General features: G+C 38.5%; 1 protein-coding gene and 1 long non-coding RNA gene across 13 annotated transcripts; both read right to left on the minus strand.

The window, feature by feature from the left end:
* Nucleotides 1-22,075: 22,075 nt before the first annotated feature.
* SLC20A2 (solute carrier family 20 member 2) lies at nt 22,076-96,466 on the minus strand. Of its 9 annotated transcripts, none has more exons than XR_015740070.1 (12): nt 96,356-96,466; nt 47,175-47,730; nt 43,915-44,055; nt 41,673-41,758; nt 38,514-38,610; nt 37,841-37,957; nt 36,453-36,656; nt 34,829-35,417; nt 28,548-28,733; nt 27,891-27,975; nt 27,031-27,115; nt 22,076-24,122 (listed from the first exon to the last, which is right to left on the minus strand). XR_015740070.1 is itself a non-coding variant. In XM_087916281.1 (12 exons), exons 2-11 carry the CDS (start codon nt 47,461-47,463, stop codon nt 27,101-27,103), a joined length of 1,809 nt encoding a protein of 602 aa, XP_087772407.1. In that variant the 5' UTR covers nt 47,464-47,730; nt 96,356-96,466; the 3' UTR covers nt 22,076-24,122; nt 27,064-27,100. The 9 variants fall into 9 exon arrangements, 8 of the variants coding, with proteins under 8 accessions (XP_087772407.1, XP_087772403.1, XP_087772406.1 ...); XM_087916281.1 differs by having other exon boundaries at nt 27,064-27,115; XM_087916277.1 differs by lacking the exon at nt 27,031-27,115 and adding an exon at nt 65,188-65,342 and having other exon boundaries at nt 47,175-47,725; nt 96,356-96,430.
* Nucleotides 96,467-106,101: 9,635 nt separating this feature from the next.
* LOC148124114 (uncharacterized) lies at nt 106,102-111,852 on the minus strand. 4 transcript variants are annotated; one of them, XR_015740075.1, is made up of 2 exons: nt 111,742-111,852; nt 106,102-108,681 (listed from the first exon to the last, which is right to left on the minus strand). It is a non-coding gene; the product is annotated as an uncharacterized LOC148124114 (long non-coding RNA). The 4 variants fall into 4 exon arrangements; XR_015740078.1 differs by having other exon boundaries at nt 111,657-111,852; XR_015740077.1 differs by lacking the exon at nt 111,742-111,852 and adding an exon at nt 111,498-111,735.
* Between the last annotated feature and the right edge of the window lie 4,083 nt (nt 111,853-115,935).

The raw sequence follows: 115,935 nt of genomic DNA on the forward strand, positions 1-115,935 counted from the left end.
GGAGGGAAAGCCTCAGCAATCAAGCCGGCGAACGACGGAAGGCCGGAATCATCAACGGCAAAACCCCCAATGCAAGCCGAACAAACCCCACCAGAAGACAGAAACATGCAAATAAACCAACCATACTCACCAGCAGATCTCAAACTGTCGCAGACAGGATCTTCACCTGGGAGGGACAGCCAAGCCAGATCAACCAGCCCGGGAAGACCGAGCGGGAGCAATGGGAACCGCAACTCGACCGACCCAGGCAGTCCAGGCGGGAGTCGCGGCAACGGGCCCGGCTCACTCTTCCAGGCGGTTCCATCAATGGAGTTGAGAGCGACGCAGAGCCCGTCCGAACCGGCCGATGACCACACACAGACTGAACCGCGCAGGTCAACTAGACAGAGTCGGAGCCCCACCTACCTGCGCGACTACATCACGACGCTGCGTCGGACGAAACCATGAGGGGAGGGGTGTTCTGTATTAACATTCTTGTAGACTCGCATTCTGATTGGTCCACCCGGACTGCAACCCGATTGGTCCACTGAATGACTGTGATTGGAGCACTAAGAATCTACCGCGATTGGCCGAGCCGATCGCGGGAGATTCAAAGCGCTGCCATTGGCCGCCGAGCTGCCGGCCGGCTGTATAAAGCCAAGCGGCTCGCACACTTTACCTGTCCTTGTTCTGAAGTCACAATAAAGAGCTGATTGTTCACTTTCGCGTCCCGCCTCTTATATGACCCGATCCACCGATCTAACAGTAATACTTGAAGGAAACAAAATAGAAGACAAAGAACTGGAGAAAATTACAAAATACAAGGCCGGTAAATAGAATTACATCATGCTGATTGCTAAGTGGTTCGTTACATGACCATGACTAATTTTATGACTTTTTTTTTTTTGCTGTGCAGCAGTAGTAAAACGAACACTGAAGTTGCTAAATGAACCCATTCCAAGAGGCATTTTTGCTGAAAACCTCTAGTAAACACCAGTTTCCAGGGCGGGGAAAAATGCATCAATTGCTCAGATGGCCATAAATGCAACTCAGCTGCCTTGCACACAAAATATTATCACATGACCATGGGGGTGAGGGAAGTGCCATCAGAACTTTGAATCCAGGTTGTAAGTATCTTATTTTGAGTTCACTGTAACTTTGAATAAGTAACTAGGCATAATTTGAGGTAAATCTGTAATTTCTCTACCCCTATCATGTCCTTGCAGTTTCCTCTTTAACTGGTTCCTGAATGTAGAGCCTGAGTAACTGTGCCTGTGAATTCTAGCATATCAAAGTATTAAGTAGCAAAAATCTTGGGGAGCTACTAGAGGCTGCAAAAGTTTTTGTTTTCTATATAACTTGAATGGCCATCTATGTTTTTGCAAGCTCTAGCTTACGACCCTATTTTTGTCATTAGTGGAAGAAAACTAATTAAAAATATATTAGCAGCCATTCTCCCAGCTTCAAATGTGTTTTGAAATAAAATGGGTCTTGAAAAGTGAAACACAGTTGGATATCCTATTTACTAAAATCACACATACATTCCAGTTATGAAATCTGTTGTCATTAATACACAGAAGGATTTTCTGCAATAAATAGATGCCTTGGGAATAAAGAAAATTATAATGATGTGAAAGAAGTTTATGAAGCTAAATCTCTCCCAGCTGCAGAGTTAATCAACCAGATTAATACTTTGTGGTGGCTTAAAGGCTTTGATAATGGCAGAGAATTCTAATTTCCATGACATCATTGTTTACTTAGTAATAGCAGAGGATCTTGGAGACCCAACTGAACAATCATTAATCTTTTGGCTATGAAAAAACCCATAACTGCAAAAGTGAAATATGGAGAATATTGTTAATTTTGTAGAATCTACCAATGTATTGTTTCATTACAACTGTGTTTGCCTCTGCTCTAAATCTGCGTTTGCAGCAACTGTGGACAATTCCTTCCTAACATACGAATATATATATGAAGAATCAGGATAAATGGGCCTCTCAGTTTTAACCATTACCATGCTAGGCAAGTGCTTGGAGGGTAAAATCTTAAGATTGAATTGTTTGGACGCACTTTCACTTGGGTAGGAAATGAGCAGCTGTAAAGCTTCTTTCACATATTTTTCTTGTGCTCTTGGGAAAATCAAAACCTTGGGGATTATCACCATAGTGTAATCCTATTACCTAAACACTTCTTTACACCCCTGTTGCTCATTGAGCAAGGTGAACAATTAGCTGTGTGAGAGTTATTTGATCACAATTAACTGCCTTGCTTTTTTTGTGTATTATGATACTGTGAGATGTCCCCTTTCTTTCACCAAAGATCTTGCTATTTGAAGAATGGAATCAGGATAAGGACTCTGGATTTAAACTAGGACATAAATTTATTTGGCCAATAATGTCACAAACTAGCCTATTTTATACAGTTGTTGGAATCACAGTGCTGTAGGAAGTTTGGGCATAACCTTGAGCTCTTAGAAATATTAAAATGTTAAAAACAAAAATAAGTGGAAGCCTTCCGTGTTGTGCTTATTTCGGAGGCTATGCAAGCCACCTGGTGTGGAGAGGCTGGGTGAAGCAAGGTGTGGCTGGGAGGGGAAGGCACAATATTCAGCCAGTTCACCGAACTCCATAAAAAATTAACTATCAGTTCTACTAAACCAGTGAAAACTGGCTGAATCCCACCATTGGTGGAATCTGTATGTGAACAGGAGGAGTGGGCTGTTAAAACTCCAGCAGGCTGAGGCTAAAATGAAAAAACTTAGCAATCCTGAAGCTCAGACAGGAGGTGGGAGATGCAATGCAAGAGCAGAAGAAGGCTGATCCCTGAATTTCACCAGAATATTGGGACTTGTGATGTGTTTGGTGAAACAGCTCAGGTGAACTCCTGCCCCAACAGCCACAGAGTGCTCTATAAAGATCCTGCTGGGACTAAACTACCCAAACTCAAATTATACTTGATAACCCTAGGGAATTCTTATGAGTTACAGAGGAGGAAAGGAATATCTGATATCTAGTGTAGGGTGTGACCTTTAACTGTTTATTGTCTTACACTTACCAGAGGTGGAGATGAGAAGGACATTTTGTAAAAGAAGCTCTGGAAAACCAGAATAAAAGACCAAAACTACAGAGCAGATTCAAAGAATTTGGAAAATAGTTTGGACTACTAGAATATGGAGTAAATGTTAGAATTGGCCTGTCTAAATAAATGATTTTGCTTTGAAATAATTGGCTTTTGACTGAAATTAACATCTGCTGGAAAAAAGACGGCATGGAAATTTGAGTGGAAACCTATAATTTTGAACTCTTCTTGAAATATATTGAGACTTTTACTGTTTAATATATTTATATCACTATCATGATTGGAGTTAAAGAAACAGTTGTGGAAATGAGAGGACTTTTTAATGAGATGACTTTGTTGTTCCAAAGTATTAAAATATTAATGGATGGCATAGACAAGAAAGGGGAAAACATCCTGCAAAGAACAATGAATAAAGACCAAACTGCCATGAACTGGTGGAAACAACAGAAAGATTGGATGAAATGGACTACTTAAGCCAGCAAACTGACTACAAACAGGGAAAAAACATGGATCAGAAAAACCAGCAAATGAAGCAAAAGCTCAATGAAGAGGAAGACCAGACAAATGGCAAGCAAAAGGTGTGGAAAGAAAAGTTGAAGAGGTGACATCAACAAATAAATCAAGTACTGGAGCAAAGAAACTAGGACTGACAAACCAGCTGATAAAAGAAGAAAGATCAAAGAAAATAAAGCAGATAAATCAACAATTGTATAGACAGGAAGATATCTTTGATAAGCAGATTGAGACATGGACAGACATCTGGGAGAATTGCCAGCATAAGTTTGTATTGGGAGAAATGCTTAGATTGAATAAGAAAGAAAGAGACAAAGACAAAGATGAGGAGTGTGGGAGGTAAATAAAAAAATGGATAAAAATTGAAGTACTGATGAAGACAAGAGATGATGGATAGAAAAAAAATCCTTTTAAACATTAAGATAGCTTGTTATGAGTAGATAGAGGCAGAAAAAAAATTAGATGGGGGAAATATTAGAACATAACAAAAAGATTAGAGGTTTACAGATGTTAGGGTTTTTTGATTGTTTAAATAATATGAGGATCAGCTAAGTTTGCTAAATGTGATAAAAGGTTATCAACGGGGTGGGATTCAAAAATTTTAGCAACCAGTTCTGTGGGTGTGGCATAGGTGGTGGGTGTGGCTTGGTGGTCATATGACTGGGTGGGCATGACATGGTGGTCATGTTATTAGCTGGGTGTGGCCAACTCAATATCACTCACATCGAGGCACGCATCTCTTTGCCTGGCCTCTCATGACTGTGGGGATGCTGCATCAGTTGTAAGTGTGAAAAATGGTCATAAGTCACTTTTTTCAGTGCCATTGTAACTTTAAAGGATCACTCCACACAAGCAAAGTACCAGCAAAGAAGGGGAAAAATAACTCCAGAGGTGTTCCTGAGACAGGAAGTCTAGTCCTACCAAGAATGTAATAAGGGTTAACAGAGATGCAGTTTCTGTAAGCAACACCAGAATGTTTCCTTCCTGCCTTCCTTACAGGATTAGGCCAGTAATTTCTTCTAACAATCGGTTCTCCGAACTGCTTAGAATGTTAACAACCAGTTCTAGAGAATAGGTGTGAACTGGTAGAACCCCACCCCTGGTTATCAATATTGTTATTATAATTTGGATTAGTATGAATGATACCCAGAATCAACGTTGTCCACACACAGTATGGATGTATATTTTAATAAATAAATATATAATAATAATAATAATAATAATAATAATAATAATAATAATAATAATAATAATACATCTAAAAGCGGCCATAGCAGCAGAGGCCAATAAAAATATCACAAAACAGTTGTGTGCAAAACAGACTTGTTCTTAAGAGAGGAAAAAGAGGGCAACAATAGTAGAAAAAATAAGCTTATGACAGGATGCTTCTAACAGTCTTAAACAACATGTGTTAATCAAAGTTGATGTTTTTATTTCTTTATTTAGATACATAAAAAACCCAAGATCTAATCCAATTAAATCTGCATGACACTTCATCATTTCACTTGGTAAGTGCTAAAGAAATTTCAGCTGTATTAAAGACTTGTGATTTCCCTTTTACAACTCTAACATTTTGCAAAAAGATTTTCTGTGTGCTACCAAAACAGTGTATTGTTTTTTTCCCTGTGTTCACTTCACTTTTGTGATTTTTATTGAACATTGTGGCTGAAGATTTCTGTGAAAACTAAAAGCTAACCTTATTTGTGACCTACACCAATCCAGAAGAAAGATACTGTCAGCTTCAAGATCTCTTCCTCATCCTTTCTACTGCTATGCTCACTGCTCTCTTTCGGCTGTCATTAGTAACGTAGGGAGGGGGGGAATTGGAGTGGAAGAAAGCTGGAGGTGTTACATTCCTGTGCTGTAGATGAGAAGGAGGAGGGGGAGTATAAATTCTTGTCCTTAAATTTCTATTTCCTTGCCTAGCTTTCTTTCCTTTTGTGCAGCTGCAAAGTTTTATCAAAAGGTCAACGGACAGAGGCCTCATCACCACCTGAAGATGCCCACATGATCATATTCAGAACTTTTAATTGGAAGAGTCTTTTGGACTTTGTGGGGGGTGGGAACAATGCTATCCTTTTGTATATATGATCTGCGCGCCAAATTCTTTAGATTCAGAATTTTCCCTATAGCTTCCACTTTGAAATTTAGTAAAAGAGAAAACTTTGCTCTAACCATTGGAGTCTGAGTGTTTCTTTCCTGGATTTTGAATGGAGCACAGACTGACAGATACAATGCATGCTGTTTGAATTATGTATTGGAGATGTAAAAAGCCTTTCTGCTGGCTTTGCTTTTTCCAGCTATAATCTGCGTGCTAATATTCCAAGGTTTTTGCAGTACTGGAAAAGATAAAAAGAAAAAGAAAGGTTAGCAGTGAGAATTTAAGATAAAAAGGGATCATGTTGCACAGGTCTGGCCTCTAGTATTCAGCAAAAGAATTGCATAGGAGCACACTGAAGCAAATTACTTTAAGATATTTTACAATAGCAGAATAATATTGAAAGGGTCCTTGGAGGTTTTTTAGTCCAGCCCCTGCTCAAGCAGGAAATCTTATCCTATTCTGGACAAGTGGCTGTTCAGTCTCTTCTTAAAAGCCTCCAATGATGGAGAATCCATAACTTCTGAAGGCAAGCCATTCCACTGGTTAATTTTTCTCACTGTTGGAAATTTCTCCTTAGTTTCTAGGTTGCTTGTGGTGCACCCTGGACAGTGTGATAGCATGAACTAAACGAACTAGCAACTGCTGGCAACTAGACTACTCTGTAGACTTTCCTGGCTTTCAAAATTGCAACAAAAATGAAAACAAAAATGGACCTTTTCAGACCCAAATGACAAGAGAGATTGGGAATATCATTTGAATTTGCCAAATCAGGATTTAGCAGATCCAAGAGCCAATATGTTTCCAAGCTTTATTGAATAGTAACATAGACATGGCTATCATTCAAGAAATGTACATAGAAAATGAAGAACAGCAGCTCAGAAGAGACAAGTCTTAGTAATTCTTGAGATATTCCATCAGTTCCTGGACCTTTTCAGTTCGGCAATTTCTTTATGGCCTATTCTATTTCTTTTTTCGAGATGTTTTGTTCTACAATCATTTTGTGCTACAATCAGTGTGAGGACGTTACTGAACAGATGCAACTGAACCTTTCCACAGTTATTGGCAATATGAAGTCTATCTGATTTTGATGTCCATTTGGTGCTGTCCATATGTATAAATGCCACTTTCATTGAATAAACCACATTCATTATGCTGAGATGATTTTCCTGGCAAAATTGCACTAGGCAATCACAAGCTTCATTCTGTTCATCTATCCCAAACATGACTACTATTCTGGCAAACTCTCCTTAGTCTACTTTTGCACTGAAAATGCCCATAATATATTTATTTAAATTGTTTTAAATAAACATAGTTAATGTCAAAATCTTTATATATCTCTCTATAAACTTGATTTAGTTCACATAAGACTGATTTTCTCACACCACCAAAAGGCTATTGTGTGCCTTTATATGCCATGGAGATATTCATGTCCATCAGTCATTAAATGTTTCTGTTCATGCCCATGTGAGTAATGAGCAGTCTGGCAACAGATGGGCAGTGTACCAACAACAGAGAAAATATGGGAGAAATGGTGATATGGATACTTTCTATGAGCAACATTGCAAGTATCACCTACCAGTTTAACATCAATGGCAAATATCTGCAGGTAACACTAAAGCAAAGGTGACAGGACACAATTGAAGGATACATGAAAACCATCCAGTTGAATCCAGTTGCTATGTTTGATTGTATGAAACAATCATTAATCCAAAAAGCAGATGCTGCATCTATGGGGAAAAGCTAAGGGGAAGGAGGATGTGGAAGAGGAGGGGGGATGATGATGATTTCAGTTTAAAATTCTATTCAAGAAAAAGTACCTGGGAGCAAAAATAGGACAGTACTGCATTCACATACATATAGTCACTCATTAACAGTACTTTACTAAATGAACTTTATAAAACTAACTTGTAAAAGTATTCCATTTGCACTTTAAATACATGATTCACACCTTACTAATGACAAAGTCATTTTTCTATAATTAGCTTTCCCAGTACAGTAGTAACATATGAAATGGTAGAACTAGTATTTCCATAATGTTCCAATGTGATTCACAATATTGTTGAATAATTCTGAGTTTCACAAAGCTCTATGATGGTTAACAAACAAACTTTTGCATACGAAGTTAACAAACAAACTTTGTATACATTTAAAATTGACTTGATCTTATAACAAATTACTTCTGAGAAAATATATTTTTGAGCTAAAAAGGCTCTCTATTTAGTAGGTATAGTAGCGGATTTCTTCAAACAAATATGCCTGTAAACCAGACCAAAGGAATCTCTCATTTCTTTTCTATAACTTGAAATAAGCAGTGGAAGAATGGGTGGCTGCAAATGAAAAAAAAAATGGCTTGTCAACATTAGGATAAATATCTTTTTCTGGATAATTCATTATCACCCTTATTATTTGTCATTGCTATAATTCTACTTCATAGTGATTTTGAATAAAATCTTGATTGCCAAATAGCAAAAAAAAAAAAAAATGCTAGTAAAATCTCACATTATATGGATAACCTGAAGCTTAATGGAAAATCAGAAATCCAAATCCAGACATTGAGAAATATGATAAGAATTTTAGCATAGATATATTGTAGCAAATGGGATTTGAACTAGGGCCGTGATGGCGAGCCTATGGCACACGTGCAGAAAGTGGCATGCAGAGCCACTTTTACCAGCATTCGAGAGATCTCCCAGAAGAGCCCCACTGCCCACCCGCCAGCTGATTGTCAGGTATCTGTGTGCATGTGCAGGGTGTGGGAGTATGCAGGAGATGTGCATGCATGCCCAGAAATGCAGGAAGTGTGGGGGGCTCACACGCGTTGCCTTCTGGTGATGGCATGTGAGCGCGCAAGCATTGAGAGCCTGCACAATTTTCAGCACAGGAGCCCAAAAAGGTTAGCCACCACTGATCTAGGGAAATGTGCTACAGTAGCAGTAAATCAGGGTAAAATCACAAACAGTCACAAAATTCAAACAGTATTCAAAAATAGTGAATGGACAAATCATCGGGAGCCACCAAGATGAAGCCTACAAGCCTACAGGTACAGTATCTGGGCATTTTACAGTTAAATAACATCAAGCATGCAAAAGTTAATTAGTGAAGAATATGTCCAAGGAATAAGAAGACAAAGACAAGATTGAATAGTTATCAAAGCCATCAATACCTTTGTCATACCTGTGATAGGATTTATTACAGGAGTTATTAACTGGACACAAGCTGAATTGGACAGTTTCGACCAAAAAGAAAAAAAAGAAAGAAAGAAAGCTAATGACTACCCACTCAGCATTACATCCCTGTACTTATATTGATAGATTACACTTGTTCCACAGAAATAGAGACAGAGATTCAATTTAAATCAAATAAACTGTTGAAGAAAACTGTATGTTTGTTGATTATGTAAAAGACACCCAAGAATAGACATTGATGCAAGTTAAAAAATTAAATGAAAAATTTACTAATTGTACAGGAAACAAAAGATGAATATTGAAATAATAAAAACATGAACAGAATGCAAACAAAAAAGAATATTACATGGTCAATTTCTACAAAAGTTTGGAAATAAGATAAAGATAAAACCTGCAAAGGCCGATGACTGGAACATTAAACGGAAGGCTTGATCTTGACTACTTAAGAGCAAGCTATTCAAACTAATGCAATCAAGGCCAGAATTGAAAATCTCAAAAAATATGTATTATGCAAAGAGACCGAAGAAGTAGTAGATTACACATTTAGTTCATACAAGAAGATCAACAACTAATTATAAATAATGACATAACACAGCTTGCCAAAATAGTCACGTGTCAGTAATGAAAAATTTCTGGGAACATACAGTGAAAACAGTAAAAAAGAAATTATTATTATTATTATTATTATTATTATTATTATTATTATTATTATTATTATTATATTAAAATATATTCCAAATACAAACTGATAAAGTCTTGGCTAATCTCACCAGATTTAATTGTGATTGAAAAGATAAAAGTGTAATAATTGACATGGCAATACTAGGAGATAGTAAAACAGAAGACAAAGAATTGGAAAAGAAATCACAAAATATCATAATCTGAAAATCAAAATTAAAAGATTATGGCATAACTGGCTATGATGGTTCTAGTTAGAGAACATCAAACTGGTACACTGGGTGCAGTTTCAAAAAGTATGCACATTGACAAAATTTCCACTTGTCAATTACAAAGAGCACGCTACTTTGATCTGCATATATACTGTACTATTATAACACAGCAATAGCAATAGCACTTACATATCGGTCCACAGGGCTTTCAACACTCGAGCAGTTTACAATGTCAGCATATTGCCCCCCCCGCCATCAGTCTGAATACTCATTTTACCAATCTCAGAAGGAGGGGAGGCTGAGTCAACCTTGAGCCAGTCAGGATCAAACTGCAGGCTGTGGGCAGAGTTTGCTTGCAATAGTGCATTCTAAGTACTATGCTACCAGGCTCCTTCCTACAATTTCCAAACTTCTAGGAAAAAATCAATAGGTATGAAGGCCAACACCAGCTTAAGAACGGGCAGGTGTGATTTCACATTGTTATGTGTAGTAATCATCATACCACCTCCACTAGATTCAAAGCTGCAATATATCATGAAGTATTTCAGCCGATGCCATTAGATGACTAGGTCCAGCGTTAACACATATATAGTAAGTTGCAGTTAGAGATTCAGAAGCTTCTCCATTCACCCGCTAGACCTTCTGCATATAAAGACATGGGATCTTTCTCCCACACCGTATTTTTTCTAGAAATTAAGCATAAACAGTAAATACCAATTGCCCTCTTATTCTAAAAGAAATATGATTGAAAAAAGCTGGCAGAGCATGACCAAAGTGTATTTTAAAAAGTGCTGTAAAAGGGGGCAGGGGCGGTGATCACATAGTAGCACATGCCATCTTTATTATTTTAATCTTCCCTTAGGTGCCTTTGAGAGTTGATATATATTTCCAGTGTTGGTCTAGGGCTTCCTAATAAATTGAACATTAGTTGTTTTGATGATCACAATAGTGAGCTGGATCATATACAACTGTTTACCATATGATGACAGAATACAAATTATGACTGGTGTGGATAAAAGTCTAGATCTAAAGTGGTACAAACAGCATATTGAAATATTACATACAAAACATTTCGAAAGGGCAAGGCATGTTTTGGAGAGCTTCAAGGATATTCCTCACCTAGTTGTACTTTTTATGTATCTTCATAGTCATAGGGGAGACAGAGATCATACCCAAGCACTAGTAGCCAGGGACAGACTTTGAAGGGGCCATGTGTCAGGCCAAGATTGATGAATCTAGGAAACCAGTGCCAAACAAGTCAGTGCTACTTTTACTGTAATACAGCATAGCGATAACATCTAGCAAGTCTGCATCACTTCCCGCTTACCTCCCTCACTTTTTCTTTGTGTGAAACCAAATCATGCGGACACACATGCATGAGTTCAGATGAAATAATAACTACAGAGAAGGAGTGCATGTTTATGTGCAGGAGATCTCAGATAAAAATGGGATCAACATAATATTGCAGACTAACACTTGAGGGAAACTGTTCACCATGAAGTTTTACATCTTTGCTTAATTAAAGTCAGGAACACTTGCCTTTTAGCTGTATTATTTGATTGTATTTTTATCATGTCCAGATTTCAGATGATGAAGATTGTCTCACCAAGTTACCTCATGCAAAGAACTCAGCCCTGTATTGGTTTACATTGATATTTAACAACACAAAAGACCACCCTTGGTGTAAGCTCTCACCAGGCACAAAGCATGCGAGGATTACCTCCATTGCTTGCTAAGGGAAATTGCTTCAGTTGAGTCATCCAGTGGACACCCTTGTTTCTTCCTCTAGAGATGTTGATATCACAACAAATACAGGGCATGAGGCCAATGTTTCCTTTGCTTAGAGGCAATATAGTCCCTTCTTCAGGTATTATCATACTCAGCAACAGTGCACACCATATGCAATAAAAATCTGCAAAGGCATATTTTAAATTCTCTGAAGCCAACAGTGGGAAATGAACTGTGACCATATAAGGAGTGGGGTGACAGATGAGGGGTGGTTACCTCTAAGAAAAAAAGCATTTAAGTAAAGACTTAGGGGGGAAAAAAACCTAAGCTAAAACTGGGCATTAATGGACTGCTGCCTAAGAAGCCGGAAAGAATGCAGGGTCCTTAGCTGTGGGTTACTTTTAGCAGAGTGTGTGGGAGAACAAAGAAGGGATAGTGTTGTGCTGCTTCTCTATGTTCAGCAGAATTCTGGAGTTACCCTGGTTAGATGTTGACCCATCAAAACAAATGTCTCCCTGAATGACTTTATTCACAAGGGCAGAAGGAGTTCCTTCCTAAAAAGGGAGTGTGAAAGGTCACCATCCTACATGTTCCCACATGGAAACAGAATTCTTAATAATGAGGCAAGGCTAGGACTCTTAGTTTTGAATGCTGGCCCTAGTGAGCCAGCAGGGGGAGCAGTTTATGATTGTTTTAATTAACTGAGGAACTGATTGTGATTCTCCTTCTGGTGTGTAATTTGCTACATTCGGGAAACAGGACTGGGTGTAACATTTTTTAAAAAAAAATTATAACATGGACACTGACACATGTCCTACTGGCAGTGAAGAGACTACAAAAGTGACCTTGACACAGATATGGAAGAACTGTTATGTACAAAAGAGGCTCCATGTTCTTGAAAGTCTTGTCAAACAAGGGAACGTTTCAAGGTGGCTGCCTGATTCATTGGAATATAGGTAATTCTTGAGTTATGTCCATAATGGAGCCCGCCCAGCTGAAAGTCAGGAGAGCATTCAGTGAACTACCTCATTTAATGAACTCAGATTCCTGCTCTCCCCAATGCACTTGTTAAATAAAGTTACCGGTAAGTATAATATGGGGTGTCTCAGGGTGAGACAGACCCTAGTGCAGGCACAAGCCCATCTGCCTCCTGCCTCTCCCCCACTCCCCAAAACACCCCATACTCTGCTTCCAGTCTCTTGGGGGGCCTACAGCCTCTTGGGCCTCCTTCTCCATCTCCCATTCACTGATCCCACATATACCTTTTGAAGCCAGAGCCCTGAAGGTTGGAGTACTGGAGGATAGGCTGCTCCATTACTGGGCCAGGTGGCAGAATTTGACAAGTTGCCATTTTTTTCTGAGATGCTGATGAAGGTTCTTGGTTTTCTTTTCTTCACTAGTTGCTAACCTTCCATACCTAGTTGCTAACCTTCCATACCCCAGCATTAGCAGCATATCCTAGCTAACAATGAGGCAGGAAAGGCTACCACTAGCAATGAGAAATTCTTGCCAAAATTGTATTCCCTCAGGGCTCATGAATCCTGGATTTTGGACAGAATCTAAGTCAATCTATTTGAAGTACTTTGTTTAAAAATGTTTGCTCTATGATGTAGCATTTTGCTCAGTTAAAAATATGACCTGGCAGTTTTAGTGGTATATATAATATATAATAATAAAGTTCACAGATTGTCCTCAGGTTGTAATAGCAATCAGGACTAAGTGATTGTTGGAATTCCTCTGCTTGCAGGGAAGAGGAATCAAGTGAACCATTAGTCTTGAATCATTGTGCACTCATAAAAGATCCAGAACTGATTCTTCCCCATCCCAAAACTTCATGGAATCTTATCTATCTGTTCCCAAGGGAAGGTAAGCAATTGGGAGATTTCTGAATTATAGGCAAAATACAATAAAATAGTTCGCTTAAACTCTACACATGTGGATCTGGTTGTGCCTGACAATGATATAGTCATTAAGCACCTCATCATGTGATCCTGCTACTTGGTGACAACAGTTCCAGCAATTCTAGTTACCGTAAGTAAACATGGTCACATGGGACATTAAGCAAGGTTGTGTGAATTCTGAATTTCTGCTGACTTCCTCATTGCTTCTACTTGGAAGAAGCTGAAAGGGAATATCACAAATCACAATGACAGAACTGCAGTTTGTTGATATTGGGCATTAAGCACCCAGATTGCAATTATGTGACTGCATGGATCATGCAGTCCCCCTTGTTCAATGCCACTATACCTAAACAATAAACAATGGTTGTAACTTGAGGACTACTTGTAGTTAGGGTTAAGAACTGTCAATTAATCCAAATTCCTTGCTATTTTGAAAGTGCTCAGTTTGGATATTCAATTTTGCTTTGTTTTCAGAGAAAATTAGTCCTTTACTTCCAACATGTTTCCGTGTAAGCATATTATACCGTATAGTACATTCATAAATCATTTATGCCTCTCTGTGGGATTAATATCCGTTATATCCATTACAAATATCTCTCTGTATTTCATTTCACACAATCTAACCAAATATGACATTAGAAATTATCTAAATTTGTTTAAATTTAGGGCATTTAAATAAATAAACACGGTGATTCCACAATTCCGTAAAGTTGATATAAGCAGAGAGCATGTCTGTGATATTTAAGTTCCTTGACAGTTGCTTTATTTTTAGAACAGGCATTTGCTAATGTTAAGCTTTGAGTTAGCTGGATCTTTGTTATTAATTTCATATATACCAAAATGGTTTTTGTACACGCCCCATTACAGGACTACACATCATTGCAGGACTGTCAGTTTGATGACTATGGCATTATTTAGAAACATTGATCTGTCTATTTGAGCAGAATCCTTTCTTTCTACAGCTACTGTTACATGGCACTGGGTTGCTTTATACAAGACAACTGTTTGTGTGACTTAAGAGTTTATGCTTTAAAACCAGATTTCTGATTCACTCTGCAAAAGTGTGGCATTATGTACATTAAAGCAACAAACCAGCCTGAAATCTAAGCAAACCCCAGCTATGACTCTGAGATTAACTGTGATTTATATGCTCTCAGTGAGACAGCTAAGGTTTTGCCAGGTGCAAAGACAGATCACATTAATCAAATCCCCAACATGGGCAAGAGGTTAAAAGTCCAATCAGGCTATAATTATCTATCTGTTTCTGCAGCTGGACAACATGAGCTTGTAGACTGAATCATAGACAAGAAAACAGGTACAAATCTGTCTAAAGCAATGTTTTTCAAACTTGGCAGCTTTTAAGGTATGTGGTATTCAACTCCCAGAATTCCTCACACATCTTAACATTGCCAAGTCTAAAAAACAGGGATTTACAGTAATCAGTATAACATTATCGATCACAGATGATAATCAGATTATGCCCATGAGAGGTGGTGTTAGCTTTGAGAACTGAAGCACACTGCTTATTTATAAGCTTACTATGAACCTCATGTTCACCTATATGAGATAAATATAGTTCACCTCAATGTAAAATAATATGTGTTTACTTATTTAAATATGAATTGCTCTTTTTGTTAAACTTTGAGGAGAATGTTACAAACATATTTCCTTTTGCAATGCTGTATATGAAAAATTCAAATTAAATTGTCAGAGCATTTTTATTTGTTTTGCAGTACATTTTTCATTTTTCATAATAATTAAGAAAAATAGGATTTTTGTTTACTTATACTTTACACCCTCACATTTGAAATAGAAAGATAAAGGCTTAATTCTGTTGACTTTAGGGTCAAAAGAATCTTCCCAGGAAGCAAAGAAGTATGATTTTTCATTAAATTTCAAGCTCAATATTAACTATTTTATCCGGCCTGCTAGAAGTTTAAATTCATGTTTCTTTCCATAGTAAAAGCTTGAGTTTATATTTGTTGTTGAACTTCATGATCACTTTTAATCAAAGTAATTTGTGTTTCTTTGCCATTTTATACCTTCAAACACCCTAGTGTTTGCTCAATAAGCTCCCTGTTTGTAAGTATTTCTTTTCCTCTTAATCTGGGAAAGGGAAACTTAGTAATGTAGAAGTAGAGAATGAAGGGGGAGGAATCTGACAAGGACACAGGTTTGAAGTACTGAAGCATTAGAAGAACAGCATAGGATGCAGAATGTACATAACATCACTGACAGCAGTTATCTTGATAGTAAATCTATTTTGGGACTGATATAGTTTGAATCTCAGGAAGAAAGAAAGCTGCTTGAGACCTAGACGTTTGTGGGTAGAAACTGCTTCTTTAACTAATGTAAAGCAGTTAGTCAATCTACAATGCATTGTGACAAACAACTAACATTACTAAATTTTGTTCACAACACAAACCTGGTCATTGCAATACGCAAATATGTAGCTTTGGATTATTTTCCTCAGTAAAAAAAGTCTGATGTTTTTGAATTGTTTAATTGGGTTGTCTTTATGTTTTAGATCATATTTATGCAGAAATATTGAAAATTCAAGAGCACACTAACTTTTAAGTACCTACAACATCTACAAGCTGAAAAGGCTGTTACTAAATGAACCTTGGTGTGTTAGACTTTTCAATGTAGTCCAGGTCCATGGGCTGGATGCATCATGTGCTGGCCACAGCCACAACCAGTTTAGCCAAGGGGGAGAAAGTCCCAATATGTCACGTTATGCTACCATGACACCATGAGTTTGACTTCTGATGTAGTCAGTTCACACATTAGTTTCAATCTATGTACACCAATCAAGTGAGAAATGTGAATATAAAGTATCAACTGCTATTACAGAGTTCTCACATTGTGTCAGAGTTCTCACATTGTGTTACAGTTGCCTGAATTGAAAATTACTCTTTTCCCAATACAATTTTTACAGTTGTCTCTAGCAAAATTTATTGAGATGAAAGGGGTCAGCATATAAAGACTTTTCAACTGGAAACCAATACATACATCTGGATATTTGGGTGATTTTCTGTTTTTTGTTCTCACACCTATTAACATTAAATTGCAAGGATGCAATTCTCTTTACAGATGAGGATATGTTGAACCTTTATTGTTCTTGGAACTCCCTCTATGTATTGCAACATCATAGAAAAATGGAATATGACCAGCCGGTTTGATTTTCACTTTGCCCTCAGCTTGTTTTTTATAAATTTCCAAGTGCATAATTGCAACAGTTGGAAAGAAGCATTTGGTCATTATTCAAGCTATGTAGACCTAAATTCATATGTCTTTGCCCACAAGAAATAAGTGGCAACAACTGTACTAATTTGAGAGTGCTCTGCTTGGAAAAGCCTGCTGTGTCTTTGACCTTAATTGTTAGGTTTTTTTTTTTAAATGACTATTTAACCTAGACTCTTTTTAAAAACTGATGGGGGTTAATTTGTAATTTTTCAATTTTGAGAGTGATTTTAAGAAAATGTACATTGCCTGAACTATTTTGTACACACGGAGAAAAACAGACAATACACAAAGTTGAAATAAACTAATGTTGGATAAATCACGTGCCTTTCAACTTACTTTCATAAGTTGGGAAAGTACAGACTGACTGGATCATTTGAAAAATCTATAAAACTGGAAGCCTGGCACAGGATTAAATCTGGGTCCAGGTTAATAAACAGACCTGAAGGTGAAAGGCTTCTTTTTATTTACTCAGTAAATATGCTACTAGCTACTGAGACACTTGACATATATTGCTAGGATAGTGACAAAACCCATTAAATACAAGAATAAAACTATTTCATAATGCCACGGAGGCTAAAGAGAAATACTACGGTAGTATGATTGAATACATTGCTAATAGTACCTGGTTCATGACCTGAAATCAAATTTAGAAAATGATATAATTGTCTATATTCATCAACAAGAGGTTCAAGAGTTGTACTTTGATTTACATTTATACTAGGACAATTCGTAACAAAATTTTAATTCATCTGAAAGGACAACTGCCTAAATTAGCCCCACTTTATTTTAAAACCCTTTTTTATGAAATGGGGAGAAGTAGGCCAGACTCGATGCTCAACTATTCTTAAATCAAGGTAACTTCTGATTAATTACAAGTTTTAGATTTGCTAAAATTAGGTTAGACAATTGTCTATCACCAGCGAGAGAGCTTATAGAAAAGAAGGAAGAGCAGAAGTAAAATGTGATTGGAAGCTTTGAAAAGGATGAAGAAACTGTGTGAGCAAGCAGCTGCTATAGTCAAAGTCTGCTTGGCTCATTTTGATGTAGGTTGGGAAACATAGGTTGTGTCTGAATGGGTTTTGGGGATAAAGTGAATCCTCTAACTACTACTTTGTTTTTATCTTCAAGAGATTTGGATATGCAGAGTTTTGTAATGGAAACTGACTGTTCTCTTGCAATGCATTTCCAGGGGATTCTGCAAAGTACACATGAGTATTGTAATAGTGGTATTTGTATTATAAGTAGATAATCAGAACTTTTTAAGATCTAATAAAAGACTAAAATATTAAGGTATAACTTTAAAATGTTTAATAATGAATGATTTTAAGTTTTAATAAAATACTAAAGGGAATGTTTAAAATATTAGTTTAAATATAGAGTTTAATGGATTAATGTGTTGACTGTTATGGATTTATTATTGTGGTATTGGTTTCTGAAATAGTAGAATGTACTAAGCAGAATCTGATTGGGATTTAGGTGTTATTTTAAATTTTAATTTAGAGGAATGATAGAAAGGCATCATACTCTGATTAGTGATTCCAGGGGAAATTATGCTTTTTTATATTGGAAATGAGACAGATGTAAATGGAGAAATGGACAAAAGATATAAAAATATTTTTCTTTAAAGCAAGATTAAATATATAAAACAGAATTAAGACGAGGCAAAAGTGGAGAGGAGTTATATAATAGATATAGGATGGTAAACAAGATAGGTAATGGTATATAAGAAGATCATGAATTCAATTGAAGTCCATACAAAAAGAGGTAATCTGGGGCCAAGTTACTTTCTAAAAGAAAGTTTTATGTTTTTATGTTTATGTCTTATCTGTGTGTGTTCAATTAAGAATTAAATAATAAAATCTTGGAGGAAGACTAGATGAGAACAATTATAAACAAGCCAGAGGAAAATATAAATGTGATGATTGAATAGCAGATAAATTAGAAAGGAAATATGATTGAATAATGATTAAAGAGAAACAATGTGGAATTTGGTAAAGGGAATTTACGTGTTTATATGGAAATGGGATAAATTATAAGTATGTGATATAAAGCAATGTGTTACCTGCCTTGTAAAGATTTACAATGGAAAGAGGTTTTATGTTCTTAATGTTTAATGATGTTTTGTTTTGTTTGTAAAATCAATAAAACTTGTTTTTTTTTAAAAAAAAAGTATAGTAGAAAAAAACAGTCTAAGATTTAATATAATTAAACTAATGATAATAAACACAGCTATCTTGCAACTGTGAATGAAGATTCTGAAATCCTAGATACCTTCTGCATTTTAGGACCAGCCATCAATAAGAATTACATTGTAGGCCAGGGTCGCCAACCTTTTGGATCTCAGGGACCACTAAACTCTGGAGACCACTAATATGAATTTTGATTGATGGTGGCTTGCTGACGCAAATTCTAGAGTTGCAGTAATCACAGGACTGGCCTGTGCACCGGTCTGCCATGGATGAGCTGCTCCAGGATGACCAAAGGGCCAGTCTTGTGACTATGCAGTTCTGGAATATGGGACTGGCTGTGGTGGGGTTGGAAATTTCCACCATAGGGGTTGTCACCTGTAATGTGCAAATTTGCAGGTGGTGCAACATACCAAAAGCAGTGCAGCCCTCACAGGCCAGGATGAGGTAATGGTGCCCTTGTAGCAAGAGGGGGCTGGTGGCACAGGCAGGCTGAAGCAGCAATAGAGCTGTCTGGAAGGTGAAGGAACACCGAGCTACTTGCATTTGCCTGGCACTCCTGCACCTTCCAGCTCTCCTCTCCTGGCTTGGGCTCTTCCTTGATGGCTGTGGGCTATAGGGATGGCCCAGGGCAGGAAAAGTACTGGCTGCTAGTGGTAGGAGGGGGTGGAGTGGGCAAGTCTGTGCTCACCATCCAGTTGAGGTCCAGAATCGGGCATCGTTATCAGTTTTCTCGTCCCCCCCGGTGCCCTGCTCTGCTGCCCCTCCACAGCCCCAGCCATTGCTGCCTGGGGAAGGCACAGGAAAAGCGAGCAGAAACATAACTCACTGGGACGAAAGAGCAGAGATAGGGGAAGGCAAAGGAAAAGCGAGCGAGCAGAAACAGCTCTTGCTGGGGCAAAAGAGCGGAGATCAGGGAAGGCATAGGCAACAGAAGACGCAAGCTGCCATCTTTGAAAAACACCGCTTTCTGTTGCCTGTGCTTTTCCTGATCTCTGCTCTTTTGCCCCAGCAGCCTTGTGTTCCCGCGTAGCTTGAATTGCTTTTGGGGGGACATTTCTCTGCAGACCACCAACATTTTTTCATAGGCCACCAGTGGGCCACAGCCCACTGGTTGGCGACCACTGTTGTAGACTAGTCCTTAGCAGACCAGCCATGAAGGCCCTGGAAAAAAAATTTAGATGCATGATTTCTTTCTAAAAATCAGGAAATTGCAAGCAACAGTATTCTGTGTAACACTATATGCAAAAAATATTAGGGCTTTGGAAAGGCAATGTAGAAAGAGTATTGATGCTTTTTAAATTTAGGGTTGGAAAAGACTCTAGAAAAATAAATCAACACAAAAGTTGTCATTCTAGGTACAAATAACCAAGCTCAAATTATGTATTTTGGACACATTATGTGTAAAGCTTGCTTTATTTTTAAAATGCTCTTTTATTTATACTTCTTATTTTTTAAACAGCCATCTATCTGCCTTGTTGGAAAGAGATAAACTGGGTGAACTTGATTACAGGAACAATGAGTGCATTATTGGAAAATTGAAGGATCTGACTGAGAACAGAGATAAAAATCTATCTACAGATAGTTGTCGACTTAGAACTATTGCTTAGTGATCATCTGAAATTATGGCAGACTCCATAAAAGGTACTTACCACTCAAATTTTAAGTTCCAGTGGCTGCCCCTCCTCAGTTATATTACTGTATTTTGGATGCTGGACAACCAGCTTGCATTTAGTGCAAGTTGCAGCATTCTGCAGTGACATGACAATTTGTAAGATTTTTGGTGAAAACTGGCCACATAGTAAACAATGTGTTGACTTAATGATGACCCATTTAACAACTATCACAATTTACAATTGTAATTGAGCACTCAATTAGTTGCAAATCAGGGACTACCTACATATGGTTGCTAAGAATCTGTACAGATTTGATGGCATAGAAATATAAATTATTCTGTCATATTATGTAGAAGAATGCCAATCACTTTGGAAATTAAAAATAGAGTAGTTTCCTCATGCTTCATGAACAGATGTGTGTGCATATTTTTTAATGACTTGACAAGCTGCAACCCTAGAGGATGTACAGAATATTCCAGAAATTAAAATAAAGAAATTGTGGGGTGTGTGTGTGTGTGTGCAAGAAAATAAAGTCTTAGCATACTTGCTAGTTACAAGTATATAATTATGGAGAAAAAACAACATTGAGGGGCTTATATAAATAAGAACTTCCCTTTTTCCTTTATTAACAGAATACTTTAGAAAGGTAGAAAGGGAACACTGTTTTCCTTCAATGATATTACAGGGCAGATCACTTATACATAGATAACGGTTTAATTTATGCAGGTCAATTATACAAACTATTATAATTTATAAGGCTGAAAATCGGTCAAAATTTATTTAATCCAAGAATTAATTTAAAAACGAACTCTGAAGGAAGAGTAGTGTTTTTGTAAATTTTTGTAATCAATTCAGCTAAGAATCTTTATTAAACTTAAAATGTACCAGGACTCCTCCTTTGCTTAGATAGCAGCTTCTGACCAAAGACACTTAGGCTAGAATTTTAAAAGGAAACCCTATCATTTTGATTTTTATTCTTTGAGATTCAAAATAAATTATTTTCTTTAAGCGGATACTAGTTTGCAACTGCAACAGCAAATCTTAATTAAGTTTAACAAAAATATTTGTTAATATGCAGATTATGCCATTAATAACTTGAGTCACAAATTGTACATTCAAGTTCAGAGGTTTGCAGTGTCAATATTATTGAACATGTAAAAGTCTAAGCATTATAATGGCACTGCCTTGAAAAGAAAATGTGGATTTTTTTTCTCTACCAAGTTTTTCTTTTTCCAAATATTGTTGTGATAGCAATATGCAAACATCTTACTGTTTCTTCAGTCTTAGAAACTCACTCTTAAAGTTTTTAACCAGACTGCTATTGGAAGAAGGCTTTAATAATTCCAATGGGATCCTGGAACAAACAGTCCTGAGAGCAATAAATAGAAGCTTCTGTTTGCGCTGTACAGAGCTGGGCTTTATTTAGATTTTGTCACTTGGTATGTAAGTGAATGTGTGTGCACACACCTCCATTGTTACAAAACACTGAACAATCTCACACAGAGGGAGCATAAGTAAAAGGATTATAACAAATGCAAAATAAGAAGGAAAATTTTGTGCTAAACGAATTGTGATAATGAATTTTGTGTTAAATGAATTGGTGTCAATCGTAAAATCTCATAGAACAGTGACAGTAAAAAAGGCTTAATAAATAGTCTGAAGGCAATTTATTCTTTTATTATAAATTTAGAGTGAATGACCAAGGAAAAAGAATGACAATGGAGTACCAAGAAAGCTCATATATCAAAATTTTAGCAGCATTTCAACAGTTCTGGGCTCCCAACATTCTTCAAACAATGCTTCCTCAAATCCTTTCCAGTAAATACAATTACAGTAATAAGTTTTAAAGGACAGTCTTCTGGGAAAAAAACACAAGAGTTGTTACAAACATTGTGATTAATGCCAGAGAACTTCTCAAATGCTAATGCTTCAGAGTTCCATAGCAATAAAAGGACACTAAATATTGTCTCTTAACTGCTACTCAGGAAATGCCTTATTAGATGCATAGACAATTAATTACATCAATTTGCAGCTTAGTTGATAGATCTATCTACTAATATCTTCATTTTATGAAACACACAAGATGGCAAACTAAGATAATTCTTCAAAAAGTAAAAACTGATTTCTTATACAACCTGTTATATTATCTTAGCAATGCGGGAATTGCAGCATTATCAATCTCTCCACTCTTTGTTGTCATCTTGTGTTCTGGTGAACATGCTGTGGATGTTTCCATGTCAGCACTAACCTGGGTACATGCAACTATAGGATGGACTTTCCTAGTTTGGCCTGATATGACTGCTACATTGAGATGTTATCAAAGGACAAAAACCATGCTGCAGCAGATTTCACTTCACCAACTGTTAATATCAGAACTAATCCTTCCAAATGATTCTTGGAGTTAGTATTGATTTTTAAAAGTTTTCCACAGTGCCAGTTTTAACAACCAAACATCTCTTACTTGAGTAATTCGTTTTTCTTTAGATACTGAAATGTTACAACTAATGTGCACACTGCCAGTATTGCTCAATTCCACTGCATAGATGAGATTTACTGGATGTAATCATAGAAACAAGGCAGAACTTCAGTTTCATCTTTCTTTTCCTGAACTTGTTCATTCTTAATGAACCAGAATAAGAATCACATACAAGTGATGGCAAACATCTTTTAAAAGAAATTTGAACTCATCATATACAAAAGCAGAGAATTGGATTTCTAAAAAAATAAATGCAGTGGGTAATAGATAATATACAGACTGCAACAATATAATGATTTCCTACTTACAGGAAAATATTAATATTATCGTGGCATTGCTGGTGTTTGATGAGTAGAAAAGAATGCTAATTAAAATATTTAGGGAAGGAGAGCAATACAAATATACATACTGACAAACAGTATAATACTGTCAAGCTATTCCCCTTCTTTGGTACTGTCTAAACTTTCTTATCCAAAATATATAAGGGAAATGCAACATTAAAAAGCTACATTTTAAAAGTATTTATAAAATCAATGTGCATACAGTATTATACACAACAATATGATATGAACCACATTTTACCAATGTACTTTTGTACTATTTTGTTTCAGTATCATTAAACTTTTTTTCAAAAAAGAATCTTACTCAGTTTATATTTTGCTTTATCATATATTATTATATTGACAAATGTCCCAGCTTCCCTAATGGGTTTTAAAAATCACCACTAAATGATGCATTATATACAAGTCTTACTAGAGATAAAGTTCTAGGCAATTATTTTCATCTCACTTATAACTTAAGGTAGTATTATCAACTACAAGCGTGTATGTATATGCGTGTGTGTCTATATACACACACAGACACACACACACACACAGACACACACATATTGTACAGAAGAAATGGCACCAAAGATACTCATAGTATGTACAGTAGATGTTAGATGACTTGCAGACTATCTCTTACTGTATGGTTGATCAGGGAGTTCTGTATTGAGGGTGAGACTTCTTTTACTTAAAAGAGATACTCCCTTTTTTTCTGGAAAGAACAGTAAAGTATCAGACATATGGTAATATTCCATACATTAAGATTGCCATAATGCCAGCACTGAATAAGCCAGCAACAGGGACAGTCACAAACCAAGCTAGAAAGATATTGCGGAAGAGGTGCCAGTCAACAGCCTTCTTGGATCGTATCCAACCAACAGCGACCACAGAACCAACCTTGGAAGTTTGAGAAGAAAGTTAGAATTAAATTTATCTTAATATGTTTAGATATATATATTATGCATATGTGACTAAGGGTCAATAAATTTTGCTTGTTTAAATAGCCAGGAATTCTTTATTGATCACCATCATCACACTACATTGTGAGTTACATGGCACACAGCAGTGATTTGGGGAAAGGGATGGGTTAGTTATCAGAGTAACCACCAACAAGTATGTCTAATGTCTGATGCAATGAAAAACTGTTCGCTTTAATAAGTTACATTTTAATCCTAGGTATAATTGACAACCCAACCCTGCACTTTCTCAACATTATCAGAAAGGTTAATGTGCTGTGACCATTAAACAACCATATTTATGGACCCCAGTTTATAAATAAATGCCAGTCAGCTGATGCCCAAAGTTAAAAAGCTGTAAAAAATTGTTGACATTTAAATTTCTTATTCATTTGTATATGGAGCAACTTTAATAAATGCTGCCAATCAAAGATCTTTTCAAGCTTTGCAACATAGAGTAATTTTTACTTAAAATGTCAAAAAGGAATTTAGGTTGTTGTTGCATATAAGTACCTGTTTCATGGGTACATGAATTTATACAAAGGCATATTTCTATAGACATATTCCACTTCACTTATTATTTCTTGGCAAATCAAGTCATATTCTAAAAGTTTTCAATTCTATCCAATTATTGACAACAACATAATCCAATTTAATGTATCTTAAAAGTTAGTCAAATGACTCTTTCTGATCAACCAACCCCATTATTTTGGAAATGGATTGCAAACAAACAAACAAACAAATAAATTCCAAGAATCTGTTCTGTGACCCCAGAAAAATGTGATTGCTTTAAAAAGGTGTAAACATGGTAGATTAAATGCTCTAAAGTAATTTTGGGAATCAAATTCAAAACACTGTAAACCCTTAGAATAAATATGTATAGAAGCTAATTGCTTCTACTCATTTTTATCTGGATTCTATGACTTTTCAATCCCTCTTAATTGCTAGGTGAATGATTAATAGCAAGGATTAGGACACCATCTAGAATGGCATTCCATGAAGCATCAACACATATTTCAAAGAAAAAAAATATGGTTGCACTCTTCTCATGCGCACAAGAATGAATTTCCCTCATGTAATATACGTTGGCAGTGTAGTTGTAGCACATTTTTAGCAGCACATTTTAGGTGCCAGGCACAGCAGAAACCTATTGGAGGACACAATTTTCAGCATTCAAGAATGACAGATGATAGTGCCCATAACTAAAATTCAATTGCTACCTGATCAACTATTAAATGAGAGGATAGTTATTAAATCTCCTATAGTCCCAAACCTTGCTCCCAAGCTCTTTTGCTCTGTTACTAGTACATGAATAGTGTTCAGTTGTTGTTTTTTATCTGGACCTGAAATCTGCAAGCATGTGACTGCTAATTGCAGTATTTGTCAATTGTTTCAATGCATTTCATACTGGAATATAAACATCTACACTTCATCCTACTATATCAAATAATCAGTACCATTACCCAGATGTTTTCTACTATCTTAATCCCTTGCTCATTCTTTTAGGGTTTTTTTACGATTTCCAGCTGATCAGACTCACCAATAATATCTCCATCACCTTTTTGGCTAGCTTTTTTCTTCTTTTCGACAAAATTAAGAAAAAAACTAGGGGGAGTGGAACATGCAAAAGTAACAGATGAGTCTGAAGTTCTAGCCTGGTTGTTATGACCCTGCTTACAACCAGACAACAGTTATGGAAGGAGGTAGGGGAGGCATTGGGAGGGAACTCCAAAATGCAAATTCTCTGGAAGCATGGGACAGATCCAAACCTCAAGATTGTCATCTGGCAGAAAGGCCATTGTAAAATAAAAAAGTGCAACTGATTGGGAGGTTCAGGGGGCAAAGAAAAAAATTTCCGTTGTTGTTTGTACACGAAAACATCAGAACTGGTTTTTCTATTTCTGTACCCATATGGCTTTTCAGTAAATTTATACTCTTGGAGAAAAAATGTCCCAGGAGTTTCTTTTGCTGTTTAATGCAGTGGGACAGTTGACATTGCCTTTAAAAAGAATTTATAAAGAAAGAACATGGAATTCTAGTAAAAAACAGAATGTAAACAGCACCACATTTTATTTAAACAGTGAACTTAAAAAAATGCCATTTATGTGTTTGAATTCATTTTTTCTCTCCAAATTTTAAAAGGGCATCAGTTATACTGGTTTTTAGAAGCAATTTTATACATTATATGAATTTAATGTATTTATTTTAATAATACATATTAGAAAAGCAGTTAAGTTCATCACTAAAAAGCTACGATTTCTAGAATTTCAAACAGCTAGGCTTATATTGGTTTGAAATTAAACACCATTTGCCTTCAAATAGAAAAGTTGTGACTTAGACTGCACTGCACTTGTGGTACTCCCCCTAACTTTTACATTCTATAATCCACAAGTGTTCATAATGAAAAAAAATATTTGTGAGACAAAGAATATTAATGCAAACCTAACATTAAATTTAATATGCAGAAGCAAGAATACTAAAATGTTAAGTTTATTGCTTGTTAATTGACTATTAAAATAAATTCTACAATGTAATTCACAAGTTGCAAAAATAATAAGCAATAAAAATAATAAACTATGGTCTGAATATTCGAATATTTGTTTTAAAAATCATTTTCCTATTATTTCGAAGAACTTATTACTCAAATTTTTAAAGCATTTTTGAAGGTAAATAAAAAATCCACATTTTGAGTTTTGATTATTGATGTTGTAAGCAATGTAATATATTGTATGTCACGAGATATTACATAGTGAAGGCAAAATGGGGAAAAATCAGAATGTACTATTTAATTAAGTTCTTAAATGATTTTGAATGTGTTTAATTGGTATGACCACTGCAAACTCCAATACCTTGCAATGAGTGGAGCTTATTGGAATACCCACATTTGAGGCTACAAGTACGGTTAGCGCACACATAACTTCAATGCAAAATCCACTGTGAAGAAATAAAAAGAGACAGATGGAGATTTTGTAGCATTAAAGTGACACACAGGAAATCCCATGCCATGCATTCATCAGGAAAGTGACAGGATGAAGGATGTAAAATGTCAGAGCCTCTTGGCAAAGAAGAATGCAACAGATCAAAGTTCATGTGGCATGACTCCCACAAAAAAATATGGCTATTCAGAGCCAAATCTATCAACAAACCTTGAGACAGCACCCAAGGAAAGCCTAATACAGATTGTTTTAGCTTACTGTATTCATATTTAGACTATCTGTATCAGGTGATAAAATGCCTTAGTTCTATCCTCATTGTTAGATTTTTCCCCCTTTTACTTTTAAAATGTAGATGGAATTTATATTTGATACTCTTGTGCAATTGCATAGCCATATGAATATTTCGGCATCAAATAAAAAGCATATTAGTTTTTTCACAAGATCCATGAAATGGTATGCAAAAATCAAATGGCTGTCTTTGAAAGGAAAACATAGCTATATAAAATTGAATGTGGCTGTGGATTTAGTTATAAATTAGCGCTGACAAGTTTAAAAGTGCTCAGCTGTATAAAACTTGAAAGATAATGAAATGTTTGAGAAGGGAAGTAAAACCACCTATATCATGTATTTTATAAAAATATGAGGAGGAATGTCTTCTACATCCAATTTACTGTAGTATCATGCCATTATAAACTGATCTGAGCAGCAAGGTTAAAAAAATAAAAATGAATAATCCAGACCAGCTTGGCTGTAGTCACAGGGCAAAGGCATACCTTGCAGTGTGTGGTACTGACAGGAAGTCCAACATTGGAAGCTATCACAACTGTGAACGCCGAAGCCAACTCAATAGTGAAACCACTGCAGGAAGCATAAGAAAACACTTCACAGTCACTCCTTTTTTTTAAAAAAAATCTTGATCTATCAGTCTGGGTTTATACCTTGCAACATGCCAAAAGCTTACCCATTCTTCTTCAAATGCTTTCCTCCAATGTTTGATCATTGAGTTATATTAAAAGAGTAAGAAGCTGCTGGATAATGAAAACTATATATACACACACATACATCCACATTAAATTAGTGAAGCAGCTTTCTGATACCTGATATCTAATCTATATTCCAAGACATTAAGGCTTAATTAGCAATTAGGTTAGCAGCAGAATTCTAGTATGCATTAAAAACAAATAAAATCATGGATCCAGTTTTTAGTTTTGGAAAGCAAAACTAAACTACTTTGATTTATGCCTTTTCTCTATGCTTTTCAAGACATCTTCAGACTTTTCTAAAGCTCAACTAGCCCTCGACAATTTAGGCATATTATGTTAGTTTAAAGACAAGATATTCAACTCAGTTCAAAAGCAAAAATAATTAGGGGCAAAGATGCCAAGGCAAAATTTATCAAAGTAAGCATTATCTACTCAACATGCACTTACCTTGATGGTGTGATAGGTGTGAGGTCTTTTCCCATTGTTTGGATCACTCGTCTTCCCCAAACCCAGAGGCCTACACAGATGCCAATGCCTCCATACAGTAGGAGCCAAACAGGAGTAGGAGCATCTTGCATTACACGACCCTGATCATATATAAGCCAGAGGGCAACCAAAGGGCCTATAGCATTGCTAAAGAAGAAAATATAACATCAAATCCTAAATGCTTTGCTGAAATAGCCTGCAGACCATCTTAATGTAATTTAGACTAGCTTCTTACAAAGAGCCATTTTCTATAAGCGTTAGCTTTATACTGTCTTCTCAATCTCTCTTGAGATTGTTCTTAATTTCTTGCTTCCCTGAGGATAGTGGCCATGCTGTTATGCTATTAGAGAATACCAAAAAGACTCTCGCAAATGACTCGTAAATATTACTTAACACAGACCAGCCATTAAAGTACTTTGCTGATAGTTTATCATTGGTTTATGATATTTATGCCCAGATGACTTCAGAACTATTGACTATGTAATTGTTAGTACGGCAACATTAACCCCAAGTTCATTTCTGAGATCAAATCTAACATTTGGTTTGAAGCTCTAAATGTTATCAAGTCTGGTTTCCTCAGGTGAAGTTTTCCCTATTGCAAATCTATGCATTTACCAAGAGGAGTCTAAAAAAGACCTTGTTTTATATTCATCTTGAACACAAAGGTAGATTGGTGAAGAGATAAAAAGCAGGGGTTCCCTCCTTTGCTTCCTCAATGTTCAGGGCCATTTGCATGAGCCATTTAAAAAATCATGCAATTAAAAGTGGACTGGAATTTAAAAATAAAATATAGGACTCAACACATATCAGCTTGGAATACACAATAGACATTAGAAAAGTCTTAGGAAGTTCATGAAAAGTAGTGCCAGATATTAGAACTCTTTCATTCTGACAAATGACTTCGAAGACATTGGACTTCATACATACATTTTTCTGCTATTTGTTGAGCAGTCAGACTTTTGTGCAAGCCTGGAAAAAATTGTGGTTGTTTTAAGGAAATCCAATTGATAAAACAACCATCTATCATCTTGATGTGACAAAACATATATGTTTTGCTCATTTTTTCTGAGACTGGTTGTGTAATAATACCTACTTAAAAGATTGAAATTGTAGTAATTCAAAAGCAGAATTATTATTTCATTGGGTTTATGACCCATAATTAAGATGAGATGAGAGATATTAAAAGAAGATTTGAAGGAGAATAACCCTCTGTTATTGTACTACCATTATTAATATACAGCATTTCTGAACAATGTTGAGTAATTTGTCACTGGACAAATAAATTGAATAAATTTCAAAACAATTTAATTTACAATAAATAAATTTGAAACAAATCTGAAATGAGCTTACAGTATTTAAAAACTCTAAATACAGTATTTCAAGCTTTAAATTTTTCAATTTTAAACCATTTTACATAATGCTAATAAATATATATATGTTCATTACAGAAAATAAATTTCCCAACAAGAGCAGAGAAATGAAAGTGTGGGACAAGAACAGGAGAATAGAAACTTATTCAGATTGATTGTTTTTCATATACTTACAAATGGAAAAAAATAAAACATCTATTTATTACATTGATATCCTGGATTTCATTCAGGAGCTCAAGACAGCATAGTATTTCCTTTCCTATTTATCTTCAAACAACATGTGAAGTAATTTGTGCTGAAAGAAAATGACTAGTCCAAAGTCATCCGGGAATGTCTGTGGCGGAGGGTGGATCATATCTCCCGGCTCTTAATCCAACACCTTAATCGTTATTTGCTCACTCACACAATCACAGCAATGTTTTATTCAGTTTCAGCAACTTTTTATTCTCACACTTACGCAGGGAATGTAATATGTAAACTTAAAAATCTAAAACTGCAGTTGGAATTTGCCCAACTAGTTCAGTTTACCAGAAAAACTTATTAGCAGTGATTCACTTTAAGAATGTGAGAAGAGCTAAAAGTCATCAGTGCATTTTTTAGTGTTTCTTTGGAAGGTCCTTCCAGGACATTCAGTTGGTTCTTACCCTAATTGGCTTCCAGAAGCTGCTCAAATCAGAACTCTTCCATAGAGCATTTGGTCTTGATATCATTTTGGTTTGGTTGACTCAACTTTATTCTGAGCTTTTCATTAGTTATTGGTAATTTATTGTTTGGTTTTTGTTTACTGCATATTGTTTCTAACGTATATTTGCATACCACCAAAAGAGGGGTTTGACAGACTGTAAATGTAAAAAATATTCATAAGCATTTTGGTGGCCATTTTTCTATGTTATAACATCAGTTGGATAATTTCTAGTTCCTGCCTGGCACTATTTGCATTGTGTTATTCCTTTGATAAAAATATTGATACAGATTTTAAACAGTATCTGGTACCGAAAACTAGGGAAACAATACCTTTTTAATTGAATTTTTATAATGTTAATAAGATGGCTATATCTCTTTAATAAACAAATTTGAAACGTGGTCAAAATAGAAGGGTGCATTGTTGTCACACAGTAATCTTCCAAACTAAGAAAGCATCAACTTGATTATCAGAAGGATAACAAAAATGCTAGATACAATAGCCCAAGTTTAATATATCAGCACCAGTCCTTTCTCAGATGAGTGTCAATGGAGACTCCAGAGAATGTATAATTCAGGGATTGAAGATATCAGTCCCAAACTACCACTGATTATAGTTAGTCTAAGTGCCTTGACAAAATATCCAGCTGGAATCAAGGGCAAAAGTTCTATCTGACAGAGTGCAAAGCAGATATGAAATGGTTTAACAAAATCTTTAAAAGCCCTTGATTTCAAATGACATTAATGACTAAACATTTGTATCTAGGCCCACCAATTTCCTCAGACATCAGGCCAAGTTGTTCAGAGTTTCCTCCTGGAAGGAGTATTATAAATTTGGGATCCTGATCACTTATTGATTTTTGTTTTTGTTTTGTTAACTGTACACTGCCCAGAATTGCAGTTGTTCAAATGAGCAGCTATACTAATTTCTTCCATTAAATAACAAAAATGCATATATAGAAACTATTAACCACTGACGAAAAAGAAATTAATGGATCAGTGGTTGTCCAAACTCTTCTTAAACACTTCCTGTGATGGAGCATCTGCAACTTCTGAAGGCAAGGTGTTCCACTGCTTCATTTTTCTTATTGTCAGGAAATTTCTCCTTAGTTCTAGGTTGTTTCTCTCATTGATTAGTTTCTATCCTGCTTTGGAAAATAGGCTAACTCGCTCTTCTTTGTGACAGCCCCTCAAATACAAAATGAATGCCATGGGAAGACAGTCAATCCAAAACATACCTTCCCAGAAAGAAACTGTGAACTAACTTTCCAGTTACAACTAACTTCTCATGATACACTATATCATCCAAGTTTACTTTTATCATCTTGTTGATATTTTTATCTTCTATCTTCTTGTTGATAAAATAAGCACTGGCTTGTAGTCATAAACTGCTTTATTTTCTAGTGGTACCAATTGTATCTACATTAGGCAGGAGTGGGATTCTACCAGTTCGCGCTTATTCATTAGAACCGGTTGTTAACATTCTAAGCAGTTCGGAGAACCAGTTGTTAGAAGAAATTACTGGCCTAATCCTGTAAGGAAGGCAGGAAGGAAACATTCTGGTGTTGCTTACAGAAACTGCCTCTCCGTTAACCCTTTTTACATTCTTGGCAGGACTAGACTTTCTGTCTCAAGAACTTCTCTGGAGTTTTTTTCCCCTCCTTTGCTGGTACTTTGTGTGGAGTGACTATTCAAAGTTACAATGGCACTGAAAAAAATGACTTATGACCATTTTTCACACTTACAACTGTTGCAGCATCCCCACAGTCATGAGAGGTCAGGCGAGGAGATGCGTGCCTCGATGTGAGTGATATTGAGTTGACGATGCCCAGCCAATAACATGGCCACCAAACCACATCCACCCAGTCAAATGACCACCAAGCCATGCCCACCAACTATGCCACACCCATAGAACCGGTTGTTAAAAAATTTGAATCCCACCCCTGACATTAGGGCAAGAGATATTGCAAATAATATTTCTAGATTTTTGCTTAATTTTTATTATAGGAATCTACAGAATAATAAAGCCGGCAAGTTGGGGAACCTGATAAACATCATGTCATGATGGGCTCCAAGCCATTTATTTTCTTCATTATCTTTTTATCCTGTTTTCAGCATGTATAAATTCATTACCATCATCTTCCTTATACTTAAACTTCACAAAGAGATACAATATAAATTAAGAGCAGGTAGTATAATTCTTATCTGTTCCCTAGTAATATTTTTTTTTTTGTGGGGGGAGATATGTTTTAATCTGGTTTCTGATCAGACAGAAAAAAAACCAATAATTTTAGATGCAGTCCAAATAAAAGTACTAGGGACTCAAATTAGGATGCTGGAGTTTTTTGACTAGCAAATCTCCCTTTGTTTTTGACATATTGTGGAAATTTAGATATTCAACCGCAAGAGCCTGCAGTAAGTGAAGAGGATTTTACCCCACTGGAAATGGGAACAACTCTGTAAAGATGCCTCCTATTCTACTAGTAGTTAAACAAGCAGGGGTCCCAGTGAATGCATACTGAAGTAATATTTGTCCCGGCTACTTTGTAGAATGTTAGTTTTTATAGTTTTTTTTCTTTAAAAAAACCCACCACAGATATAAAATTAGGTTGATTATGCTGATATAAACATAAATTTACTGTAATTTCTTTCTATCTCTTCTAATCATGATTTATCTAAAGGAAAAGACACATTAGTGTTAATAGATTTTATATTTTAAAAATGGGACAGTAACCATTTATTAGTTTCACCAGCTTTGAAGAATTTTCAGCACAACATGACAAGTCCCAGCATCTGATAGAGTCTAATGTGAATGGAAATGCACTCCATGGATCCAGATTCTGAATAACTATGGATATAACATTTAATTATAGTTCTATTCATATTCCACTGAATCAGAGCTTCTCCACAACATATTAATGTGCAGTATTTGTCAACTCAGGGTGAATGAAAACATTTACATAAAAAAAATATTTTGGGGGAAAAATCCCTTCCAAATGCCATAAGGATTCCTTAAAAGCCCTCCACATTGTAATGGTATAAACAAAGGATTATCCTTCCCTCACCCCAGGAAAAAAAAAACAGAAGCAAAAGATTGAAAGTTGCTAAATGGAAAAACCATTCTGTTTGATAATAGTGACTCTCAAAAAGTCAAATTATAGGCAACAGCAAACAGGTCACAAAAATATTATATTGTGCTTGTAATACATTTAATAGCCAATGTAAAATTGGTAATTACCTGTCAACAGGATTTCCATATACTCCATTTTCTATGTATGAATAGTGTTTCATGCCTGTAATCCTTTAAATAAACTATTATGGCAAAATTACAATGTTTAATGTTAAGGGAGAACTTTTGAGTCTGGTTGTCCTCTCCACCCCCCTTTCTCCTGCAAAAAACAGCATGGTCCTGTCTTGAAAAGGTATGGATGTTTCCATAATACCAATGAAGTGTCTCTCAAGCTGTTTATCTGCCATTGACAATTTGGTATTGCAGAAACTCCAGTAAGTACTCACAGAATATAATTTCGGAGATGCTATTATATTTCTAAAAAAGGAGAGGAAATAATAAAGAAGCAAAAACTATAAAAAACCCACAAGGTTAAAACAGCAACACTTGAATACTATAGCTCACCAATGTCTTCAAGCCAGGGTATCTGATAATAACCATCTGCTTTCCATTCTTCCTGGAATGAACTGCTATTCTAACCAATCATACAAAATCTTGTGGACAGTTATAAGGAATTAAATGGTATCATTTCCCGTTTATAACATAGCTGGATTTTACAATTGCTAATTCTAATTTCCCTTCTAAAAATACTTGGAAAAGAAGGAAAGCACAGGATATTTTTGAATTATTAGCAATAGTTGGCCTCTATCTTGAAGAACAAATACACGAAAGTAAGACATTACAGTCTCTTTTTGTTATGAGAGTTTAGCTTGGTAAGTTTATATGCTCATGCTGGTTTAACTGTGTTATTTTTCATGCAAATGAGTACGAACTACCGCAAGAAATAGGTCAAAGTTGATATAAAGTTACAGATAAAACCATTTTAATAAGCATCTTAAATGTTTAAAATAGCTGAAAATCAGTGAATACCATAATGTTATAAGAACTCTCAACAACTGGAACCAAGTCACAACACTCACAAATTGCTATAAAGGAACTAACATGCAGGCATTATTACTTACCTGACATCATTACCTCCATGAGCAAAAGACCCAAAGCAAGCTGTCAAGATTTGGAGGAAGTGAAAAAGCAGATGGACCTCTGAGGAGTCCCGTTCATCTCTCTCTTCTTCTGCAGTATCTTCATTGGGATTATTAGGATCTACTAACTCTGATGCCAATTTCATCTCTACACCACCTTCCTCTGCTTCAATTTCTGCTTCAGCTACAGCATTGCAATAGCTGGAGTAGCTGTCATAGCGAACCCTCTTTTTGGAATAAGATACTGTGTCTGTGACTAGCTTTTCACTGTCTTCTGGGGTTGACATGTCAGCAGCCTTGAAGGAAGAATGCACAGGCATCCCACATATGGCAGCTGTGTAACAAGTGTAGCTATTGTTGCGCCGCAGTAACTTGTAGTTATTTTCTTGCGAAGGCCTATCTTCATTCCCCCTATCTAGATGTATTTTGTGCAGTAAGTCTTTATACAATCCCGAGTCTTTGTGCACAGTGTGGTACACATGGATATCACTCTTCATGTGGCCATCAAAATTAAATGTACCATTGGAGACAGGTGATTTCACCATACTGTGAGTCATTGAAAATGCCCTTCCTGAAATATTATAGAAAAATCTTATTCACCAAAGAAAATTCAAAAGGTTTGCAACACATTTCAGAAAATATTGCTTCTTTATTTTCTATTTTTTTTTTCACAAGTCTTCATTAGCAAATGCAAATAGGACAATAAAAGCAATAGAAATAGTAGATTTTATTTATTTAAGAAAATATATCCACAGATAATCCTCAACTCACAACAATTTGTTTAATGAGGGTACAACTGCCTCAGAAAGTTCACATTTAAACCATTGCACCATTCTTGTGGACATATAATTGCTATTCAGGCAGTTAGAAACTGGCCTGTATTTGCAACTGGTTGCAACATCCTGCAGACATGATTGCAATTTGTGAAAGCAATTGTAAAATCCAGTCATAACAATGAAAATTCCAGATCCAATTGTGTTTATGAGTGGAGGATTACCTGTAGTTCAAATTAAAATGCATTAAAAGTGCCAAGCCCTTCCTTCTGTCCAGCTACAGGCTAAAATTTAAGAAAGCATCCAGAACTGGGTGGGCTCTGTCAAAGTTAAAAAGGACCAAGACTAAAATTAATTCAATAAGATACGAAAGGAGGAAGGATTTAACTAGTGCCATATTCGCTACAGAGGTGGCACAATGGCTCTGCTGATTTATTGGCTGGAAAGCTCAGGTTCAAATCCTGAGTACTATGAAATGGGATGAGCTCCATCTTTGCTCTAGCTCCTACCAACCTGGCAGTTTGAAAGCATGCAAATGCGAGTAGATAAATAGATACCACAAATAATTCTGAAATGAAATGACAGAAAAGATGAAGACAAAGGATGTATGCATGCTAGATCTTTTTTCAAGGATGATGCATAATTGACGAGGTCTGGTGGAGGCTAGAGCTATATATAAGTCTGTATACACATTATTCAGAGAAAAAAATATATTTTGATTGTATTAATTGTGATAATTATAAATTTGTTAGAGATCTAGAGCATTAATACATAGCAGTCTGACACTACACATAAAATGTAGAGAAACAATACATGAGTTCTAAATTTCCTACCATAAGGTACACGTGGATGACTACCATTTGCAATATTATCTGATACACCAGCATCTTCTGTTCCACAGCTAGTCAGGGGAATAGTACTTTCATCACTTTCTTTTACACCAGGAAGTTCTTTAAAGACAGGCATATCCTCTTCTTGAATTTTGTCAATGCTTTCATCAGATATTTTTGATAGTGCAGTTTCCTTCTTTAAACGACCTAGATAAAATACAGGAATTTATAAACAATAATTCATTTACACAATTATCATATTTTTTTGAACTATAAGACACTCCAAACTATAAGACGCACCTAGATTACGGGGAGGAAAACAAGAACAAAAATATCTGTCTCTGCCTCCCAGCAATTTGCCTCCTTGCAGCAAACAGCAAGGTCAGCTTCAGCACAGCCTGATTTAACACGAGGAGCTGATTGTTGATTGGCCCTGCCTCCTGGAATACCGATGATCATCTGTTCCACTCTGCAGGAATCGCCACTGCCTATCATTGCTTCTGTGCCCCCCATTTTCGGCCTCCACATGCCCTGTTTTTGGCCTCCGGGTGTCCCATTTTCAGCCTCCGCACATCCCATAGGGCATGTGGAGGCCGAAAACAGGGTGTGTGGAGGCTGAAAATGGGATGTGCGGAGGTGGCGATAGGTTATAGCGATCCCTGCAGTCTGGAACAGCTGATCATCGGTATTCTGGGAGGCAGATCCAACTGACAATCAGTTGCTCATGCTAAATCAGGCTGTGCTGAAGCTTACCAGGCTTTTTGCTGCATGGAGGCAGAGACTGAAGGTGGGGCCGGTGAGTGGGTAGGGCTTCGGCAACATTTGCTGTAAAAGATGCACAGACATTTCCACCCACCCTTGGTGAGGAGGAGTGCATCTTAAATATCAAAAAATATGGTACCTTTCAAGGTCAACATGACTGATGTCCTTTTAAGCAAACTGACTACAGTGATACAATAATTTACTATTTTGTTAGCTAGAGACACAGTTCATATATAACTTCACACAAATAAAATAAAAATGTTTTAGCATAATCATCATCTATTTAGTTTGGATTACCAAACTTTAATCTGTTTTCTTAATTCTTTCTTCAAAGTATGTTGCAAAGAAGAAATATTTTTGCCAGGACCAAAATATTCTGCACTTAGTTAAAAGCAATTTTGTACAATTTAATTTCTTTTATACACAATTTGCTTTCTTGTATATAATAAAATTGCATTTGGGTTCATGGTAATTTTTAAACTGCAAGCAATAAAATATCAGTCTTACAGAATTCAATATACAAATACTTATAGAGTGTTATTAAAATATTATAGCAGTGTTCTAGAAGTCTTCATGTGAAAATTTCAAAATAAGATTACTTCAACCATTATTTTATGAAAAAAACATACTTGCTATTTTTCTTTTCATCCATGGACATACAAATATCCACACTAAGACAGCAAATACAATTGATACACCAATTGATATCAGTGCTATTGCCCATATAGGAAGTGTAATTCCTAGGACTGAAAAAGGAAGAAAATAAAAGTGTGAATTTCTTACGTAACTCTTATGTTTTATAGAGAGGATCTGGAATATTATTTCAGAAATATAAGCCATTAAATCAGAAAATTAAGTAACTTTCTTTATAAAACAACGATATAAATTTCATTTTACAAAAATGTTGGTATTATTATAAAGCAGAACATTGCATCCCATCTCCTTTTTCTGGATTGGACAGAAAAATATATTATGACAACTGAACTTATTAAAATTTATATTAAAATCATAAAACATGAGAAATATTATGAAACGTTGGATTTAATGTTTAACCTCTCATAAGGAGAATAGTCTTACTCTAATTAACTTAAATTAAAAAAGGACATATGTACAGAAATTGCTGTTTTTCAAGCCAAATATTGCAAGTATTGTGTCTAACTTTTAGAAAAACCTTGGCTTGCAGACATTACTCTTTTGTTGGAAATAAAAAGCCAGACTAAATTAAGGTGGGAAGAGTACAAAATTATATTCTGTGTTCCAAAGGACAAAACAATCATTTAACAGCAAACTCCATCTACTCACCCGGAGCACCCGTATACATTATGGAGAACACATTAATAGTTATTGTAGCAGCATAGAATACTGGAAGAGCACGAAGACCATTTGGTACTGGATCTTCCTACGTTAAAAAAATAAGAATGTTTGAGATGTAAATGATATAATCAGATTGTTTTTTAACAAATCAATACATTATCCTCTCAACATTTTTAACACTAAAATTATTTCAGTCTGCTTAGAAAAACATGCAGTGATCAAAAGGTAACCTGGGGCTTCTGATTTCTGACATCAGCCCCATCATCATAAGAATAAAATGAGAATATACAATGTTGATCTACTATATTTTTTAATTTTAAAATTATAGAAGGTAAATTTTGGCTAGTTCAGTATTCTCCCCTAGAAAAGGCAAAAACTGACATTGATGTCGAATATACATTGTTATTAGGGAGCCATATAATATTATTCTCTTATAGAAGAAAAAAGATAGTCCCATCAGCCTAGAAAAGTAGAGCACATACTTCATTTTAAAGAATGGTGGTAAGATTTGAAGATCTGAATTATTTCCACTGAATAAAATACATTCCCTAATCTATTCAATAACTTATCATACTCTCACCTGTCTCGCTATTTTGGTAACCCATTCAGGATTAAATATACAGAAAGTTATCTTGAATAGACATTACAAAGCATTAGACAAAGTTCTACAAGAATTCACCTCTCAAAGAAAAATGGAGGAGGTAGAACTATCAAGAGATGTTTGACCTTTTCATAAATTACCTAGGACTTCAAAAGCCAGATTTTTATGTTTGTTATTATTTATTATATAATTGCTGAGAGGAATGGTAATTCAAAGTACTGCTTTTTTGCCCTACCAACATATACCAGGCTATCTATTGTTTTAGCCAGGGATCAGCTGCAAAGATCTTTCTTTGTAATGTTTTAGCTGCAATAGAATGTTCTCCAATTTCAAGGGAATATTTAAATTCTACAGTATAGTCTTCACTTGCTATTTATGTAAGGGAGAATACAAAGTCTTGCTAGGGAGATTTTATCACCAACATTTTTCAATTGCATATACCAAAGTATTTATAGTTTAGTATGCCAGAAACAAGGGAGGAAGAAATAAAACTTTATGAAAAGTGGAGGCAAAGGAATCAGGATACAAAATGTTTTCTTTTTCTATTTTTTTTAAATTTCATATGTTATCTATTTATTAAACATTGGTTTCATTATTTAATTTCCATTTGAAAATATGTCATGGAGTTCTGTTTTAAAAGCTGTACTTTTCAAAAAGAATTAAGTATAGTGTTTCAAATCTATTTTATAAATAAAATTAACATAGTTGTGGGTTTTATTCCAGGCTGTTATTGAGGATTAATCTAAAGTAAAAACTCATATCAAGTATGTACATATTTACATCCAGAGGCAGATGTTTCTCTGCCAAATAAGAATATATTGCAACAAAAGGAGGAATTTTTCTGAGAGGAGGATGTCTAACCTCTATTAGAGAGGTTAGATGAACTTTAATAGAAAAAAATATATCTCTAAAGTGTATAATTATAGCTGAAATATTGGGAGAGATAAGACTGTGAAGATTTTTCTTCTTTTTATCTTAAATCCAAAAGCAGTTCTCAACCTACAACCATAATAGAGCCTTCCATTAGGATTGCAAGTCATGATAATCATTAGACAAGACTATCTCATTTGACAACTCCCTTCCTAATCTCTCTGATGAAGTCATCAATCAATCCATCAGAATAGAGCTGGAAGGGACCAAACAAGAGACCCTATACTATTTTATTTTTATTTTATTTTATTTATTTATTTGATTTGTCAATCATTTACAAGTTAAATATAATGTCTGAAGTAAGCTATTCAACTGATTCATTGTCCTCACTGTTAGGAAGTTTCTTCTTAATTTCAGATTCTCTTCTCTTCTTGATTGGGTATACTTTGGTCTCTACAGCACTCCACACCCCTGCAAGGTTCCTACAAACCTTGTTCCTGCTTACCACCCAATATACCCCACTCCTACTTTTCCTAGATTTCAAAGTTTCCAGAGCTTTGGAATTTGAGATAGGAACTTCACTGCTTGTCCAAATGACAGAGATCCAAATCTGGTCATTTTCCAAATGGCCACATTGAATAGTGATTGCTCCAAAAATGGTGGGCATTTTCTGGATCACCCCACATTACCCAGCAATGAAACAGTCTATTCTGCTTCCCTAATGCAATGTGTCCAGAGTTTTCTGCATTAATGCATAGACCATGTTAGGACAGCAGAACAAAACACTCCTTCCTTGGGCTATGTAGCTGCATCCTGGAACGAACTGCCTTTTCAGTGCTACCACAATTCAACCTAGAAGCCACTGGGATGGTACTAAGTAGCCTAGCAGAAAACCAACTTGGTATGCTTCCCTATTCCAAGCTCTGGAGCTCTGTAAGGTAAGCAAAGGGTACCTTTCAAGAGTTCCTGGGATGGGAAGCAGGCCAAAGAGCTGTGAGGACATGGCCAGGGGTAAATGGGAGGAGAGAGGCGGGCAGGCATTGCAGTATCCCTGTGGGTCAGTCATAAGGGCAGTGAAGTCACTGCAGTAATCATAAATTCAGGGCAGAATCAAAAGTAACTTTTGGGGAGATGAAAAGGTTGCTACGTGATCAATCACACCAATGACTACTTATACTTAATATGTCCTTCTGTATTAAAAAAAAAATGATTGTTGTACCAGGAAAGTTATTGACAGACAGAAAATCACAGACAATGTAATTTTTAGAGTAACATTAAAATGTGTTTATGAAAGAGAGACTTTATTATTTTAACCAAAACAGTTTAGAAACTGAGGATCTACCTTTTTAAACCAACTAGGTGTGCAGACCTTATTATAGAAATACTATTATGTAATAAATGCTTAAATGTCAGAAACATCTTTAGAAATTAACAGGTACTATTTATGTTTCATTCTAATTTGTATATCATTTTCATTTTATTATTGGCATTATGGTTTTAATGCAATATTACTATTTTGTTTTTGTGAACCAGAGTTTGTAGACATACTGCAAAATAAATATAAACATCATTAAATGCCTTATCTTTATAACAAATAATGTCTTTCAGTATGTGCCTGATGGGAATGAGGTATACAAATAGCATCAATACATTGTTATGGTATCAGTAGTACCAACCTTATTTAAGATGAAAAATCTGATCAAGAGAAACAGCGCACCAGACATCATACCAGATAGTAGTGGGGAGATAAACCAGGAAGCAACTGAATATAAATTTTTAAAAAATATTACATTCAATAATTGGCAAGGTTCCATTCAATGTAAAATTCCGCCAAAACACAACTTGTTCTTTATGTTACTTTCCAATAATTATTTAAATAGACCCAAAGTTATTTTTAAAAACTCTCAAATTCAGCCAAAGTAAAGATGTTTGAATCCAACGATTTCAATAGAGATGTTATGTCTACTGATACTAGGTAAATTTATATTTAAAAGTACTCTTAAATATGTTTTTCTGCAATTCCAAGATTACATCAGAATTTTTTTTTACTCTGCGCTCATAAGTCAAGTTTCCTTAGTTTTTCTTTGTATTAACTTAACTATCTTACTTTTTTAGTTTTTTCCATATAGCTTTTACAGTTTAAAATCAACACTGGAGTTCAATATGTATATAAAAGTGGTTTTATCTGCTATTATAAAAATGTCATATAAATCAACTAAATAAAAGTACTACTGCAGTTTATAAATACTGAATTTATACAGGTAATCCGTGACTTATGACCACAATTGAGCCTAAAATTTCTGTTACTAAGTGAAACATTTGTTAAATGTTGAATTTTGCCCCATTTTATGACTTTTCTTGTCACAGTTGTTAAGTGAATCAGTGCAGTTGTTAAGTTAGTCACACAACTTAAGTGTTGTTAATGGAATCTGGATTCCCCATTGACTTTTCTTGTCAGAAGGTTGCAAAAGGCAATCATCTGATCCTGGTACACTGCAACTGTCGTAAATATGAACCAGTTGCCAAGTGTCCAAATTTTGATCAAGTACCATGGAAATGCTGCAAAGGCCATAAGTGTGAAAAATGGTCACAAGTCCCTTTTTTTAGTGCCTTTGTAACTTTGAATGCTCACTAAATGAAGTGTAAATTGAGGACCACCTGTAGTTTAAATTCTTTAAAACCTTTTAAAAATAACAGTAACATATTGTTTGTAGGAATATAAACATAATAAGATTCCATTGAACATTGTGTGAAACCTATATGCATATCTCTAAATTTTGGTCTACTCAATTAATTTTACCAAATTTAATTGGTTGCAGAAGTACATCAACATGTAATATTTCAGTAATATTAAAATTTTCCATAGCTTAGTTTAAGAATGCTTTATTTTTTTAATGCACATATGTTACATTAGAGAGCTAGTTTAGTGAAGTAGATAAGGCAGTGTTTTTCAACCATAGCAACTTTTAACTTACTGTATGGGGAATTCTGGGCGTTGAAATCCATGTTATCTTAAATTTACTAAGATTGAGAAATGCTAAGTCAATATATTAGGCTAGAAATTAAGAAACTCTGAGTTCTAGGCCTACCTTAGGCACAAAGCCAGATAGCCTTGGGCTAATCACTTTTTCTTAACCCTAGAAAGAAGGCAATGGCAAACCACTTTTGAAAAACCTTGCCAAGTAATCCTCAGGGACTTATCAACGTGGTCCCTGAGATTCGGACATGACTCAGTGGAAGAAAGAAAAAATTACACTACAAATAGAAGCATTTACGTTATAAATGAAAACTGTAGTATGGGATTCAGGACCTGCGACATTTGAAATTGCATCTCAATTTGTAAATTTCTTTTGTCTTAATTAATCCTAAGATTCATTAGAACAAAAATATATCATATGGCTCAAGCACATTTTTCTCCCCTTTCCCTTCAGAGACATAGTAATATAATTCTAAAAGGCTAACCTCTAACCCAATACATTATCTATAACATTTAATTATCAGAATTCCTGTGCATTTCTGGCACCCTTGCGGGCTTCCAAACAAAGAGGGCAAAACACTATTATCAAAGATGTGCAAGCTGCAGGCCTGCGCCCTGGAGACGCAGCTGACCATGCAAAGTGGCGCTCAATGATGTGAAAAGTGGACCCTGCACTTGTGGGAATACACTAGGAATAACAACAACAATAACAACAACAATAATAATTCCTGTGCTTTTCTGGCTATGCTGCTTGTAGTCTAATTTTTGTATATTACCTTAATGAAACTATAGTTTACAGTGATGACTGAACTCATAAACAGTAGCATTCTGGACAAAACTTGACAACTCATAGTTTGCGTATCACATGAAAGCATAGTGAAATTCTTCAAAACATTTTCTAAAATTCATTGCATGTTATACATAAAGAGAATATCATTTACCAATCTTGACAAGTGCCATCCACTGGACTCCTTGTGTGCCAATTGCAACTAATGAGAAACCAATAGTAGAACCCACTATACAATGAGTTCCAGATATTGGAAGCTTTAAAAATGATGCTATCAGCTGCCAAACAGCAGATCCTAAAATGTAAAGTATAAGGAGAACAATCAAGATAGGATATTTTAACATTCTGGATATCAGAATTTTAAGGCATTCATAGTCTTACAAAGGCAGGAAGAAACACCTTACAGAGTGTTACTGGATGTTATCAAATTAAAAATGATTTGCTCTCTACTGATTTCAGTTCCTGTAATATAATAAAAAATCTTCAGGTTAGCAAATATTCTTATATCATCATATATCTTTTATTGTCCCACTTTTATGAATATATCCTCTTAGTAAGGACAAACAACTAAAAGTGCACAAATATATCGTTTTTGTTTGGGTAATTTCATTATCAAATGTGGGATTCTGATAACTATCCAACCATTTTCAGCAATCCCATCACTACCTACCATTTCAGGATATCTGACAAGAGTTCCACCTAGTATGACCCAGTATCTCATTCACTATGTAGAAAGACATAGAGTTTATGCAACAATCAAATTTATATAATTATTAGAGTCTAATACTTTTGCTAGTAATTCTCAATTTGTGACTATAATTGGAATCAGTTCTGTGCTAAGCAAGATAAACTGTTGTTACATTGGTCAGGTCCAATTTTACTTTTTTTGCCATGGGTGTTAAATGAATCACTGCAGGTGTTAAGTCCATCATAAGGTAATTAAGCAAATCTGGCTTTCTGCATTGACTTTGCTTGACAAAAGCCAGCTGACAAGATCACAAATTGCGATGATGTGAGCCTGGGCCAATGCAATTGTCTTAAATATCTATCAGTTACCAAGTGCCCAAATTTTGATGATGTGTCATTGGGATGCTGCAATGGTTATAAGTGCAAGGACCAGTCATAAATCACTTTTTCAATGCCATTGTAACTTTGAATGGTTGTAAGTTGAAAACTACTGTATTTATTTTCCATGCTTCAGCCACTTCAATAGGGATACAGTCCAGCCAACAAAGCAGATATTACAAGGTAATAAATTGTTGGATGAAGGTAGAAATAAAGAAACATTCAATAATCTAAAATGAAAATAATTTTGATGGATAAAGTAATCCTTGTAGTAAATGTGCTCTTGTATTAACAAGCATTTTTTCTTCTTGAAACAATTAGGAAATATAACAATGCCAAATATTTACTAGCAGTAATATTCCATCAAATTCACAAAAGTTTTAGACTCTATCAATTTAATTTTACATTTTAGTTCATTTGTTTCATTATCTGGAAATTTACATAATAAAAAATTGATTTGCTGATTAGCATTGAAGAAATAAACAGGGCTACTAGCATCGTTTTAAAGAAAGTCACAGCAATGAGTTGCAGGAAATAATTCAAGAGTTTAAAGTGTACAGGAATGAATAAGAAGGATAGGCACTGTAATAATAAGTGAGAAAGGAAGGCATCCCATGTGCCAATAAAAAAGTACTTGTATGGCATAGCACACTTCAGAAAATACTCATCTTTAAATTCTACTTCTGGAATCTTTTGAACGAATTAACTGTCATTCTCAATAAAATTAAATGGAGTGGAATGGCAAAATCTGATTAAAGAATGGCGATGGGTATGCATCAAAGGAATGCCTTCTGGTAGTGAAAATGTTTGGATGAAATGATTTTAAAGTTCATTTGCCAACTACAAAACTTAAATTAAATACAGCTGATAAGACAAAATTTTAACTGTAACCTATTCTTATACAAATACATTAGGAGTGACCCAAGATTCTTGTTTTGTTCCTAATCAAACATATACATCATGTATTAACAAAAATACAGGATAGCAAGACAAGTCCAATATTCTAATGTTAACTAAGCCATACTTTGTATTGAAACATCCTCACAGAATGTAGGCCTGTATTCTAATCCCATTAAGGGTGAAATGCATCTTCCATAAACAAACATGGACATGCTATTTAAGTGGACTCCATTGCTTTGCCATTCATCTAAAATTAGATCTAGATATTAAAAATATTAATCGTTATCTGTATTTAATCATTAACAGTCAATGTACTTTAAATAACCTTAATTTTTAGAATTAATTTATTTCTGACTGCATATGAGACTGCATCTGTTTTTAAAAGATGACATTTCAAAATATTTGCAAGGATCCAGGCTCAGAGTTGTAGACAATCCCAGGACAATCAAGTCAAGCTCCCAAGAATAGCCTCCTGGTCCTCAGATTGGATCCTTGCAAATATTTTGAAGTGTCATCCCTTGAGGGCAACCTGATCTGCTAACTAGAAACAGAGGACTCTATTCTCTTGATAAGATCAAATCTCCTTTTACCTATTAATATTTGCATTGTTGTGTAGGGAAGAAAATACAAGCTTCCAGTGGAAAGAAAGGAAATTACTGTTCTCCTATAACCCCCATCATGTTCCGAAGAACAAGAAACACTGATTGTAAGCACAAATAGAATAGATTACTAAAATAAGCTAGTAGTTTAAGATTTTTTTCCCATAAAAATTAATAAAGCTGTAAATACATACAGTCACCAATATTTTTAAGTATACTACAGTGCTATATATAGCAATAGCACTTGAATTTTATATCACTTTATAATGTTTTACAGCCCTCTCTAAGCGGTTGACAGAAATAGCGTACAATCTGGGTCCTCATTTTATATAATGTTGTCTTGCCAATGTCTTGTTACATATTACCTTTTTAGTAGTTTTAGAGTCTCATACACTATACTGAAATAGTAAATAAACAGAATATTTAGTAAGACCAATTATATTTCTCATCTTTTAAATTTAATAAGAATTGGGGAATGGCAATGAGAGTTTCTTTTCTAAAATAATATAGTTAACAATAGTTAATATTAATAATATTAGTCTTGCTCTAAATAAACTGTGATCTGTATCTACAATAAAATTAACTTTTTATTTTATTTTTATTTTATTTTAGCTATAAAATTAACTTCTATTAAAATGGGCTCCAATAAACTATTAAAGGCATCTGGCCAGGGAAAAGTGTGCAGAACTTGATTCCAGGGCCTGCTTTTAACTTCTCAATATTAACTTCCCCAATCTCTACAGTGATTTTGTAGATTGCAAATTATTATTTTAGTTTTGCCAAGCGGATCTAAGATTTTTTAATTGTTTGAAGAAAATAATTAAAAGCTTAGAAAAATAAGGTTACTTACCAACCATTGCACTGACTTCTCCAGCCATAAGTAGACCTGTTGAGTTGTCATACAAGTTCACATCAATTATACCTTTGCGAATAGTTTCACCTACTTTTGCTCCTAGCAATACTGAACCAGTAGTTTCAAAAATTGAAGCAAGGATGCAGGCTTGGCGTAAAGTAACTACACCAGAACCCACAGCAGTACCAAAAGAATTGGCAACATCATTTGCTCCAACTGAAAATGCCAAGATAAAAGCAATGATAAAACCCACAATGACCATCCACAAATATTCTTCCAATGCCATTTTTCTCCAAGTGCTCTTGTAGTTAGGGTTCCTGTTTAAAACTATTTTAATTAGACAAAGCTGAAAAGTAGTGAGCAGATTTGAAAGCTGATTTTGTGCACACAATGAGTTCTCTCTGGAAAGTGCTGTGTGGTACTGGAGCGTGAAGAAACTGCTAACTGGAGATTTTCAAGCTACTGTTAATACTGTTTGTTTGGCTCAATTCAATCACCAGCGAGATCCATTCCATATTTTGCTTCAGTAGGTTTACAGTTGTGGTGATCTCTCCTACAAAAGAAAAAAAATGACAAAAACCTAGAATTAAAAACTATATAATTATAAAAAAGAAAATCTAAAATGTCACGATACCCTAGTAACTACAGATAAAATGGCTGAAATCAGATTACAATTGACAGTATTTAGGAGTTAAAAATACATTAGAATTGAGACTGTTCTACAATTGAGACTGTTCTACTTCCTAGAAAACTTTATCATACATATCATACTTTGTCTCGTGTAAAATAGCAGAGGCTGATGTTAGTTCCTTGTAATGTTCAGAAGACTGAAAAAATCCTTGTTCCTTAACTAATTAGTCTATAATATAAAGTCTACTTGATCCAGATCTATCAATAATATATTATCTGTCTGCTGAACATAGTTTGGGATACACTGAAATACACCACTTGAATTGTAATCACACATATTTGTTCATTAACTGAGATTTTCATTGTAATCTTTGAAAAAATGAACTAAAAGTCAGCTTCACTAGAAACTTGAAACCTACTTTTGCTTTAACATACGTAATATTTTACTGGTAATATTTAGTCAGGTAACTCAAATTCTATTCTGAAAAAAGTTAAATTCTGGTATTGAATGAGTTTTGAATACTTGACAAATGACATAATTCATTTGTGTCATTATGTCTACATATCATAAGAAAGTACTAGCAAAGAACCTAGGACACTGAAGCCTCGCACTCAACTACCAGAATTAGCTTCTTTATTTTACCAGTCTGCCCATTCAGATAGTTCTTATTTAAAAACCATAATTGGAACCAGCAATTGAGTTGTTAAGATTGCTAAATGAAAACTCATGTGACTGTGACATCTTACTCCAGCTTTCTTTTGCTTTACACACCTGTGAAGGTTATATATACGAGCACTGATTGAAGTTACTTTTCCATAATAAACACAATTGTGAACAGTCACTATATGAGGCAGTTGCTAAACAAGGAGTACTTATACTATCAACAATGTATGCTTAAAAGAATAATTCCTGGAAGTACTGGATGTCCACAAAAAAAATGTCCTGGTGCTTTTTTTAAGCATCTCTATGGTATCTACAATATCTTCCTGCAGCAATGAAACCTTGAAAAAAACCACTTATATATCGTATTTTTCGCTCCATAAGATGCACTTCCCCCTCCTTCCAAAAGTGGGTGGAAATGTCTGTGCGTCTTATGGAGCGAATATTGTATCACAGACCATGAAGTCTTTGGTGAATAGCAGCTGGGTTTTGGCGGTGGGGTCTTTACAGTGCTGAACCCGCTTCTTCTGTCTTTGTCACTGCCTGCCTCTTCTGTCTCTTTTCTGCAGTGCAGGAGTCAACAGGCAGAGCTGGCACATGAGAGGAAACCTATCTGTGGTCCCCTCCCAGGCTCCGCCTCCTTCCCTCATTAAACTGCTGCTCCATATTCAGCACTCCATATTCACAGTGAGACAGTGCTTCATATTCACAGTACTCTGAATATTTTTTTTGGTTTTCCTCCTCTAAACCTAGGTGCGTCTTATGATCAGGTGCGTCTTATAGTGTGAAAAATATGGTAAATCCTACTTGCTAAATGGTTGATCATGGCCTCAGCAGTTTACAACATTTGCATATCTTTAAAAAAAAATTAAATGCGACCCAGTTTATATTCAATGTGATTTTCAATACATTTCAAGTTAGTCCAATTTTAAATAATTACATTTAAAGTTATTAAATCAGCACTTCTTATTTTGTGTTTACACAAAATACATGCTTCTATCACTGATCCATTTTCCCTGGCTGAGATTAATAATAAAGTGAAATTATGATCTCATAAACCTGACTACACCAATGACTTGTTTCTGACAGCAAATCTTTCAAGCTCGTCAAACCACTGTTCCTATTACTATTTTTATAGTAAAACATTTTTCTTACCATTTATATCTAAGTTCTATCCACATTTAATTTTTTAAAAGTTATCTGAACACCTTAAATACAAATGAAATAGCATCTTAGCAGCAAGCCATAGAAAGGCAAAGAAAACTGACAAATTCTCCTGCCCTGAAAAGTCCTGGAACACTGACCTTGTTCTACAAAGCCTAAGAGAAAGGACAGGATGTTACCTCTATCACCATGGTAAAATAAATGCACCAATTGTGATGAGCCAAAAATGAACAAGAATACGCTCAATATAAGAAAGAATGCAATTCTTAATTGTAAAAAGTAAAATCTCTAAGTCACATTCAACACTTGGCAATTTCATGGTCACAATCTGATTTATTACTATTTGGGAGTTTACTTTGTTTTTATTTTAACATCTCCATATAGCTGAGAGTTTTTAATTTCCTACTGACGTCCCATATAAGTACTACCTAAGTCTGATCCTCCTTAGTTTTTTTATAATTGGTTAAAGAAATTCCATAAATCTGCCTTAAGAGATCCATATTTGTTACAATCTGAATAATTACAACTGGCCACTGTGGTTAGTAATGTAATGGCTACTCAAAAGGCCAGAACCTTGGAAAAGATATTTAGAAGCATTTATCAGAAAAACTCACAGGAACCCTCTTGACTCCTTAGATTATAAGAGGAAGGAAAATTAAAACTGAGATAGACTGGCAAGATTCTCTCTTTTATTGCAACTTACCTCAAGTATAGAAAATCCTTATTTAACCTGCTTTTATTCAGTGACCATTATGATGATGGTGCTGAATGAGAGGAACTCACTATGTATTTGCAATCGTTGTAGGATCAGTGGAGAAGCCAGCAGCAGGTTAGTAACAAAGTTTCCGAGCTATTATCATTAATAAGCAAGGGTAGTCTTTTTGTGGAGTCACAGAAAGTGGTCTCATCTGATCTATTTCATATGACTGACAAAAAGGACCATTAGGAACAGGAAAAACCAGCTGATTATGCTAAGCCTGTCAGTGTGCCAGACATATATAGTGGATATAAAAAGTCTACACACTATTTTTAAAATGCCAGATTTTTGAGATGTAAAAGAAGATCAAACCAAGATAAACACTTCAAAATATTGTCTATCTTTAATATTACATAAGCTTCTACAATTCAATTGATAAGCTAATTTAAATATTTTGTGTAAAAAAACCAATAAAAAAACTTCTAATAACATTGCATCAAATTGCACATTTAAATTAATACTTTGTTGAAGCACGTTTTGATTTTATGACAACATTCAGTTTTTTGCAGTAGAAGCTTATCAGCATGGGACATTTTGCCCTGGAATTTTACTCATTCTTCCTTGAAAAGGGACTCCAAATCTATCAGATCTCCTGATCACTCCACTGATTTTCAGTTGGATTTAGGTCTGCGTTCTGGCTGGGCTATTCCAAAACTTTAATCTTCTTATGAAGTCATTCTTTTATTGACATGATGGTATGCTGAGTCAGCGTTGAGTTGAAAGGTGAAATTCCTCTTCATTTTCAGCTTTTTAGTAGAGGCCTGAAGTTTTTGTGCCAAAATTCACTGATAATTGGAATTGTTCATAATTTCTTTCACCTTGACTAAAGTTCCAGTTCCAGCTGAAGAAAAGCAGCTTCAAAGCATAATGTTGCCACCATCATACATCATTGTGGGTATGGTGTACTTTTGATGGACAGTTTATGTACCATATCGTTTGGAATTATAGCCAAAAAAATTCAAACTTTGTCTCATCACATTTGTCAAATTTGATGTAGGGTTTTGCAAAACATAACTGGGCTTAGAAATTTTCTTTGTAAGTGTGTGTCTGTCTTGCCACGCTAACCCACAGCCCAGACATAGGAAGCATACCGGAGATTATTTTCACACGTAGTACACAATCAGTACATGTCAGAATGGAGATTTTACAGTATCCTTCTCCTCAAGCGGGGTGGGAATGTAGATTTTGTAGTATCCTTCCCTTGGAGTGGGGTGGGAATGGAGATTTTACCATATCCTTTCCCTATCATGCCCACCAAGCCACGCCACGCCCACCAAGCCATGCTACAGAACCAGTAGTAAAAAATTTTGAACCCCACCACTGCCCAAAATGCACTAAAATTCAATTTCCCAGCTTCTAATCCAGAACTTTTAGCCAATATACCAAACTGACTCTAGCCTGGTCATACTTTTTATAAACTGTGGAAGAGGAAAAAAAAGTGAATTTGCATCCAAAACTGGAATCAGCATTTGGACTAGTAGTGCAGGATAGCTCTAAAAATGATCAAATACTCACCTGATCGTATAATTATTACTATCTTGGATCCCAAACGTGAAATACCATCCAATATATAATTGCAGTTCAGTATGAATAAGTCCCATATAAGCCCCCAAAACAAGAGTAGATAAACACGTTCCCTAAGTTTTTGCCGTAAATTCTCTTCAAATCCATGGATGAAATTGAAGTTTTAATTATTTTTTGGAAAATGAGAAAAAACCCTGAATAAGTAAATTTAATTGAGAAAGTTCTAAAGAAAAAGCATTACAAACAAGAACAACTTACTATCCCCAACTCTTTCTTTCTATCAGCCCAGCATTCTAAAATAAGGACCAAGGAGAAAATATCACTTAGTGAAAAACCTATCCTCTATGTGCAGTATATCCACCCTAATTAAAATGTCTAATATCTCATATAACAATGTGAGTCACATCTCTATATAAGAGCTTTAAGTATAATTGGTCAATAATTATTCGTCAAACTAGACAACAGATGAGGAACCTATAGCTTCCCAGATCTTTTTGGTAAACAGTTTCCAGCAACCTTCATTAGTGATAAATGTTGTTTTACACTGCACACACACACAGACACTCTTGCCATATATTTGTATAAATATATGGATATGTATGAGAGACAAAATATATGAGAATTGTTCAAAGTGAGCCATAAAGCCAGAAAAAAAATCTGTTCTGGATGATTTCAACTCATAGATACATGTAGAATGATAACTTCATAAAAACCAAAAAAAGCCAAACAAACACAGAAATATACAATTAATCTTCTTTAAGCCCCTCAATCTAACATTAATCTGAAATGATATTCCCACCAGTTTGCTATCACAGTAGTTTGCTATTGAATAGTTTAGATCTTTTTGTACCATTCTGCTGGCAGTAAGGATTTAGATAAGTGTTTTAATTTCAACTTTAGAACACATTCAGGGACAACTTATCAGACGGTAGCAGGCATATATAGTGACCTTTAGCCTTCCCGAGAAGCATCATTTTTGAACACAAGTTCCATAAATATCGAAGTTTCATGTTTTATAACATAGAATATGCTAAGAAATGTGAGATAAGAAAATATGATAAGTATAACAAATGTGTACTACCCATGAGGAAGGAAAAGAGATACCATATTGGGCATTGGTATAATTACCTGAGAATGCCCTTTCTATCTACACTGGAAGAGAGTCTTTTATTCTCCTATACGCTGCTTTGAGAGTCCAAGATGGGTTAGACTCCTCCCTATTATGTCATAAAGCTGAGTCTGCCATATAAAAGGCCAGCCTCAAGCCAGGTCCCCCAGCTTTGGCAAAGATACTTGACAGACTCTGAGTGTCTAAGGAAGCAAGGAACATTATTGTTAGAAAACAACCCACGCCCAACAGTACTGGACATAATAAGGGTGGGGCTGGACTCTTTTGCAGCATAGATAGAAGGGCGTTTTCAGGTAATTATACCAACACCCATTCTCCTATACGCTGCTTTGAGAGTCCAGGATGAGACATACCAAAGCCAACAAGTCCATGGGAAGGCCCATGTCCAGGAGTTTATTTCGCCTGAGGGACAACTCTTTGAAGAACCCTTCTTCCAAAGGCCGTATCTGCCAAAGCGAAGGAATCAATTTGGTAATGTCTAATGAAGGGAGACAGAGATGCCCAGGTAGCTGCTCTCCAGCAAAGCTTGAGTAGCCCAAGCGGCCGAAGTAGCAGCTCTCCTGGTGGAATAGGCCATGAGTCTAGCTGGCACTGGAATGGACAAAGTGATGTAGGCTTTGGCAATACAGGATCTAATCCACCTGCTTAAAGTGGGAGGGGAGGTCTTGCAACCCAATGAATTATGAGAGAAAAAGACAAACAAGGCCTCAGTTTTCCAGAATGTTGATGTATGTTTGATGTAAATACGTAAAGCCCTCTTAACATCTAGCTTATGCCATTTGTGTTCTAGATGATGGGTAGGATTAGGGCAGAAATCTGGTAGCACGATTTCTTGGGCCCTATGAAACCAGGTATTAACTTTAGGGACAAAGGTGGGGTCCAAATGCAGGCCCACCCTGTTGTCATGGAAGGAACAGAGATCCTCCCTGATAGAGCTGCAAGCTCAGACACTCTCCTAGCTGAAGTAATGGCGACCCCAAAAACTACCTTATAAGTTAGGAACTGAAGTGAAACTGATCTGAAGGGTTCAAAAGGCGATTCTGTTAACGCCTGTAGCAGCTTGGGAAACTCCCATGAGGGATATCTGTGGATCGCCGGTGGGTGGATATTAGTGGCTCCTATCAGGAACCTGTGCACAGAAGGGTGATGTGACAGGGATAAAAAATGATCCCAGTGGATAATGGTCGATAGGGCCACCACCTGGCAGTGGAGAGTATTGGGTGAAAACCCCTTATCCAACCCATCCTGAAAGAACATTAGAACATTAGCTAAAGATGCTATGGTGGAAACCCGGTCCACCTTCTGGCACCACTGGCAGAAAACCATGTGGCATTGTAAATGAGTGTAGTGGAAAGTTTATGTGTGGCATGAATAGTGAGGATGACTCAATCCAGAATGTTCAAATCTCTCAGGTGTTGCCACTCAAGTGCCACATGGTTAGGTGAAACCATTGTGGCTCCAGATGAACCAGGGGTCCCTGGAGAAGCGAGACCCTGTGGTCTGGGATTATCCAATGTGGGCAACCAATAGGTTCATCAGATCCGCATACCAGGGTCTCCTGGGCCAATGAGGTGCCAGGAGAATCAGCTCCTCCAACATCTTCCAAATGACCACCGGAATGATCGGAAGAGGGGGGAAGGCGTAGAGGAGACCTGGGGGCCATCTGCCCCAAAGTGCGTCTCAACTCCCTGAGTGTAGAATCTGGTGAAGTATCTGCTTACCTGAGCATTCAGGGGAGATGCAAACAGGTCTACAGAGAGAGTGCTGAACTTGATGGATAGTTACCTGAACAGAGGGGGTGGAGGCTCCATTCCACATGGTCAACCACATTCCGACTCAGCCAGTCAGCCTGAGAGTTGTCAACCCCAGATATGTGATCCGCCCTGATGGACAGAAGATTCCTCTCCGTCCAACACCCTAGGTCCTGGACTTTGTTCCCCCCATCTGTTGACATGTGCCTTTGCAGCCACATTGTCCATTATCTTCAGTACATGGCCCCCTGTCACCCTTGAATGGAAGTGTTAGAGGGCCAGAAAGATAGCTCTAAGTTCCAACCAGTTTATCGGACAAGACCCCTCTGCCAATGATCAACATCCCTGGGCCATCACGCCATCCAGCATGGCCCCCCCAGCCCTGGAGGCTGGCATCTGTTTTGATCAGCAATCTGTCCGGCTCTTTGAATGGTTGCTCCCTCCAAAGCGGAACGAGCACAGAACCTGTGGAAGGATCTGCCCCCAGAGTAAGAGTTGTTGGTGCCTGCTCGTTGAAAGGGGAGTAGGAACCATTGAAGAGTCAGTGAGTGCAGTCTTGCCCACAGGACAATACCAATGCAAGAGATCATCTTTCCCAGCAGTCTATGAGCCAAGGGCAGATTATAGGGCAGATTGTATTGATGTGGACTGGATTAAGATGTCATCCAGGTAACACTGAAGTCTGACAGAAACCGCCTAAAGGGTAGCCACCAATGACAGCCCAAAAGGAAGGGCCTGGTATTGGAAATGCCTGTACTGATAGGAAAAATGAAGAAACTGGCGGTGATGATGCCAGATAGGAATCTGGAAGTAGGCCTCCATAAAGTTTATGGAAGAGAGGAGGTTGCCCTCCCGAACGCTCTCTAGGATGGAATGCAAGGTCTGCATTTTGAAATGCCTGTATGGGATGAACCTGTTTAAAAACTTCAGATCTAGGATGGCACCCCACCCCAGATGCCTTTGGAACCACAAAAAGCCTGGAAGAAAACCCTTGCCCTTGCTGATGCACAGGAACTGGTTGAATGGCCCTAATATTGACAAGATGCTGGATGGCCAATTCCATTAGGGCCCTTTTTGTACCATCCCATGATACGGGGCAAATCACAAAATGTGGAGGCGGCAAAAGGAATTCTAGTTGCAGGCTCGATCTGATTGTATTGAGGACCCAGGCATCCGATGTAGACTCCTCCCATCTGGTGATAAAGAAGGCCAGGTGACCTCCAATGGGAGGGAGGAACAAGTGTTTACTTGGAGCTTCGGAAGGCCCCCTCCTCCTCGATAGGGCCGTCTACCCTTAGATTGGTGCTATTGTCGGTTATTAGCCTCAGGGCGTTGCTCCTCCCTCTGATGACAGGAGAGCAAGGGGAAGGTTTGGCCCGGAAAGATGAGGGACAGAAGTAAGGGGTTGGGTGGTAATTTGCCCTCTTACCTGTCGAGGAGAGGACCTTCCTCTTATCCCTGGTCTCAATCAAATATGGATCCAGGGTATCACCGAAGAGTTTCTCACCTGCATAAGGAGCCAATGCCAGATTCGGATTGCCAGTTCCGGAGCCAAAGTAGTCGTCTAGCTGTGATCGAGAGGCCATGGCTCTGGAGGTGAATTTTGCTGAATTCAGAGTGGCATCTGCTGTAAATTCAGCCACTGCAATAATTTTGTTTAGATCTTGGTGAGATCTAAAATCAAATGGAGAAAGGCGCTCCTGTAACTGATGCAGCCAGCTGAGTGAGGCTCTGGTAAAAAATGACACTGCTGTTCATGCTCGGACAACCCAAGCTGAGGCCTGATAGTTACATATGAGCATTAGCTCTGATCTTTTGTCCTCAGACTTGAGCACGTCCTCTGGTTCGGTGGGGGTGCCAGAGGAAGAGAAGGAGGCCACTACTGGAGCATCTACCAAAGGGACCACAAGGGTAGAGGCCAAGGCTGGTTCTACATTGTAGAAATACCGATCGTGTGATCGGTCTAGGCCCAGCAGCAGGGGTGGCACACTGTACTTTAACAAGGTCCAAAAATAACAGAGGAGAAGGAAGAATCTCTGTGTAGACCACAAGTTTAGAGAAAGGAGTATCCCTTTAGGTGGAAGGATCCCTCTGGGGTTCAGGTGGCACCTCCTCCGGGGTCAATTGGGCAGTGACTAAGGCCTTCTGTAAAAGGGGTTTAAATAAGGCTGGTTTAAAGACCTCCATGGGGGGGCTGGTCCTGGAGGAAGCTTTCTGCCTCAAACATATACGGATCTCTGATCTCACCCTCTTCTTCCTCTGACCCAGAGGAATGGCTATGCTCTGAGGGGAGTGAGTAATCCCTTTCCCCATAATTCCCCCAATCAGATTGAGCAAAGGGCCTATCAACCTCTTGAGGTCTAGGGTATTCCCTGTGTTTAGGAGGGGCCTCTAAAGAGGGATTGGGAAACCAATCTTGTTCACCCCCCAAAGGGTGAAAGAACTGTTGGAAGCCCTGTGCTAATCCTCACTGAATGGCAGAAGAGACTACTAGGGAAATGTCAGAGGAACCACTGCCTGAGTGGGCTTCTCTAGGACATAGGCCAGCAGCAGTGGGGGTGAAAGTAGCTTCGGGCCTATGTCTAATGCTACCCTGAGTGGTCTCGTTGGGAGGTGGAATTGTAGGGGCCTGAAGAAAATGGGGTTCTGATTTGCCAAGGTCTTGGGGACCCCCTTCCTCCTCTGTTACCATAGGAGACCAGGTTTCAGTATAGGAGAAGGAAAAAGAGTGGACTCCCTCTTCCCTGGGCCCCACAATTTGGCCAACCTGTGCTTCCATTGGAAGGAAAGTCTGCTGCAAACATCCCCTCATTTGGTCCAGAGTTTTAGCAAGCTGCCTTTTGAGCGCAGCATGCCTCCTTTTTTCAGCCTTTAGTTCAGTTGGGAAACTTTCTTTGGAGCGAAGGCTTTGGCCCTGATTTTTGCCACTACTTCCCTTTGAGCTTACTGGCCATGCTGCCTCTTCCTTTTTTTTTTCCTTCTGGGCCAGGGATGCATGTACCTCTAATCCAGAGGCTTCTGTCTGCTTGGAGGCCTCCATGTTCAAACCAGGGGTACACAAGAGGTGCTGGAAGCAACCCTCAATATGTGTCCCCTGATCTCACTGGGATAGTTCTCTCAGAATATTGCTACAGGATAAGACAAACCGATGCTTCTGGCAATTAAAATGGCCACCAGCCTCATGCTTTGTGCTGAGGTAATAAAATGGCCGCCTGCAAGAGGAGAAATTGTTGGAGGGCCTTTGTTGCTCTATAGGCTCTAAGAGCCCCGAGCGAAGAGATAAACCCAGAAGTGAAACTTTTAGCCTCGGAGCAGCTGTGTATCAGAGGCTTGAGATCAAATCTGCAACCTTTTCCAGCTAATTGCTAGCTATGATCCTTAACTCTGCTTCCAAGACACGAAGCTTGTTTTGACTAGGAGCTGAATCAAAGTTGGGGGACCTGGCTAGAGGCTGGCCTTTTATACGGCAGACTCAGCTTTATGATGTAATAGGGAGGAATCTATCCCATCCTAGACTCTCAAAGAAGCTTATAGGAGAATAAAAGTCATAAAATGAATTTCCTCTCCCCATTGGAGTCCTTGGTGTTTTCCAAGCTTGGTTATTTGCTAGCAGGCATTTCACTGCCTAATTAAATAACATCAATGCTGCTGGTAATTTCTACCCTACCTTCCTTACAACTTGAAGCGTACATCTATCCCCCTTTTCTCTTCCTCTACCACTCCCTTCAAATCTCATCTCATAATCTAAATAGTCCTCAAATGTAATCTTTGGCAATGCTACGTCATTTTTTAAAATATTTTCCCAATTCCTATTACCACAATCCTTCTAAGATAGCACCATTTTCAACGTTTTCAAAATAAAAGCATTTTGCCTCCCCAGTTACTCACCAATTTTTCTTTTAATTCTTCTTTTCAGTCCAAAACTTTGTTTATGCCTAAACAAAGCAATTTATACTATGAAATATTACTCCATTATGTATTTCTATATTTTTGGAAACTTTATAGTGAGTTCACAAAAATGGTTTCATTAAGCATTAAAAATCATTTTTTCTCAAGTTTGTTTTCATGTTATTGGAACTATTGTAAAATTATGTATTAATGTAAAATGTACATTTTTGTCCACCAAGTTCCTCTGGTTAAGTTAGTGCAGCAAACAATTTAATTTGACTTTATAAAAAACACATTTTAATTAAGCACATTTAGAACATGCAAATTAAAAAAGAGATATTACTATATTTATTTCTATTACAAATAGCCTTCCAAAGCCCTTTACAGTTTTAAACAAAAGAAAAGATGAAGTATTCTCTTACCAGGAATACTGACTCCATATTTGTATCAATGCTACGTGTTTAACTGTATGATATAACTTCACAGACAACCCCCCCGCCATAGGTAGTCCTCAACTTACAAGTGACTGTTCTAAGTTACAACAGCACTGAAAAAAGTGATTTATGACCATTTTTTTGTACTTATGACCGTTGCAGCATCCCTATGGTCATGTAATCAAAATTTGGATGAATTGGTTCATATTTATGCCAGTTGCAGTGTGCTGGGGTCATGTGATCCTCTTTTGTGTCTTTCTGACAAGCAAAGTCAATTCAATTCAATTCAATTAATAACCATGTTACTAACTTAAGAACTGCAATGATTCACTTAACTTTGGCTAGAAATGTCATAAAATAGGGCAAAACTCATTTTACAAATATCTCACTTAACAACATAAATTTTGGACTCAATTGTAGTCATAAGTTGAGGGCTAGCTGTAGTCAGATTATAAAGTGTCAAATACAGACTTGACTTTTTAACAAAGCACTATATTTAAAGCACTATTCAGGCAAATAATCTTTAAAATTGGAAAACACTAAGTATGCACCAGGTTTCAGTAGTTTTAGAAAAAAATACAGCAGACAAATTAAAAATTCCTTTTTATTAAATGGATATGTTTTTTAAAAATCAGAAATTTTAAAAATTCAGGAAGTGTAAAATTTTAACCTAGGCAAACCTAGAGTTGATTTTATCTTTTCAACCTTGAAAAGGCATAGTCAAGACAAAGATAGTATCGGAGGTAAAGGTGCTCAGTCATGCAAGATGTTTATAGAAGCAAGATCAGAATTCATGGAAAGGCAGTTGTCAGTAAATATTGTATTCAAAAGAAAATCAACAACTATAAACAAATTGCAATTGTTATCCTTCAAGTTTTATTTGAGAAAATTTCAGGGTTAATCCTGCTGAGTTATGGAGTTTGTTTACAGGAAGCAGATGAATAAACTATAAGTGCTTTGCAAGATTTTAAAAGATACATGTTCCATCATGCCCACAAAGAAATTCCATGATGGAGAACTCCAGTCCTTTCAATATTAACTTAAAAGCATTTTACCCTGAAAGAACAGGGCCTTCTCCCATAAGAAAAATTAAGCTACTGAACATTTGAATATTATTGATAGTCTAATTATCTAGGGACAACTCCTGCCAATTGATAAATCTATTTTGTCTTACTTTTTACCTTCTAATAACCAGAGATCTCTCTGTATAATTGACCTTAGGTATCAACTAAAAAGTATTTCTGTTACTCAGAAGCAGCAGGTAGAAACATAAAATTATCAGAAATAACATCCAATCTATCATGCATAATAACTTTTGACTATTAGCCCTAACTACACCTTTAATAATTAAATCCTCAATGTACTCAGCTTTTGTCTGGACTTCTAGAAATGTTTTTAGAAATTTCTAAGTCTTTTTAGTACTATATTACTAAATAAATTTTGTCAATCTTTTAGAACTAAGTTTATAATAATAATAAATACTAACATAATTATCGCATATATCAACATATTAATTGCAAGCCTTCGGGATAATACACACTCAGAGAGAGATAGAGAGAATAGTTGAATATGACAGATACACACACAAAAGATACAATTTATGAGATAAACACATCAGCATTTCCCAGGAAAAATAATTCTTTCTTTACCAGGGAAAGAAACTTAACATTTGTCAGAATTTAACTATTTTAATTTCTTTTCCTTATTAAAAAAACCCTTAAAATATTTATCAGAAAAAACATTTTATCCCCAATACAAAACTGAAATCATGCAAAAGATTCGTTTTTATTCTAATTCAGTAAAAAATAAATATATGCATTTTATAAAATTTGAATTCATTTAGTTAAAAATTAAAAATACATATAAACTCACTTGGTACTTCTAAGCTGTTTGAAAAAGATGCCAAGTTAATTCTTTCAGCAACTATGCCTTGCTAGTCACAAATACATTCCTAATGTCTAAAATAGATACCCTATCATATTCAGCAGTCACACCTCAGGAGCTGAGATCCCAAGCAAAGTGAAATGTCCTGTAACTTACAGAGCAACTCATTGACAGAACTGCAAAGCAGGACAAGGCTCCTAAGTATCAACCAGGGTTTATATTCAAGGTAAAAATATGCCTCCTCTTAGCAGGGTATTTTAAATAGGGCGGATACTTAAAACACAGCATAACGTCATGATTACAGTAGTTATACCAATTTAATTTAATTTAATTTAATTCCATTTAAAAGAGTTCCTGTTAATCTGTCTCCCTCCTCTGAATAAATACAAGGGAAAATTTATTTTAATTCTGGGTAACATTTTAAAATCTTCTTTTCACACATATTATTTTTATAATAGTTGGAATTACTTACCCCAATTTTATATTAGTTGTAAGGGGGTGGGAGGGAGGGAGAGAGGGGGGGTATGCCAGGAAATACTTCACAAACTTTTTTGTAGTTGAATAGTTGAATTAGAAAAAAAGAAAAAAATACATTGTACTTAAATACTGCTTCAGTTTCTAATCAAGCTGTAAATCTAGCAATGCAAAGCAATTTTTACATAGCCCAAAAATAATTTTTCAAACTGAGGATTTTAGCTTAAGTAGTTTTAAAATGAAGATGAAATTTTATAAATGTATACATTTCAAACTCTATTAAATGATTAGGTAATTACTTTATGATTTTAGATGCATGACACAAATCTTCTATGTTGTTAAGCTTCTGTTTATCATTTGCCTAAGAACTTTCATGAGGAGTATTCAGCAAATTTAAGAGATTGGATATTGTGAGGATACAGGAGTTTGATTATAATCACATCCATATTACTGCATACTACATGTTATAACATGATTTTAACCAAAGCATTTCTTTATTAAAAATTAAAATGACACCCAATGCACACAAGCACACATTTTATGGTACTGGCAGAAACAACAAAAAATAATATTTTGTTCATTTTGGTTTTAGCCTGGATGTATTCATTTGACATGAAAATGTTGTTTTCCCTTTTATGATGTTTTACATTTTTTACTTTAAGTATAGAAATATTGAAATCCACAAGAAAAGAGTACCAATGTTCTTCAAGCTCTCCAAAACTAGGACCCCATTTAATCTTACTGATAATATGAAACCTGTACTTGAATTATATGATTATTTATTAAGATTTTTTGGTTTTATTTCATTCCATCAACGTCCATGCTATCATCAGACAATGAATAGATCAGAGTATATTTTCAATCAAATCTATATACAGGGGTTGTGAAAAATGACCTTTTTCATGGTCACATCACTATGTGGTAAAATTTGGTTTCATGACATCAAACTTTCCTTGCAGAAACCAGGTCCTATTAAGATCAATCCTGATTAATCTCTTGTAGATAGTACCACAAGTTATTACTATATGTTGTGCAATATATTTAACGTATAGATGAAGTTTGTAGAGATTATATTTAGGATTTTAAGGACAAGGTTGTACACAGAAAACACCTAGCTCTTTCCTTGTGATCTAAATCAAAGAAGGCCATTGATTTATTTCTGTTCTACCTTGGATACCCTTAGAAAAAAATAGGTAAATTATTTGGGGTGAGCCAAAGTTCATTACTATCATTAGAGTTACAAGTGACTTTTGCAGGACATTTAATAGTACCTTCGTTTTATTATACCAAATATGGTATTTCCTAGATAGTGGTAGCATATCATTGTGATACTGTGTTTACAGATTGCAAAAGAACATTTTATGCAGTTACCTTTGTGCATTATCCAGAAACTGCAGCTATTAATCATGCTGACTGGGTAGTCAGCAATACATATAACTCATTCAAAATACACCACAATTGGTGCCACAACAATTGATACATATCTAATATATTAAATATACTAACGGTATATTAGCTATGTAGCCAAGTTCAACACATTAGCTACATAACCAAGTTCAGGATCATCTTGCTATCACAAAAAATATTCAACAAATAATTAACATTTTCCAAATGCAGATCTGGACAACTGTAGAAAATATATTACAGTTTGTAAGTGGCAATTATTCAAACTATGGAACTTGTCTGGTGACCACTAGGAAGCACCAATTGTAGTATGTTTTAGACCTCTGTTTAAACCAGAGGTGTCAAACTTGATTCTATCAGGGTTGTGTTTGACCTTGGGGGTCTGAGCGAGTGTGGACAAGGTGTTCGCATAATAAACTTCACATACTAAGGTATCTATGATCGCCTCCAGGTGTAGTAAACAGGTGGTAGGAGTCAGGTGCCTTTTCACTGTTTCCAGGGTAGGCTCGTGGGCCAGATCTAAGCACATCCAGCCCCCAGGCCTTGATTTTGATATCCCTGGTTTAAACTATTATGTTCACCCTAGATATCACTCCCCTCCCCTTTAAATAGTTCTCTTTTTAAATAAATGAATATTTTAACTGTTACAATTCTTTAAGATAACCCTAAATTTTTAATTTTGTTAATCATGGAGTTTAGGTACATAATAGTGATGTAGAATCTGCAGTTCAAGAGGTAAATATGGCCCCAAAACTCTTGCACATCCCATGCCTGAGCAATAATTTTTATTTTGAAAATTTCTGCCACTGCTTTTTAAAAAAAATCCAATCTAACCTGTTATTTTTTTAAAAAATTCTTATCCCAGCACAAAAACTGATTCTGCTTAGCTTTAAAGATCATTCAAGGTGAATTAAATGCTGCCATCTAGCAGGGTTAACATCAATATTCTCTTTTTATACAGCAATGCTGCTAGTAGCCCTGCATTAGTGTTATAAATATTATGTGAAGATCAACATTTAATTGTCAAAAAGGTTGTTAACCTATGAGTATACCACTACAGATTTTGGATTGGATTACACACTTAAAGATTTTGGATATGAGCCTGTCAGTAATCAGAAACAATTCTATAAGCTTTCCTTTACCACCATTAAACCCTGTAATCAAGACATCCTCTTTCCCACTTTAAGAGTGGGAAAGCCTAGTTCTATTTTAAATTCCCACAAGTCTCAATTCATCCATCCAATCATTAAATCCAATGATTGAGCCAACAAGCACAAAAGACTATGTAAGTGGGGGGGGGGGGATTGTTTGGCTTGAAAGGATGTATTTAATTCTAACCCAATCAAGACAACTTCTAGTCACATGAATCCATTTAGTCCTCTAATAGCTGTATTATAGAAAGACACAAAATGTTCCCACAGAGAACAGATGAAGAGTTGGCTTAATCTTTTAAATTACTGCATGTAAAGGGTAAACAAAAACAAACCCTTATATTAAAATGCAAACAAAGAACGGACATATTTCAAAAGTTTATCATTAACACAGACTGTGACGTGGGAAAATATATGACTGACATATAATGCATAAAATGTTTTATAACTGAGATACAAGCTAAAGTAGGATTTTAAAATCCACATAAGTAGCAGTTTGAAATTGATATCTTCAACAGATTTATCACTATGCTCTAGAAACAATTTAACAAGTGTCATAAAACACAATTTTATTTTAAATAACCCATCATGTTTGAGAACAAGCACAAAAGACTATGAAAAATAGATTAAGACAATAATCATGAAAGAAGCTACTATACTTAAATTTCATACCAGAATAGCTGAGATGAGAAAAGCAGTTTAGAAAAAATATATTTTAGAATGTATCCAACAATGTAGCAAGGTAACAGGAAACAGGTTCATAGTGAACAAGTTGATACTCAGAAAGTTCAGTTACAGTATCAGCATATGATTTCATTACTTACTAACTAATTAGCATGATTATCTTAATACTCAAGCAGTGAATCAGACTCAACCTGTCAGCCACCAGGGCCATCTTACTATCTCCCTTCCTGCTGTCTAATACAGAGGAAGGGGAGCGGGGAGAAGAGAAATTCAAAGAATGGGACTTTTCCTAAAAATAACACAGCAACTAAGTGTGATGAAAGATTACTAGATATTTTAGCACCAACTGTGAGATCCACTTTGTACAAGTAATCCTTGAGTTATGAATGTAATAGAGCCTGCCAATTACATTCATAACCTGAGGATTCATTGATTGAATCATGTTAAATGAACTAGGCATTGTTTACCTGAACACTTTTCCTTGTTAGGCAAGACAGGTCAGGATGGGTGATACTCTTCATTAGCTGCTTAGGATTGAGTCTGTGCAAAAGGCTTATAAGCCTAGCTCTGCCCACTCTGGGTGACTCCTCCCCAGTTTTTGTGATTGGATTGCAACAGATTGGATTGCCTCTAAGAAAAGAAAAACAAGAATATTAGCAGGACCACCACCACTCCGGGTCCCATGAAAGGAATCTACCCCTAGGGTGGGGCTGACCTTTCTTGCCTAACAAGGAAATTTAGTGTATCTGTGTGTGGCTGGATAATTATTCATAACTATTCTCATAAAAGTTTCCATGTGCATATCCTTGTTACTCAAGGATTATTCTGTACATATCATAACATTGTTTATGGGCCCAGAGAGATACTGAGAATCAGTGTGAATATATACAGTTTCATATTCAGACAGCTGATTGCGGTTTATTGCTAAACTATCAATGGCACAAGAACAGTCAACCAGTATATCCCAGATAATCCGGTTGGATAAAACAAACTATGTTTCCTGGTCTATGAAGTGCAGCCTACTTTTGCGTAAAGATGGATTATGGACTGTAGTTAATAGTCCACCGGATGTAACAGCTTGGGACCCATTGAATGAAAATAAAAAGAAAATAGTTGACTTTAACCGGGATAATGAAAAGGCTCTTAGTATAACTGGACTGACACTGAGTGATCAGCACCTAGTCCATATTCATGGTGAATATGTTTAGAGCCTGTCTTATAAAAGGTGGCAATATGTTAGCTCATTTGGAGTTTAAGAAAAGGACTTTACAAGAGCTACAAGAAAAGGAGCTGATTTTCTTGGAGTTGCATCAAGTTTACATCATTCTTTCTTCTTTGGATGAAACTTATGATGATTATGTCTTCACTGGAAGTTTTAAACAGAGATGAACTTACATTAACTGGCATAACTGGAAGACTGTTAGAAGAGCAAGAAGAAGGCAAGATAGAAATCAACTGAGAGAAAGACAACCACAGGAAAAAAAAACTGTCTTCAACTGCCTATATTGTTAGGAAATGTTTTTCTTGTGGGGCTAAAGGTCATATAGCCAAATACTGTAAAAAAAGGGTAAGAAACAGAATGCTATTAATATACAGAGAGCTTATAAAGATGTTAGTTTAGCCATATCAAGTACAACTACAACTGTAAACCATGATATATGGGTAGTTGACAGTGGAGTATCGCAGTGTATAACTAAAAGAGAGTTTTGTTAACATGACATTAAACAGCATGTATCATTAGCTAATGGATGGAAACCGAGAGCATATGGAGAAGGTACTGCATATTGTTCATGTATTGATGAACGTTTACCGATGTTCTATGTACCTAGACTGATATTTAATTTGCTATCTGTAAGAGCAATGGTAAAAGCAGGATTTGTTGTAACCTTTCAGGGAGATAAACTCAGTTTATGAGAATAAAAAACCTCACAATGAATGTATTCATCTGCTCCATAGACGTATGGGACATATAAATTTCAAAATGCTAAAGAAAACTGTTGAGTTATCTAATGGTATAAAATTAAAACCTTGTACAAAGTATTTAAATTGCAATGCTTGCAATCAAGAAAAAAGCAAGGTAACTCCCGCAAATAGGGTAAATTGATTCAAAACAAGTGAACCATTAGAGGTTGTTTTTGCTGATATTATTGGACCTAAGAAACCTAGTTTAGGTAAAGCCTGTTACATATTAATTGTAATTGATCGTTTTTCCAGATATGGTTTCTGTTATTTAATGAAAACGAAGACAGAAATATACCAGCATTTTGTAAACTGGCTAAAATTTGCTGAAAGGAAAAAGAAACAGAAAGTTATTAGCTTAGTAACAGATAAAGGTACTGAATTTACCAATAGAAAACTTGAAGCCATGTTACAGAAAGCTGGCATTGAACATAAGCATTCTGCTCCTTATAGACCACAACATAACTCATATATTGAACGTAGAGGACAAACATTACAGGCTATGGTTAGGACAGCTAAACGAATAATTAGGTTAAAACACACAATCCATTATTCATTATATTTAGAATAAAATAATGAATTAGTGTTAACTGCATATGCTAATGCAAGTTTTGCTACTGATATAATGACTCATAAGTCAACATCAGGTATTATGGTAATGTTGGGTAATGCTTTAATAGGATGGAATTCTCATGTTTATCATTAATGTGTACAGAATTGATATATTATAAACAATTGTTGAAGGATGTTGGAATTACTGTACGTGATCCGTTTATTATTTATGAAGACAATCAATCTGCAATTAATATGGCTACTAATTTAGCTGTTAAAACAAGGTCTAAACATAGTGCTTTAAGATATTTGAACATTAGACAGTGTATTCAAAATAAATTAATTCAGTTAGAATCCTGCATGACTGTGCAAGGTGCAATTAAGCATAAAGAGTGTTGTGAATTATGGTTATGGTTTAAAGATGTAATGTATTATATATTGACCTACCCAAAGGAGAGAATGTTAGGAATCTGTACACCAATGAGTTGGGCTGGCAATATATAAACCAACGATGTATGTTTGTAGCTTTAACTCAAAATCAATGTATTGATTTATACTATATTCCAATTGGTTGATTATATTGCAAATTACCATAAGAGGGAGCTAGAAATCATAGCTTGTTCCCTCTGACATTCTGTCTCTGACATTCTGTTGCTATCTAAGATTCTCTGCTGTATTTATGCTGTGCTTATACTTTGATATTTTTGTTTACTGTAAATGACAAAGGCAACCAGTAAGAAGACTTTGTAATTGGATATTCTTTGGACTGTTAAAACGTATATGACCTAGACCGTTTATTGGACTGTGCTATTTCTTAAAGTAAACTTTAACTCAATTTAGTGTTTCTCTGTGTGGCTGTGTGGGAACTATGATTCTTTGTTCTTTGTGTATGTGCTAGGACAATGGAGCCTTCTGGTGGTTGGCTGGAACACGGAGCAAGGAGCAAAGACAAATTGTTGCCATTTCTTAACCAGAACTGTAGCAAACTTAAACTCTGCAGCCTTGTATACTTTATGCGAATGATCAGTGCATGTTGTGTGATGTAATGCATTTGTGATAGGACATTAACAAAATTGCTACGTTAACAAAGATTGCTTCTAATAAAAGAGGGTTTCTGAGTTCTCTCTGCGCCTCATCCCAAGACAACTTTGCATGTAGTGTCTTCTTTTCATGAGAGACCACCACAACTGGTGACCCGACGTGATCCACTCAAAAGAGATACGTCTTTGGCACACCCATTCTCATCGTCTGGAATAGACTTGGTGCACCCCATCCGCTTGAATCGCTGGCAACAACGGATCCCTCGTGAGTATGGGTGGTAGATTCTCTAAGGAGCAGGCAGCTCACATTCAGGAAATCAGAGAATTGACCAAACAAATTTTTTTACTTTAAAAAGGGGGCACCTTCATGCCCCCTCCCAAAAACCTCTATTGAGGAACTCCTAGAATACATTTGGCAACACTGCCCTTCTTATCCGGCTAAAGGCAGTATCAAAACTACAGTATGGAAGGAGATTGGAAAATACCTTCATGCAAGTCCTAGGGCCCCTTCGTCTATATTAATTGCTTGGAGGGTGGTTTTTGAGTCTCTCTCCTCTCTAGAGCAACCCCTACTTGGCCCCCTTTCTGGACCCCTCCCTATGTGAATCCTGCTGTACAACTCTTGCCCCCGCTGTGGTGCCTGTGTCTCTTAAACCGACTGCCCCCGTGAGGCAAATGAGGTCTGTAAACCTCCCCCTTCTCCTGACCCCCTCACCCAATCCCTCTTCTTTCTCTTGCTCTCCTTCTGTGCTTACCTACTGCAATTCTTGCTCAAGTCTCTCTAAACTTCTCATCCTAGAATGGATACATCTGCCTCATACCCTCTGTGAAATCCATTAACCCCAAACCTTTGCTCTTCTCTATACTTATTCACAAAGGGCATCAACGTTGTAAAGCCCTAATGGCTATTGAACCCTCTGTACTATATGTCCCCATGTCATTGTCCAATTGGGAGGTAATGCTATTGAATTCAGAGTCATTACAAATTGTAATGGGAGAATGGCCGGTGACTATTTCCTGCCATCTCCCTGCAGATTGCCAGCTTAATTTACTTAAGCTGGTTCCTTTTAATTGGCAATTAATAGAATCCACAGCCCCCATTCCCTCTGCGATCACTATATATGCAGATGGAGGGAAGCAATATGGTGCCTGTGCCTGGTTTTCAGAAGGGCAATGGCGCACAAAAGTTACTCAGTCGCATCCGCTGCTACTATTCTATCCGCTTTTCTCTTTCTCCCTAACCCTTGGGACAGTCATAACTATTTTCATCAAAATAAAAGGGCTCTTATGAAGGAATTCCAAATCATCGCCCAAGAGGCTGCTGCAATTATTCAACAATGCCCTACTTGCAGCAAGCAAGCCCTGCCCTGCCAATGGGAGTAAATCCCAGAGGCTTAAAAAGCCTGCCAAATTTGGCAAATGGATGTAACCCAGTATGCGCCTTTTGCACCATGGAAATATATCCATGTTTTAGTGGACACATACTCAGGGTTCATCATGGCCTCCCCGCAAACAGCAGAGACCACAAAACATGTCATTAACCACTGCATCCAGTCATTTGCGTGCCTGGGAAAGTCCTCAGAATTAAAAACTGATAATGGCCCCGCCTATACTAGTACCAACTTTGCTACCTTTTGTAAACAATGGGGCATTTTGCACAAATTTGGCATTCCATACAATTCTCAAGGGCAGGCCATAGTAGAAAGAGCCAATCTGACCCTAAAGAATGCTCTTGACAAAGTTCAAAACTCGATGGGGAAACTCACCCCAGGGCTACCCATGCTGCAAAACAAGCTTAACTTGTGCTTATTTACACTGAATTTCCTGAATGAGTCTGGCACACCTGCTTCTTCTGCTGCCTCTCGACACTTTTGCTCTCCATCCAAGGATGCTCCTAGACCTCCAGTCTACTTTCGACAGTTGCCAGATCCCACATGGCACGGGCCAGCTGAACTTATAACCTGGGGATGGGGGCACGCGGCTGTTTCCTACAACAACGCCACCACCTGGGTCCCCGGACGACAAGTGAGGCCTTTTCACCCAAACCAGCCTTGCCTAGATCAGCATCATGAAGCTGCCCACTGCATTCATCATTAGCCTCCTGGGTTTCCACATCGTTCCTGCCGATATGACAGCCACCCATCCTCCTGCGACGCCTGCATCAAAAACTACCGCAGCGGAACGAAACCCAATCCACCCTGATCTATCCTACCTTGAAGCCTGAGTGCAACTCACGACTTGCGTCTCCCCTTGTCTGCATAACAACACTCAATATGCGCGATGTTACACTGCCGAAGGCATTCAGTGCTATGAGCCCAAGGCAGTGGGACCCATTACAGCATCCCTATTTGTCTATGCAAACAAAGATGGCTCCAGTTCTGATCTTGCAGGAATGTTCTCTACCAGTCAAACAAAAATGGGTACATAACCCATAATATCACTCGGGGGTACCAACACTTCAGTATGCTTTGATGCTTGCCTTGCCATCAGCAAAGGTCAAGGTCCTAATGACGCTGCAGGAGTTACCTGCAGCTCACACAGCTGGCAGAGATCTTATCTACAGGAAAAGAAATATCTCTTTCAAAAGGTGTCCGGGACTAACGTGGGAGCCACCACTGTTTACAACTACTGGTACACCCCACCTAATGACTCTGCTCAAGTAAGAGGCCCTCAAAATATTAATATCACTGTTAAATCAAGCTCTACTTCATGTACCACTGACAAATGTAATCCCATTTGCTTGTACACTCACTTACCTGAATCTAAGGGGGTACAATATCGTTTTTAGGTCTTGATTTTAGAGACATGTTTGGATCCTGGTTCCAAAAATTGCCTGGTTTGCAAGCTATTGTAGCGCTCATTGGTATGATTGCTGCGGATGTGTTGTATTGCCTTGTGTATTACCCATCTTTGTACGCACTATTTCTAACAGTTTATCCTTCTTGGCTGAGAAAAAGCCACTGCGCAGGTAATGGCTCTCTGGAATCAACAAATAACTAACACATATGAACCACTGCCATCCGAAGATTAGATAGGAGAGCCAACCTATGACGCACCCAGACGAGGACAAGATGTTTGTGATGGTTGAAGAAGTCACTAACGCCGTGGATAACATCAGCATGCACAGCACTCTTGCCTCACGCGCCTGACAAAGACTGTTGTTGGGACTAAAACACTCCTGTCTCTTAAAAAGGAAAAACAGGGGAGATGTGGGAACTATGATTCTTTGTTCTTTGTGTACGTGCTAGGACAACGGAGCCTTCTGGTGGTTGGCTGGAACACGGAGCAAGGAGCAAAGACAAATTGTTGCCATTTCTTAACCAGAACTGTAGCAAACTTAAACTCTGCAGCCTTGTATGCTTTATGCGAATGATCAGTGCATGTTGTGTGATGTAATGCATTTGTGACAGGACATTAACAAAATTGCTACGTTAACAAAGATTGCTTCTAATAAAAGAGGGTTTCTGAGTTCTCTCTGCGCTCTCATCCCAAGACAACTTTGCATAGTGTCTTTTTTTCATGAGAGACCACATGGCTGGATAATTATTCATAACTATTCTCATAAACGTTTCCATGTGCATATTCTTGTTATTCAAGGGTTATTCTGTACATATCATAACAGGACCTGTCTACCAAACGCCGCATCTGCTGAAGCGAAGGAGTCCAGGCAGTAGTGATGGATGAAAGGCAAAGATGAAGTCCAGGTGGCTGCCCTGCAGATATCCTCCACCAACGTCTGCGTAGCCCAAGCCACCGCTGTAGCTGCACTACGAGTGGAATGGGCTGTGATGCCCCTGGGAATTGGCAGGGACCTGCTGGAATAGGCTCGAGCTATGCAAGCCTTGATCCATCTACTCAGTGTAGATGAAGTCACCTTTCCCCCCAAAGAGAAAGGTTGGAAAGAACAAAACAAAGACCCCATCCTGCGGAATGCAGCAGTATGTTTAATATATATATTTAAAGTCCTGCGCACATCCAAAGCGTGCCAAGTCTTCTCCAACTCATGGATCAGATGATGACAAAAGTCCAGAAGGACCAATTCCTGAGCTCTGTGGAAAGAGGTGTTCGTCCAACCTTAAAACCACCCGATGAGGATGGAAAAGACAGAGATTAGGATGAACTGAGTGTGTGACCAACTCCGAAACTCTCCTCGCAGATGTGACTGCCACCAGGAATGCCACTTATAGGATGAGGAGATGAAGACTGGACTGTTGAAGCAGTTCAAATGTAGGTTTCATGAGGGACTGCAAGACTTTGGTCAGATCACAAGTGGGGTACCTATGCATCATAGGAGGACAAAGGTTGATCGCTCCTCTGAGAAACCTACAGACCGTAGGGTGCTGAATCAAAGATTCTAACTTTTCACAAGTCAATACCGATGAGATGGAGGACATCTGCCTGAGGAGAGTGTTGAGGGAAAGACCCTTGTCCAGGCCTGCCTGTAGAAATTCCCGGACCGCAGCCACTGAGGCTTGTAAAGGTGAGATGTTGGATGTGACACATCAAGCTGAGAAGGATTGCCAAGTAGCTTCATAAATACAAATTGTAGAAGGTCGCCTGGAGGTCTGAATGGTTTGGATAATCTTGTTGGAGAGTTTGGCATTTTTTAAAATGCCCCACTCAATCGCCAAACTGCCAGTTGCAGCTACTGGGGCTCCAGATGAGACAGCGATATCTGGAGAAGAGAGACATTCTCCTTAGGAATCCGCCAAGGGGGGATCACTGACCGGCCCATCAAATCAGCAAATCAATGCCGGCGAGGGCAGAAAGGAGCCACCAATATAATTTCGGCACACTCCAACAAGAGCTTTCGAATCACTGCTGAGATCAGTGGCAAAGGTGGAAAAGCATACAGTAATCCAGAAAGCCAGCTGGAGCATTCTGCCCCCTGGGAGAAATATCTAGTATAAAATCTGGGCAAGTGGGCATTAAGGGACATGGCAAACAAATCCACTACTGGCAATCCAAAACACAGAGAGATTTGATGAAATAGAGAAGGATGTAATTGCCATTCAGCATGGTCAATGGTCATCCTGCTGAGCAATTCTGCCTGTACATTATCTGATCCAGAGATATGCTCAGCTCTGATCGACAGAAGGTGTTGTTCCACCCACCTGACCCCGGACTCCGCCTTTGTCATAAATGAAAGGGACCTGGTACCTCCTTGTCTATTGATATGGGCTTTTGTGGCCACATTGTCAGTCATAACCAGGACGTTAGAGCCAGACACCTGGGAGAGAAACTTCCTCAGGGCCAAACAAACAGATCTAAGTTCTAACCAATTGATGCTGTGAGCCTGTTCCTATTCAGACCATAAACCTTGAGCCCAGAGGGAATCTAAATGGACACCCCAACCTGCCAAGGAGGCATCAGTAGCAAGGACATAATAAAATAACAGATCTGCCAACATCTAGAAGGTAATAACTAGCAGTCAGCATGGGTTTGTTAAGAACAGATCATGCCAAACCAATCTTATTTCATTCTTCAACAAAGTGACTAAATTAGTAGACCAACAAAATACTGTGAACATAATATATTTAGATTTCAGCAAGGCATTCTACAAAGTAGACCACATCTACTTCTTAGTAAGCTAGAAAAAGGTGGAAAAGATAGCACCACCACTAGATGAACTCGCAACTGGCTGACAAACCATACTCAACGAGTAGTCCTTAATGGGTCTAAGTCTATATGGAGGGAAATAAGCAGTGGGGTGCCACAAGGTTCCGTCTTAGGCCCAGTACTCTTCAATATCTTCATTAAGGACTTAGATGAGGGAATAGAAGGGGAACTTACAAAATTTGCCGATAATACTAAGCTGGCAGGAATAGCTAACACGCAAGAAGACAGGCTCAAGATACAGATGGATCTTGGCAGACTAGAACACTGGGCCATATCTAATAAAATGAAATTCAATGTAGAGAAAAGTAAAGTCCTCCACTTAGGCAAGAAAAAGCAAAAGTACACATATAGACTGGGTGAAACCAGGCTCAATAGCAGTAACTGTGAGAGGGGTCTTGGAGTCTTAGTGGACAACCAGCTAAATATGAGTCAAGCAGTGTGCAGCAGCCGCCAAAAAAGCTAATGCAATCCTAAATTGTATTAACAGAGGGATACAATCAACATCAAGGGAGGTACTAATACCACTCTATAAAGCCTTAATAAGACCACATCTAGAGTACTGCATCCAGTTTTGGTCACCACATTATAAAAAAGATGTTGAGACTCTAGAAAAAGTACAGAGAAGAGCAACTAGGATGATTAGGAGACTAGAGACTAAAACATATGAAGAACGGTTACAGGAACTGGGCTTGGCTAGTCTAGTAAAGAGAACGACCAGGGGAGACATGATAGCAGTCTTCCAATAGTTGAGGAGCTTCCACAGGGTGGAAGGGTTCAAGCTATTTTCTAAAGCACCTGTAGGCCAGACAAGGAATAATGGATGGAAACTGAACAAGGACAGATTTAACCTGGATATAAAGAGAAACTTTCTGACAGTGAGAACAATTAACCAATGGAACACTTTGCCCTCAGACGTTGTGAGAGCGCCATCACTTGGGACCTTCAAGAAGAGATTGGACTGTCATTTGTCAGAAATGGTATAGGGTCTCCTGCTTGGGTGGGGGGTTGTACTAGATGACCTACAAGGTCCCTACCAACTCTGATTATCTGTGTCAAATTTCAAGTTTATAGGATTTACAGTTCTGAAGATTTTGTGATGAGGCATGAGTGATACTTAGCTTATGTATTTATGTGCATGAATAAGATAAATCAGAAATTTGAGGCAAAGCATTTGCTAAAATATGCATTTTAAGCAGTTGAATACAACTTGCAAACCAGAGAAATCAGGATTCCAGAATAAAGCTTAAGTTTTCAAAAGCATTGGTTCTGCTTATTAGAAGTCAGCTATAAAATGCACAATTGACAATCAAATGACCACAGGATATTCGACAGCTGCAAATGCCAGGCAGTTGTGAAGCACCCGAATAATAACCACATGACTGTGGGGACACTGCAATGGTTATAAATGCAAAGACTGGTCACAAAGTTAGCTTTCTAGAGCATTGTAATTTTGAACTATTTCTAAATAGGACATTTGTTAAGCAAGGTCTATCTCTTTATGAATTATCCCAAACCCATTTATGTCTTTTACAAAATTTCAATTCTTGACATGGGACCATCCTTCAAAGTATCAGCTTGGCACAATATTACAGGCAAAATTTTGGAGATTACAAAATAGTCATAAATATGAAGAAAATCACAGGGAAAAAATTAGCAAATATTCATTTGGTAATGTAGGATTTAGTACAATGTATAAGACAACCTTGTTGAAATATTTATTCTTGTTGAAATTTATTCATAATACTACATAAAATTAAACGTACAAAGGTAATTTACCTCTTATAGGAAGAGGTTCAAATTTGAAGTTTCCAAAATAGTTCATCATTAAAATATATGTAATGAACAAAGGATGTTGTCTAGAGAATCTGTCAATCCCTAACTACCAATGCTAGAGTAAATGTATTAGTTTATATGGTGGTATTACCAGCTAAAGGAGAAAGGGGAGTGAAAGGCAGTGCAACATGGAGTTGCAGACGAAAGAGATCAGACTATTGCTGAAAATAGTAGGGAATTAAATACAAAGACCTCCAAGTTCCTTTCCAGGCTTAGGATTCCATAAGGCAGTGGTAGCTAACCTTTCTGGGCTCCTGCGCCCAAAATTGCATGCACGTGCGCTCGTGTGCCAGCATCCAGAAGGCAATGCGTGCAGTCCCCTCATGCCCCCTGCACATGCGCACGGTTCCCTTCCCACCGCCCCCTTACCTACACTGCACCTCCCAGCTGATTTTCAGCCTGCTCGCATCCAGAAGGTAATACGCACAGCCCCCCATGCCTCCTGCGCATGCACATGCAATTCCCCTCCCGCCGCCCTTACCTGCATTGCACCTCCCAGCTGATTTTCAGCCTGATTGAGGCCTTTTTCGGCCTGCCAAAGGCTCAAGGGTTGCCTCTGCCAGCTAAAAAATGTGCCCGTTTTATCATTTTCAGTATTTCTGGAAATAGAGGAAGTGGCAAACTGGTCTATTTTTCAGTCTGCAAAGCCTGAAGAGGCATCCCTCAAGCCTCTGGCAAGCTGAAAATGGCCTGAAAATCAGCTGGGAGTGCGTGCATGTGCAGTGAGGTAAGTTTACCTGGGGCTCGTGTGCCCGCACAAAGGGCTCTGCGTGCCACCTGTGGCACGCATGCCACAGCTTCGGTATCATGGCTATAAGGGAAAACTACTTCTGAAAAACATTGCCAAAAAATTTACAGGGACTTGTCTAAACAGTTGCTAGGAGTCAAGACTAATTCAAAGATACTAAAAAAAAAAAGTAAATTATAGAACATCCATGGTCCTTTTCCACCTTAGGATTCTGTGACTTGCTTGAAAATGAGGGAACAAATCAAGCCACTATATATGATTTTTGGAAGACATAAGTGGAGCAAGGCAAGAGGTTGAAATATGTGAGATCCATTAGGGCAGGAAGAGGGCCCAAGGCCTTTGTGGACCTAGCCATGGAGGAAGTTGACCCAAGTGATCCAGTAGGCTGCATAAGGAGAAACATAGGCAGATGGGAGTTGTTGAGCATCCTGGTAGTCAGTTGTAAGGACAAGTAGATCACCCAGCAATGGAATTGTGATCATATAACTGCAGAGGCACTGCCAGGGCTGCAACTTTGCAGATGGTTAAATCTCATCCTGCACTGTTGTAGCTTTGAATAGATACTGAACTATTTGAATGGTTGTAAGTCGAGGATTACCTGTATAACAAAGATCACAGGATGATCATTTGGGTGGTTCCCCCAAATGCAGTAGAATAGATATAATTGGCAAAATCCATTTGGAAGAACAAAGATAAGCAAAGGAACAAGGCATTGTTCCCAAACCCTTAAAAGTCTGACAAAACGTCTGGATTTCAGAAGGTAGAGTATTCTAGAACAGAGTTCCCCAATCTTTCTAGCATTGCAGCCCAGGGGGTGATGGTTCTGCATGAGTGATGGTAAGTTTGCATGTGCAGCTCCATTTGCACAAGCAGCAGACACATGCACCTGCCACTCATGCAAATGGAGCGGGCACAAATATGCTTGCCCGCTGCTCAAAAAAACTGGGATGTATGTGTGCACATGCTTGCCTGCCACTTCCGCAGCCCAGTTCTGATAGGCTCAAGGCCCAGTAGCTCCAGGGGTTGGGGACCTCTGTTCTAGAATAAGAACAGCAACAAAAAAGCCTGTTTCCAAGCCACTGAACTACTAACACTGTGAGGAAGAAGAATCAGAAGTATAATTTTCTAGATTTGAACACCTCCACATGTTCCATTTTTGGTTGGATAGTGTGGTGTGGTCGTTAAACTAAAATCTAGGGAAATCCAGATTGAAATTGCTCTCAGCCACAGATTAAATACTCACAGTCTGACTTTTCATAGTTGTAGGAACAAAATAGTTGTCGGCTTACCTGAACAGTTTCTCAGCATGCCTTGGGATAATCCACACATATGGGTTGAATCTGCCTTTCTGCCCAGACTGAGTCATCAATCTTTGCCACACCTCTTCCTGTTGGGGCAGGAAGCCCCCTAGCTCCAGTCATGACAAAGGCACAGCGATTTGATGATCTTCTTGTAGTGTTGGCTCTGCCTCCCACCTGGACACTGGACCAGACGGTTGCCAGGGTGGGAGTGGATTATTCTAAGGCATACTGAGAAACTGCATTCAGGTAAGCCAACGCTATTCTCCAGCATGCCTTTGGATAATCCACACATATGGGACATACCAAACCTAGCAGTCCCTATGGGCAGGAAGGAGTCTGGTCCTGTGTACTCCCATCTGTATGCATTCCTGTAGCACTCTTCTGCCGAAGGCCACCTCTACTCCAACTCTACACCTCAAGGTGTATGTGTCCAGTCTGTAGTGCTTAACGAATAGAGATGGGGAGGACCATGTAGCCACCCTGCATTTGTCCTCAAGGGAGGCTTGCATTGTCTAGGCAGCTGTGGTAGCTGCACTTCTGGTCTAGTGAGCTGTTACCTGTCTAAGTGTTGGAAGGGCCTGAGTCTCGTTGATCTTTACAAGCTCTGATCCAGTGATCTATAGTTGAAGAAGAGACTTTAGTGCCCATTGAAGACAGCTGAAATGAGACGAACAGGGCTTCAGTTTTATGAAACATTGATGTATGTTTGATATACCTGCGAAGAGCCCTCCAAACATCCAACTTGTGCCATCTGTGCCCTCTGTTGTGCGAAGGGGTAGGGCAAAAGTCAGGAAGAACAACTTCCTGAGCCCTGTAGAAATGAGAGTTTACTTTTGGGATGGAGAGGTCAAGGTGCAGGATAACCCTGTTGTCATGGTGCAGAGGTCTTCCCTTGTGGAAAGATCTGCCAATTCTGATATGCGCCTGGCCGATGTAATGGCCACTAAGAAGGCGACTTTGAGTGTTAGAAAGCATAGGCTTACAGATTAAAGAGATTCAAATGCTTCCTGAGTGAGGGCTTGTACACTGTAGACAGGTTCCAAGAAGGGTATCTGTGGACTGTTGGTGGCCTAAGATTGACTTCCTTGGAGGAAGGAGCAGATGACTGGATGATGAGCTAAAGAATTCCTCTTCCCCTAGTGCAATACAGTGGCTGCTACCTGCTTGCGTAGCATACTAGGAGAGAACCCTTTGTTGAGTCCTGTTTGTCGAAAGTCCAGGATCCGAGGCAATGAGGCCGCAGTTGGGTCCATGCCCTTTTTGGCAACCCATTGATGGAATGCTTTTCAGGTAGTGTCGTATATTCTGTTCGTGGAAGGCCTCCTGAAGGCTTGTACTGTTTTGATGACCTTTCTTGAAAAGTTATCCCTCCTCAGGATCCGCCTCTCAAGGGCCAGGCAGTCAAGTGGAGCCACTGAGGTTCCGGATGTTCCAAGATCCCCTGGCTGAGAGGTATCCTGTCCTGAGGGATCCTCCAAGGGCAGGACACTGACAGGCTCACTAGATCTGCATGGCACGACTGCCTGGGCCAGTGGGGAGCAATGAGGATGATTTCTGCCTGTTCTAGAAGCACTTTCCTTATCACTCCCGGTATGAGGGCCAGGGGAGGAAAGGCATACAGGAGACCCTTGGGCCAGTGGCTGCGAAGGGCATTTACCCCTTCTGTGCCCGGTGGCGGGAATCTGGAGTAGAATCAGGGAAGTTGGGTGTTCATTGGAGTGGCAAAGAAGTCGAGGACTGGCCTCCCGAATCTCTGAGATATGTCCTGGAACAGATCTGGATGGAGATGCCACTTGGAGTTGTCCACCCTGGTCCTGCTTAGGTAATCTGCCTGGACATTTGCTATCCCCGAAATATGCTCTGCCTTGAGTGACAATAGGTGAGCCTCTGCCCAGATCCCAGTTTCTGTGTTTTGGACATGAAGGATCTGGAGTGGGTCCCTCCTTGGCAATTGACGTGTGCTTTGGCTGCCACACTGTCCATTAGGATCAGTACGTGTTGGCCAGTCACTGTGCTTTGGAAGTGTTTGAGAGCTAAGTGAATGGCTCTCAGTTCTAACTAGTTTACGTTATGTTGAAAGGTTCACTGTGGACCATTGACCCTGCACGAGCTGAGACTGTAGATGGGTCCCCCATTCCAATAGACTTGCATCTGAAGTGACTGTGATACAATTGGGTTCTTTGAATAGGGACCCCTTGGTGATCGCTGGGGATACCCACCACCTGAGGAAACTGAGGACTTCCGACTGGAGTTGGACCCTGACCTTGGAGCTGCTCTCTGAAATGGTAGGAAGAACCATTGGAGAGGCCTGGCATGCAATTTGGCCCATGGAATTATAGCTATGCATGAGATTAACTTCCCCAGAAGCTGGGAAAGTACCACCAGGGGAGCAGCTCACTCCGCTGTGATCTGGGTGATCAAGGACCTGATGCTGTCCTGACATTCCTGGGAAAAATATACCTCGCACAGATTTATGTCTATCACTGCACCCAGATGAAGGAGGTGGGTGGAGGGTGCTAGCTGGCTTTTTTGAAAATGATTGAAATCCGTGGTCCTGTACGACCTGGATTGTGTAAGTCAGGTCTGTTGTGGCTTGTTGGCTGGAACTGGACTGGATAAAGATGTCATCCAGATTGCACTGGATTCACACCGGGATTGTTCTGAGGTGTGCAACCAGTGCTGCCAGCACTTTTGTGAAGGTCCTGGGGGCCGATGACAGTCCGAATGGGAGGGCCTTGTATTGATAATGGCCCCCTGCATAATAGAACCCGAGAAGCGCCATCATTTGAGACTTCCAAGAAGAGATTGGACTGCCATTTGTCAGAAATGGTGTAGGGTCTCCTGCTTGGGTGGGGGGTTAGACTAGATACCTATAAGGTCCCTTCCAACTCTTATTATCTGTTAAATCTGTTAAACCTCCGATGGGAAGGATAGATGGAAATGTGGAGATAAGAGTCCGTTAAAATTGATGGAAGTTATGAGATCATCCCCCCGATGCCTTCCAAGATTGTCTGTAAAGGCTGCATTTTGAATATCTTGTATTCTAAATAAGCACTGAGCTTTTTGAGATCAGAATTGCCCCCTACCCCTCTGAGGACTTGGGAAGTACAAATAGAATGGAGTAAAACCCTTTCCCCTCTGGTGTTTTGGTAGCAGCTCGATGGCCTGGATGGCCAGAAAATGCTGGACCACCATGTCCATGAGCCTTTTCTTTACATGGTTTTTGGAGGTTGGGCAATGGGTAAAGGTCCTCAGAGGAGTGGACAGAAAATCCAGGGTGAGACCGAATCGCACTGTTTTCAGGACCCAGGAATAGAAAGTGATGGTCTCCCATCGGTCTGCAAATAGGGCCAGTCGGCTGCCGATGGGAGAAAGGTCTGGCAGTCATTTGGATCAACAGTAGGGATGACCTCCTGTGTCACAAAAGGGCTGTTTAGATTGAAACTGTTGTTTGTTTGTTTCTCTAAATCCTGATCTATCTGTGGGTCTATCAGATCTGGGCTGGTAAGATTTTTGGAATTGAGGAAATTCCTGGCCTGAGTCTGAGGAATGAAATGGCTGTCTACGGGTGTAAGGAGAAGCCCTCCTGTCAGTCCTCCTGGTAAGTGAGAACACCTTTCTCGTCCTTATTCTTGACTACACAGCGATTTAAGGCCTTTCCAAATAGGGAAGAACCCATATAAGGAGCAGAAGCCACTTTCCATTTGGTTCTAGCATCTGCTTGCCACTGTTGTAGCCACAACGAATGACAAAAAGTGATGTTGGAGGCCAGGGCCCTGGAGGAGAATCGGGCTGCATGCAGGCAGGAATCAGCTGCAAATTCGGTGGCCACCACTAGTTTGTTGACATCTTGTTAGCAGCCTCTTTGCTTGCAGATCTGGCCTTCCTGGGACTCTGCTTGGATCTTTTAGCACTTGTGAACTCCACGCTGCCTTGGTCAGCCATGCTGCTTTTGCCACAATTGTTGGAAGGAAAGTTCTCTTGATCCTCCACTCCTGCTGCTCCAAAGGGAATTCAAGGCCCGGAAGTCTTCCCCAGGCTGTGACATTGGCAGCCCTATCAGTCTCCTGGATAGCCTGCACAACTCACCACATGGCCAAAATGGCCACCACCGGCCCTGAAAATCAGGTAGAGGTCACAAAAGCGAAAGAGGCTGCTCCGGAGCTACCCTGTTAAGCCTGGGATAGAAACAACATGCCGCCTCCTTCACTAGGACGTCCCTCCTCTGGCTCTGCCAATTACAGGCTAGGATTCCCCTTGAGGAAATCAGAACTAAATTCCTGCACAAACGTACAATTTCAATTAACAAAAATATCATTAATTTCTTCAAGACATTGCAAAATATATAGGAAACAGTCTTATCTCATCCACTACTATAACAGTATATGGGCTTATGTCTCAATTATTATGACAAATGAATTTTCATGTCTGGCATCGACTCCCATCGACTCAATGGAGAAAATCCACCCAATCTTTGAATTGGGTCACAATTCAAAAATCGGGTGAACAAAATCGGTGTGGGAATAATTTCCCATTCAACTCCATTTTTTTTTACTGCACAGTTGGTCATACTTCTGGACATGAACAAATCGGATGGCGACCAAGTCTGGAAATGGGTTATGGTCGCGACCTGAGACTCCACTGTGCTGTCATATAAATTATACTCGGAATGGCTATTGGTAATCAGAAGTTGTTACAGCCTCAAATCCCCTCAGCGTCAACCTCAAACTGTCTACTGTGGACCTCATCTCATTCCTAAGAGGTCTGTAAAGGGGATATGCATAAGCGCACCAGCATGCCTGTATGTCTTTATTGTCTCCATTTATCTGTAGTTACTTTTGTTCATGTTTATCTTCATACTTTACCTGCTATCTTGTACATGTTTGACAAATAAATAAATGTGCATGATTTTCATACTATGTTAACTACATTTCATGCCCCAAATGAAGAGTCTTAAATTATTAGAGTTGATTATGGTGTTCAACATAATGGCCAAATTTTCATGAAATAAATTAGAAGTTTATTTTGGATTACCAGAAGCAAAGGGCATGTTGATTGCCCATCTGGATCTGTTTAATCTTCTTATTAGCATGATAAATTAAATTAGCCAGTACTGAAACTTGATTGTATTATCCAAACCAAAGTTTTGTGCTTGCCATTCTCAAACAAGACAAAATGTGTGTATCAATAGCAAAAATACAACAATGCAGGAGTCTGGGTTCATATAGAGATTTTTTTTTATTTTCTCTTAGTCAACCATAGAAGCAAGAATAACCAAGTCAACACAAACAGGCTGTGTTCAGAGTCTTCTCCTCATTTATGGTAAACCAGGTTTCTCCAAAATCTTGGTTTTGGGTTACATGCAAATGTGCTTGTATAGTGTGGGCCAGAATTAAAAATATAGCAAACATCTGAATTATATTCATACAATTAACAGTATGAACACTGCAGCATTCTTGTATTGTTGCATGATTTATTTGTTGTTACTGAAAGCTATCTGAAGCTCTTCACAGCTGTTTATTCATGGAAAGACATGTGAGACCAGGTCTATAAATACTATCACATGGAACTCTTAGCAACATGCATCCTTCTTACACAGGATCTCAAAACTGACACCCTACACTCTTGGCCAAAAGTCCATGGCAACTGCTATGTTGGGGGAAACATTAGTAACATTTTAGTCAACAATTTATCCCCATAGAATATCATTCTGTCTGAAAATCTAAAGTAGTCATTCTAAATAACAATTGATTATCCTAGTAGATGATACTAGGTAATGTATATCCTTTGTTGAATTACCTCAGATAATTTTTCAGGAATATAGAAGAATAGTTTTATGAAATTTTGATATTAGAGAGACATAATCTGGATCACAGTTCAGGTTTCTATGAACTATTTATAAATGAATTGCATAAACAGAAAATATAATAGTTTATAGAATTATACAGGTAGTCCTTAATGCACAACCATTTGTTTAGTGATCAAAGTTACAAAAGCAATGAAAATAGTGATTTATGACCACTGTAGCATCCCCATGATCACATAATCAAAATTTGGACAATTGGCAACTGGCATATAGTTATGACAATTGCAGTGTCCCACGATCATGATCACCTTTTGTGACCTTCTGAGAAGTAAAGTCAATGGGAAAGCCAAATTCACTTAATAACCTTGTTCCTAACTTAACTGCAGTGATTCACTTAACAACTATAGCAAGAACTGTCATAAAATGAGGAAACTCTAACTTCGCAATTATCTTGCTTAGCAAAATTTTGGGTTCAATTGGTAGTTGTAAGTCAAAGACTTCCTATTATCCATATTATTATTAATTTAGGTGCAGGAAATTGAAAAAAAATCATAGAAGACAGCACTGGCCACCAAGTTCAACTTTCCAGCTGTCAAGAAAGCTCAATGGGTCTGACATGATGTCAGCATAAATCAGAGTATATGAAGGAGATATTCTCCTTTTAAATGCATTAGGACCCATCCATTATTATTTGTAGAAAAGGATCCATATAAGTGCCCTAGAAAAATCTATGTTCATAGAATTTTCAATTAACATCTCAACTCATACTTTTAAGTGCTCCACTTGTATGCTATTTTTTCATACCACCTTTCAGAGTAGTTTACAATTTATAACTCATTTTCATAGAAACTCAGATGTGTATCAATCACTCAGAACTATATAGTTAAAAAAGAGGTCAATCACAGAGGCAATTAATATTAAATATAGTTTTAATCATCTTCAAGAGGTAACCCTAAACTAACAGTAGTGTAACAAAATAAATAAATAAAAAGGTATTGGAGGCATTATTGGCTTCTTCCCTTTCTCACACTGTTAAACTTTAACATTTTTATTATGTATTTTATTATGTATTTTGAAAATTATTCAAACTAGAGCAAGCCAGACAAAATAAATGTGGATTTGCTTTATGTCCAATCGGATAGAATAGAAAAAAGCACAAATATAACATTTTATGTTGTTCCCTTCTGTTCAAATTTATATGCACAGCGCAAAACAATGGTGTTATTGTGCTGGCAAATACCATTCCATGAAAATAAAAGATTCTTAATTACCCATCGAACACCTACATGAAGGTGGAAGGCTTTGATCGCTCTCAGAGGCAGAAGTAAAGGTTGCACTGGAAAGAATGTTATTGAAATTTAGGTATTACCTAGAAGAATGCTTCGTGGGTTAAAAGATGGTAAATAAGAATTAAACTAGTTGAAAGTAAATTAAACTTCCTCTTATAAGTAACAAAAAGTTTGTGACGCATTGTGTTACTTTCTTTGCAATTTAAGGAACCAGACTGAAGAAAAAGATATAGAATTTTTCAAATATAATAAATTGCATAAAGCATATAGGAGTTTGGCTCAATAAAACTTTTATTCTACTTTTTTAACTATTTTAAATTATTAAGTCATGTATACTAAAATACTTTACATCTAAATGTTAAGATCTGTAATTTATTATCCAGATCTGAAGAAGAAAGAAGACAAAAAGATATTGAGAGAACACAGCAAAAACATTACTTCTGTTGGCATCTCCTTAAATCCATTATGTGATCTGCCAAGTTGAATTCTTTAAAAAACTGCCAACAAATCTCTCTCGTTTCCCTTCCAAATTCAAATCACTGCACAGTAATATAAGCCCTATTTGAATATATTTTAACAGTGGCTGAACACTTATATACTTTTAGATCTACATAGAAAACACATCACTAGCTACTATGCAGATATACGCCTTTGCTCTATTTTCAATATTTGAAAAATATATTTAAGATTTGAATAATTTAACAGGACATATTACTGTTAAATTACATAATTAGTTATTAATTATTAAATTAAATGATATTATTAAATTAAGTATTAATAGATAAAATTATCATTGATAAGATAGAAAATCTTAAGGAGAAATGTACAATAAATCTAATAAATTATAATCACCCTCACTATAAAAAACTAACACGATACAGTTAAGTACCAGATTAACATTTTTGTAATCACTACACTTGAACAGTTAAAACCAGACTATATAACGATTTATCATCTTATAAAAATATGCTTTTTCCTTGTTACATAAAAGGGTAGGAAAATATGATGATGGTGATGACAACCAATGCTGGTGGGAACCACAAAATAGGGTTATCTTTGACCAATGGAATCTGAAATAGGTCCTCTCTGCTGGCATGAGTGCAGCAGGCTTGTCCTAGCAGGATGATGCAGTTCATCAGGTAGCCTGGACTTCTGCCATTAAGGGCTTAACCAACACCTTGAACTGCTTTGGGAAGCAGACTGGCAGCCAGCAAAGTTCATTAAGTAAAAGTGTGAATGTGGGTCATCCCAGGAGCCCCAAAGACTTCTCTTACTGCACTTTGCACCAGTTGAAGTTTCTGAATGGACTTCAAGTGTAGCCCCTTGTAGAGAGCATTGCAGTAAGTCAGGCGAGAGATGATCGGAGTGTGAATAACTGAGTGCAGGGTGTCATGATCCATACAACTAGTACACAAACTAACAGCTGTGCAAAAGCTCTCCTGCTTATGCCTGCAATTTGCTCTTCAAGCAGGAGACATGAGTCCAGGAGAACCCCTAAGTTGTGAACTGGACTGAAAAGGATAGGGCAATCCCATCCAGAACTAAGGATGACAAACATTCGGATCCTGAGGCTCCATACACCCAAAGCCACTTAGTCGAAATTTTGCCAGCAATTAGTCAGTCTGCAGTCTCTCATCCAGATTCCTACAGCCTCTAAGCATTGTGAGACAGCATCACTCAGGTTGTCATGTGTGGAAATTTATTTTGCTCAAATAAATTTCTGGGGAAGTTTCTGAGGAAAAAAGTCTTTTTTTTTTCAAATGCCACATTTTTATAACAACTTTAGCCCTGTTAGAAAAGAGGGTATTTGAAAATTAGATACTGTTACTGCTATAGCAATAAATTCTGCATACATAAAATCTGATGCAATAGAGACAAAGAAATATTCATTATGGCTTCCAAAGAAATATAATAATGTTATCATACGCTGTTTTTAAATCTTGTCCAAGGCAGAATTCTTGATAAGAAATTAAAATAGGAAAGATTCTCAAGAGTGGGGGCGCAATATAAACAGACTAATGTTTTGCAGATCCTTGAACTAAAATTCCATAAGGCACTGCCAGTGCATATAATGGTTCCACCTTCAAGAAGGCTATAGTTTAACATATACATAGAATACCAGACTATTTATCCTTACAATAGAAGGATTCCTCACATTTATGTACAGAGCAGTTGATTCTTTCAATGCTGAAAATTTGCAGACACATAAAGAAGCATGACACAAGCAAAGATAGCAAAATACAGAGAACTGTGACATCAGACTTCAGAACAAATCTTTCAAAAATAACAAAATATAACTATATAACTAGAAAAGCAGAAAGATCAAAACTCTTCAATATTCATCGAAGCTATTTAAAATCTCCAGAACAAAAGCATGTACCAGAGATTGGGAAAAGTCCCAAGAAGTCTAAGAAGACGCCAGTTTAATAAGTAGATTAAGGAAGCCATAAAAGATAAGAAAACTTTTCTCAAATTATGGAACTGTTGCTCAAATAAGTTAAGCAAGGAGTACAAACTGGAAAAACAAATTAAAGTTGATAATAACACAGGAAAATAACTGAGGAGTATACTGCTAGAAAAATTAAAATAATTTTAAAGGTTTATTTAAGTATCAGAAGTGGGAACTTGGTGAGAGTTCCTACCATTATACAGCAAAGAGAAAATATGAGTAGATATCTTGCATGAATTAATTTTTTTAAAAAAAACTGTACTGGAAAAACTAAGCCTAGTAAAAATAAGAAATAGCAGAAACCAGAATAGTTCTAAAAGAAGTAAAATGTAAAATTATCTTTCAAACGAAATATTCTTATCTTAGAAAATGTTCTTCATATTGAAATATTGCAAAGAAATCAGACCTATATGTTCTGATAACTAATAATGTGAGTTGTTTAACAACTGAAAATCAGCTTTGTGTCTACAAACAGAAGCTTCTACCTCAGCACCAAAATAATAGTACAACTGCAAATATATCTATGAAAAGGAAGAGCTATTATATATTTTAGAATTTTAACATTTATTAGCAAATATTAGCAGCAATAATTGAAAGGATGAATTAACAAAACAGACAGATCTCATAATAAAACTAACAATAATGAAAATATGCAGTTACAAATTATAAAGTGGGGACCTGTACTGCAATTGATATTTTCAGTACATCAGTCTCTAAATCATGATCAAACCTATTTTATACTATTATACTCCCTTTACATACAATATTAACATTATAGAGTTTATTTTAGACAGCCATCTTAGTATAGAAGTTAATGAAACAGGCTAGAAACTGGAAAACTCTTGAGTTCTAGTTCTGTTTGGATATAAAGTTGAGTGACCATGGGCCACTTTATCTGAAGCCTAGAAAGGAAGCAAGGGCAAACCACTTCTAAATAATCTTGCCAAAACTGCAGAATCTTGTCCGGGCAATCTCCAAGCACTGGACATGATTGAACAGAAGAAATTAAGATTTTATTTATGGATTTTAGTAATATGTTATTCATTTCATGTTGGCTGACAGATTATTTTCCCACAGACTTGGTGGTAACCATACTAGTGTTGGATGCTTTGTTCTCAATGAGTTACTTGCCCTAGTATCTTGCCAAACAGAAGCCTGCATTCTTTAAAAAGATAACAGATGGACTAGATAATTCTGATATGTTACAGAAGAATGATTGTGGAATTATATGCATTATATTCTAAGGAACCTAGAGATTGTATCATGAAAAGAGTATTGGTTCTTACCTAAAACACATCTTCTGGATGTAACAGGAGGAGAATCCAAAGCGTGGGACATACCCAAGCTAGTTGTCCTAAGGGTGGGCCTTGAGCTCCCACCTCCGTGTGAACTCTTTGTAGTACTCTCCTTCCAAAGGCTGCTTCCACTAATGCAAAGGTATCCAACTTATAGTTCCTGATGAATGGAGATGGTGATGCCCACGTTGCTGCCCTACAGATCTCTTGTGTATTCCAAGCCGCCGTTCGGGTTGCACTCCTGGTTGAGCATGCTGTTATTCTACCCGGCAGCTGTAATGACTGGCTTTCGTAAGCTTTTTAAATACATGCTCTGATCCACCTGCCTATGGTTGATGGTGAAACCTTTTGGCCTAAAGAACCAGGTCTGATTGATATAAACAATGCTTCCATCTTTCTAATGATCCTTGTTCTCTTAATATAAATGTGTACTGCTCTCCTTACATCTACCAGTTCCAGACATAAGTCTGGTAATACTATCTCCTGAGCTCTATGGAATGTGGAATTGATCTTCGGAATAAAGGTCGGATCCAACCTTAATAATACCGTTTGGATGGAATACACAAAGATCCTCCCTCATGGATAAGGCTGCTAATTCCAATATCCCTGATATAATGGCCACTAGGAAGGCCACCTGAAGGGTGAATGAGAGCAACCCAACTGACCTCAATGATTCAAATGGCTCTCTCATGAGTACCCTCAGCACTTTAGTCAGGTCTCAAGTGAGCTACCTGTGTATCACTGGTGGTCTTAGGTTGGTAGCTCCTCTGATGAGATCCCATAATCCAATACTGATGTTATCACTGTTACCTGCCTACGTAAGGTGTTGGGAGGCAGGCCCTTTTCCAGACCCTCCTGGAGGAAGTTCAGCACCTGTGTCACAGTGTTCAACACTGTGGTTGAGTTGATGTTTCTTGGAGCACTAGCTTCCAAATGCTTTCCAGGTAGCATCATAAATCCTATTAGTCGATGGCCTCCTGGAGGCCTGGAGCATTTGTATTATGTTAGCTGAACATTCTAATTGACTTAGAGTGGCCCACTCAAGCATCAGACAGTCAAATGAAGCCATTGTGGCTCTGGGTGTTGTACTGCCCCCTGGTTCAACTCTACTCTGTCTGGAGGGATTCTCCATGGTTGGCTACTGACAGATCTACCAGATCCGCATATCACAACCACCTGGACCAGTGCGGTGCTACAAGACCTCCACCCTTTCTTCTATCACTCTCTTGATTACACTCGGTATTAACGGGAGTGGGGAATATGCGTAAAGTAGACCCCTGGGCCACACCCCTTGGAGAGCATTGGCCCTCTCCGTCCCATGTTGGGAATCTTGAGAAAAATCTCAGTAGTTGTGCATTTGCTGGGGGCGCAAACAGGTCCAGGACCGCATTCCCGAACCTGAATGACAGTTCCCTGAACAGGTCCCGGTGCAGACACCACTCTAAGTGCTAAACTGTTGTTCTGCTGAGCCAGTCTGCCTGAACGTTCTCTGACCCCAAGATATGTTCTGCTCTAATTGATAAAATATGTCTCTCTGCCCAGTGGCCTAATCACTCTGCTTCTGCCTAATTACTCTGCATGAGTGTCAGGGAGTGAGTCCCTACCTGCCTGTTGATATGTACCTTGGTGGTCACATTGCCCATCAGGATCAACACTTGCTGACCTACTACTTGTCTTGAAAGCCCTTAGAACCAGGTGCATCACCCTGAGTTCTAGCCACTTGGTATTGTTTTTGAGATCTGTCTTGGACCACTGACCCTGTGTAATCTGGGTCTGGCAGCGGGCCCCCCAACCTACTAGGCTGGCATCTGTTGTAATGGTTAGTCAGTTGGGTTCCTTGAACCAATATCCCTTGTTATGGCCTCTGATCTCCACAACTGGAGGGAATGCTTCACTTGGGTGGGACTCGTGTCTTGGTCCTCTTATTGCCTTTGCCTGCTCTCTGGTAAGGCAAAAGAAACCACTGCAAAGTTCTTGCTTGCAACCTGGCCCAAGGTACTATTGGGATACACAATATCATTTTCCATAGTAGCTACAAGAGCAAGTCCAGGGCCACCACCGGATCATTGTCCTTATGCTGTCTTGTTGTTCCTGTGACAGATAAACCTCACAGTAGTGTGTGTTTATGACTGCCCCAAAGTGTTGCAGTCACCTTGTCGGCTCTAGATGACTCTTTTCGAAGTTCACAGAGAACCTGTGTTCCTGCAGTGTCTGTTCTGTTGTTTCTAAGTCTTCCTTCGCCCTTAGAGTTGAGGCTGACTGTATTAATATGTCATCCAGGTAGCATTGGATGCGTTTGGGACTTGTTCAGAGATGAGCTGCTACTGCTGCTACTGTACTTGGTGAACATCCTGGGTGCTGATGATTGGTCAAATGGTAGAGCTCTGTATTAGTAGTGTCTTCCTGTGTAACACAAGAGCGGAACCTTTGATGTGTCTTGGTAATTGGGATGTGTAAGTATGCGTCCATGAGGTCTACTGATGTTAGGACATCTCCCTCTCGGATGCTCCCTAGGATTGACTGTAGGGATTGCAATTTGAATCTTTTGTAAACTATGTTCATTCAGTAACTTGAGATCTAGAATTGGTCCACACACACAAACACACACACACACACACACCGCCTTTTGCACAAAAAACGGAATTGAGTAGAACCCTTGTCCCTGTTCATTCTTTGGTACTACTTGTACCGCCTGAATGTCCAGGAGGTGTTGTCCAGGAGGTGTTGCACCACTATCTCCATAATGACCTTTTTGGCTCTGTCTCTTGGCATTGGGCACCTTCCAGATAAGTTTGGAGGCATGGAGAGGAATTCCAGATCTATGCCCCTTTTTATTGTGTCCCGGACCCACTTGTCCGAAGTTATTGTTTCCAATTGGTCGGCGCATAGGACCAGTCTTCCGCCGAAGGGTGCACTCCCAGTGACTGGAAAGGACTGCCACCACATGTACAGTGATGACCGCCTATATGCTTGACCAAACCTCCTAGGCAAGATCTTTCTCTTGTCCTTGATCTCAATCAGTAGTGGTTCGATGGCTTCCCCAAATAGTTTGCCCCTTTTTACCTGAGGCAGAAGCTAGTTTCCACTTAACTTCAAATCCGCCTGCCAGTAGCAGAGCCAAACCAGACGCCTTACCACCACTGAAGCTGCTATAGCCTCTGTGGCGTACTTGATCCCACTGAGAGTGGCATCAGTTATCAGCTCCATTGTAGCTATTATTTAAGTCTTGTTGCAATTGAAGAAAATCAAGTGGTGCCTTTTCCTGCAAACTATATAAGACTCCCCTGCTAAAGAATGAAGCTGTAGAGGTTGCGTTTACTGACCATGCAGCTGCCTAGTGGACATTTTGGAGGGTCTGTTCCGCCTTCTTGTCTTCCCCTTTTACACCATCTTCCACCTCATTGGTCAAAATGGTACAGACGTGGAACCTGCCACTGGACTGTCTATTGTGGGAACTGGAATTAAATCCGTCAGTTCCACCTGTGGGGAAAATGACTGGTCGGTCCAACTGTCCTTCCATAACTTCCCTGAATAATTCAGGTGAAGGTACCATTCCTTCTACCTTGGTTCTTGCAAAGAACCTGTCTTGGATCTGATGGTTCTAGATCAAACTCCTCTGTCGCTGTAACATTTCCCAGGCCTTTTGCTACCTTGGCCTTCCCTAGCAGCATGCTGATGGAAAAGACAGGCTTTGCTTCATTTACCTCTTCATCTAAAAAGGTTGACACTTTCTGATCATCCTCTCCTGAAACTGAAGCCTCACCTTGGGTGTATGACCTACTTGAACTGGATCACCAGAAGCCCAACTCCTCCCTTGCTTCTCCTGCCAGTGAGGAATGTTGTGACTCCTGCCTTTTCTAATTATGTACCAGGTTAGGTCTATTACATTGTCCATCCCTAATCTCTGACAGCATTTCCAACGTAATGACCCTCATTTCCTCCCTAAGGGACTGTTTTCTGAGCCCTGCTGCTGTAGAGGTAAAGCTGGCCTCTGCTTTCTCTTGGGGTAAAGCTCCTGGTCTTCACTGCATTCCTGGGGCTTCCCTGCCTCTCTGTTACACACATTTTCTTCCATACAAAGACCTGGTTGAAAAACTGCTCATTGGCGACCTCTAGTTGTCACACTTTTTTCCTCATGCTTTGTTCCCATTGTTCTGCCTGTTGCAGCGTGGAAATTTCCATTCCTCTCTGCCTTCTTCTCAGCTCTTGCACTTCTTTGGGGCTGTCGCGCTTTCTCCTAAACAGCCTGTCAGAAGATTGGCGGTCCTGTTTCCCCTTCGCCCAGTGGCTTCAGGATGGCCAATTGCTTGCTATTCTGGTCCTCCCTCTCTGCTGGCTGATTGCAGGACTTCCCGCTCGATCTATGGACACTGCGGCTTTTTTTTCTGAGCTGTTTAGTACTCTGCTGGCTTGCCCAAATCCCGGACTCTGTCCTTTGTGAACTTCCGCCCCTTTGCGCTTTTACTTAGTTCATTGATTTTACTTCCCTTTCTTTTCAAAATCAAAGAATCCAAAGTATAATTAATATTCTTTTCCTTGAGCATTCTCTTCTCATGTCCTCTTTGCATTAAGACTGAGTCAAAAACTGGGCATGCACAGTGGAAGGAGGCAGGACTAAGCTTTGATTGACTGTCTTCAAGCAAGGAAGCAGAGACTACCCACGCTTTGGATTTTCCGACCTGTACAACTGAGAACAAGCAAAAAGTCGTTAAGGGATAGTATATGATAAGCTATTTAGTAAAACAAAGCAAGTAAATAACATGCAGTGAATAATGCTTTCATTTTTACTGGGATCACCACAAATACATATAATACCAATAAATTTAACGAAAAACATTATTTAAAAATCAAACATATTTAATCCAGGCATATAAAGTGTGCAACAATTCCACAGTTCAAAGTGGTCTGGTTTAAGATACATTTACCCAGTAAGCTGCCAAAAAGACATGCCCAATATAATAATTCCTTTTTTTATTTATTTACAGATTGCAGAAATGAATGAAAAATGCACCTTGTTAATGAAAGGGTCCACCTACACAGCCATAAAACATTTCAGAAAACTACTGCTAAATATGTAATTTAATTTACTGTTTTTTACATATAGTTTTATTTATTTTTAGTTCCAGATTGTTTTTTAGTTATACTGTATTATATTTTAACATAATTTGTATTAACCTTATATATTAAGATAAAATATAGGTGAAATAAAAACTACAATTTTAATTAATTACTCTATTTCTTTTAACATTGTTTTGTTTGCTCTCTGAATTTAATTACTAATTTTTACTGTCTTTTAAAAGAAATTGAATTGTGAAACAGTCAACAGACTGGCATAACCTTGATCCAAATAAGTTGTTCTTTGCAGATTTTAGATAATTATATAGCCTTTGCTCACATTCAGATGTCATAGTATCTTTTTAACAGCATAAGACATCATTCTTGGAAAATAATCACTCACATACGCTTCAAAAGAAATATATCTACAAAATCCGATTCAAAATTTTACAAAAATTATTTTGCTTTGTCCATTGAAAACCTTTTATCCATCAAAAATGAAAATTATCTTAAGATTAGAAATTAATTTATTTTACATTACTGCATAGAAACAAAGAATATGAAAACAAAATAAAAGATGAAAAAAATATATTTAAAAGAGCTTCTTAAATAGGAGTCATTTAGCTGCATCCAAGAAGTCTTTTCTGAGGCCCATTCTATGGAACATCAGTCTTCCAGAGAATAGAGCAAAATGTATCTTTCTGTACAATTGGATGAAAATCAAATGGAACGACAAACATTACTATCAGAAAGCAGAAAATATGATTAAATGGACAGTGTTCACAATATAAAACAATAAAGAATGATCAAAAATAGTTACAGTTGTTGTTTGTTTATAGAAACGTATAAAATTAGAGGTAAGCAAGATGACAAAATCAAATAATTCCAGATTATTGAGCTAAAATATACTGCAAGAGCTCCAAACAGTAATTCCAACCCATAGAGACAAACAGTAAAGTGGCAGATATTTATTTATGTATTATTTGTCACTTATTTTTCCATGGGGCTCTTCTAGGCAGCATATAGCAATAAGATAAAGAAATGAAAAGAAGTGTAAATATAACAGTAGCAAAGTAATAAAACAATAAACAATGAAAATGAACATAACATGAATATAGTATATGAAAATAAAAAAAAATGGATGGGTGGAGAAGCAAGAAATGAGTGAGGTTTGCTATCTAGTGTAGTACTCCCCACTGGGTCCCCAGGCTAACCGGCCAAGCCAAGTCTTCAGGCTCTATAAGAGGGTGGAGAAGATCTCATCTGGAAGAAAAGGATGTTCTAAAACCAACCTTGGATGAAGAGATGGCCCAAAGTAATTTTGAAGAAGCCATCTTCAAAAACCTTGCAAAAGATATGCACGCTCTAACAATTTGAAGAGAGGTAATTTGTTCATGCTCCTGAAAATTAAATAGTCCTTGGATGCTTTCAAGGCTTATTTTCTTATATGTTATAACATTTATGTTAAATACCTTTTTAGTAATATATTTACGCAACTCAACTATTTTTACTTTAGTTTAATTTAATTTTCCTTTAGGTTTGATTTAAAGTATCATTCCAACCCAAACAATTGGTCTTAACTTTTCTGAACAGGCTATATATAACAAGACAAAACATATCTCTCATCATATCAAAGTCTCCATTTCATGTGGTCCCCAATGCTATTTTGCTTTGTTAAAGTCATGTGGTAAACCCTCTGCATGAGATTAACAACCTGCCCATGTCCAACCAACAGAAGCAGCATTCTGTGACTATAAGGTCTGTAATACAAAATTTCTCCTTTAATTGATAATAGTTGAGGCATGTTAAATGTAAAACGTCATGTAAAATGGAATAATTTTATGTCCATTTATAACAGGCAAGCAGTCCTGCTTTATGGAGAAATGAAAAATAAACAGCTCACAGTCAGAAATTTAAATCCAATAAAACCATTTAAAGTGTGCTTATTCCAAAGGAAGTCTAATTTAAAAATAAGGGTGCCATTCTTGGAGAGGAAACTCTTGTAGAAGTTGTATCAATACTAAGTGAGAAAGGTCGGTTTGAAACCCTAATTTACATCTACCCTACAACAGTAAATTTAATTTTCAGCTGTCAGGAACACACACATCTTTTATCTTTAACGAATGCTCTTTTCTTCTCCTCAGCGATTCACTTAAAACAGGAGTGCGGACTGATCATGTGATTCCTCAAGATTAGATCTTGCGGGCTAGTTGCTTAGGGCCCGGATTACACTAAACCCATAAGATGGGGGATGTATGAACTGCGCATCAAGTGAACAAAGATAGCAAAGCACTAGGTTTGCATATTTAATAGCAAGCCGAACAAAAAAAGAGCAGTTAACAGAAAGTTCCGACCCCTGCCCTCCCTCTCCCGGAAAGGTCCAAAGCTGGCTGGAAAATGCATTTGCGTCAACACAGGAATAAATGCTACTTTCCCACTTTTTTGTCATCACCTGGGTGAGAAAAGCCAATCGTTGATTCAGCACCCGCTTTTCACAGCATAATCCCCACCATCCCCAATCATCCAGTAAAACTGGCTACCGTCTGACACTCTAAATACACTCCACGACTACCAACACTTGCCAGGGTTTCGAAATGCAAAAGCAAGTCACCTTCCCTCTAGCTCGGCAAAGACACAAACTCAGGAGCCGCTCGTTCGGGCGTGCGCGCGCCTGGACGGCCAGTTCTATTTACTCACCCTCCAGCCACGCGCTCGCTGCACCCGGCGCCTCGCCTACCCGCTCTCCGCAACTGCCGCTAAGCACGCCGGCGGGACCCGGATGCACATCAAACGAAGAAATAAATAAATAAAATGGCCAGCGGAAGTGAAGGGAGGAGGTGAGATCGGGAAGGAGCACAATCCGGACTTCCGCTCTTGGCTTTTCCTACCGCAAAGCGGAAGATGACCTGACGCCAGAAATTGGTGAAGGAATCGAGGATTTTATGGCAGCGTCACAGCACATGCCCAGGAAGCAATTTTAGGTTGCTATTCTCAGGCGTCGTAGGTTGTTTTTTTTTTTTCTCAATTCGGATAAAGTGCGACTTCGATACCTGCAAGGCTGCAGTTGAATGAGTCAGAGGATTAAGAGACCGCTGAGGCGGTTGAGACTTGCTATAACTTTAACTTGCTTTAGATAAGGGAGTGGGGACACGGAAATGGGAGAAGAGAATCTAAATCTCCTAATAGCCTAATTTTTAATGGACCATAGTGCAGAATTCCAAGGACTTGCCAGAAGGGCATTTCTCTACGTTTCGGAAAGAACACCAATCGAGCGCCTAAGAAAAGGCTGCCCACAACCCCGAGTCTGGGACACCAGTGCCCTCTATCTTCTACCTGGACAAGCGGCACTATCTCACGCTGGAGGGTCAAAAATGCGGTCGTGGAGTTGAATTGACGGGTTTTTCTTGTTGTTGTTGTTGTTTTTTTTTTGACCCGGTATCCGAGACGTCTTTTCAAAGCGCTGCGGATCTGAATAAATAGTCGCTTCTACCACCCGCCAACCCCCGCCCCTTAAAGAACCTGGGAGAATGACAGTAGATGCCTTGGATGCATGAATGCACCTGCCGGGTTGTCACCGTAGAGCGCTGTAGAGGCAGCTATGTTTTCAGCACCGATAATAGAATATCTTTCCCATTTAGCAGATAATTTGGGATGGAAAAACCCCAAGGTATTTTCAAATTCCTGCTTGAAAAAAAAACTACTTGGAAAAAAACGGTTATCTTTCTACATTGCTCCACTGTCCTCCCAAAGCAAGCAGCCTAACTTTACCCCAATTCACTATTAGAGTGAATAATAAGCACCTGAAGGAAAAGCTTACAGTTGATTCCCAAATATGCCAATCCTTTCAATTAATTACCATTTAATGAATCATGAATCTGTTGGCAAAGCCCCAAACTGCTAAGATTACATAACACTAAATAATAAACCAGAACTTACATGCTGCAGTGACTGGCTTCATAGATCAAAGTTTGATTATCAAAGCCAAATCAACCAAGAATTTAGCCATTACTCATTTAACTCCAATTCTAATGCTCCTATAAAAATGGTTCCACACCAGTCCCACAAATGGTTCGTTCAAAAATTATTTTCTGATATCCTTTGTCACTAGCACTCAGGAAATGGGCACTGAGTTGAACTAACAAAACTCTCTAATAATTCAGCAAGGTGTTTGGGAAAGGCAGTGAAAGCTGCACACAAATTGTTGATGAAAGGTATGTTTATTCCCAATTACACAAATTGTTGATGAAAGGTATGTTTATTCCCAATTACACTTGGATTTTTTTAGAAGCTAACATTGTAAAAATCCTACAGAAAAATATTGGGCTTGAGTTTCTGCTCCCCAGTTCTGTTCCATTAAGTTTAACAATGTCTTCTAGAATTGGTAAAACTAGTTTTAGAGGAAGACTAAAAACAGAATCAAGTCCATGGTGTTGCTATTTGTCATGCTCAAAATTACTGTCATTCATGTCATAGGAATGCAGCCTGCCTTCACTATGTCAGCATCAGCTCCTTTAATAGTCCAGGTGTTTCTCCTCTTATTCTTCATATACATTTATTTCATGAAAGAATGATGCAACTGTTCTTACTGGAGAAAATGAATTATTGTGTAGCGCCTGATGCTTTTCGATTTTTCTGTGGAAAAGCATATAATACATTTGTTATGTAAGTCTTGAATTTTTCAGATGTACAGTGTATGTACTAACTAAAGTCAGTCACTCATGCCCTGGTCACTTCCCATCTTGATTATTTCATGCGCTTTACATGGGGCTGCCCTTGAAGAGCATCCGGAAGCTCTAGTTGGTGCAAAATGCAGCAGCCGGTGTGGTTTTCTGCAGACCCCGGTGTGCACATGTCTCACCTCTCCTGCGGGAGCTGCATTGGTTGCTGATTTGTTTCGGGTGCATTTCAAGGTGCAGGTTGTCACCTTTAAAGCCCTTCATGGCTTGGGTCCGGGTTATCTGAGGAAACATCTCTTGCCAGTCACATCTACCTGACCCAATAGAACGAGGAGGCAGGGAATGTTGCGGGTCCCACCCCTGAGGAGATACACCTGGTGGGACCCAGAAGAAGGGCCTTCTCCGTGGTAGCTCCCTCTCTCTGGAATATCATTCCCCCAGAGATTAGAATGGTCCCCCTCTAGCACTCTTCTGAAAGGCACTAAAGACCTGCTTTTCACAGCCGGCCTGGGAGCCCAGAGGGGGGTGGAGCCCATCAAATGGCTAGTGTGATCTGCTGTTGTCGGGGTGGGGGTGGGAGTTGGTTTTTGATTTTTGTTTTCCCAATTTTTGTTCTATTGTTTACTAATTTATTTGATTCTTTTTGTTAGTTTTTATTGTTTTTTTATTCTTATTGTTTGTTTTAAATATGGTTTTACATTGTGTAAACTGCCTCGAGTCGCCATGGCGAATAGGTGGCAATATAAATTAAATAAATAAAGACTTTTGAAAGTCCAGAAAAGGAAAATTATGGTACTGATCACTTGCAAAGATTTCACCAATTGAGGAGTCTGGCTAATTATTATTAATGTATCAGGCTCCAGGATTTTCAACCGAAAATTGTAATGAAATAAAAGTATGCACAATGATTCCCGTGTTATCTACTGAAAAATACATTTCACACATATCAAATTTTAAATATTTTTACTTTTGTAAAAAATAAATATTTTATACACAGAGGCCATGAGAAGACGTTTACAAGAGCACACACTTACAGCTAACATTACTTGTGGTGTTTAACGGATTTAACAGTACAAGAAACGTGGCACTACTTTCAAATATATCACATACAGAACATAAAAATATGTACTTGAATAAAATAGAAGCTGTATTTTGACAGAACTCAAAGACAACTAGAAAAACAAAAACAAAACTTAGCAAGGAATACAGATCAGTCAGCCATCAGATATGTATTTATCTCACTTGCCTTCTACTTCTACTACATTGTTCAGATGGGTCATAAAGTTAATGCCTTACAGCAACCAGTACAAATGGGGGACAATTCTTGCAACTTCAAATGTGAGCATCACTTCTTAATAGTATGACAGGGATCTTTTATGATTACATTAGTAAGTGCGTTGGGCTTACCTGAAACACATCTTCTAGTTGTACGGAAGGAGAATCCAAAGCGTGGGCTGTCTGCTGCTTCCTTGCTTAAAGATGGATTCAATCAAAGTTTAGTCCAGCCCCTTTCCACTGCGCATACCCAGTTTTTGATGAAGGCTGATGATTGACTTGGAGAGTTCTTGGTGCTCTTTATTGGCCGTTCCGTGCTCGGGAATAACTATCCAAGGGTGGGATTTGGATTCTCCTCCCGTATAACTAGAAGATGCGTTTCAGGAAATCCCAACACTCTTTCTCAGTTGTGCAGGTCGGAGAATCCAAAGCGTGGGACATACCAGAGCTAATTGCCCTAAGGGTGGGCCAACTCCTTGTACCAAACCCCCATCTCCGTGTGAACTCTTGTAGCACCCTTCTTCCAAAGGATGCTTCCGCTGATGCAAATGTATCCAATTTATAATTTCTGATAAATGGAGATGGATAAATGACCACGTTGCTGCCCTACAGATCTCTTCAATTGAGGCCTGTGTGTTCCATGCCACTGATGTGGCTTCACTCCTGGTTGAATGTGCCGTTATTGCAATGATTGGCTTTCATAAGCTTTCGTGACACATGTCCTGAGCCATCTGCCTATGGTTGATGATGAAACCTTTTGTCCCAACAAACTCCGTTTAAATGAAACGAACAATGCCTCTGTTATTCTAATGGGCCTTGTTCTCTTAATATAAATGCTTATAGCTCTCCTAACATCAAGGAGTGCCACTTCCTTTCTAGGCTATGGACCGGTTCCGGGCAGAAGTCTGGTAGTACTAACTCTTGTGCTCTATGGCAGCAGTCGCCCATCGGTGGGCCGCGGTCCACTGGTGGGCTGTGAAAAAATTTGGGTGGGCTGCAGAGAAATCTCACCCCAGAGCACCCCCTCAAGCAATTAATCTAGGCTGTGCAGAAACACATGGCTGCTCAGCCCACATGGCCCACGGGAACCATCCCCACCCACTCACTCCTTACCCGGCAAACTTGTCTGCTAAGTTGCTATTTTTCCTTTTTCCGACCATAATGTGTTCTGCTATGCTGGGAGATTTAGCTAGGAAGTAGGAAATGGTTCGATTTCTTGCTTTCTAGCTTAGCACAGTCAAACATCCCTTAGGACTGAAGGTTTGCTTGCAAGCAAATTGAGTGCAGACTCACGGCAAACAAATTTGAGAGACTGAGCTAGCCGATGGCAGATTCAATATTTAAAATTAAATATTTACATACATGGTGTGTTGTGAGTTTGCTTGCTAGCAATTTTATGTGTTTGCTTGCAAGCAAATTTTATGTGACAGACTGAGCTAGCCATTGGCAGATAGATAGATTTCTGAATGAATCTGTGATTCTGCGAGCAACTCAATCTGCCTGCGTGCTTTGCCTGATTTTGGGTAAAAGTTGCTCCTTTTAAAATGAAAAATTCAATACTTACATGCATGGTGTGTTGTGAGTTAATTTTGTGAGTTTGCTTGCTAGCAAGTTTTACGTGACAGACTCAGGTAGCCATCTGCAGATAGATAGATCTCTAAGTGAATTTGTAACTTTGTGAGCAACTCAATATGCCTGCCTGGTTTGCCTGATTTTTGGCAAAAGTTGCTCTTTTTTATAAAAAATTCACTATTTCTATAAATATTTATAATATTTACATATAAACCATGCCCAGCTAGTCACATGACCACCAAGCCACACCCACAAATTAGTCCACACTCACAGAACCAGTTACTGGTCCCTGGGATCTAAAATTATGAGTTTGGTGGTCCCTGAGGTCCAAAAGTTTGGGGACCCCTGCTCTATGGAACGTAGAATTGATCTTTGGGATAAAGGTGGGGTCTAATCTTAATACTACCCTGTTTGGGTGGATTATACAGAGGTCCTCCTCTCAGATAATGCTGCCAATTCTGATATTCCTCTGGCTGATGTAATGGCGATTAGGAAGGCCACCTTAAGGATGAGTGAAGGTAGTCTACTGACTCAGCGGTTCAAAGGGCTCAGTCATGAGTGCCCTCAGCACCCTTGTGTCAGGGTTTCCTGTGTGTCAGTCTTTAGATTGGTTGCTCCCCTGATGAACCTTTCTGAAGGTAGCCTCTCTGGGTTCCTTTGTGCTTTGTTCTCTGCTCAGGTCACTCCTCCGGGCCTGGCAGTTTTTCAGCCATAATGTTTTCTTTGGTTTCTTGCTGATAGCTGCCCTGATGAATGCTCAGACCGGCCTGAGTATGGACTCTAGCCTCCCTTTCTCCTGGATAGGTTTGTGTGGCTGTGTTGGAAGCTCACTCAGCCGAAGACTGAGTTTGCCCCAATTAAAGAGTGTGCTGGAGGCTTTGTCCGGCTCCTGGTTTGGTTTAAAAAAGGCTCTGGGAAGGCCGAGTGTTAGTTAATCTGCCCTCTTTCTCTGCTTGCCGATCTAGAGTCTGCCCATTCTTACTGAGGCTGCTGCCGCTTGTCCTCTTAATAACAAACAGCTACGTGGGGCTTCCCATCTTGGGATGAGGTTCCGGCTCTTTCTCCTATGAGCTGTTCAGAGCATCCAGTAATGGGAGGTGGCTTCAATCTCCGCATTCATAGGCTGAGCTTGATTTGTGGGCAGCTCCTCCTCCTCCACGTGACTCCTTCTCAGCGTTCCCAGTTTTTACTCTGCCCGTCACCGAGACAGGCAGTGCTTTCAATGTTTCCTTGACCAAAACAGGAATCTTAGCCTCGTGTCACAGCAGGTTTCATTGCAATTCAGGTTTATCTTTAGCCTTCTTCTCAATTCTTAATTAGTCTGAGAGTTCTGTTTAAGGGAAAGCTGTTGTGCTCCCCCAAAAGGCGGCGGAGGCTTTTGGAGCTGCTCTGCAACCACTTCCCACAGCCAAACCCCCTTTACCTCTGCCAGTTTGGTTGCCGCTGTGCCTTTAATTCTGTTTCTTTGCTAGCTTGAGCTTGATTTTTTCTGCTTAAAAAAAAAAAGAGGGTAAACCGAGTTGTATCGCCTGTACCCCTCTCCGAATGCCTTTCCTTTCAGTGGGGAAGTTAATTGGCGTTAATTTCCCCTTTTTCTCCGCTGTTTTGTTAATTTGGAGAGCTCTGGCCCCGTTTGCAAGGTGGGAAGCTGGCATGAGAAGCGTGCAAAAATCTTAACTGCTGGAGGCCATTTTGAGTGCCACCCGTGGTTGCGCACCTGTCTGCTATTCCTGAGCTGTGTGAGGTATTTTCTGCTTGAAGCAGCAGGATCCCTCCAGGATTCTTGAGAGCAATTTTTATCCTCATTTTTGGCTACTTGCACTCGAGGATAATTGTTCCGGCTTTAAAAAATCGTTGAGCATTAATCCTCACAGCTTTATCCTCAGTGACACAGCAGCAAGCACCTAGGCCTGTGTCCGCCTGTGCATGGAAGCTGCTGGAAGGCCCATACAATCATCAACCCGGGCCTTAGGCGTTGCGCTAATTTGCCTAATTGGATTATACATTAATCTTGGTTGTTCACTTATTAATATTGGAATATATATATTTCACTGCTCATAGGAGCAATTACAAAGCAATTATAGTAATAATATAACTAATTATTACAATTATAATAATCATTCATGATAATAAACTATTTGACAGTATATTATTTTAATTTCAATAAAATGTTATTACTGAGATACGACTATCTATCTATCTATCTATCTATCTATCTATCTATCTATCTATCTATCTATCTATCTATCTATCTATCTATCTACGGGGTGTCTCTCTTCTGACTCTGTCAGTTCATTCTGTCACCTCCTCCCCCACTAGATCTCTCCCTTTCATCCAAGTGTAACTTGACTCCTGGGACAACCCGGTCCAAGGGTCTTAAAACATTGACCAGATGGACTCCTGAGAGCACACTTATTCACTCCCGACCAGCCGTTGAGTGCTGCCAGGAGTGACAGTTTTCATGGTCCCAGAAGGATGAAAGCCAGGATGGACCTGGCTATTGCCATGAGGAAGTTGCAAGCAGGGCCTCCCCAGGCCTGTGTGTCCAGACGCTGCTGCCACTGTGGCTGGGCCAAAGTCCCAACTGCTGAGGTCTCACTGACCAGAGTCAGAACACCAGGCAGGCTGCATTTACAGGAAGCCACTCCAAAGTTTCAGCAGCAACGGGAGGAGGAGGAGGAGGAGGAGGAGGTAGTGGTGGTCCAAATCATTCAAGGCCTCAGGTCACAGACCGGGATCTGATACTGTTAGCAAGCCCCCCCTGTCAGGCAGACACAGAGGAGTGTCAGGGGATGAAAGATCTTATTCCTGACCCAACCTGTTTTGTGGGCTAATCTTCAACAGCTTTTCGGGTCTCTCCCTTGAGGCAAAAGGCATTGCAGAACCTAACAAGCCAAGAGCAGGCCCAACAAATCTAACCCTTGGGGAAGGACCAGAGGACACGATCTTCAACCAACTTCAATGGTTACTTCAGGCAGAGGTAATTCCAATTCCACCCATATTTTCAGACCATGGTGCCGAAGCAGTGGGCCTCTACCAGGTCATGCACCCTCCCCAACCTGGACATGATAGGAAATGTTTCCTTTCAGCTTGGACCCTGATTTTTGAAATTTGACCCAGGTACCCTGAGATGAATAAACCTTTTGACAGCTTTAACATCCCCTCTATTCCCAATGAAGGCAATGGGGCAACAAAACCAGAGCCCCCATGGTCCAGCCATGAAACTCATCCGGTCTGATACATAGACTCAGATCCCTTCAGCCTCTCACTCCATCCTTCCATGGCAGGTGCATCTCTCTTAGATGCATCTTTTAAGAACTCACTGCATTCCTTCTTCTAGCATTAGAAACTTTCAAGATATCACCAAACTTACTGCAGCCGGCAATTATGCCGTTGCCCCCTATCATAATCAGGGGTTTCCGGCAAGGACCGTGCCTCACACATGTCGCAGCAGCGTCGCTTGCCTGGGAGGGCTGCAACAGGCTGACTGAACCTGCGTCAACTGGCCTGGTCCCAGCGGAATGGGCTGGTTGGCCTTCCCTGGATCACTCTTAAAACACATGACAGGTGTCCTTTTCAAAGTCTAGATCCTGAAGCCTACAGAGAGGGATCCTTTCAATCCTTTTATCAGGGACCCCCCCTTCCAGATGTAGAACCCCCAGCGGATGAACCAGGACAACAGCTTGATCGGGTCCGACTCGGTGGACGAAGTAGAAGGGTGGTCAGTCGAAGATCGCTGCAGGTGCGGGGGAGCCAGGCCAGCCTCTGGCGACCAAGACTAACCGGGACCCATCCCACATTGTTGGGCGCCTTCGGTTATTCGCGGCAATGGGACTCCTCTACCTCTGATGCTTGGGTCAGAATACGGTTGATGCGACACCAGCGGCCAGGTTTGAATCACTCCCCCAAATTTCATTGTCATGCCACCTCTTCCAGACCCGATCAAGCGGCAATCTCATCGGATTCGTATCCAGCACCTACTGATCGCCAAAAGAACCATCCAGCCAGTAGCATGGTCAATGAGGGCAAGACATTCATCTTTCACATTCATGCCAAAATTCGAAGAATTAGATTAGTTCTATTTACATCCTTACCTCAAAATCAACTATTACTGGGCATCAGAGGATGACCTTTCACATCATACTCTAGATTTGACGGAGGCCAGTATTGCATTGCCATTCCGACCTTCCATTATGTGTTTCTGCAATTTATGCATACAATAACCATTTTGAATCTGTGACCTCCCATTCCGAATTAACCTCATGGCACCCACCTCAGGTGTCCTGTGTGCACATCAGTATCTTGTTGATGTTTGATGCTACTCACCCTTCCGCCCATCCAGGCAGTCATGAACCACTCAGTGCCATTCTCCCTACCAAGGCATGTGTGCCTGGGTGGAAAAGGTCAATTAACACCATCGACTCGAGATAATTCATTTGGGGCTTGATCATGAATACGGTGGAAGGCAAGGTTTATCTGTCACCAGACAGACTAATGTGCATTCACAAAAGGTGGTGGGGAGATCGGAGTTGCTGGGGTTGTCCATAATGGATCTAATCATCAAAATTGTTGGGCAAAAGTTCTCAACTTCATATTTTATGTATATTCAGTTGCACATTACAATTCAATATATCTGCCTCATTGAGTGCAATGTTTACTGCACGATTTTTCACTGTGTGAAAATGTTCATTTATAGAAGCAGCTGAATTACTTTCAGCATTATGGCACATCAAATAGTATGTGCCTCTATCCCTCTTTAAATGAAGATTTGAAACAACTGCAGAAATTGCAGTGATCATCTCAGTGCTCTGGTGAGCTAGTATTTGGACTGGAAATGAATTAAGAAATAAGAGCTAGATTTTTCAGATTTTAGAAATCATTATACAGTAATAGATAAATTCAGAGCCTATAGTCAAAACATAGATTTTGCAATTAGTGCACATTTTAATAACACTTAATACCATTAAAGTTGCACTGCAAGTGATTATCAGCAATGCTCTGGCATCCTCAGCACTTCAGAAATTCAAAACTTCATTCCACCAAAAGCTGTACGCTTTTCTATGGTTGCTGCTGGTGGTCATATTTCCTTGCTATACACGTATGGGTCTTGTTCAGAGATGCACTGCTACTGCCGCTAGTACTTGGTGAACATCCTTGGTGCTGATGATGGGCCAAATGGTAGAGCTCTGCATTGGTAGTGTCTTCCTGCGTAACAAAACCACAGGAACCTTTGATGTGTCTTGGTAATCAGGATGTATAAGTATCCGTCAGTGAGGTCTACTGATGTCAGGACATCTCCCTCTCGGATGCTGCCTAGGATGCTGTAGGGATTGCAATTTGAATCTTTTGTAAACTATTCAGTAACTTGAGTTCAGATCTCAAGTTCAGTAACTTGAGTTCTAGAACTGGTCTACACACACACACACACACACACACACACACACACACCTTTTGCACAAAAAACGGGATTGAGTGGAACCCTTGTCCCTGTTCATTCTTTGGTACCACTTGTACTGCCCGAATGTCCAGCAGGTGTTGCACCACTGTCTCCATAATGACCTTTTTGGCTCTGTCTCTTGGCATTGGGCACCTTCCCAATAAGTTTGGAGGCATGGAGAGAAATTCCAGAACTATACGCCTTTTTATTGTGTCCCAGACCCACTTGTCCAATGTTATTGTCTCCCATTGGTCAGCGAATAGGCCCAGTCTTCCACCGATGGGTGCACTCCCAGTGGCTGGAAAGGACTGCCATCGCATGTATGACGACCGCCTATCTGCTTGACCAAACCTCCTAGGCAAGATCTTTCCTTGATCTCAATCAGTAGTGGTTCGATGGCTTCCCCAAATAGTTTGTCCCCTTTCACTGAGGCAGAAGCTAGTTTTCACTTATACTTCAAATCCGCTTGCCAGTGGCGGAGCCAAACCAGACACCTTACCACCACTGAAGCTGCTATAGCCTCTGTGGCGTACTTGATCCCACTGAGAGTGGCGTCAGTTATCAGCTCCATTGCAGCTATTATTTAAGTCTTGTTGCAATTGAAGATAATCAAGTAGTGCCTTTTCCTGCATTTGTGCAAACCATATCAGATTCCCCTGATAAAGAATGAAGCTGTAGAGGTTGCGTTTACTGACCATGCAGCTGCCTAGTGGACATTTTGGAGGGTCTGTTCCGCCTTCTTGTCTTCCCCTTTTACACCATCTTCCACCTCATTGGTCAAAATGGTACAGACGTGGAACCTGCCACTGGATTGTCTATTGTGGGAACTGGAATTAAATCCGTCAGTTCCACCTGTGGGGAAAATGACTGGTCGGTCCAACTGTCCTTCCATTACTTCCCTGAATAATTCAGGTGAAGGTACCATTCCTTCTACCTTGGTTCTTGCAAAGAACCTGTCTTGGATCTGATGGTTCTAGATCAAACTCCTCTGTCGCTGTAACATTTCCCAGGCCTTTTGCTACCTTGGCCTTCCCTAGCAGCATGCTGATGGAAAAGACAGGCTTTGCTTCATTTACCTCTTCATCTAAAAAGGTTGACACTTTCTGATCATCCTCTCCTGAAACTGAAGCCTCACCTTGGGTGTATGACCTACTTGAACTGGATCACCAGAAGCCCAACTCCTCCCTTGCTTCTCCTGCCAGTGAGGAATGTTGTGACTCCTGCCTTTTCTAATTATGTACCAGGTTAGGTCTATTACATTGTCCATCCCTAATCTCTGACAGCATTTCCAACGTAATGACCCTCATTTCCTCCCTAAGGGACTGTTTTCTGAGCCCTGCTGCTGTAGAGGTAAAGCTGGCCTCTGCTTTTCTCTTGGGGTAAAGCTCCTGGTCTTCACTGCATTCCTGGGGCTTCCCTGCCTCTCTGTTACACACACATTTTCTTCCATACAAAGACCTGGTTGAAAAAACTGCTCATTGGCGACCTCTAGTTGTCACACTTTTTTCCTCATGCTTTGTTCCCATTGTTCTGCCTGTTGCAGCGTGGAAATTTCCATTCCTCTCTGCCTTCTTCTCAGCTCTTGCACTTCTTTGGGGCTGTCGCGCTTTCTCCTAAACAGCCTGTAAGAAGATTGGCGGTCCTGTTTCCCCTTCGCCCAGTGGCTTCAGGATGGCCAACTGCTTGCTATTCTGGTCCTCCCTCTCTGCTGGCTGATTGCAGGACTTCCCGCTCGATCTATGGACACTGCGGCTTTTTTTCTGAGCTGTTTAGTACTCTGCTGGCTTGCCCGAAATCCCGGACTCTGTCCTTTGTGAACTTCCGCCCCCTTTGCGCTTTACTTAGTTCATTGATTTTACTTCCCTTTCTTTTCAAAATCAAAGAATCCAAAGTATAATTAATATTCTTTTCCTTGAGCATTCTCTTCTCATGTCCTCTTTGCATTAAGACTGAGTCAAAAACTGGGCATGCACAGTGGAAGGAGGCAGGACTAAGCTTTGATTGACTGTCTTCAAGCAAGGAAGCAGAGACTACCCACGCTTTGGATTTTCCGACCTGTACAACTGAGAACAAGCAAAAAGTCGTTAAGGGATAGTATATGATAAGCTATTTAGTAAAACAAAGCAAGTAAATAACATGCAGTGAATAATGCTTTCATTTTTACTGGGATCACCACAAATACATATAATACCAATAAATTTAACGAAAAACATTATTTAAAAATCAAACATATTTAATCCAGGCATATAAAGTGTGCAACAATTCCACAGTTCAAAGTGGTCTGGTTTAAGATACATTTACCCAGTAAGCTGCCAAAAGACATGCCCAATATAATAATTCCTTTTTTATTTATTTACAGATTGCAGAAATGAATGAAAAATGCACCTTGTTAATGAAAGGGTCCACCTACACAGCCATAAAACATTTCAGAAAACTACTGCTAAATATGTAATTTAATTTACTGTTTTTTACATATAGTTTTATTTATTTTTAGTTCCAGATTGTTTTTAGTTATACTGTATTATATTTTAACATAATTTGTATTAACCTTATATATTAAGATAAAATATAGGTGAAATAAAAACTACACCTTTAATTAATTACTCTATTTCTTTTAACATTGTTTTGTTTGCTCTCTGAATTTAATTACTAATTTTTACTGTCTTTTAAAAGAAATTGGAATTGTGAAACAGTCAACAGACTGGCATAACCTTGATCCAAATAAGTTGTTCTTTGCAGATTTTAGATAATTATATAGCCTTTGCTCACATTCAGATGTCATAGTATCTTTTTAACAGCATAAGACATCATTCTTGGAAAATAATCACTCACATACGCTTCAAAAGAAATATATCTACAAAATCCGATTCAAAATTTTACAAAATTATTTTGCTTTGTCCATTGAAAACCTTTTATCCATCAAAAATGAAAATTATCTTAAGATTAGAAATTAATTTATTTTACATTACTGCATAGAAACAAAGAATATGAAAACAAAATAAAAAGATGAAAAAAATATATTTAAAAGAGCTTCTTAAATAGGAGTCATTTAGCTGCATCCAAGAAGTCTTTTCTGAGGCCCATTCTATGGAACATCAGTCTTCCAGAGAATAGAGCAAAATGTATCTTTCTGTACAATTGGATGAAAATCAAATGGAACGACAAACATTACTATCAGAAAGCAGAAAATATGATTAAATGGACAGTGTTCACAATATAAAACAATAAAGAATGATCAAAAAATAGTTACAGTTGTTGTTTGTTTATAGAAACGTATAAAATTAGAGGTAAGCAAGATGACAAAAATCAAATAATTCCAGATTATTGAGCTAAAATATACTGCAAGAGCTCCAAACAGTAATTCCAACCCATAGAGACAAACAGTAAAGTGGCAGATATTTATTTATGTATTATTTGTCACTTATTTTTCCATGGGGCTCTTCTAGGCAGCATATAGCAATAAGATAAAGAAATGAAAAGAAGTGTAAATATAACAGTAGCAAAGTAATAAAACAATAAACAATGAAAATGAACATAACATGAATATAGTATATGAAAATAAAAAAATGGATGGGTGGAGAAGCAAGAAATGAGTGAGGTTTGCTATCTAGTGTAGTACTCCCCCACTGGGTCCCCAGGCTAACCGGCCAAGCCAAGTCTTCAGGCTCTATAAGAGGGTGGAGAAGATCTCATCTGGAAGAAAAGGATGTTCTAAAACCAACCTTGGATGAAGAGATGGCCCAAAGTAATTTTGAAGAAGCCATCTTCAAAAAACCTTGCAAAAGATATGCACGCTCTAACAATTTGAAGAGAGGTAATTTGTTCATGCTCCTGAAAATTAAATAGTCCTTTGGATGCTTTCAAGGCTTATTTTCTTATATGTTATAACATTTATGTTAAATACCTTTTAGTAATATATTTGCGCAACTCAACTATTTTACTTTAGTTTAATTTAATTTTCCTTTAGGTTTGATTTAAAGTATCATTCCAACCCAAACAATTGGTCTTAACTTTTCTGAACAGGCTATATATAACAAGACAAAACATATCTCTCATCATATCAAAGTCTCCATTTCATGTGGTCCCCAATGCTATTTTGCTTTGTTAAAGTCATGTGGTAAACCCTCTGCATGAGATTAACAGCCTGCCCATGTCCAACCAACAGAAGCAGCATTCTGTGACTATAAGGTCTGTAATACAAACTTTCTCCTTTAATTGATAATAGTTGAGGCATGTTAAATGTAAAACGTCATGTAAAATGGAATAATTTTATGTCCATTTATAACAGGCAAGCAGTCCTGCTTTATGGAGAAATGAAAAATAAACAGCTCACAGTCAGAAATTTAAATCCAATAAAACCATTTAAAGTGTGCTTATTCCAAAGGAAGTCTAATTTAAAAATAAGGGTGCCATTCTTGGAGAGGAAACTCTTGTAGAAGTTGTATCAATACTAAGTGAGAAAGGTCGGTTTGAAACCCTAATTTACATCTACCCTACAACAGTAAATTTAATTTTCAGCTGTCAGGACACACACATCTTTTATCTTTTAACGAATGCTCTTTTCTTCTCCTCAGCGATTCACTTAAAACAGGAGTGCGGACTGATCATGTGATTCCTCAAGATTAGATCTTGCGGGCTAGTTGCTTAGGGCCCGGATTACACTAAACCCATAAGATGGGGGATGTATGAACTGCGCATCAAGTGAACAAAGATAGCAAAGCACTAGGTTTGCATATTTAATAGCAAGCCGAACAAAAGAGCAGTTAACAGAAAGTTCCGACCCCCGCCCTCCCCTCTCCCGGAAAGGTCCAAAGCTGGCTGGAAAATGCATTTGCGTCAACACAGGAATAAATGCTACTTTCCCACTTTTTGTCATCACCTGGGTGAGAAAAGCCAATCGTTGATTCAGCACCCGCTTTTCACAGCATAATCCCCACCATCCCCAATCATCCAGTAAAACTGGCTACCGTCTGACACTCTAAATACACTCCACGACTACCAACACTTGCCAGGGTTTCGAAATGCAAAAGCAAGTCACCTTCCCTCTAGCTCGGCAAAGACACAAACTCGGAGCCGCTCGTTCGGGCGTGCGCGCGCCTGGACGGCCAGTTCTATTTACTCACCCTCCAGCCACGCGCTCGCTGCACCCGGCGCCTCGCCTACCCGCTCTCCGCAACTGCCGCTAAGCACGCCGGCGGGACCCGGATGCACATCAAACGAAGAAATAAATAAATAAAATGGCCAGCGGAAGTGAAGGGAGGAGGTGAGATCGGGAAGGAGCACAATCCGGACTTCCGCTCTTGGCTTTTCCTACCGCAAAGCGGAAGATGACCTGACGCCAGAAATTGGTGAAGGAATCGAGGATTTTATGGCAGCGTCACAGCACATGCCCAGGAAGCAATTTTAGGTTGCTATTCTCAGGCGTCGTAGGTTGTTTTTTTTTTTTTTCTCAATTCGGATAAAGTGCGACTTCGATACCTGCAAGGCTGCAGTTGAATGAGTCAGAGGGATTAAGAGACCGCTGAGGCGGTTGAGACTTGCTATAACTTTAACTTGCTTTAGATAAGGGAGTGGGGACACGGAAATGGGAGAAGAGAATCTAAATCTCCTAATAGCCTAATTTTTAATGGACCATAGTGCAGAATTCCAAGGACTTGCCAGAAGGGCATTTCTCTACGTTTCGGAAAGAACACCAATCGAGCGCCTAAGAAAAGGCTGCCCACAACCCCGAGTCTGGGACACCAGTGCCCTCTATCTTCTACCTGGACAAGCGGCACTATCTCACGCTGGAGGGTCAAAAATGCGGTCGTGGAGTTGAATTGACGGGTTTTTCTTGTTGTTGTTTTTTTTTTTTTTTGACCCGGTATCCGAGACGTCTTTTCAAAGCGCTGCGGATCTGAATAAATAGTCGCTTCTACCACCCCGCCAACCCCCGCCCCTTAAAGAACCTGGGAGAATGACAGTAGATGCCTTGGATGCATGAATGCACCTGCCGGGTTGTCACCGTAGAGCGCTGTAGAGGCAGCTATGTTTTCAGCACCGATAATAGAATATCTTTCCCGTTTAGCAGATAATTTGGGATGGAAAAACCCCAAGGTATTTTCAAATTCCTGCTTGAAAAAAAAACTACTTGGAAAAAAACGGTTATCTTTCTACATTGCTCCACTGTCCTCCCAAAGCAAGCAGCCTAACTTACCCCAATTCACTATTAGAGTGAATAATAAGCACCTGAAGGAAAAGCTTACAGTTGATTCCCAAATATGCCAATCCTTTCAATTAATTACCATTTAATGAATCATGAATCTGTTGGCAAAGCCCCAAACTGCTAAGATTACATAACACTAAATAATAAACCAGAATTTACATGCTGCAGTGACTGGCTTCATAGATCAAAGTTTGATTATCAAAGCCAAATCAACCAAGAATTTAGCCATTACTCATTTAACTCCAATTCTAATGCTCCTATAAAAATGGTTCCACACCAGTCCCACAAATGGTTCGTTCAAAAATTATTTTCTGATATCCTTTGTCACTAGCACTCAGGAAATGGGCACTGAGTTGAACTAACAAAACTCTCTAATAATTCAGCAAGGTGTTTGGGAAAGGCAGTGAAAGCTGCACACAAATTGTTGATGAAAGGTATGTTTATTCCCAATTACACAAATTGTTGATGAAAGGTATGTTTATTCCCAATTACACTTGGATTTTTTTTAGAAGCTAACATTGTAAAAAATCCTACAGAAAAATATTGGGCTTGAGTTTCTGCTCCCCAGTTCTGTTCCATTAAGTTTAACAATGTCTTCTAGAATTGGTAAAACTAGTTTTAGAGGAAGACTAAAAACAGAATCAAGTCCATGGTGTTGCTATTTGTCATGCTCAAAATTACTGTCATTCATGTCATAGGAATGCAGCCTGCCTTCACTATGTCAGCATCAGCTCCTTTAATAGTCCAGGTGTTTCTCCTCTTATTCTTCATATACATTTATTTCATGAAAGAATGATGCAACTGTTCTTACTGGAGAAAATGAATTATTGTCGCCTGATGCTTTTCCGATTTTTTCTGTGGAAAAGCATATAATACATTTGTTATGTAAGTCTTGAATTTTTCAGATGTACAGTGTATGTACTAACTAAAGTCAGTCACTCATGCCCTGGTCACTTCCCATCTTGATTATTTCAACGCGCTTTACATGGGGCTGCCCTTGAAGAGCATCCGGAAGCTCTAGTTGGTGCAAAATGCAGCAGCCGGTATGGTTTTCTGCAGACCCCGGTGTGCACATGTGTCACCTCTCCTGCGGGAGCTGCATTGGTTGCTGATTTGTTTCCGGGTGCATTTCAAGGTGCAGGTTGTCACCTTTAAAGCCCTTCATGGCTTGGGTCCGGGTTATCTGAGGAAACATCTCTTGCCAGTCACATCTACCTGACCCAATAGAACGAGGAGGCAGGGAATGTTGCGGGTCCCACCCCTGAGGGAGATACACCTGGTGGGACCCAGAAGAAGGGCCTTCTCCGTGGTAGCTCCCTCTCTCTGGAATATCATTCCCCCAGAGATTAGAATGGTCCCCCTCTAGCACTCTTCTGAAAGGCACTAAAGACCTGCTTTTCACAGCCGGCCTGGGGAGCCCAGAGGGGGGTGGAGCCCATCAAATGGCTAGTGTGATCTGCTGTTGTCGGGGTGGGGGGTGGGAGTTGGTTTTTGATTTTTGTTTTCCCAATTTTTGTTCTATTGTTTACTAATTTATTTGATTCTTTTTGTTAGTTTTTATTGTTTTTTTATTCTTATTGTTTGTTTTAAATATGGTTTTACATTGTGTAAACTGCCTCGAGTCGCCATGGGCGAATAGGTGGCAATATAAATTAAATAAATAAAGACTTTTGAAAGTCCAGAAAAGGAAAAATTATGGTACTGATCACTTGCAAAGATTTCACCAATTGAGGAGTCTGGCTAATTATTATTAATGTATCAGGCTCAGGATTTTCAACCGAAAATTGTAATGAAATAAAAGTATGCACAATGATTCCCGTATTATCTACTGAAAAAATACATTTCACACATATCAAATTTTAAATATTTTTACTTTTGTAAAAAATAAATATTTTATACACAGAGGCCATGAAGACGTTTACAAGAGCACACACTTACAGCTAACATTACTTGTGGTGTTTAACGGATTTAACAGTACAAGAAACGTGGCACTACTTTCAAATATATCACATACAGAACATAAAAATATGTACTTGAATAAAATAGAAGCTGTATTTTGACAGAACTCAAAGACAACTAGAAAAACAAAAACAAAACTTAGCAAGGAATACAGATCAGTCAGCCATCAGATATGTATTTATCTCACTTGCCTTCTACTTCTACTACATTGTTCAGATGGGTCATAAAGTTAATGCCTTACAGCAACCAGTACAAATGGGGGACAATTCTTGCAACTTCAAATGTGAGCATCACTTCTTAATAGTATGACAGGGATCTTTTATGATTACATTAGTAAGTGCGTTGGGCTTACCTGAAACACATCTTCTAGTTGTACGGAAGGAGAATCCAAAGCGTGGGCTGTCTGCTGCTTCCTTGCTTAAAGATGGATTCAATCAAAGTTTAGTCCAGCCCCCTTTCCACTGCGCATACCCAGTTTTTGATGAAGGCTGATGATTGACTTGGAGAGTTCTTGGTGCTCTTTATTGACCGTTCCGTGCTCGGGAATAACTATCCAAGGGTGGGATTTGGATTCTCCTCCCGTATAACTAGAAGATGCGTTTCAGGAAATCCCAACACTCTTTCTCAGTTGTACGGGTCGGAGAATCCAAAGCGTGGGACATACCAGAGCTAATTGCCCTAAGGGTGGGCCAACTCCTTGTACCAAACCCCCATCTCCGTGTGAACTCTTTGTAGCACCCTTCTTCCAAAGGATGCTTCCGCTGATGCAAATGTATCCAATTTATAATTTCTGATAAATGGAGATGGATAAATGACCACGTTGCTGCCCTACAGATCTCTTCAATTGAGGCCTGTGTGTTCCATGCCACTGATGTGGCTTCACTCCTGGTTGAATGTGCCGTTATTGCAATGATTGGCTTTCATAAGCTTTCGTGACACATGTCCTGAGCCATCTGCCTATGGTTGATGATGAAACCTTTTGTCCCAACAAACTCCGTTTAAATGAAACGAACAATGCCTCCGTTATTCTAATGGGCCTTGTTCTCTTAATATAAATGCTTATAGCTCTCCTAACATCCAAGGAGTGCCACTTCCTTTCTAGGCTATGGACCGGTTCCGGGCAGAAGTCTGGTAGTATTAACTCTTGTGCTCT

Source organism: Pseudonaja textilis, chromosome Z (assembly GCF_049901715.1).
Source record: "Pseudonaja textilis isolate UNSWEBS1 chromosome Z, rPseTex1.2, whole genome shotgun sequence".
NCBI classification, from domain to species: domain Eukaryota; kingdom Metazoa; phylum Chordata; class Lepidosauria; order Squamata; family Elapidae; genus Pseudonaja; species Pseudonaja textilis.

Coding starts and splice junctions, on each gene's coding strand:
- SLC20A2 (XM_087916279.1), bottom strand. CDS start 47,463: ATGGCATTGGAAGAATATTTGTGGATGGTCATTGTGGGTTTTATCATT. Junction 41,759..43,914: donor GATGGCACTTGTCAAGATTG/GTAAATGATATT, acceptor ATTTATATTCAG/TTGCTTCCTGGTTTATCTCC. Junction 24,123..27,030: donor TAAGCTCCACTCATTGCAAG/GTATTGGAGTTT, acceptor CAAACTTCCAAG/GTTGGTTCTGTGGTCGCTGT.